Raw genomic sequence first — 135,739 nt, 5'->3', positions numbered from 1 at the left:
AATAGCAAAAAATATTGTTCAACGTGCGAGTTGACGAGGCGAAACCAGCGCAGTGTAAAACAGTTTGAATTACAAAGCTTAAGAAATAGAACTCGATGCGACTCACAACGAAGTAACGGGAAACGAGAGGAGTGCGCGCGAAGTACCAGTGACAATAGAAGTCACGATGTAAGAGGGTGTGTATAGGGGAGGAAGTACGCGTAGAGAACTCTTCATGTATAAGTGTGTACCGGTTTTACCCACCCACCTATCCACCCACTCACACACTCACACACCTTCAAACCCGAGCTCTTACATATATACCCGGGGTTCTATGGTACCTCTGAAGCTTTACAGCACTATAGTTACATACTACACAGTCTCATGGTCGTCGTCGTCGTCAACGTCGACGTTGTAATAGCATACAGTATGGAGCAGTGGTAGTGAAGTAGAGAAAGCTTGAGACCCTTCGGTCTCGGTGGAAATTTACCGGAGCGCGAGTTACGAGCAAGTTGCCCGTGGCTCGTTGAGCGCCCCCGTTACGTCGCGAGTTCGCATCGCGGCTTAGAGCTAAAGGGGCGCCAAGGGTTCGAGTACTATAGCTCACACACACACACACACATACATGCACACTTAGAATCTGTGTACTTATACCTTCACCAATATCCACAGCAGAGAGCAAAGTAGAATAGTGATGTAGGTATATAGATATAGGTAGATAGATGTAGGGTGGTTAGGAAGAAGGTAGGTTGGATGGTATGGAGCGAGTTGAGTTGCTGGAACGTGAGAGAGTGAACAAGTGAGATAGTTGTGTGTGTCCAGGGCCAGGGCAAGTCGTGGCGACGCTCGGGGAGGATGAAAGAGAGTATAGTAGCGTGAGACGGGGGTGCAGAAGGGCCTCGTTCGAGTTGCGCGCGAAAGGTGCCTCAGGGAGGAAGCCAGGACAGAAGTAAGGGCGAGAGGCGAGGGCCGAGGGGGACGGAAGGGAGCAAAGGGAGACATACACAGAGAGAGCGTGTATATTCCGCAGTAAACGACCAGGCCTGCCGTAGTCGACGGACCCTCGCATGGCCTGCAGCTGTCTCCTAAAGCCCCCGTCTTTACCCCGCAGTCCACCGCGTTGCCCATCGGTTCGCTATACTACTCGCAGCAGTAACGCGATGAGGATGGCTGATGGTGAGCGCGCGGTAATAGTCGTGAGAGGGAGAAACGATCGCGCGAGCTTCTTCATCCCACCTTCATTCGCTGCTTCTACTGCTGCTGCTGCTGCTGCCGTTGCCTCTATACTATACTGCCTCTACTCAGCTACTACTACTATAAATGTATATAGATATATCCCAATGCTTCTGCTGGCTCTACACCGCTGTACTCTCTACTCAGCCTTTGCTTCTACTCTACTCTGCTCTCTCTTGTTCTGCTCCGCTATACACTATATATATATATATGTATACTATTATATATATGTATACTGGTATAGTGATGCCGAGTGTAGCATGTCCCTCACGTTTCGTCCCTCTGCCACTCTGTACCACCCTATACCACCGGCTTCTATGTAATGTACTAGGTACCGTCGAGCCAGAGAGAAACTCACCCCAGTGTAAATACATAGCTGCAGACGCGGCAACCAACCGACCACCAAGCGACAGCATAGCCACTGCTACTCGACGTTCTACTATTCTCTATACTATACAACTACTATATATATATATATCCTTTTCCGATGCCTCGACCACCGCGGCCCCGAGAGTCAACTCGCGAGATGTGCTGGGATCGAGTAGAGTATAGTAGAGCAGAGCATTATATGCATATATATCTATATCTATATATATTAGTAAGAGGGAGACGAAAATAGCTAGCTATGTTAGTCGTTATGTGTAGTCTATATCGTTGTCGGGGGACTAGGTTTCTGGTATGGCATGATGATCGTGTGGTAGCGTATGCATGCTCACGTACAGACGATTCCTTGACGAGAACAATTGTGAGTGAGGATAAAAAGGGAGTGAATTTTTTTTCTAATCCACCAGAGATGCGATGAGAGAGCGAAAAAAGACAGAGAAGATAAGAATTTGGAAGAATGACTGAGTAAAAGAGAAAGAGAGAGAGAGAGAGAGAGAGAATTAATATACAGCACACTATTTACTGCGTAAAAAGCTGCGTCACAGGGGGCGGCCACCCCCGCGGTGTGCTCGGCCGCGCTCCACCGCGTTCAGCTCGTCATCCAACGTAAAAAAAGAGAAAAAAAGCAAAAATAAAACGCAGATCCCCGGAGATCGATCGGCTCGAAAATAAAACAGAAGCTGGAGGACAATATATAGGGGAACCCTTTTAGACGCGCCGCGAACGCCCTCATCGCTCAACCAATGACGACGACATCGACATCAACGACGATACACTACGACGACGATGACCCTTGGATTATTTTTTTTTCCCCCTTTTGCTCACTCCCTTTATCTCTCATCATCCACCTACCGTGATGCCAAGCATCGGCACCGCCATACACATCCAACAAGAGAAAGAAAAAAAAAAGAGAAAAAAAAGATACTCGGTTCTGTGAATTATCTCCTGCTAGCGTGGTCTGGATCTAACACGCGATTGGAAAAACTAAACTCGCATTCTATTCCGTCAAGGCCTCACGGTTTTAGCTTCACAATCATGCCCTTTATACTGTATTTCTCAATTTCTCTCTCACTCTTACTTCTATTCGCTTATTTTCACGGTGTGTTATCCCTAGCTATACCATGGCAGGGTTCGCGGGATCGTTTTCCCGCTGCTACGAGGTCGTTTGGGCACAGCGGGCGACCGTTTCGTGCGTCTGCAACTCTTCGTGCCTTGCTCTCTTATATGCGACGACGAGTTAGGGATTAACGGGGGACTATTGCGCTTTACTTTGTTAGTATTAGTCGGCGCTACTCCTGCTGCCGTTGATGTTCCAGCGTACATACATATATGAGCATTAGAGACAGAGTGTAAACCTAACACGGGAGTAAAACGTACATGGATGATGGGGGGAACGAGGGTGCAGCACAAGGGGGCTGATAGTAGTTTTGCTTCCCCTCGGACCTACGCCAGCACGATGAGAGTAGAACGTGCGCCAAATGGCGACGTCTCTCGTGCAGCGACGTCGTTTTGTCATGTACCTTGTCCCATTCCTAATGTAATGTAAGTAAAGCTACCCTTCTATGTCTATATGCAGCGCACACTATTCCAGCGGTGGTTTTACACACATATACATGCAGACGTTAAAGCAGCAGAGGTAAAGATCCTCTCTTACATTCCTGTTTAGTTCATCTTTTCTCCCTCATCGTCAACTAAACGTTGCTCGGACTGATGACGCACGCGAGCTTTTTACTTTACCTGAGAATACAGCAGCTCAACTTTCCTACCCACTGTAAATGTATATATATATGTACATAAGACTATTGTACTCGAGTCATCCGGCGAGTACCACGAACTCTGCGGACACGAGTTGTTATTGTATTATTATAGCTGTGTAGGGTAGAGACCATAGAGTACGTGCGTTAAAATGTGCCCACGGTTGTATATCTTTCTCCCGGGGGGTCGGGTCGCGTAGCCGTTTCCGACTCGAAGTTGAGTAAAGGAAGCGTCAGCCGAAAGCTGCGTAGTAGGTTAAAAGAATCTAAGTATGCGGGCTATATAATGTTTAAGGTTTAACTTAAGGTTTTAGCTCTTCAGGCCATACGGTTTAGACACCGGGGATCGGCCTTGGACCCGCGGGAATGAACGCTGACTAATCTGCCACGGGCCCAAAAGACCTTACCCGTCAATATCCACGCCATATAACACAAATGCTTCTTTTAAAATCGCTTACTTGTTCCAACTGCCATCAACTTTACAACCGTGACGTATTTTATTTTCTTTCTTTAATATTTCTTTTTTTTTTCATCGTTTATTTTTAGTTTACTTGTTGTGCTGTATTTTATAAAACTTTTTTTTTTTATTCAACTGCCTTCTGCGTATCTGATGACTTATTATGTTTGTTTTTGACGGGCTGGCGAATGATGAAAACGCCAGCCGCGACAGTGTAATGCCGTTGGTAGGCTTCGTGGCGAGACGTTTCATTGCATCATCATTTATTTGCTTCGTGCCACGATGAACTTTCGCTTACTATCCTCGTATTTCAACCTACTTATCAACACGGTGACAACGGCCACGACGATTGATCCTTAAAATTAAAAAGTTATCTTGCGAAATTATCAGCAAGCTATTGCCAATTTTTATTTTTACACTTAATTAATTAATTACATTTATATTTACATACTCAATTTTTAAATATTCTTAAAGTAATAACTCGTGGCAAAAATATTATCATTTGAAAAATATTTAAGGTGTTGGAAACTTTTCCAATCGATAAGAATCTCTCTTTAAATTTAAAATCCCACTATTTATGAGCCTTGGTTTCAAGAAGCGTATTGACATATACTATTTAACAATCACCACTTATAAACTGTGCTAGACAAGGGTCTGTGAGGGATTTTAGTCATCAGGTATCGGGGAAAAAAAAAAAAAAAAAGAAAACCATCTTGCATCCAGATGCGCGGGTATTTTCCCTTCGTCGGCTCGTAGAATTGCTGGGTCAGGCGTAACAGAGTAAAGGCACAAGTTATAGTCAGTCATAGCTGTAGTTATAAAAACGAAAGAATGCGCGGAAAGTGGATGAGTAATACACAAGGCGGGGAAGTAATGTAGTGTGAGGCATGACAGTATGCCAGCAGAGTATGAATAAGAGAGTAAAGGACAAAGAGCGAGCAGACTCGATTATACCTGACATGAATTTCCCGAGAGCTCTGGACAGTTTTCGGGTCCAATGTGTCGCGTCGTCCTGCTAGTCGACGTTGCCGTCATTCGCCGGTTCTGATTTCCGAGTGAAACAGCGGGCGGTACGGTACCAATCCATAAGACTTGACTGGAATAGAAGGCCACAGAGAAACGAGAACACGTTAACTCAAGAGGGTTAGCCAGAGAGAGATAAAGATTAAAGGGGAGAGAGAGATAGGAGCATTGAAAAGTGATGTATATTGCGTACTAGGGTTTGCGACGTTGTTAAAGCGCGGGGAAAAGTAGGCGGTGGTCAAGTCGTTTCCTCGAACCGCTTGCCTCGGAATAGGTAAATGGAAACCGATGAATCCGTTCGCGATTTTCACTACTACTCTCTATAGACATGTAAATATATGTATACAAACTACTGCTGCTGGCATTTCTACAACTAAAATATCTATCCATTTCAATAGGTAATTTAAGTTGGGACGTTTTGTTTCCATCCAAGACCCTCTATTGTCCTTCGGGGACACTCCGTTCCATTATGTATGTATATTGAAAAACCTGAGCCGCACACAAGTAGTCGTAGCAGTTGAGAACTTGGGTTGTAATTTATCACAGGTATAAAGTCGTAGGTATTATTAGGTCTATGAAATATAATACCCTGATTCATTTTATTTTATTTTTTATTTTTACATCAAAATCACCCGCTTCAAATTAATATGCAGATTAATCATTTAATTCCTTGTGCAAACTAACTTATTGTCTATTAATTTGGGTAATTAAATAAGGATTAGAGCTGGGCACGGGGTGTTTTATTCAAATTAAAATCTAATGTACTTTCAATGATCTCTTTCATAAAAATACTTGGCGGTGAATTTAAACATGAGTTTTTAAAAATTATAATAGACTGCGGTAAGAGTCAAATTTAAAATATCAATTTATCGAAAATATGTTTATTCAATTATTGTATAATGAATAATATTATAATATTTTACGAGTTTATATTCAATTTAAAAGTTTGCAAGTCGTTACTTTTTTTTCTAAACTATTAAAAGCCTGCCGCGATCACGGGTCATTAGTGACAACAGAATTTGAGTAATTGAGGATAATTAATTATAAATAGAGTCAAATAATTTAACTACATACTCAAAAGTATTTTTTTTAATAATAATAATAATAATAATAATAATAAATAAAAATTTATATTTATTTGACTTAAAGAGTTAAGAAGATAATTTCATAGAAATAACTTTTAACAAGCTGTCGTTAAATTACTTAGCTCGTCGTAGAGCACAAGTACAAGATTGTAAAAATAAAAGCGAATATAATACAATAATTCCAGTAATATAGCTGAGCAAAGTACTTAACGGCTTAAAATGTTTGAGAAAGAGCAAGAGGTAGGACAAAATGAGCGGTAGGGAAAAGGAGAAATGTAGAATGCGGTGCATGTAAAAACTTTAGCTAAAATTGCCAGGTACACGAAGCCCATCGTGTAATACAAACTCATTTTGGGATAACTACCAAGTTCTTCAATACTCCCCTATTGTACTTTACTTTGCTGGGATCTTTTGTCAGTTGCAATTACACATTTTACGACTAAAAATGTGTATATAGATATCTAAAATATTTCAAAACTAATGGTAATTACTTGGGTGTACCTCGTAAATTAACTGTTTAGAAAATGATGTACGTCAGAGGTGCTTTGAAATTGCTTTTATCTTGCCGGGTTTTACCAATGCCGGGTTTTACCAATCCGGTCGCTTCCGAGCTGTACACAATGCTTACAAGTGATTTTCTTTGTCACGAAAACTTCAGCTGAGCTTAAGTTTATACTCATCGCAGGCTTTAATAAATAATATATAGAATAATAAATTTCAAACACGCGACATCGAATGCTATAAATTTTAATCCGATGAATTGATAATATAACGTCGAATGAACAACTTTAACTGGAAAGTTATTATAAGCTTTTAGCTTAAAAGACTTAATTAATCTCCATTTCCGAAAATTAATATAAATAAAATATCAAAAATGGTAATTATTATTAGTTATGTAAATAAATACACATACGAGTAATAACACCTGTAGAGTTTATCGAAAATTGTTGAGAGTAGCGGTCATTAAAAACTACACACAGTAGTCGCAGTTAAAATATTTTTTCGACATTTACAATCACAAAAGGCGTAAACTGAAATACGCATGGTCATAAGTCATAAGAATGGGCTGAGAATATCGAGAATAAGAATAAGAGTAAAAATAATAAATAAAATAATGAAAGACCAAGACGAAGACGAAGAGGAAGAATAAGAACTTAAACTCTCGTCGAACGGTTTAAAAACGAAACCTGCAAAATTACCGGCTCCTGTCGAGGTTCCTTCTCTCTCTCTCTCTCTCTCTCTTTCTTTCTCTCTCTCAGCCTTTTACGTTGTTATATACCTGGGGCATTAATTCCCCGACCGATATTTCCCGTGAGACGGGCGGCGTCGCGGTCGCCGAGAATATTCACGGAACAGTGAGTGAGTATGTGGATGTGGATGTGGATGTGAATGTTAATGTAAATGTATAAGAAGGAAGAGCTGAATATAAGGTAAAGTGAAGGAGGATGAGGTTCGAGTACTACGCCGGTGATGAGGTACCTAAGGGGTAAAGGGAGATGAGAAAAAGACCGTGAGAGGATAAGGTAGATGGGGAGCGGGGAAGAGGCGGGGAAAAGCAAACCCTCTGGTATATACATCAGCCGTCTTCTCATCGAGCGATACGAGCAGAGAGCGGGGTATAGACTGAAAACACATCGACGATCTGCTGAGAAATAAGAGTGCTGTGTAAGAGTCATCAGTGCAGGAGCAACTGAGTAAGATTAAGTAATGACGGAAGAGTGTGAGCGAGAGGCAATTGGGCTCTTTCTTTGTTCGCTGGCTCAACTCGAAAAACCCGGGGATACGATGCCCGCGAGCTCTCGTTTCCTGCCGCCCCGACACGACCGCCGCGGTCCCTCCTAATTGACGGCTCTCTCGCGATCTTTTACCTTTACTTACCTACTCGGCAAACTAAACCGACAACCGTACTCTGCCCGTTCTGGATACACCACTCAACCCCGTTGTAGCCCGTAGCCTCTAGCCCGTAGCCCAAGTTTACATGCACACCGCAAGTCAGACTTAAAGACTCTCGAAGGCCATGGAGTTGATGCACGAATCATCTCCTATAATACCTACTACTCTGTAGCTACTCTCCTCTCCTCATTTTTCTCATGCTTGCATACAAGCTGCCTTGTCTGCGAGACGTATATCGCGCGCGAGACTCGCCGAAAAAAAAAAAAAAAAAACAACAGAGAGAGCGCGGTGTAAAAAAACATTTTTCGTGGAAAAAAAAATTTTAAAATAAGTAAATAAAATGCCGGGGAAAAAAATAAATTAGTATAAGATGTGCTCGAGCCACAGGAGAAACCGGTTGATGCAAATGACGTGTTGTTTTAGCTTGTAAATAATATTATTTGTCTCTGTTTTATTGCCGAGTAAAAGTAACAGTTACATGTATATATAAGATATAGGAAAAATTGAAACTTATTGTTATCTTGGGAATTTTATTAGCTTGTAATTATCGCGGATACTTTTAGAATTTTGGATATTATTTTTGCACGGTAATAATAGGCTATCAAGTGGGTGAGAAATTCACTTGTGAGATTAAAATATTATAGAATTAGAAGCTATTAGATACCGGAGAGAAGGGTATATAATTATGGAATTATGCGGTTAAAGTATACTTTATTAGTAAACAATTTGCATGTTACAAAATACTTATTAGGATTTAGTGGGTTAATAATTCGATTACACCGGTGATTTAATAGATAATAATTTATTCATATTATAAATTGAATATCTTTATCATTCTCAATAAATTATCTTCTCCGTTAACTAAATTACTGTAAAACCATCATCACAAATTATCTTATAAAAAAAAAATACCTCCGATCTAAAAATAACTCAGTCCATTAAAAAATATTACACGCGAGTTTTATCATATATATTTAATTCATTTACACCTTCTCTCTTTCTCTTGTCCTACGTCTGGTTACCCATCACAATAATAACAATAATTATATTTATAAAATCCGTAAAAAAAAACTAAATAAAATAAAATAAAAATACACACATGCTCCATAAGGTCCGTAGAGGATTAAAGTGCATAGAGTGAAAATAAAAGCAAACAGCAGAGAAACCTAAAGGACGATAGATACAAAAAAGCAAAAGACCAGGACGAATAAGAAGCAGACGTAGAGTAGAGATGAAATAGCGTAAATTTATTTTTAGGGATAGTATTTGGTGCAGCTGAAAGTCAGAGTAGGAAATACGTATTGTTGAGCTCGGAATATCGATCGTATGGCCGCGGTTAGTCCAGTGCACGGCGACGCGAGATGAAGCCTTCGAGGCGTGGAAATCGACGTGGACGAATCGCGCTCGTTGTCCCTTTCTCTCCCAACGGCAGCCGCTACGGCGGTGGCGGTGGCAGCGGCGGCGTTAAACCCAACGATCGAGGGTTAGGTATGCCATACCGTATATACTCTCTCTCTCTATCTCTCTCTTTATATATATGTATATATGTATACATACACATAATATATAAAATGCGGTATCCAGCGCACGCACTCTCGCGAAGGGATGATCGTCACGCACGTACGCACGAGCTCAGCTTATTCCGCCCCTTCTTTTTCCGTCGGCCTCTTTTCACCGCTTCTGTTCCCTCCATAACACATACATACAAGTCGACTACTTGCAGACCCACATTCAAACACACTTACAATCACACACACACATACAAGCATACTCCGTTAAGCCTCACAACCCGTATGGTGTTGGAGATTCGTGGAAGTGACGTCTCCGGGAAACAAAACACACGATCGGTTATCGCTTTGGGATTTCGCCTTAACTTTCACGACAACCTCGACGTACATTTCATTTTCCTTAACATTTACGCTTACAAAACACATTACAATGTCCTCGTCCTTGTCCTCCCACTGATTCAAAACTCCCGTCTTACTCTTCGACTTTAGTCCTTTGAATAATCACGGTGTGTATCTGCTTTGGCGTACCCTATGCACATACCCTTGCACACACACACCAACCTGTACACGTACATGAACCTTTGGAATACCTGAGCAAACCTCAACCTCAAACCCCTACCTGGACTTTTGAGCCCGACCACCTTTGCCTCCCAGTCGCTGGCCCTCGGTCCTCAGTCTTCATTGTCTATGTCTATATATATCTACATTCTATTTTCGTTATTCTATAGATATATCTATACACAAGACGATCCGCAGTAGTAATCTGTGTCTTCGTCTACGTATATATTTTCCTGCTATTCCCTATCCATTCTACCTCGAACTTCATGGTTAGCTTCTATTCCAACAACGGAAACTTGGTTCTATTCGTATCGCGACAATCGATTACCAAAGCGTTTCTCTTCTAAGCTAACCCTCTGCTGGCTCACTGCAGAGTTGAGAGTAGTACAGGACAAGTAGAGCCAACTAACTCAAGTTAAAGGGGAATATTTATATATATATATATTATATTATATTCCAACTATATAGTATTCCTACTATAACTCCAGGGGGTGGTTATTTTGGAGATCTCGTTAAAGAGGAATGGAATATTTTTGCGGTACATTTAATGATATTGACAATTGCTGAGCCCTGTAACATTGTCACCCATTTGTATTGTATACTATATTTGTATGGATATATATTAATCAGAGAATTAACCGCGGGAATAATGTTCGTGAAATGTCTCACGTGGCCTACTGCTATCTTCTCGCCGTGGGGTGAGAATTAAATTGAAGGGGAGCTGAAGAAATCGATGATGATGCTGATGAGAAATGTAAGAGAAAAGCTGGTACGTGTATTATAGGAGACAGATATAGAGTATGTGGAGAGCGAAAGACCGGGAGGAAGGAAACAAGTAAGGAAGGGCTCTTGCTCCTCGTTAAACCCAACGTATATCGCGAGCAGTTCTACACTATCGAGAAAATGCGCAGATGCGCACCGGAAATGCGCACTCGTTCTTTTACTCAAAAAAAAAAAAAAAAAAACTTTACTGGGTATCGTGTACGCACTTTTTCCGGCTATTTTTATATTTATTTATTTATTGAATATATATGTCATGTTTACCAACATGAATAATAATTCTTGGCTGACTAAAACGAGTTTAAGTAAAAGGTCAAAGGCCAAAGTTAAAGCGGAAATTAGTAAGAATGTTGCGACTTTGGATACTATGAATACTTGTAGAAGCAGGTATATGCACTTAGTACTTTTCCACTGCCGGGAAATTCCCAAGTTAACAACCCATCTGGCCAGTAATCCCTATGACTAAGTGTTTACGCTACAGATCAAACAATTGGCTTATTTTTAAAGGATATTTTATTTTATTTTAATAATTACATATTTTGTTTATTTTTTGCGCGATTTTATTTCAAACTTTTTTTAGTCATTTTCTTTATTTTGTTTTTGCTCGGTGCAACGTAATTCTCTTACAAAGCCAGGCTAGAGATAGAGATGAACAGAGAGATAGAAGTATAGAAACGTGAACATGGGAAGAACAGTAGAAAGCAAGGATCAGAGACAGTATAGAGGAATAGTATACCGTTACGTGGGCAAACGAGCGACGAAGCTACAATGAACGAGCCAACTCTCTCTCTACTTGTCTCTATGTACTGTATTATCTGTATCTATATCTATAGTCTCTAGCAACGGTAGAAGCAGCAGCAGCATCACAGAGAAACTAGTATCTGCACATTGGTACACCGACAAATATACAGTACAAGGGATGGAATGGGTTAGTGGCGGTTGTTGAAGAAGAGTTGAGAGTAGTGGCGAATAAGCGTGGGCAAAGCAAAAGAGAAAAGCCAGATGCGAATAAGAGTAGAGACCAAATGAGAATAGAAGAAAATGAAAGAGCACGAGCGAATGTGCACAGAGTACTAAAATAAAACTTTATTCTTTATTCATTCATTAACTTGCTTTTTGTTGTTGCTGTTGCTCTTTTTTCGTTATAATTTTAAATTTGTGTCTCGTGTTGGATTGTCCTTGAACGCAGCTCGGCAATTAATCTCGTAATTTTTCGCGATACAGATTGTCGTGTGTCGAAAATGTTTTACTGAGAGACAAGTAAAGCAACGTTGCGTCTTTCGCGTGTCTTCAAGGACATAGTCAGCCAATGAAGAGAGAGACAGAGTATCCAGTGGAGTATAGTAGTGTAAGGAGAGGAGTTGTAAGAGTAGGAGTATGGCTGAAAGCGCGGAATGAGTAGAACTAACTTGGAGTAGAGAGTGAGTGAGTGAGTAGGTGAGCGAGAGAGTGTGAGTGAGCGGGGGAGGGTCGGGAGCGGGAGTTTGCTGGAGATATGGCCGGAGGGAGCCGTTGGACGTGGCAGCAGAGCGCGAGGGTGTGCGGGCGGATGAGCGGGGGTGAGTTAGGTCGCGAAGGGACGGCCAGCTAAATAACGGCTTGCCCTATCTTCGTCCTCGGCCTCTATATATATCTATACTATATACATACAATCCAACCCAACCCAACCCAACCCAGGCCAGGCCAAGTACTTCCATTCGTTTCCCTCATCTCTCTTTACCCTCACATTCTCTTACTCATCGTCGTCTTTGGATGTCGTCGTCGCCGCCACCGTGTTAGTCGTCGTGACTCCTATTTCCACTCTTCCGCTCCTGCTACTGCTGCTACTGCTACTTCTACTACTTCTACTTCTACTTCTATTCCAACTCGAACTTCTACTACTATACTTCTGTTCCCTCTAATGCCCTTGGTTCAACCCCGCGGCAAAAGAGCACCCTCGTACTGGTTGGTCGTTAGGTTTTATATATATCTATATATATATTTGGGTCTCTACGTGTGCGTTACGCGAGCAAACTAAACTGCGTCTTACGTTATTTTCTCGTATCGTGTATCCATCCGGCCAACTGATGTTCTTTCGTTGTCGTTTTAGCTGCTACGGTATACTTTCAGCGGCGATGTACTTGTACATGTGCGTATATGTGTGTGTGTGTGTGTGAGGTAAAAGATATGTGAGAACGGGTATTGCAGGTGTTCGTCGCGTTGATGTGTCCCTTTCATTTTACGTCTCAACGTCCAACAACGTCTCTTCGAGCGTGCTCGTTTACTTTACTCATGTCCACATCCATGTTCATGTTCATATCATATATATATATATATAGATGATATACACTGCACAAGGACGACGGTGACGATGTTGTGAGAGCTAATCGCGAGACGCACGCACTCACGAGAATTTAGTTCTCTCTCGATCGCTCGATACTCTGCCCAACCGCAGGCGAATGGCTTCCGTGTATACTCTCTCTGTACATGAAACATACATATATATATAGATGGGTATAAGGTGGCCAATCGATTAAATTGTAAGGCACTACTAGCCAGACGAGTAAAGTTCATTAAATTAAATCAAATTGATAGATATGTATATGTTATTACAGCTCTCGGTGATAAAGATTTTGAAATAATTTAAGAAATTCATTAATCGTATTTAAAGTTGAGCGTCAATACAAGTTAAACTGTAGATAGTAAATGAACTTAAGTAAAAAAATAATTTAAGTATAAACAAATAAAGTATAGACGAATTCCGTTATAAATAATTAAAAGTAATTGTGCTGTTAAGAGCGATGCGAACGGGTAAAATTGCGTGGTAGTAAAAAAAAGTATTGGTAGTTGAGAGTAACGGACGAAGCCGTAAATCGTTGGAAAAAGACCGAGCGTGGAACAGCTGGAAGAGGAGGGACTGAGCTTAAGCTAGGATGAAGTAGGCGCAAAGTAATCGCGAAACAATTTCACCAGTGAGTCACACGCTCACTATCCAGTACTATACACACACATACATAAATATATGTGTACAGATATTTTATCTAGTAGTACATGCACATACTTAACAGTTAACAGTGTCTCTGTTTTACCAACCGCTGACCCATAAATGCGGTTGGACGACTTTGCAGCAGTCGGCGGCGCACCGCTCGCTCGTATTACGGAAGTGAACTTTTCAAGTTCCCGCGACACTGACCCACTTTACTCTCCCTGATACTTGCACTGCCGAGCGGTATATACTATATAGTAGTTATATCTTCTCCCCACACCCCCAAGGCTGTACGTATGAATGCGGTATCAAGCGCTCTCACTTTCCTCGTGGTAGCAGCTCTCTCCCCCTCAAAACTTTTTCTACTTAATCATGAGTTCGCTATACTACTGCTGTTTTGTATATATATATACATCGGACTACAGTCTATACCATACTCTGCATTCAACTCGACTCTTATCTGTATTGAACATAATATATAATACCATACTTACACTCGTTCACGCAGTTTGCGGATGCCTAGCGTTAAATTAAACTGCGTATTATTACACATTATAGCCGTGATGTATATATGTTTGGATGTTGTATGTATACAGCCGCAATACAGGCATGTAAGTACACAATGTGCGTTTATAAAGGTTGATATTATAGGTATATATATATACGAGCGCATTACACGCAAGACCCCGATACAAACACGATACGAGGGGGCGTTCGAGCCACTACTTGGTTGAGACGCGGCAATTTCTAACACCGGAAGAGGCTTTTAAGCCTCCGCAAGTCCCCAGGATCACGCGACATCATGAGTTACCCACTTTGTACCCGTGGAAACGTTGCCAAATCTCTTTTAGCGTTTGATGCGCGTTGTTTGCCGCGATACCGCTATCTCGCTCGATAGCTTCATCAGATCCCACTTCCTCCTCTTTCTTTTACACTTAACTTAACTTAGCAGTAAAAGAGAGTAAAAGAGCTGGGAGTGAGACCGATTGGAAAGCCTCGAGTCCGTCTTTGGCAAATAAAAGCTGAGGAGGAAAACAAAGATTGAGTGAGCGAGTGCTGCGAATAAGAGTAGAGTTTGTTCGTGAAATGCTGAACCGACACCACACAGACTTAGACTATTGTGTGGTGTGTGGTGTCGGTTAATGCAAGATAAAGAGAGCGAGTGAGAAGTAATGACTGGGAGTAGTAAGAGCACAGTAAGAGACTTTGCATCTGTATTGAAGTATGTACGAGAGAGCTGAGACAGTGAGGAACGGCATCAGCAATTCCAGGCACCAGCAGGCAAGCAGCGTTTGGGTTTGCGCTCTGCTCTGTACATATACACATACTGTGAGTTGGGTATTTATGGGCCGACGAGGGGGGTGCGGCGAAGTCTGGGGTCGTCGGCAGGCCCAACTACAACCAGCCAGGCGGCCATCAGCCGTCATAGAGAGACAGGATGCGAGGGTCCGCGAATGAACACGGAATGAGAGACCGCTTTTCGCTGGAATTACGCGTTTGAAGGTGTGCGTGAGCGCCTCTCGCGGTTACTCGCGATAAAATTTCAGCTCTTTTATATGTATATATATATATATATATATATACATTTATACATATTGTATACAGTGGAACGAGAGAGAGTATTTTTATTTTCTCACTCGACTGTTATGTGTGTTGCGCAGCAGACCACCGCACGTATTGGTGCGTATTATTGGTGAACGAACGGACGTCAGCCGTCGGCTATGGTGTTGTTTTGTAGTGGGTATAATAAACCACGGGCGAGAGAAAGAGAGTGAGTAAGTAAGGAGAGAAAAAAATAAGGAAAAAAAAGAAAAAGGGAAAGAAAGACAGTTGAGGGATCGAAGACTTAACTCAGGTATACGAACTTAACTCCCGAACCCGCCGATAGCCGACTGCGACGCGTTTCGCTCGCGGCGCCGCGTGCAAGGCCCAACCAACTACATAACAACAGCGTACACAGCAGTGCGTGCGTCCGCTTTTGTATAAGTAGAAAAAAAAAACATATATATATATATATATATAAAATAACAAAATAAAGAAACGAAAGAAAGGAAAAGAGAGAGAAATGCTGGGAGAGAAGGAAAGTGAGAGGTTCCGAGGAAAAAGAACAACACGCGGCAGCTGGTCGTCGTCGTCGTCGTAGTCGTCGTCGCCGTCGTCTCTCCATACCATACCGTAGCATAGCATGCTCTTATGCTTACTTACTTACTCTCCAGCACGGCGTGTCGTCTCGCCGTCGAGTGCGACACTTTGCAAGGGCCCGCATAGCATGCCTCCGGTGATCGTCGCCTGGATACGACAACCGCGAGTCTCAACGTTCAATAACTCTCGTGAAAAAAAGGCGTTATAAAAAAATTCACACACTCATGTACACGCACGGTCGCACACACACACATGGACATGCACATCCACACATATGTACTCATCATCGCCCGTATGTATCTAGACACACATTTACAAGCGCTAATAGCTGCGAAACTCTCTCAATCCCTATCTCTCTTTGACTCATGCTCTGACTGACTCACTCACCCACAGCTCAGTTCCACTGGTTTTGTCTCCCGCGTTAATACGCAGCAATATTAACCCGTGAATTCCTCGTGGAATTTCTCAACGGGAGATTAACTGATAATTATATGCAGCTATTTAAATCGCACGTGTGTCGCTGACGTTGAAATTTAGTCTCCACTCCTACTTGCCCATATATTTTTATTTCTCATATTTATTTTTTTATTATTATCATTATTGTCATTATTATTCCATTCTATATGATATCCAAGAGACGAAGAGAGATCTTCTTTCAAACTCTGAACCCACGCATCTTTTGTATATTTTTTCTTTCCCTGCAACTCATCATCAAATCAATTCCCCTTTCCTACTCATCCACTTAAACTCAATACTTGCACGTGCGGTGTATGCCTATATACACTTTGTACAAAATATATATCAAGTTTAAGTTTGGTGTCTCTCCAATTACGCGCTCGGAAGCCCAACGCGACGACGTTGCCGATTACTCGCTGCGCGCTATATGTAATGCACACATACATACATATGTATACATACACGTATACCATCAGCCAAGGCGACCTATGCCGAATTTTCTGCTCAACAACTGGAAAGTCTCCAGACGCGATAAAGAGGCGGGGTTTAATTTACCAGAAATATGCGAGAGAGTTGACCGCCACCGTCGCCGTCATCGTCTTGGTCTTGGTCTTAGTCTTGGTGAGTCGTTACACGTCTTTTGTCCACGTACCGAAAGGATACATATCTTTATAGACGTTGTTGTCGCTGCTATATATACATACATACATAATACCTCTCTCTACCTACAGCCATAGGTATATATATGTATATATATATACCTATACGTAATGGTGTACAGTATATTGTATATAGCGGAGGTGGTGGACGAGGAGAAAGAGCGGAGCCATCCTCTTTAGAAGACCCTTAACCCTGCGGGTGACGCTCGGTCGGACGAGCCATCAGACAAAAGGGTTCGCCGGAGTTGAGAGAGAGTCGGGTGTCGAGGGAAACGAGGGGCCACGAAGGGGAACCAACGAACGAACGATACGATACGAGCACCAGCGGAGAGAAGAGACGAGGGGACGGGCAGGAAGTTCGCGATGCGTGACTCACCGAACCGACCGAATGCATGGAACCCGCGGTTCGCGTTCGCGCTTCTCCCTCGTTATTTCTCTCCCTTTCCATTTGCACCCGTCTCCCTCACTCTTTCTCTGCAGAATAAGCATTACCTTGTATATATAGAGCTCTCTACATATATATGTATATATATGCGGGTATGTATATATATATATATATATAGCTCCCGTCCCCCGGACGTCGCTGGCTCGATAGCTCTCACGTACGCTCCCTCGTCGCGGACGCCTTTGTTGTTGTGTCCTCTGTACTGCTGCTGCTGCTGCCTATCGCGTTATTTCACACTCCCTCGCGCGGCGGTCCGCGTGCGTGCACGCGTCGACTCTGCTGCCGCTGTGCTGCTGCTTTCATTATTTTTCATTTTTTTTTCTTATTCACTTTTTTCTCTCTTTTATATTTATTTTTTTCCTTACACACGCTCGGAGTTGATGTAGAACACCGAGCGCAGTGTGTATGGCTGCTCTTGCGATCGAGTACGAGAGCGAGTTGCACGAGAACCTGAGTCGCACATGAGGGGGACTCTGAGGGTGCGGTCGATGGGAATACATGGAGCGAAGAACCGTTATGGTCCTACTGGCGATTGTGTTGATGACAAAAGTCCTCGAGTTACACTACTCAACTCTTTCGCTTATTGTACAATTGTTTTCCTAGCTCGTATCGTCTTGTATTGTGATTCTAAATCGGAATTATTTTTATGGTAATTATCGAAACCAGTTACGTATTTATTCCGCCAATTAACTCCGCCGTTGACTCATAAATTTTCATAATATTTCTTTTAGTACTTAATTGAAACTAGAAGTTGATCAAAATTTTATTATTTTCTAATTTTCGCCTGTAAATTTTCGTCAAAAATAACGCGACATTTATAATTATAAGACAAAGCATTTAAAATTGAATAGTATTATTATAATTACATCATTATCGGAAGCTCGTGATGTTATTTTAACTATAGTGGAGCCTGATAATGCGTGATATTAAATGAAATGTCGATTATTCATGAAATAACGTCGATCAAATAAAATGATCGTTAATAAAGTCCACGTGTCAAAGTCTACCGTATAATCAAGAACAAACAAGCTCATTTAATAATTACACCGTGCTTTGTCGCAATTATAATTTTTAAGGATCATTAAATCCAACAGTTCCATCCATATTATTATTTCTCCGAGCATACAATACGTATTATACGTAACTACAACTGCCTACATCTCAACCCTTCAAGCATAATCCTCATCCTCGTGCATCCTATTCAATCACCCCAACAACCGCTTTAGAAAAAAACTTAAATAAAAATGCTGATCTCAGAAAATAAAAAAAATAAAATTCAACAACCATCAGGGAAAAAAAATAAAATAAAATAAAGAAGGAAAGAAATAAAATGAAATGAAATAAAACCCATTCGCGATCTTGGGAAATAAAAGGACCGAAAGTTGGTGGGTTCTCCTCCTCTTATAACGAGTGAATTTAGGGTGGTGCACGTCGTGGTAATAACAAAAGAGGAGGGCGCGGATGGTCGAGCGCGTTATAGAGGCAAGTCTGCTTGAGTTGGACTGCTGGCTGTGTGTCGGGGGGTTGTGTTCAGAGGGGAAGACACGACGACGACGACGACGACTACGACTACGACTACGACTACGACTACGAGTAGTACGAGTACGAGGAGAGAAGCACAGAAGGGTATGAAGGGTAAGAGACGAACCCGAGGGGGTTAGAGACGAAGTGGTGCTAGGGGAGAAGACTAGGAGGGCAATGGAGAGAAGCAGCGGCCGAGGGAAGGCGGTGACCCGCGGTGCCTGTCTACTACTGCTGCTGCTGCTGCTGCTGCTGGCCGCGTTTCCAGACCCGCAGCTCTAGTGGCGTTATATAGCGTGTAGGGTGGTGTAGCGCGACGTCGACATAGCACACTCTCTGTGCTACACTACACTACTTCACTTCACTGTGTACTGGGTAATGTAAGGCGTGAGCGGGTGCCGTGGGAGCGAAAGAGACGGAGAGCCACCAGAACGCGGCTGGAGATGGTGCAAGGGGGGAGTACTGGGAGACGGAGGTAATTTGAGCGTCACACGCTGAGCGAGCGGCAACGACGAACGAACGAACCAGCAACCAAGCAACCAACGACGAACGAACCTACAGCCATACCAGCCAACATCTATGTGCTACATAAAGAGCCCCAACTCCACCCTTCCGCCCCCTTATGTATCCGAGCGACCCATCGCGGAACCTACGACGCGACCCATGTACAACGCGTCCCAAAAGTCCTTTACCGCGGCCAAGCCAGTTCCTGCCGCTCTTTTCCCCTCAACCCTCGGCGGCTCGCCCCTTCAATCTCATTTCATCTCTCTCATCTTCTTCTCTTTTCCCTCTACTCTATATCTACTCGCCTTTCTCTTTGTCGACTCTTCGCTCTGCGGTGGATCCGCTTCTAACCGCTTCCACTTCCTCCGTACGAACCATTTTTACTTTTTTATTTCTTCATTTTTATTTTTTCTCCAGTTAAATTTGAATTTCCCGCTGGACCTGTTCACCAGCTTAAGGATTGACATTTACTGTGTTTTTAAGTCTCTCTACTGTCTATGGTTCTAGACATATGTAAATATATAGATATGTATGTGTGTGTGTTTGTTATCTCTCTGCAGTCTAGATAATGTGATACCGAATCAATAGATCGAAAGTTAGAGTTCATGATTAGAAAAGAAAACAGAAATACATTAAAAAAAAAGTTTGAGAAACTAATTTGTCGTTTGGTTTTTACTTTACGGCTCGTTAAGTTTTCTCTTCTGATGATATGCCGTTTTTTATTATTATTTTTAATTTTTGTGTTTTTATTTTTGATGTTCACGCACACGTAGAGAAGACAGATACATGTGTTTTAAAAGGACAGAACCAAGCCCTTGGTAGAAGATTTTTGTCGATTCTGCTAAAAGGTCCTTTTATTATTATTTTTTTTTCCTTTTATTCCTTTATTCTTCTCCTCATGAATGGGTATATATCTATACACATAAGCGAGGAGCTTGACTTTTTTTCTCTTGAATGTATCAATACAACACGGATTCCTCCACTGCCAAACATATTGATGATTTACGAGCGCACACTTTAAATCTCCGTATAAAAGCGGAGTAACTCAACCGCCTAATTTTCATAATTAATTCTTATGAATTTTTTTTTTATTAACTCGCTCACAAGTTATTTTTATTCCTCTAAAAAATGCTTTACATAAAAAATTACGAGCGTGTAATTGTCGGCAAACAAGTGCCGATAAAAGTGTGATATAAAATGGCATTAAAAACTTTATTTACTTAACTTTTTATTTCCTGTTCCTATTTTTTCGTTCCTTTTTTTAAAACAAACATTAATTTCGATTTCTCTTATAAATATCGCATGAGATTTAAAGGTCAAAGCCGCGTCATTTCAGCAGCCACTGGTAGTATACCTAGAGCGCGGAGTCGATAACATTGTGAGTAAAGCCGAATAATCCTGGAGATAGATGAGCGAAGATACAGGATCGAAAGTACCGCACACTCTCATAGATGCCAAGCACGTCTGTCTTTTGGGGCTGCCTGTGTATATATTACCCACCGTGCAAACATACACACACGTTCGTATATATATACACCTATGTACTCTCTATACATACATATATCAGTACCATACACCCCATAATATCGCCAGGTCTAAAATACACGTAAAGCAAGGGTGAGACAAGTAACCGGAGGATGAACGTGAGCAATAGAGGTAGCGGAATAGACCAGAGAGCTTGGTTTATACCTCAGTACATACCCAGAGCATGTAGACCCGTGGTGCTGCTCATACATATAACCCTACCATCCTTTATATATATATGTATATATCTTTATGTATGTATGTATAGATAGAGGTAGAGGTTAGGTTGAAACGCGCTTCTGGCCGCGAGACTTGGGTCACTTATGTATGCGGCGGAACAGACCTCGCGGACTCGCTGCGCACCAGATCCATAGTTAATTGCCAGGCTAATCTCTATTCGCGATTGCCCGAAACCGCTCGTAAATCCCTATCGGCCCGTTGGCTGCACGCACGCGGCAGTGCAGAAGGGGCCGTTGTTAGTATGCTCGTTGGTTCTGTATATATATGGATTGGTTGAATGTCCATGTGCTAGCTAAGGGCCAAAGGGGATATACTCTGTACAAGCGGGAGTAAGATAGAGCGAGTGATAAAGACAAAGAGGATAGAAGGGAAGTGCACACTAGAGTAAAGCGCAACATTACAACCCAGGACTAGGGCGTTGTATATATATATATAGATAGATATATGTAAGCATTGTATATATATAGCAGAAACAGCAGCAGCAGCAGTATAAGGTAGTAGTCGTGGGTATAGGGGTGTGCCCTCTTGCCACGTCGTTCTCAATCTCCGAGTCCATCTCTTGGATCCCTCGCGCAACACTACGGGCGATCGATATCGTCCGGCGATCGATTTACCGTTAACGACGCCGTACCGGGACACATACAGACACACGGATACTCACATAGAGGCAAGGGCAAGTAAACCGAGGGGACCTAAGGGGGCTCGGGGGCCAGAGACAGGAGAGAGTTAACTGTGTATTGATGTAAGTTTGTGTATGTGCGAGGGTTATTCACGAGAGAGTGCGCGAAATCGCCGAGTTCCGGCCCCTCTGCTTCCGGTCACGAAAAAGCAACTTCGAAAAATGCGAGTGCGAGTACACAACGCCGATGAGGACGAGGACGACCGACCACGATCGCTGCGACGGTGAGGATGATGCTCCGTCGAATAAAATGAAAATAATAACAATGGCAATAAAAGTAAAAACAAAAAAACGAACGGTGAAGAGGCGAAAGAAGAAGAAAGAGAAGGAGGAGGAGTAGAACAATAAAAGAACGTGGATAGCCATAAGTGACAGGAGCGCTGTGGAATAATAATAAATTGATGGGTCTTCTTATCCCTCTTCGTCTTTAACTTGTTATTCTTCTTTATCGTTAGTCCTTTCTTTCTTCCTTTCCTCCGGTACTTTGCGAAGGATGGGTGTGCAGCGACCTCTGCGCTTTGAGCGGATTCGCGCGTTTGATATTCCGGGTTTACTGTTCCCACACCGTCCTATAGTCCACTCACTCAATATTTCTCTTCTCGTCGTGGCTCCCTTTTGTCGTCTATGTACATACATATATATATATATATATATATATATATATATATATATATATAAATACATATGTACATATATATGGAGGTATCGGCAAACTCCCGGCCATTCGTCGCGCGCGTTTGGACGCGTGGATGGATTATAAAAACCGTGCACACACACGCTGCTCCATCACGAAAAAAATTTCGTATGCCAAAGTAATACAAGAAAGACAGCAGCGGAAGACTGAAGAAAGCCTGAGTTGCTAAAGTAAAATAAAAAAAAAAAAAAAATAATAAAATAAAAATAAAGGTAGAGATAAAAAATAATATCTACACATTGCACAAGTGTATATATAACGAGGGTGCGATAAAAAGAGAGAAAAAAATAAACAAGTTAACTAGAGGCTTTGGAGGACGTTACGTCGAGTCTACTGGTCGTCGTCGGCTCAGCACCAATTAGAAACGAACTAACCGACTGGAACGCTAGCTGCTAGGTTGTTATTGCGTTTTCTCTCTTATATACATCGTGCCAGTGATTGTTATCGTACCAACGAGAATTGCGCGCTAACGGTAGCGGCGCGAACACTAAAAAAACAAAACTTTTAAACTCGGACGTATTTTCGTACGTAATATACTCGCGGACTTGGGGGGAAACAAAAAAAAATGATATTTATGTACTCATAAGGTTGTAAAGTCATCAGTTAATGGTTTCATTCAGCACGTGAACCTGTTATATTATTATACTGCGGTACTGACAGAAATATAAATACACACATGAATTAGTCAGTTGGTAAATTAAGCCCGGAAATCACCTCTTCGTTTAAGGGAACCCGATGACGCGGCAACGTGGCATCGTGGAATAAACTCTCCTCCTCTTTTTTCCCCTCATTTATCTATCCATCTATCCATATACATTGTACATAGATATATATATACATATATTTACGATATACTCTATCTACGTCGTACCTCTGGCCTAACACAGCGTGTTGCGACGTCACACTGCGTTTATGACCGTGACGTACCGCCGAGGGGCAAGGCGGAGCTCAAGGATCGGAGGAAGCGGCTCAAGAATAACGAGCTCTGCAAGAGAAAACACGTGTACATATATATATACATATATACATCCGTGAGGTTTCGCCACTGGCTACATCTGCACACTACTTGGCCAATACTCGTACTCTTACTCATACCAATACACAACAATATGTACAATAATGCAGCGTAGGCTAAGCTCCAAAAGCCAAGTTCATCGCGCAGTTAACTGCCGCTCCTCAACACAATCGCCAGAATTTATATACACAGTTACTTATTTTCACAATATATTCCCCAGAGTTTTCCTGCAGCGTAATCTACATCGAGCGTAAAGGAATCAATGAATCAATGACATTGACTTGACTGAAAAATAGAAAAATAGAGGGAAAAAAATAAGAAAATGTATCGCGTTATTATACTCACTACCATCATTGCTGACAATATAATGGCAGTTTTCCTCTTACTTTTAATCTCATAATTTTATTTCACAGTATCGCATTATTTTTTTTTTCTGCATCAACTGCAAAAATAACCGGCATCAGCAGCAGTGGAGGCAGCAATGTCTGAGTTAAGCGAACGTGACGATCGGATATGGCACGTAGCACGATTGATAGCACATGAGATGATGGCATGACGCAGAATGAACTAGTTACATTTCACGGGGATCGATAGAGCACGTGGCACACTCATCGATAAATCTAATCGATAACAGTACATACATATACTAGTTACACCATCACGGCACCACGCAACCAGCTCTTTCGATACTACACTCCCTCCTGCTGACGCTTCTGCTGCTGTACCATATCCACATCCAATACACCACACTCGTGCCGCAAGATTATTACACGTCGGGTTATTAAATTGTATTGGAGAATAATAATAATAATGATAATACCTATGGGTACATATCCATAAATAGATATAGATCATGTGTCAAGTGATAGCGCTAGTAATATACATAATAGTATTATTAGGAGTAGCATTTATGGTATAAAAGTTGTAACATATATTAGAAGTAGTATAGTGTGTTTTTAGTCAACACATAATAGAGTGTGCTGACAACTGTTGGGATAGTTCCGCTTTAAAAAGAATACTTTAAAAGCCCGAGGGTTTATAACGGACTGCGGGGTAACCGGGAGAGGAGGATGAGGCTGGAGCAGAGGAGGAGGAGGGGAGGTGGAGGTGGGGTGGACGGGAGGAATATATAGGACGGCGCATAGTACAGGGAAGGAAGAACTACATATAGAGGTGTAACGAGCAGAACTCGACTCACGAACTCACTCCCAGTTTTTAGTGGCAACTTGTTGCTCTATACCCATTCATACAGCTCTAACTCCCATTACGTCACGTCACATCAACTTATAATAATGGTAATGGTTACACCCCCGGCTTCATCGTGATACCTCTCTCTATTTCCAACAAACCAAACACACAATCTTGTATCTCATTCTTCCTATCTTCCGGTTATACTCATGCACATATCATTCACACACACGCACAGTATATACATTTATATTGATATCTACTCGGTCATATCATCGCACATTATCGCTCCATGTTCCATGTACATCAAAACTCGAATGATAAATCTATCCACTAACAATGCATATTAAATTCACTGCTCAGACAATTAATTATACACGCATTTGTGTCTATTAATTTAAACACCTTTTTCCTCAAAGTTTATTTACTTTTTTTTTTTTTTTTTATTTATAATGCTTTGTAATTTTGCTGACGGAAATTACTCGCGCTCGGGATGTTCGCACATCGGGGCTTAAAAAAAAATCTCTGCTTCAGAGAGAAATGGAAAATGGAGGTAAAAAAATCCAACGATGGCATTGTCGATGAGTGTGAGTCTGTGCATGTTTCTGGGGTATACATATATGTATTTGATGAGCGCGAGAAAGATGAAGAGATGTAGTTACGTTCCGCATTCTTCCTTTTATGCTCCCGTTCTGCGCAATTTTTCCATGCAACGCCGATCGACCGGTATCATGTATGTGTACATGTCTTTTAAATAAAACGGCATCAGATCCTCACGCAGTTTCAACTCGTGTCGTGAGAAATATAGGCGCCGTCGCGGCGCCAAACCAGCCGCTATCTGTATGTACATATATATATACATATATATTCGTCCTTGTTGCACTCGCCCGAATGGGTATCATCCCGCCAAGTCAACTCGTCTCCTCTTTATTTTTTCATCTATCCATTAACTTTTATTTTTATTTTATCAAACTTTGTTTTTTTTGTTCCCCCTGCTCCAATCGCGCCGCTGATCCCCTGGATTTCCACATACATCTTGATCATCCGTATTCAGATGAGCTACCTGCCATAACGTATATAAATTCCATCCCTAAATCGCTGTCTTAAAATATTCACTCATTTTTTTTCTTTTGTTTTATTCGACGCAACTTTTTAAAATTCAATTGATTATAAAATGAAAAAAAAATAAATATTAAATTGCTTATAATGTGTACACGCTTTATGAACAACATCACGTGTTGAACAATCATGTTTATGTATATCTATAGATATATATATATATACATAAACACTTGGACTTTAAATAGATTTGAAATTGCCACATCTCGGGTGCTATATAAATGCGCCGGTTTAATTTGAATAATAACTACTACTATTACGTTAACGCTCTCGATGGCATTGAATTCACACGTCTGACCTTTTTTATTTTTCACAATATAAATCCTTATCAATATCAACATTTTCGCTTTTTTTTTAAGTCCCAACACCCAACACATTCTATTCAACAATTCATTAAAACCTTTTATCTTTTTTTTTTTTTTTTATTTCAATCTCCAAATTAAAATTCCTCCCATTCCATCCAATTATTAATTAACAAAATCAATACATCTTTTTTTCCCTTTTTTACGTAAAAAAAAAAAAAAATTATTAAAAGATGGCTCGCAGTCTTAAAGTGACAGTTGCATAAAAAAATAGTCTAACGTTAAAGTCCGTCAATACATCTGAGTTACATAGATATGCACACATATATACAGTATGTGTACACAGATGTAGATGTAGGATAGTGATGTGTGTTTTCTCAGTCGTTTTACTTGGACCTGATTCCCCGGTCGTCTCGCGTCTCAAGTACGTGACCGGAACGTCCGCGTCGGCTTTTGCCTTTCGGTGCTGCCGTACGAAAAATAATCTGAGCCGCGGTTGCTTCGGTTTCCTGCGACTGAGACACTTGAAATATTCTCGCGCTCGTTATTCACACGCACACATATACGTGTACATACACACATATATGTGCACAGCATATATAGACAAATATATAAGGCCACTTTTATTCTGTATGCCAGTATGCCGGTTAGTTATATTACTACTTGTGAGTCGTGGTCGCGTCTGTCATGTGTCCCCCTCCCCCCTGGCATTTGGTGTGCGATCATGATTACTACGCTCTACTCATATAAATACGACTGGTATATGTGAGTAATAATAATACATATATATGTATATAAGACGAAACTGGCGCATAGGGAGAGAAAATACAAGGAGGGATTTGGGTGTCTCTGTTAATCTGGTCATGTCTTCTCTCCTCACACTTTCTTTCTCATCATCTCCCGAGTATATTCAGATCTCACATCTCCCATCTGTATACTCCATCATTCTCATCCTTATCTCTTTTACAGTTTACAGGCTACTATATCCATCCACCAACACAGACTGAGATTCTCTGAGTTGAGTTGAGTAGTCTTTAGTCCTTACAACAACTTCCAATAGACCGGAGAGGATCCTTCTGAGAATCGGCTCGCGTGGTTTTTCGGCGACGACCACGACTAAATAACAACCATCCGTCCCATCGTCCGAGCCGATAGAATAAATGAAAGAAAGAGGAAACGCGTCCGGAAATTTCTAAGAACGTATCCTAAATTTTTTTCACCCTGGCGATAAATTTATTCCATTCAATCTTTCCCGGTTCTTTATTATTATTCATCACGTTAACTAATTAAATTAATTAATCATCACGGCTGTTCTTTTTCACTGATCGTCGGCAATTAGGGTTAAATTTAATTAATTAGAAGGTGAATAGTCGTCCGGGCTTTGAATTTTGATTTTGAGTTTGGATTTGGCTTTTAAAAAAATTAATTCTCTGGAATTAATTGTTGGACGTTTGGCGGTAAATTTTGAATTTCGTGCAACGTCAACAACAGAAAGTTTAATCCCTGGAGTGAATCTTGAGAAGCGAAACACAGAAAGTTACGTTACAAGGAGGACGTCGACCCGGGATCACAAGCAAACTCGTACGTTACTGGGATGAGACGCGCGCGAAATGGGTCCCCGCGAGGCGTAACGTTAAACATTTTCAGGGCCCCGGGCACGTCAGAGATAGAGGATTGCTTAGAGGATAGAAGATAGGAGCTACAGAGTTAGTTAGCAGAGCCAGCAGCAGCCTCGTAACACTTGGCTTTGACTCTGTGTGTGTGTGTGTGTGTGTGTGTGAGTATACGGACTACGTGTACCACCTCATACTGCCTACCCTATTTCGCGTCAAGCTGCGCTCACAATGGTTTTGTTCGCGGAAAAACTCTCTATACAATAATAGACAATAGATGAATAGATCTGTGTCCTCGCTCTTTTAAACCCACGAACCCAACAAATCCCATTAATTTTGTCAACCGTTTCGGCTGTCAAATATACAATCTCAATTACATATTTTCCAACATGCTGCACATGACTCCAAAAATTGATTCTCGGAAGGCAGGCGATGTGATAAAAAACGTTTTTTAAATTCCACGAATCTGAAAGTTTACAAACGCGTTATGTAAATGAATTATTTAAAAAAGCTTATTGATGTGGAAAGTGAAATTTTCTTTTGGAGCCGCATCAGCGAAAGACGAATTTCATAGTGCAGTAATTGATCTGACAATAGATTTATACAACTAATTAATGGGATAAACGCATTAATGACGATGACGTAAGTGAAATACGATGTGAACACACCCAAAGGCCCGAGTAGTCGCCCACCCGCGTCACGCAGACACGAAAGCGCCGGGTCTCTCGGTGTGTTCGCGAGGCCACGTTGCACACGTCCGTGACGAGCTCTCTCTTCTCTTTGCTCTGGCTCAACTCTGGCTTCCTCTGGGATCCTCCTCGCTCCCTTGGCCTCCGCTTTGCCACCATCGTCGTAGTAGTCGTCACCCCGCCGTCACCGCCACCGCGTCTCCCCATCGCAGAAACTCTCTCCCTAGCCTCTTGGTTTCGGACCTGAAGACCGAAGGCAGATCGATCGCACGATTTTCCTTCTCTGGATTTTCCGCCGCGGTCACCCCGTACAGCCAAAAGGAACACGTCAGGCTGCTGCAGTACTGCCAGTAAACCAGCCGTTCCAGTAAAACCAGCACCAGTATCTCGCGATTCTTCAACACCGCGGATTCTCTCTCACGACACCCTCAGGGTACTTTTTCCCCAGCTGCTGGCCCACCCTTTTTTCCACCCCGCAGCGGCATCGACTATCCTACACTCTCTCTTTTATTTTTTTTTATTCCTTTCCCGCCCTTATATATCCCCTCGACTCTGTCTATCGCCTTTACTTTTTTTTGCCTCTCCTCGGCTCGTTTCGGACTTGAACGCCGAAAGACCAGATCGATCGACCAATTTTTTTTATCTCGCGTTTCTCCTTTTTATTTTTGAGTTTCGTTGCTAACCGCGACTCGATTGCATTCCTATTTTGTTTGGATATATATCTACAAGAAATATATACATTTTTTTTTATTATTTTTATCTCGCCTTTTTTCTTCAAGAGTTTGCGTATTTTGAATAATGATTTATGACCAGACTATGGAGGGTTTCTTAAAGATTGATGTCACTCATTTGTTAGCTCTTATAGCCGCGTCCTTACATTAGTTCCACTCCTGATATGCGTATCTATATATATATATACATATACAGACACTACAATATCAGACTATGTATGATCGTATGTATATAAAATGTATACAAAAATATATATCGCAGTAGAGCAGCGGCCGAGTTTTCATTTGACCTATTATTTAAACTCATACTTAAAGCCGATAGCTCCTTTCCTCAAATTAAAATCATATTAAATATTATTTCATTTTATTGAAATAAAATTAAATACTTTTCTCTCACCTTCTTTTTATACATACATTTATATGTCCATACTCGATCGATATGTTAATTTAATCACTTTATTTATGGCTCTGGGTAAAAAAAAAAAAAGAAAAGAAAAAAAATTACCAACTAAAGTTGGCGTCGTTTCAATGACAAACTTTCCTGAAAAATAAACGTCAAAGTTTGGTCAGCGTAAAACAGAAGAAAACAAAGCAAAACAAAATTTTGTTTACATTTTTAAATCCAAAAATTTTAAACTCTGGAATATTCCCATCTCTTATATTGTCTTTCATAGGTATATACATATATGTACATCCAATAGCATGTTAATCTATATATTGTAGAGCTGGCTCGATCCACTCGACAGCATCGGCAAAGGTTCATCCGCGATTCTAGCTAGGCCACTTTAGTCCGCGTACCTTCTATCTATATAATACATAGTATGCACATATATATCGTGAGCCAATAGCATATATATATATATATATAGAGGTTGCTACGTGTACATATGTACTGGCCTCAGTGGCAGAGCAGAGAGGACCAGAATGTCGTTGTCGTCGTCGTAGTCGTAGTTGTCGCAGGCAACGAGATAGAGAGAACTGTGCAACAAAGACGGACTGAGGACTTTAGGACAAGGACACGGGGAGTTGGGACGAGGGCGCGGGAACGCCGATGCCTTTGGAAACGCGTCGGTTCCCTGGCACTACTAAGTATAGACGTCCTCGCGACGCCAGCCGTCAATATACCACCCCTAACTAACCTCCATCCCTCTGGCATGGTTCTGCTGCTGCCGTTGCTGCTGATGCTCTATACATATACAAGGCATCTCTTTCTCTCACTCTGTATATATATAGATATATAGATATATAGATATATAGATATATAGATGCTCGTAGCGGGTGGCATGGGGTAGTTGTGCCAGTGAGATAGCCAGTGTCTCGGGAGTCAAAGGGAGACGGAGAAGACAGGCATCAAGAGAAACCCGACAGAGAGGGAAAATCCGTCGAGGCAAACGAGGACGCAAGCACGAAACGCCGGATGGACATGGCGCGAGGGAGAGAAGGTCAGAGTGCATGAGAGTGTGCGAGGGAGTTAGCATCAGCATCAGTAAGAGTAGTAGAACTGATGGCTGGATGGCTGTGTGTAGAATAGAGCTCACTCTCTGAGCTGGAGAGCTGAGCTGTGTAGAGAGAAACTACTGTACACCTTCTCACTCAGTCTCTCACACTCAGCCGTATCTTTATCTCTATCTACACTCTCTGGCATCCTATATCCTATCCGATGGTATCCTGGCTGTTCTACCCTAGTCTCCATCGCGTACTCCTCACCGTCCTCACCCAACTCATCCTTCTTACCCCCCAATCCACTCCATCTCCATCGTCTCTGTATCTCGAAACCTTGCTCCTCGTTGCTGTCGTCGTCGACACTGACATCGTCTTGTCCTATAGTACAAACTATAAATACAGATATACTGAGCAATACAGTGAGTGCACAGTAGGGCTAGTCGTCGCGACATAACGCCTGTAAGCTCAGAGGCATCCCAAGGCCCGCAGGCATGCACAAAGGGGACAAGGGGAAAAGGGACGCAGGTTTAGGACACTGCGGATCTATACACACACATATATACACCTATATAATATATGTATATGGATCTTGATCCTTTCACGGTAGTCAGAACGTGTAGCTGTGTGGAAGTAAACCGAGGGACAGAGACGCACACATCAGGAAGAGAGCGACCTCGGCTTTCACGTCCTATCCCAGCATCCTCACTCTATTCGACTATCCCGCGACGTAATCAGCGAGAGAGAACCTCTTACCGACCCGCGCCTCATCCCCGATACCTAACCGTAACCGTCCTCCTCTTCCTCCCGCCGCGTCCCTTCGCCCTCACTACAGTCGTAGCCGTCGCCCCGCAAACATCGGCCCCTTTAAGCCCACCGCCCACTGCCGACCGATCCTCACCCACCGCCCGTCACCCAACACCTACTCTCACCCTCATTCCACTTACCTAACCCGTCTTTCGCGCTATAGTTGCATCACCCTTATATATAGATATACATATCTACATATGTACATTTGGTATATATATAGCGCTCTTGCGTCCGGCACGATGCACTCGGCGCTCGTCCGAAAAGCACCCTCATAAACTCAAGCTCGTCGAGCGGCATCACGACCCACACCAGCTGCCACTATCCCTTTTTTTGCGCCTTTCTTTGCTCCCACTGTGTCACAGTCAAACTCTATATCTATACACATGTGTATACATATTATATTATATCGATGTAGATGTATGTGTGTGTGTGTGTATGTGTTGTAGATAATATAATAGAAGCGGACACTGGGATGCTGCACACACCTAATCCGTACAGTGTCTGGGTGTGCTTGCCGATGGTGTTCGGAGTAGAGAGCAGATCTTTCGTCTATGCGCTGTAGCCTCCTCCAAATATAGCAACACGGGAATTCTTTTTCTCGAGCCGGGTATTACGAGATTTCCGGCACTCTCACTCACTTCCGAGTTATTTGCAATTTTCTTTGTTGCTTTCTTTCGTCAAGCTCTTCCTATACACCCATTCCCCATTCGTAGTCACGTTGTGCCTGCGCATTGTCGCTCGATGCCATCAGACTTGTTTATTTGTAGGGATAAACAAGTTTAATGGGTTAACAGGTTGATTATCATTATCATTATTATCATCATTGTTATTATTGCGATAAAAGTTTTAACCCAGTTGCCGTAATACACACTGTTTATTTTTCTTGGTACTTTTTTACTTTTACTTTACTCCCTCTTCTATATTTCATTCTCGATCTCCGTCTCCATCTCTATCTCTATCTCTGCCTTCTTTTTTTAGTCCGACTTTTTGTTTGTGTGCACTATTATTCTGCTTTTTCAGCTGGATTCATATCAACTCATTTTTCTCGTCCACTCCCTTTCGTTTATTCTTCCGTCACTACTTCATCCACTCCATACTCTCTTCTTGATGTCTGTGTACAGTAGATGAGTGTACTGTCTACATATATACAGTACATAGACTCTATCTATATCGTCATAATTTTATGCCAGTATATATATATATATATACATATAGATAGTATAAGAAGAGTAGTTTGGACTCTCATTGAAAACCGGCTTGGCTCTGACGCTTCCGTGAGCGTGCTCGCAGTGTGTATTATCGTCTCCTCGTCGTCTTAACTTATTTTTCCTCCACCTCATCGTCTTCAGCACTGTCTCGGTTGTTCGTCGTCTTGGCTGCAAAGTACATACACAAGTAAAGAGACATCAGCATTATATAGAACCAACAAGAAAGCAAAGTGAACCAAGCAGCGAACTCCTTCGCGGTACCGAGTACACAAGCACTTACGTCACTCGGACTTGAGTTCACGCCAGTTCCACTACCATATCAACGACTCAACTTCTTGTGCTTTCTCTTGCCCACGTTCGTTCTCAACTTTTATTTTTTTAACTTTTTATTATCATTTAGTTTGTTTTTTTTATTTTTACAACGACCGCCGCTTCTACAATATTATTGATGATACACCAAACTCCGGAAATACTTAATTAGCCCAAGAATTCTTTCAAGAATTTTATTTATTTATTTTTATTTTTATTTACTTCTTAATCTTCACTTTGCTATGATATCATTTATCAATTTATGAATCAATTATTTATTTAAACTATCAATTTTACTAACGCTTCCATGTAATTAACTAATTAATTAATTAATTAAATAAATATAACATTAAAATAATATAAATAAATTACCGAGGTAATAATTTACCAATACTCTGAAAATATATATATATATATATATATATATAAAGTCTTTAGCTCTCTCATAAGAAAAAGACAGCAGAGTTCGCGAGCTTGAAACTCTTATAAGAACTGACGGTCAGGCAATCAAGATTAAAGTGGCAAATCGTCCGTTAAATGAAGACCGAGGGTTTAACGCTCGTTTTCCAAATGCCAGCATACAAACTATATAGTACGTCGCGTATAGAGTACCCATTAACTATTAGCGCGTATACGATGTCTATACTACTACACCGACTACTCCTACAAAGAAGAGTAAATCAGCCTACACATACACGAGCATAGTGTGTAGGAAGACGGAAAGGATCGCGAGAGGATAGAGAGAGAATCGGATGATTAGATGAGTGGCGTCGCGACGCCGAGGGACGTTGGCTCAACTCTCTACTCTCTACACCGGATTGCGACGGGTTTAATCGCGTTCCCTTGATGTACACACGAATACACATGACGCAAGTGTATGGGTCGCGAACCGAGAGAACATCTCTGGTTTCTACATCACCTTGCTCCTTCTCCCTCGCTCCCAATCTATATTATTCAGGGCATTTCTCTTCTCTCTGTCCCTCTCTTCTCTGTCTCACCCTCTCTCTCTCTCTTTATCTTGCCTGGCTGATGTTCATGTGTATACAGTGTTGGTGATCGCGAACACGGGCGCGACTGCCGCTTATGTGGGTCCGAGCGGCTTATGTACGCCCGCGAGAAACACCTATGTGCCGTATCCCCTGTGTACATAGCCAAGCCATGCCAGGGACTACGGGCTAGGTACACTGTACACCCATCCTAGTATCCCCGGTAATACTGGGTACTAGGTAACCGTCGTGGACGTCGAATAGCGGTTCGCATATTCCGAGATGTTTCGTGCATGCTATGCTACACTGCATGTACTAGTCGACGAGGGTTTAGTTAGTTAGGTGCTGTGTTATATTCATGATGAGAATAATGCTAATAAAAAAAAATAATAATAATAGTTGATATTTTGTAGATGATAATAATATGTAATAATAGAAATTTTTTGAATAAGTATTTATTTAAATTAATTTGTAATTAGCCGATTAAATTTGGTGTTATTTTTTTTTTTTTTTTTGCAAAAGCTGTAAATAACAGAATATTGATGAGAAGCTGCTGTATATATATTTATATATATGGTATGAGAACAAAGTGGGAGAGGAACCACGACGATCGCCCTTGACTCCAAACCAGATACTTTTATCCGTGGCGAAATGCGCGAGTAGAGTCAACTCTCGAGGCGATGATTCGCGTGTTTTTGCTGGCCGCGCACGAGCGAACGTTATCTCGTCGAGGCAAACGCACGCTTCGTCGGATGAGATTCACGGCGAACGTGTGGTGAAGCGAAAGCAAAGAACCATGGACACATTCGCTGCTGATATTCTCACACACTCTTCTGGTGTTATATACTATATATATATATATATATATATTTATAGGTATATTATATATGTACAAATACTAGCGAGTGGTATTGGAGGACTGAAAAAGATAAAGACAGAACCGAGCGCCGAAGACTACGCATTTTTGCGCCGCGTGATATCGATAAAGATTAAGTCTTGCTGTGTCCAATCGCTCGTCTTTCACATGCAACTTTATATACATGTTTAAAAATTTTTTAAAAATACATGTAGAGATATATGTATATATTTTTGAGATAGGAAATGATGAGTAAAGTGCGAGCTTGTTATTGTTGTTGCTGCAGACACGTTTTTGTATGATTACTCAATGCGATAAACGGGTGTACAGAGTTGAGACTAATGTAATGAAAAAAAATATAAAATCAGGGAATAATAATTTTGAGTAAAAGATAGATATTATATAAAGTGTTTTGCGCAAATGTTGAGAACCACTGAGCGCAGCTGCCGCGGTGGCAGTATCTCCGCGTTGTCTGCTCCCTCATACCACCCTCGCCGCCTTGTGTCCCACGTGGGCGACGGCCGAAGGGGTCGCACACGGAATGAGGGTGACGCGGGGATATAGGATAGAGGATGGAATATATAGATATATATATATGTATACATACATGTATGTATGTATATATAGAAAGGTCGTATCTAAGTATATATATATGTATGTATGTATATGTGTAGTGGAGTAACGTTACGCGAGAGAAACGAACACGAGCTCAGAGACAAGAGAGCGCGGTGTGGGAAACAGATATATAGAACAAGAGAGCAGGCCAAGCAGTGAGAATAGGGCCCGAGGGGGTGCCCAACACCACCGAACACACTACCACCCACTGGACATCTTCTAGTTCCTCCCTCTGCACTTTACTCCAACACACTAGTCTGTCCTTTATCCTGAAAACTGCTGCTACGTGTTTTCTCACGAGGAATGGACGGAGATGAAAGCCAAGAAAATAGAGCCCGAGGATAGAGAAAGAAAGCCGAGGAAAAAGAGCAGAATAAAATAAAAAAAGACGTGCTCGTTCCAAGATTCCGGAGAGGGTGGAACCTCGACGCCACTTCGACGTCATCTTCTCTCTGCCTGGCCGCGTTACGGAAAATTGCGACGCGTCCTCTACTTGGTCCCTCCTTGAAACGGAAAAAAATAAGAAAACCGAGAGCCAGAAAAAAAAAAATAACGTATAACGATGAAAAAAAATCTAAAATAGAGGAAAAAACAATAGTTTAAATTTGTAAATGAGACGTCCGAGTGACGATATTCTCACGTACTTGTCGTAAATTTATTTCGCCCACAGAATATTCAGCAATTAGTGGAATACGGCGTGCGATAATAATAAAAATAATAATATTAAAAAAATATATGAGAGTATACACGAGAATAAAAGTCATCAGTTAAGTAGACTTGGTGTTTTATGATGAAAAAGAAGAGCGTAGGTCAAGATTGTGCTTACTACTTGATTCTTTCTCTCTTTCTCTTCCGAGTTCACGTGAGCACGTGGCCGTATTTGCGAATATAACTTTCTGCCACGAGTATTTACAGATTATTATTGTTATTATTATTTTCCATCTCAGTTAGACACACATATTTATCCATTTATGAAGTGAGCTGGTTATTAAACTGCTTTATCGGCTGCAAGAAAATTCCTCCCTGCCTTTGCCTATTTTATTATTTTTTTATCTTTATCAGTTTCCGCCGGTAAAACAAATTTCTCTGTACTGACTGTCGACTGCTATCGCGCAGCAGATAAATCAAGTAACCTGGGATTTTTTAAATTTTATTCTAGCCAGAAGTCATTAGATCGCCGACATGGGTGTTAAACAATCAGCGGGGAAACAGTTTTGAGTATGCGAATTTTTTGGCGAGCCTACTGCTGGGACAGGGCTACAATGCATACGTAGTAAGCGGATATGCATTACGAGAGCAAACGACGTACGACACGTCGATGAATCCCTGCCCTTACATGCCAGCAACTGCGAAAACATCTCCAGCATCCGAGATACCTCGTGGGTCAAAATATCAACTGAAACCGCCACCGCAATTCCAAAGTAAATTGCTGATAGAAATTGAGCAAGAGCGGTTGGAAAAAATACAAAAAGAGGAAGCAGATAAACAAGATGAGCAGCGGAAGTTAATTAATGTACCGTTAAATTTTTTTTGTTAAAAATTCATTCATTAAGAAATTGAATAATGAATAATTTAATGAATGATGATGATTAAAATATTCATTATTCTGTTAATAATTGTTTATTAATAGGACCGTTATTTGAGTATTTAATTGTACGGTTTGTTTGTTAGGAGCGGGAACGCCTTCCAGCAGACGAGTTCTGGGGGCACCGAGTGCATGCGTGGGTTGTCGTGTTACCCGAAGCAGGTGGTCCTCGTCGTCAGGAAGTACTTGAGCCCTTTTTTATAGAACCCTCGTCTGGGCAAAATTACGCACTCGACAATCACCAGACAGATCTTTTGTACCATGGGGTCGAGAGCATTTGGAACGATCGCAACTACTGGGTCAATATGCAAACTTCCACCGCGGCTTGCTCTCAGATTGACTGGACTCTTCGCGATAACTCACTCTGGGAGAGTTTGCTTCCCGGTGAAAGTACCGAGGATCAAGAAATTAAACCCGATAATGACGACTTACATGGACATGTGGCCAAACATTTGGATATGCCTACTTCTTATGTTGACCAAATAGACATTCAATCGCTGGGTCTGCTATTGTATATTTTATTAGTCATTTTTTTTTTTTTTATTTTATATAAAAGAAATAATAAACTAAAGAAGAAGGTTTATTTTATATAGATTACGAAAGGCGTTTTCCGAATGGGAGGAAGACAATGATGTTCAAAAAAACAAAAGTCGAACTTTTTGCTCCTTATGTCCAAATGGACGGTCTCATTGAAAAGATAACGGTATACGAGGATTATGAATGCAAAACAGTTACCCACGTGTACGAAAAATATTCAAATCGAGGCGATAAACTTGTACAGTCGACTTGTTATGTTGATACAGCTATCAGGGTTGATTTATATAACCGCGGACGACCTGATGCTGTGAAAGGTAATTAATAAATTAATTTAACATTCGAATAATATTTATCACTTAATTATTTAAATAATATTTAAATTGTTATTTATTTTATTTCCTTGTTAGTCATCTCAAGTAATTAATTCGGTAGACAAATAAATTATAGCCACTTAAGACCGATATTTTACCCATTTTTCAATACTGTTTACAAGATACTTATCTTAAATTCAAATTTTTTTTTTTTTTTTTTTTTTTTTTTTTATAAAAGTCACTTTCTAGCTGATTTTTAAAAGTGAAAAAATTATCCGATAGTCAAAATCAAAAGTTGATTGCCTGAAAATTTAATTTTAAATCTTTAAAAAATTATCTAACTCTATTGTTACGTTTGTTGTAAAAATTTATGTTCAAATTATTCAATACGTTATTTTGACGTTTGAAATACAGGATATCAATGAGATATCTTCTATTGTCTTAAGATACGTTATTGAACTTTAGATAATACGCTTGTAGATAAGGGTGGCGATTGAAATTCTTTTACTCCACGAAAAATTTCCCGACTATTTTTTAAGTCTTGTAATTATGATTAAAATTAAAAATATTCTTATAAGTAGTTTTGAATAAAAATAATTAATAATTATTTTTGATAAAAAGAAACGGCGTTGTAAATTATTGTAGCACAGTGATGCTACAGTATCAGTGCTGGGTTTAATAAATTAAATTTTACTTTCAGAGCATCACTATACGATTGATGGTGATTTAGTAACCGATGAAAGAACTCTAGAATTTTATCACGTAGTACGTAGCGATGGTCTATCAAAAATCCAAGTACACCCACTTTATCTCACCCAACATTACGTCGGTCGCAAGGACTTCCTTCATTATCGGTAGATTTAATTAAACTCCTCAAGATAAATAAAAAATAAACTTTCAAATTTTTTTTCTAGGAATGTTGAATTTTTACCAAAAGCATCAACTAAAAATCACAATACTTATCACCGTGAGATTTCGGTAACTAAAAAATGAATATGAGATAAAATATTTATAAGAATAAAAAAAAATTTTTGTTTGTATAGAAAATAACTGAAAAATTAAACAGAAATAATAAACAACCGGCAACGAAAGACATAGCGATACGTGAATACTGTATATCAGAAAATAAAATAGAGCTAAAGTATCATTACAAGGATGATGATGTCACCAGAGCCACTCGCACGTTTATTAAACCACCAGACCGTGGGGATCGGCTGGTGTTTAATCCAGAGATGACTTATGGATACAACGTATTTATTTACATTTCATTTTATTTATTTATTTAAAAATATTATACATATTACTGATGATTAAAAATATCAATATATTACAGCCAGATCCACTAGCTCCGTTGGAGAAGTCGTTGGATTTATTTAATTTACTTGAGACTCAATTGAAAGAAGAAGAACAGTCGGTTGTTTATGTTCGTGACGCCGAGAGATTGATTTATAATTTTTTAAAATTACGTAAAAGTGAACACGGTATTCCAAAATTAACGGTCTCGGAGTTTGATCGTAATAGAAATGATGAAGCTAAAGCTGCGATGTTTGCTCACGTAATTTTTTAAAATACATAGGGTAGAAGTACCATTTCTGGTCACTGCTCCATTTTTCGACATTTGATACTTTATTTTAATTAATGAAAAAGTCCAAAATAAAATTTCCATTTTGTTAGTGGGGTAAACGTAACTTTGAACACATTTTTAAAATTAGTTTCTTTATTTTAATTTTTCAAGTGTCCAAAACTGGCACTAAAGTGGCCAAATACGGTACCTGTACTCTAATTATTAAAATTTTTAAATTAATTAATTAAATACTTGAACAACTTGTAGGAAGAAATGGTGCGCAAGGAATCTGAACGTCAAGTTGAAGAGGAGATAGATTATTTGCAACCGTATTTAGCACGTCTTGGTAATCCTGACAAGTTAACTAAGAATCAAACGGTTCAAGTACAACAAGAGTGCCTCAATGATTTTAAAGAAACTCTAGTGAACCGTGCTAATAGCATTTGCCGTAAATTCCAAGTAATCCGACAAAACTTTGAAGAATTACAAAGTCAATTAGCTCAAGTAATCCATTTAATCTCACTCTTTTACTCTATCGTTTTTTTTTTATTTCAAATTAAAATATTAAACTTTTAAATAAACAATGATTTTTTTCTCTTCCTCTTTCGCACTTAGCTAATTAACAAATAAATTAATTTTTTTTAAAAATTCAACAGGCAGATGATTTATCGAACGAGGAAGAAGAGAGTCTTATTGCGGACGCAACTTTAGCTAATTTTGAAATGCATACACTTGACGTGAGATTAAAACGACACGTTAATTTGTCATCAGCGCGATATCAATCAATGGTCAACAAACTTAAAACACATCCACGACTTACTTCTCTTTCAGAACAATAATAATGGTAAGTAGTAATATAATTGATGATAATTCATTTTGTCTTTTTTTTTCTTTTATCCAAAATATTATTGAATTAACAATTTGTCTCGGTATTTTTTTTTATTTCGATGAAAATACATCCTCGCGGAAAGTCTTTTTTATCAATATCACGATTATTCTATACTTAATTTTGGTCATGAACACGTGTGCACGAGAAATAAGGGTGTAATATCATTGAAAAGACCACGAACCCATTTGTCCAATGCAACGACCTACAATTATATTCCATTAGTTATTATCATAATAATAAAAATAATAATAATAATTTGTTATTAAAGGAATTACGGCTTTGCTGATCTACTTAATTGACAGAAAATTTTTTAAATTCTACACTTTGTAAGAGTGATTACGCGCAGATGTCAATTTGATATACGCACTACAATACCATAAATTAATAGAATAGAATATAATTCTTGAGATTCGTTTTCATTTGCTTCTCTATTCGCGCAGTGAATGAACGGTACTATCTTTGTTACACTTGTACAGTAAATGCAATCTTTGTTCAAATTTTTCTCGAAAACAAATGGAAGTTATCAAAAAATTGAGCACATCACTAGTTCATAGAGTAAAGCATCAGGTCTGTGTCTTTATTTTGCGTTTAGGACTTTTATCTCAGAGAAAAGCTTGGACAAACATCTGATAACCATTCTTAAGGATAATATGATTATAGATACGGTTTCGTCCCGAATATGTTTGCTGGCCTCATCAGTAAAGTTGATGCATGTATGTTCTACTTTAGACAGTTTGAATGATGTCAAAGATAGTGACAGCGAATTCTTCTTATAATTGTCAATTAAGTATATGAGGAAAGCCGTAATTCCGTCGATAACAAATATAAAAATAAGTGATCGTTAATTAAATTCATCATCAATAGTAAAAATAGAAATAATGGGTTTTATTTGATATTTGAATGCAACGAAAATATAAAATAAATTATTGTTACCTTGATCGTCAAATGTTGCAAGTGTAAATTTACTGAGTTTATTAGTAAAACTACCGGTGTTTGTTATCACAGAGCCTTCTGTACGATTTTGATTGGCAGAGTCGACACTGTCGTCTGTTAAACGACTGTCTTCGGCGAATACTGAGATCAGAGTATCCATCATTATTGCCTGTGATAAAATATTTAAAAGTTTATCAATAAATTAATCAACGCTATGATAAAATATAATAATTATATTATATTTTTTAATTCTTACTTGTCGGGAAAATACTTGTAATATTTTATAAACCCGTGCACCGTTTTCCCTTACAGGAAATTGAAGAAATAAACAAGGCAGACAATCTGGATTATTTTCATCCGAGGGTTTAGCCATTTCCCAACTTAATTCTGAGTATTTTAAACCCAGTAATAAACTCTGTAGGAAAAAGTATGTCACGTAATAATTTTAATTAATTAATAACGACATATAAATTTATATAGTAAGGATGTGCAAATTGTCTTCGAAGTAAACTCAATTTCAATATTTGGTTTAAATTTAAAATATTAAATTTTAACGCGCATATATTTAATTATTTGCACACTTCTATTACATATAAATTTATTTAACAAATACTTACACACTGAGAGTCATCAACAATATAAACTCCCGTAGTATTGATAGCAATAAGAACAGGTTGATCTCGGTTAGTGATCCAGGATGCGAGACCACGGACCGGGCGTTCAATTTGACCGTGAAAAAAGGCAGCTCCGTAACTAGGTAAACCCCAACAAAACTCCAAGTACTTTCTCACAAGTTTACGCGAATTTGGGTTAGTACCCGAGTGGTTGGGTATCCGCTTATACTGTTCGAGTAGCCGCGCCTCGGGCGCACCTTTCCCACCCACCAGACCCAGACCGAACCCCAGTCCGAACAATACACTAGGTGACGTATAATGATGTGGTAAAAACTTGGCCCGGTGCTTCCTGAAGTACGCTAATGTATGCGTTTGAGCATTGTAAGGTCCGAGCTCTATCCTCGCCTGAAGAGCACCCAGACTTGCGTACCTCGCCTGTCCTTCACATGGATACCTTCCTAAAAATAACAAGACTCGTTAATCTACTGATCAATAAGACCGTTGATTTATTCATTGACTAATCAATTAATAATAAATTAGACTCGAACCTTCCAGAACATTATGCCTCGCTTCTGCATACAGCAGCTCCACAACCTTGGGTTCCTTTATTTGCTCTTCGTCCTTCTTGGACAGAAAAACGTTTCTCCTGACGTAGAGAAGCGGCTCCTCCTCGGAGCGGCCTCTCCTCGAACCATATTTACCTACTAATTTATTCCACCTAGCAGCGAGCTCGATAGGTCGGTGATTCGGTCTTAGCTGAAGCTCCAATTCCGAGGAACACATCCACATCGCGAACACCGGCTGGCTATTTGTCGCCGAGGGCACTCGTGATAACCCCAGTTCAGCTTCGGTTTGAACTATTGATAAAATATGTTGAGCTGATAAATTTCTCTCGACTTCCATCGTCAGCAATACACCTGACATTAAATAGACAGCAATACGAATTTTTTTTTGCGCTATATGTTGATGATTTACTGGTTCCAATTTAGAAGGTTGCAATTCTGTAAATAAATAACGAGTTAATTTAATTTCAAAAACTCTCACCATCAGCACCATTAATAAATATATGCCACAAATTTTTTATCCCAACAAAACAATTATCTAATGGAATAAAACATGAGCGAGTCATACATCAACTATGATAATTAAAACTAAAACTAAAAAAACAATTACTTACGAGGCAACACATAACAATCTTTTTTATACCCATTTTGAAAACGACGAACAGGCTGTTGCCTTCTCATCGCACAGTCTTCTTGTTGATCCATATTTATAAATATTTAATAATAAAATCACCAATACAACAAATTTATTGACAAAATAATTTATTTTACACTTTTAAATTTTAATTTATTAGCTATCAATTACCTAAATTATTTACTTTACAAAATTTAAATTACCCCAGGCAATATTTTTGTGTGATATCGAGTTACTCCAATAATTTATATGTCTCCTCATTATTTTAACAACAACAGTGTAACAATAAATTAATTTCATCTTTTGTTTACACCGGATGCTTTCGACGTCACGATCAGTATTTTTGCCGTTAAAAACATTTGACTTTTATTATTAACTGGTGTTATTTTAAATGTTAAATTTAACATTTATATTTAAAACACATTGAGCTTTGTTGTTGTTATTGAATGCTGTTAATACTTATTATTATTATTAATATAATATAATATATATATATACAATTGAAGTATATTTACAGACACTTGTATACAAAGTTTTATAAAACAATTAATGAAGAATCCAAAGTCGATAGTTGACGTTCTGCGGTGCAGTAAATATAACAATTTGCTCTATTATATGTACACTCGTGAGCAATACATAGAGTACATAGACACAGAATAGCATTGGAGTTGGGGTTGTTATTGATTTCTTAAAACTCTCTCTCTTTTACTGCACACGCGGGGCTCTGATACTGACCGAGCAGATTAATTTTCCTGTACCAAAACGCTTGCGCGTCATCTCCGATGTTTACTCTCGTGTCAAACCATTCGCATAAACACCTTACCCACACCCAGTCTCGTTTATTTTATTTATTTATTTATTTTTAAATTTATCGCTGATAACGACTAAAAGAACAACGTCTGTCTACTGACACAGTTATTTTTTTTACTTGGTATTTTATTATTTATTAGTCTTAGAGCTTACAATACTTAGTCTATATTATAAACATTTTATTTAAAATGATAATTTACGGAATAGATTTGAATACATTAGATTTTAAATTAAACATTTGATTATCCGTGCACCGTAAATACAGCTTGGGTTGTTAATTTATTTTAAACTTACAAAAAATAATAATAATAATTTATTTATTACTATTTATTATAGTAACAGTGGATTGTTTAAATCAAGTCGGCAACGTTCATGGGCATTTCGTCGATTTGCGTTGAGTAATATTGCTCAATATCACGGAGAATACGAATGTCGTCAGTCTTAACGAAGTTTATGGAAACACCCTTACGTCCGAATCGTCCTGATCTACCTATTCGGTGGATGTACAATTCACGGTTGTTTGGTAAATCGTAATTTATAACTAGCGATACTTGTTGGACATCAATACCACGTGCCCAGACGTCTGTAGTAATTAAAACACGGCTGAAAAAATTAATAATTATTATATTTTATTTTTATGCTACTTAAATATATTTTTATTTATTACAGTAGTAAAGTAAGAGACCCAGTACCTGATCAGGGAAGGTCAGGTACTAGATCTTTTTACTGTACGTATAAAAAAATATCATCTAAAAATTTTCTAGTCTTCTTAAAAAATTAATGACTAGAAATTAAAGTCGACTTAGTAATTTTTCAGTTTTATAACTTTGATGACGTTAAAAAAAATTTTTTTTAAATCTGGTCACCCCATTAGCTAGTGGGACACTTGACTCCAAAATTTACCAAACTTTATTTTAAATATAAATTAGTATTATTTTGAATTCAATAAGGACATAATTACTAAAAATAATAAATTTTAAATAAAAAGTCTGTATTGAGTTAGGGTTAGATCAGTTATGAAACAAAATACTAAATCTACTTCAATTTTAAAAATTTAATTGTCTAGTAGATTATACCTTTGTCCAGATCTGAACTCCTTCATAATATTATCACGTTCTTTCTGTGGCATGTCTCCGTGCATTGAACAGACTGTAAAATTAGCCTCACGCATTTTCTCCGTCAGCCAGTCGACCTTACGTTTAGTATTACAGAAAATAACAGCCTGGGTGATGGTCAGAGTGTCGTATAAATCGCAAAGAGTATCGAACTTCCATTCTTCACGTTCTACTGCTACGAAAAATTGTTTTATACCTTCGAGTGTCAACTCATCACTGAAAAATTAATTTATTCATTAGTTGGTACATTAAATAGAACTAATAATTTTTTTTTTTTTTTAGGAAGTAAATAAATTGTCTGAGTTAATTTACCGTTTGACAAGAATCCGAATAGGATCGGTCATGAACTTGGAAGTCATTTCAAGAATTTCGTGGGGTAATGTAGCAGATACTAGTACGACTTGTGTTGCGGGTGGTAGATAACGATAGACATCATAAATTTGTTCTTTGAATCCTTTGTTCAACATTTCGTCGGATTCATCGAGTACCAGCATCTTAATGGCTCTAGTTCTCAGCACTCGTCTCTTGATCATGTCTAAATAAAAATAAAAAATATATTTAATAATAATTTAAATTTTTAAAAGATAAATAAATTTAAAATATTTACCAAAGACACGTCCAGGAGTACCAGACACAACGTGCTGTCCATAATCTAGCTTCCTGATGTCCTCACCAAGATTGGTGCCACCGATGCAAGCATGGCACTGGACATTCATGAAGTCTCCCAGCGCCAAAATAACTTTTTGAATTTGAACAGCCAACTCGCGAGTTGGTGACAGAACTAGCACTTGAGTTTCGCGTATTTGAGTATCCAGAGACTGGAGAATGGAAATGGAGAAAGTTGCTGTTTTACCAGTACCGGACTGTGCTTGTGCTATCACATCCCGGCCTTTCATTATGGGCTTTATGGAACGCTGCTGAATAGCAGATGGTTTTTCAAAACCTAAAGCACATAGAAATAATAAGTCAAGTTTTAAATTATTATAAAAATATGAATGTTTTTTTTTTAGGTTAGATTTTTTTTAGAAAGTTTGATAGCGGATTGAATGCTTACCGTAGGCGTAAATTCCACGTAATAATTCATCACGCAGACCCATGTTGTCAAATGTGTTGATAACTTCGACATCTTCGCTGGTTTCAAATTCAACATTTGATAAATCTTCTGTTTGGGCAACACGACGTGATTTTCCCTCAGCCATTTTGATCACTTATGATTTATTTTTGCTTTTGCCTGTTTCCTGATGCTACGATCACTCAAGTCACTTCGGGACAAATCGTGGAGTGAGCAAACGTCGGCTGTTTTCGATCACGCGCAAGCGCAATCGCTATTTTGAAAAAGGCGGCAATTTATGAGTGGGAATGTAGCAGACAGACAAATTTAAAATTATAAATAAATAGAGTAAATAATTTGGAAAATAATATTTATGAAAAATGCACTTATTAATTTTAAAATTTTATTTGATTAATTATGTACTCTATTAATTAATGAGTTTAAATTTGTCTGATGTCTGCTACTTTCATACTCATAAAAATTAGGCGCGCATTTATCTCAAGTCAAAGAACGGTCCAGTAGCCTAGATGATGACTTGAAAAAATTTAAAAAAGAGTATAAGAGGTAGAATGTAGTGAAAATAAATTACAAGATGAATTTAATAAACTTAAACGTGAAAAAGACGCAGTTTTCATTATTGCAGCGGAATCTTTTCTCCATGAGTCCGGAATTGGTTGAAGAAATATCGGATCGGGGTATTGAATACGCGAGACAGATCTGGGATTAAAAATTTAAAAGAAAGTGATGAGTCATGATTGATAATAAATTAAAATCTTTAATAAATTTGTTAATAAGTATTATTATTTTTATTATTTGTGTTTGAGCAAACAAAAATGTCCATTTCTTAGACTTCCGAGTCTTTCTTCTCGCTTAAGTATCAGAGAAAAATTGAAAATCGTAAATTAAAATAAAATGGCGGTAGATTGTGATAAAAATATTATGGAGGGTAGAGGTACCTCTACCCTTCATAAGAAATATTTAAACTGTAAATCATATGTTTTTTCATATACTTTCGTCACACCAGTCGCGCCTGCGCGAAGAAATACAGCTGACTATTTTTCGGAGCGAAATTTGAATTTCTAGTATAATAGAAAGGAAAAAAAAAATTGTCCTTGAAATTTTTACCGTACATTTTTTTTTTTTGCAAATGAGCATTAAGAGTCGTGCACTTTTGGATTTACCAAATTTTTTTTTAAATTTATTTTTTTGTTACGATAGAAAGTCATTGCTTTTATATTTATAAGTATATATTTCTGTCATAACGGGTACGTCTATTATTTGTGACCTGATATTGATAGAGATCTAATCCTTTTTTTTTTATTCTTATTATTGAGCACAAATTTCTGTAATTAAACCCTGGTAATTACCCCGTTCCTGTTCCTTAAAGCGGCTCAGGTATACTGATATTTAGTAAAGGCTAATGGTAATGACGTAATCAGCCCCAATTAATAAATTAAAACGTTAATTTTATTAAATCAATTTTTATTTGCTGTTATATTATAATTTAGTCGCTTATTAAATTTAAAGATTAAGTTACAAATTTATTATTTCAACGTTTTCAGTGATTTAGTTGAAATATGAATAATTACCTAAACAATTATCCACACTCGTGCTTATTAAATAAGTCAAGCTGATATTTATAATTGAACCGATAAACTATCGGTTAAAATAATTGATTCAGTAACATGTACTTTAGATATTGCATGCCAATTTTATTTCCTTAACATATACAAATAAATTTAATTTAAAAACAAATAATTTCCAGTCCATTTTTGTTACCTGGACAATCAAAATTCGGGACAAAGACGGTTTTTCAGATTAAAGTGCTTCTAAGCACTACTAGACAGTTCGTGTAAAGAATTGATAATTCTTTATAGGTAGTAAAAAATATCAATAATCATAAATTATTTTTTATCTTTATCGGTATCAGTCGATTCTTTTTTAACTGCTGATTCTTTTTTACTATCGTGTTTCTTATTGCTGCTGTCTTTATCTTTATCTTTGCTGTCTTTATCTCCCTCAAGTTCTTTTTTAATCGAACTTTTGCTGTCACTCCACCTCGAGTCACTCTTAGATTTACTGTCCGAGCCGTTTACTTCCGAGGTTTTTTCATCCTGGATTTCTACTATTTCAACTTTTTTAGAGTTTGAATCGCCCTGTACTATTTTAGCTGTTGTATGATACACACTTTTCAAAGCGTTTAAGTATGTATGACATTCGGACTGCAAATAAAAATAAAAATAAGAAAAAAAGTAAATAACTTATTAAATGAAATCTTGAAGACAATTTAAATAAACAAATTACCGTTGTTTTTTTAAGTTTTTCATCGGTGCTTCGAAGTCTGTCCTTGTAGTTTTTCAAATCGTCAGTGACGTCTTTCATGGTGCTAGATTGTTTATGTAATCTATCATTTACAGAATTCAAGTCGTGCTGAATCTCCATCATGCGAGCTTCAGTCTCAAGTCGCGCCTTCTCGGATCTCTTCAATTGACTAACTAATTTTTCTAGATCGAGTAATGATCCTTTGAACATAACAAATCCTTCTGGTACTGACTCAGTGTTCTGTTCATCGGAACTATTTTCGCGACGTGCACGTTTTGATGCCGGTCCACTACCAACAAATACTGGTAGTAATTTTTTATTACCTGTTCAACAATAATTTAAATATTATTAATTAATATATTCAGCATGACCGACTCCTCAGGGCTCAGTCTCCTGAAAAACTATCCTAATTGATAAATAAATTTACCTAGTGCTAATGATTTGAGTGCCTCTTCATCCTCATCGCCCTTCATAGACCCGTCAGATTTTTCCGAGCCGTCGTCCTCCTTCTTGCTCTCTTTGCTAGAATCCTCCTGAGCTTTATCTGTCAGCTTACGATAGTGAAGGGAATCACGTGTCACGACTTTCTGCACGAGTTTCCGTACTTGAGCGCGAGATAAATTTAATCCGAGTGTGTAAATAAGTTCTTCGATATCTTTATCAAAAATATAACCGCAGTGCGTCTGATCAAAGTATACAAATGATAATAATAAATAAGGATCGTGAGTATAGAGTTTGACTTTCTTTTTTTTCGAGTCTTTCTCTTTATCGCGCTTGCCGTCTTTTACTGAATTATCATCATCCTGAAAATCAAGAAATTTTTTAATAAAAAAATTTTAAAAAATTAACAAAAAAATAAAATATTCAAATACCTCAGTTTCTTCATCTTCGAATTCTTCGTCGTCATCTTTGTCGCGTTCCTTATCATCCGTTTTACCTTTGCCATCTTTATCATCCTTCTTATCTTTGCTACTCTCCCGCTTCTTGTCGTCTTTCTTACCACTACTTTTTTTATCATCGTCTTTCTTCTTTTCTTTGTCATCCTTCTTATCATCTCGCTTGTCATCTTTCTTATCCTTTTTCTTGTCCTCTTCTTTTTCCTTAGTCTTTTCCGGAAGGCTACACAGGCTCCGGTAAATACGAAAGCCATAATCTCGCATCAGCATTTCGTTGAATAATTCCGCAAAAAGTGAAACTTCGAATGAATGTTCCTAAAAATTATTAATCAATTTTTTAATCATCTTTCTTTTAATTAAATAAAAATTATCTTTTTTAATAATTACTTTAGTATCTTCTGGACGGTAATCCAATAAAACACTCAGTGACATAACAGTACAGTCAAATTTACCGCTCTTAGCTGTTTTTGATGGATGAACAATAATGTGCGATGTTTCTGGTAGCGTGTAACGTTTTTCCAACAGCGCACGCTCGCGTTCTGTATTTTTTTTCTTGTCTTCATCATGCTAAAAATAATATTCGTATATTAATAGATAATTTATCAAAACATTACAATTGAATCAATAGAAAAATTTTAACTAAAAAATTCAGTAAAATTTTTTTTTAATTTTTAATTTTGCCACTTTTTAATCAAATTGTATTTTAAGTAAAATAAATATAAAATATATAATAATAACTTACCTCTTTAGTTTTCTTTTCTTCCTTAACTTCTTTTATTTCTTTAACATCTTTAACTTCTTTTACTTCTTTAATTTCTTCTTTAGTAGCAACAATTTCTTCATCATCTTCAACGTCATCTTGCCGACCTTCTTCTCTAGCCTGCTCAGATTTAATAACTTTCAAAAGCCGCGCGCATAATTGTGACTTCAATCCTTTAGAGCTCAAATTTCGCGCCACCAGTTCCTGGCGCAATTCATTTACCTGCAGAATAATTGTTTTTTATCACCAAACCCGATATTAATTTCTTATCAAAATCAACAACCAAAGAACTTACATTCATGGTCTTAGGATCCAGATCAGAGTAATGCGTCGGATCTTTTTTCTCAGCAATGTCATCCTGAAAACAGAAAGGACAGTCAGTTAAAATGAATTAACTAAGCGATAAAAAAAATAAAACTACAAACATAAGCAACCGTTACAACCCTCAATCTCATTCTTACTCCACTCATACATTTAAAACACTTCTAAGACACATAGAGATCAGCATTTAAAACGTTGACCCTTAAATGACTTAAATAATATTTTGCTCTCTCTCTCTCACTCCATGACTCTCAAATTGTCCTGGCTCTGGTGTCGGTGTCGGTATGGATTTTTAAATATTTATATAATAATATCAGTAAACTTATAGAGTACAGAAAAATTATAAATGAAACGGGATTGCAATAGAATTTAATAAAATAAATTTATTTTTCAACATGTAGATGGGAGTGAAAATTTAGTCGTGTTCCGAATTTTACTTATCGGCCACAAGCTACTGGTTTATATTTTTTTGCATATTGTTCGTCAATCATTTAAATAAATAAATAAATAAATAAAGAATTTAAAAACCAGGATCAGTACTCAATAAATAAAATAAATATAAAAGATCGAGGAACAAATGCTAGTCTACTAAAAAAATAAAAGTGATGGAAGAAACAGGTGGATAAATATGATAACAGTCTAAGGGCTGATAATGTAAATGTAAATATAGTTGTAAGAATAAGAAGAAAGTATGTAGAGAAATATGGTAGTAATAAATATGGGATGGTTGTGGGCAGTGCCTTTTGATCAGCGACGGCAGCCTCATCAGCAGCGTCATTGTTGGGATCCAGCATGACGACGGCATCGTCGGGACTAGATGCAGCACGCAGCAGCTTTCGCTCCAGTTGTTTCTTATAGCTGAGATGCAGACTGTCCCACTCCAGCTTGGTAGGCACACAGCTCCAAACATCTGGGAGAAATAGTATCACCGTTTCAACACGACTAGGCACCACTCTGCCAGACTTGTGGGTCGTCTCAGCACGCCTGTAGTAGAGCTCCAGGAACCGGTACCTGTGCCGCAAGGAAAAAAAAACAATATCGAAACGTCAGCTCTGGTTATTGCCGGGTAATTTTGTTTTTTATTAGCCTCGCCTTAATGCTAAATTTAAATTTCATTTTATTTTCTTTAAGTGTTTGCTTGCTAAGCCCACCCACTGCAGACAAAGCCACGTACAGCCATAAGTCAACGTCTTCAACGATCAAGCGACATTTCAGACGGTCAGTGACGTTAAAATAATATAAATATACATATATGTATATACAAATATATAATCTGAGTAATAGTAATAAGTAGACAAGTTATAGTTTAAATGTAGTTTTAAATATCGGAGAGATAGTGCTGGTGATACCATGAAATCTGTCGTCTAGTTGACTCTAGTAGATGCTCGTCCAACTCTAGTAGCATTCGCCGTCTGGATTTACTTTATTACTTCCATTAAATACCTACCTTTCATTTAATTAATTAGCTATTGCTATTGTCTATTTTTATTTTTATTTTAAGACTCCAGCTACTGTTTGCAATCCGTTAATTTAATTTGTTTTTTTTTTTTTTTTTTTTTTTATCTCTACAAGTTACTCTGGTAATAAAATGTGTAGTGATAAGAATTGATAATAGTTTTTAACTGATATTAATAATAAACAAAAGCAAAGTTAAGTTAATCTATAATATGTCAGTCTGGCAGCTAATAAAGAGCACAAAAACTAGTGCATTGTCTTGGTATGCAAGTAAACGAAAAATATTTACGACTCTATTTATATTTAAATTTATTTTAAATACTTTGTACTTGGACTTTGATTTAAGTATTCAAATTATATAATGTAGTAAATAAATAAATAAATAAAATTGATGATTAAGGAGAAGTGTGAAGGAGCTTACCATTGGGTGCAGTGAGACAAATCAATGCCCGTGAGCGCCTTGCAGGTTCTGACGGCAGTCTTTATTAAGACGGAGGGATCTTTCTCGGGGTTCAAGCCGTCAAGAGAAGGACTCCAGGGTCCACCGATCGCCATCGTCTCGTTTTTCCCTCTCAGGCCTACGAGAAAATTTATCAGACGCGTCGGGTGCACGTAGTCGCGGTCCGGATCGCGGTCTTCGGTTACGCCGCAGCATCTTTTGTAAATTTCTTCCATCGCGGGCATCGAGATCAACATCACCTGCAATTACGTTATTTTTAATGTCCAGTTTAATGTCTTCTTTATGATGAAAAAAAATATTATGAAATTTTACTTTGGCTGAGAATAAATAATCAGCGTCCGCTGGCTCTAGCACTGCAGTATTTTCAACGCAAGGTTCGACATCTTTGTGCATAACATGAAACGAACAGGGTTTGTTTAAAGTGAACGGCATGTGGGGTGGAAATGCGTCAACCCAACGGAAATTTGTTGAAAAGAAATCACTCGGAATGTACATATTTTGATAACGTCTACGGACTTCCAATACATCCGCTTCCGGTCTATATTAATACAAATTCATTTTAATAATTAATTAATACTGCTCTCAATTATTATAAAAAAGGCAACTGTTTAGAATCGCGGCTCCATCTGTTTTTGACAAACCAAAATCATACTTTTGACAAATTGCTAAGAACTCAATTTTGACATCAAGTATTTGTTGGCAGATTGATGATATATTTGCTCAATTAGGTGTTATGATTAGGTGTTTGAGATGATTTCCTTATTTTTCTATGTATTGAAAAAGTTTATTTATGGATATTTAAAGTGTGAGCACTTGGAAGTTTGAAAAATGTGTGGAGTCGCGGTTCCGAATAATTACCAAAATAAAAATAAATAAACTTACAAATCAAGTGCTATCTTTGGTATCTGTACCATGTAACGCGGTACAACTCTTGTACGACGACGTGGTCTGGGTGATTTACTGCGGCGTGTCCTGGACGGGCTGCGTTCTTCCTTTTTCTCACGTTCCCTGATTCTTTCTTCACGGCGGCGCTTGCGTTCGATTTCTTCCTCGTCATTACGACGGTCTCGCGGTGATCTTTCTCTTACTCTAGCAACTTTGCTGCGATTACTCGTCACATTGTTCGTAGGGTTATTGCTTACGAACCTCCCGCTGCAAGAGTAACATAAGATAAAATAACTTATATTCATAATAATAACAATAACAAACAATTACCTGTTATTACTATTGTCATTAGGAGGTGGTACAGCATTGTAGCCACCAGATTGTCGACTTGGTTGCTGCTGGCGATTCATTTGCTGTCCAGACTGTTGGTTACTAGCATTATTATTACTATTACCCATTGGCAGTACTTGGATACGAGTTGCATTCCATTTAAAGGGCATCGATGGATTGTACGAAGCTTCAACTAGTACACGATCACCAACCACTGGGTTTGAACCCTTCACACATGCGCTGTAATTTTTATTTTAAATTAATACCTATGTCCGATGCTATTTACCTCCTTAAGAAGTGAAAATATCTTATCCAATAAATTTAAATAAAAGATAATAACTTGGTCTGAAAGAAAACGTCCTCATCGACGAAGCCAAAATTATCATGAACTTTGGTAACTGTTCCCGTGAAAACCCGCTGTTTAGGAGACGGAGAAGAGACATTTTGCTGGACCTGCTGTGCTGATACTCCAGTTACTGATTGCTGAAACGCGTTGGTGTTCAATGATCTAGGTGTTGGATAAGAAACCGTGGCTACTTGGGGGTACAATTGACTGGCAATACTAGAGGGCAAATTCGAACCCAGTTGGGCCATTGACGCCATCGTTATATTTGGCTACAAATAAATAAATCCATTAAAATCCCATGTAATTAAAACATCTCATGATGAAAAATAAAAATAATTTATCAACCTGTTGTAGACCTAGACTTTGCTGGTAAACTTGTTGAGTTTGTTGCTGATATTGTACCATTTGTTGTCCTCCAATACCACCCATAGCTTGGCCCATTATTTGTTGCTGGATATTTGGTATTCCCTGTCCTGTAAAAAAATTAAACATCAACATTCAAAATAAATTACCGATTGATTGACTTGATAACAAAAATTACGTCATCCATAAATAATTTACAAACTGATTCATTAATTTATTGGTATTGGGACAATTAAAACAAATTAAAATTCATAATTGTAAGAAAAAAAGGAATTAATACAAGTCGTCACGCTATTTTATGGCCAGCAAATATAACAATACTGTTTTCCTTATCAGGTGATAACAATTAGCATGAAATAAGTCAGCAAATACAAAAGTTATTTTATAATTAAATATATACTTTATAAATATATTTAAAAATTTCGCAATACCAATGTCATTTGATACATATGAGTATATATATTTATACATATTATTAAATATAGTACTTATATATTAGAAAAAAAGAGTAATTTTTTTTTGTAATGATGTAAAGTTTAAGTACGACTAATAATTACCAGCATTTCTGACCCAAGGTGGATTCTTTCCACCACCAAACGGTGACATATTACTCATCTTTAATCAATGAGGTAGTTTGAAAGTTTAATTATTTCACTTTATTTAATAGTATAATAACCAAATTATTTTTAATACAGATTTACTAACAGCGTCCTTCACTTGGTCGCCATATTTTTTTATCAATTACTACTCGGGTCAAATCACAACTCACTACACTCACACGTAATTTAAACACAACATCAATTAATTGTCATTAGTTAGTTTACTAATTGTACAATTTAAATCTCTATTAATCAAAAAAAATCATCCGCAGATTATTTAAAAAAAAAATTTTAACCGCGGGCGTAAAATAAAAATTTGAATTTCCCGCGAGTGCGCGGGAGAATTTAAAAAAGTCAGACTGAGCGCGCGGCCAATCCTGGGGGTCTATTAACGTTATATCACTTCCTCTAGAGACCAGAAGTGGTGAGTCACGTCGTTCTCGATGGGGATTGGTGGAAATATAAAGTAAATTCGTACATTGAACTCCGAAAATAATTATTTTTTGAACAGCGTTGTAAATATTACGCAACTATTAAATTTTAAATTAGCACGTGGCTCGAGTTTTTTTTCTACTGACTAATAATAAATAATAATAATAATTGTTATAATAAATAATAATAATTATTGTTGTTATAAATAAATAAAAGTAAATTTACAAGATATAAAATTTATTTCCGTTGAATTCCACTGAGCAAGTGTAAAATGGCGTTGGCATCGATCTACCGGTTGTCAATTGATTCGACCTTCAGCAGTTTCAGCCATTTGGGAGCCACCGCCCGCCGGAGTAACCCGTCTTACTTATTCTTTGCTAGAAATTTCGCAAAACTTGCTGAAAAAATGGGTTTACCGCGTGTTTTCTTCGACATGGCCGTCGATAACCAGCAAGTCGGCCGAATTGTCATGGAGGTAAGTTATTATTATTTTATAAACCATTTATTTATAATTATTACCAAGTAATAACCGACGCGCAACCGGCTTGAGTCACCGGCGCCATTAGCCATTTTGATATAAAATCATTTATGGTTCATATAAAATTACATCTTATCACTTTTATTTTCCTTATTATTTAATTACTACTTCGTATAATTAATTATCACTAAAATTAATATTCAAATATTTTAAAAAATTAAAATTTTAAAAAAGTAAACTATAAATAACTATGAGGAAGTGATGCGCGCGTGGAAAATTTTCCATTCGTCATGAAAAAAAAAACGTGGTGGCGTGATTGCATATCAAATGATCGGGCGCAATAAAATATCTGGTTATTTTTAGTCAGCTAATAAAATAAATTATTTAATATGATAATTTTTTAAATCCTGTAGTTGAGAAGCGATGTCGTCCCCAAGACCGCCGAAAACTTCCGTGCTCTCTGCACAGGAGAGAAGGGATTCGGTTACAAAGGCAGCAGCTTCCACAGAGTGATCCCGAACTTCATGTGCCAAGGAGGCGACTTCACAAACCACAATGGAACTGGAGGAAAATCAATCTACGGCAACAAATTCGAGGACGAGAACTTCGAGTTGAAGCACACCGAGCCCGGTGTCCTCTCGATGGCCAACGCTGGTCCTGGAACCAACGGCAGCCAGTTCTTCGTCACCTGCGTCAAGACCAGCTGGCTTGATGGCAAGCATGTGGTCTTTGGTAAAGTCATCGAAGGAATGGACGTTGTCAAGAGGGTGAGTCTACTAAATTAATTAGTTTTGATGATTAGGCTGTAAGATTTCAGTCATTAACTTGAAACTAATTGTATAATTATTGTGTTGCAGTTGGAAGCTTTGGGATCACAGAGCGGGAAGACATCTAAAAAAATAACCATCGCTGATTGTGGACAATTGTAGATCTGTAAATCGTATGTAATACGACGAGATACAGTAATGACTGCACTATTATGTAGACTTTGAGTACCTTTTTTTCTTCTACTTCCTGTCATACGTAAAACTGAAATAACAAATACGAACATAGCTTCCAATAATTGGTTCAAGGCAACTATAATCGCGCCTTATTTAAGTTAATAAATTAAGTAACGAGTTCATTATATATTAAATAAAATGCTGATGGTGCTTCAACTCGAAGATCTCGTCGCAAAATATTTAAAACAAACCACGTAAACAATAATCTGGCTTTCACAATTAATTATGGTCTCATTTGTGTTAGATTCTCTGTCCACAATGCAGTTATACAGTTATACTCGGTTTCCATTTATCTTCAAATAATCTATACATTTTAAACAACAAAACAAATCACACTAATAATTACTTATCAATTGGTACCTTTTGTGAACGTTCGGTTGATAAACAGACGTCGCTCTTCTCTATAAACTTTATTATATTTCTTCATTTTATTATTGTATTTATCTATTATCAGTACGCATTTATTATCCGTTATTCTTCCTTTGTACTCTTGCACAATCAGTTATTAAAAACAATAAACAATTCATTTAAAAATAATAATTATTATTATTACTAATTATGTATTATAAAAGTGTTAAATCATTCCGTTTTATTGATCGAAGAGTGTACTTTCAATCGACGTCCTATTTCTACTTAATAAAAATTGTTTTCAGTAAAATAAATCCGTCTTTTAATTCTGCCACGAATTATGACTGCGCATGTAGCAGATAGACATTTAAAATTATAAATAATTAAAAAAAAAATAATTATAAAAAATGCACTTATTAATTTTTTAATTTTTTAAATGTGTATTTTTTGAAAATTTTATTTTATTAATTTTTTTTTTTTTTTTTTTTTTAACTCTATTGTGAATTTTAAATTTCTGATGCCTGCTACATTCACACTCATGAATTCCTATTAATTTAATTGGCTCTTTATATATTTTTCAGCTATTAAATTTAAAAAAAAAATGCACATGTAGAAAATTTAAAAAATTATAAGTGCATTTTTTCAAAACTTTTTTTTTAGTTTATCATTTTTAAAAACTCATATTTTATCTTAAAAATTACCTCGAACAAAAACGTCATATTTTTACATTGAGGTAATGACAAATATTTCACCTGATATATTTTGACACGTAAAGAGAGGTCACTAATTAGTAATTACTATAAAATGAAATAGAAATATGTAATGTAACATTTAATATTTATTTTACATAACGTACAACAATTACAGATTGATTTAATCATAATTATACATACAATTTAAAAGTATTAAATAAATCCGACATTTAAATTAGCGATCAAGGTGTGACTGGGATGGTATGATGGTAATTGATCATTTGTCTTGTCATCATAGTCATTAGTCGAGTTGGTTTTATTAAACCACTGAATTTCCATTACTCGTTATCCCATCAAAGTATTAAGTCAGTGCATCCAGGTCATTATTTGTCGGACTGCGATTGCACGTGACATAAAAAGGTATATTATTATTATTAGGTAATGGCCTTTTTTAAATTATTATCATTATTATTATTATACTATTCGTACTTAACTTAACGTTGTAGGACATATATTATCAACTGTTACATAGTGTCAGATCTATTTACATAAGAATAACATTGACAGATTAATATACATCACCAATGCTGGGGTTCGTCATGCACAATTACGAGTATTATTTTTATTTCATTTATTTTTTATCTTTATTATTAATCATGACACTAAGACTTTGTTTGTTTTTGTTGTTATAATGTATAACTTATAATTATTATGTAACGCAATAATAAAATTAAAACAATAAGAGTGTTTACAGGTTCAGTAGTGATCACGGTGTGATGATTTTATTGTTAAGATATCCGGTATCTTGTTATCGATTGTCTATACAATTAAATAATATGGTCCTTGAATTTTTCGTAATCTTTATTTATCACTGGCTCTACTGATTATATAATTACCCACTGATTATGTAATCGGGTCATTAACTTTCATTGTATGTACATATATATGAATATACATTAGGGTGCTTGGTTTCAGATGGACATTTTTTTTCGCTGACGTAATTAAATTTTTTGTCAAAATTATTCTAAAATTTCAAATGTTGGGCTTAGTTTCGAGTACTTCTGATCTATTGAAGTTTTTTTTAAATTTAGAGAAAAATTAAATTTATTTTTTTCAATCATTTGAATTTCGGTCGCTCGTAAACTATGGAGTTTAGCGTCGACTTAAAAGACTTTTTTTCGAGAGAATTAAATTTTTTACAAAATTGTCTTGAACACCTTTACTATATCTTCAGTAGTTTACATTCCAAAAGCAAAAAAAGATCAATTTTGAAAAAAATTTTTCGCGGTTCTCAAATAAGCAGTTCGAGTTACCGCAATTACTACTTGTTTGAAGAATAATTTCATAAAAAGTCGTACTTTTTGAATGGAAAAACTTTGATTTTCCAATGGGAATATTCAGAATTAAATTAAAAGCCGAAATTTTTTTGAAATTTTAGTGAAAAAAAATAAACGTAAGTTTGAGACAAAGCACTTTAATGTATAGATTCATTTGTGTATGTGTGTGTTGATGGTTACTAATTTTATTTCAATGGTTTCAATAGACTTTAAATGAATTTAATAAATACACGTATGAATATTTAAAATTCTCCAGGCCTTTGACCAGCAAAGACGTAAAATATCATTATAATAAAATTAATTTTAAAAAAATACTCCACGGATTTATTTGACAAAGAGATCTTTTAAGGATGAACATAGAGACGAGTCGCAGGCTTCTGTTTCCGGTTCCTTGCTACCGGCGAACCAACTGGTAACTTTACCAGTTTTCAGTTTTCCCGGGGAAACTAAGGGTTTTGCTGAAGAGGTCAACGGAGAGTCGGGCTCGGAGGTGCGCTGGGACGTCAGAAATTCTTCGATGGCGGACCCGAGGACTTGGGCGTCAACGCTGGTGCCGCTGTCGTCATCCCAAACTACCTTGTGCCTGGACTCTTTTGGCGGCGAAGAGGACTTGGCGAGTGATTCTTTTACGGCTTTCATAACTTTAAATTTTTCAAGTTTTATCGAGGACGAAGGAAGATCTGTGCTTTTCTGTTTCTTCCACATGGGCTGGTGCCGGTTCGCGAACCAGCTCGAAGGCGCCGGGCTGTCTGCCGAGTTCTTTTCAATGCTGGTTCGTCTATTTCCCGTGCCATGAAGTATCGATACGTCGAAACTGTTTGACCGGTGGTCCTTCAACCGACGCCTCTTTTGCTCGAGATTTTTCGTAGCTTTTTCATCGCGCGAGGGCTCTTCGCCGCAGCGGTTTATTTCCGTTGCCGAGGAAGTCAATGAGCTGAGAATAGATATCAAGTCAGTATTGGAACAAACAATACCCGGTGAGGATGCATTCATAAGTGTCCGAGGAAATTCAGAAGCGCGTCTGCGAGACGTCGAGGCCTGATTCGTACCCGACAATGAACATGATGACGACGATGAGGGAATGGCGGCGAAATCTGAGTAACGTCTTTGCTGTTGCTGAGTGTATCTCTGTGATGAGGAATTACCTTCAAGGGGCTGGACTTCACACACTCGTTCTCTTGATGAAGTTTTCCACATCTTCAAGCGTACCTGTATCAATAATCATCATTATCATTATCATTACCATCATCATCATTACTAATTATCATCATGAGTATCAAAAAAATAATTTAATTGTCTTACCGATACTTTACCTTTCGCGCCTTGATCTCCGCGATGTCGTCCATAATATCCAACTGTAGATTATGAGTACTTCCAGAATTGCTCGGCGGTCCGGTGATTCCAGAGGAAGTCGAGTCGCGTCTGATCGGTAGTATCCGTGCTGCTCCAGGAAGTGCTGCGATGGACTCACGACGATTGCGACCAAACAGTGTGGGAGGTACTTTAGAGATAGTGACGACGGAGTGTCTCCGTCCACCAGGTTGCGGTGCTGGGGCTTGTGACAACGTCGCCAGAAAAGCAGCTTCTCTTGGTGATGGACCGCTGCCTTCACCTCCTCGTTCACTCAGACGTCTTACCTGGGTTGAAAAGGACAATGAATGGAGTGATTTTCGTAAAAATGCGGCATTAATTTCAATCTAAGTGGGTCTCGCATAACACGAGAGCTTTATTAAATGGAGCTTAAGTTACCTGAGAAGCAGTGATCCCTGTAGTGCATTGGGGGGTGGGGAGAGAGTGCTTGCGGGTTTCTCGCCATGGAGAAAGTAAATATGGGTTGAGTGAAGGTGAGTCTGGGTCTAAGCAACGTGGAGGAGATTCATTTCTACGTCGCTCGGCTTCTTCTTCACCTAGAGTGCTCTCTTCAACTATTATTTGCGGCTCAGCTCCGCTGCTCTGGGAGTACAGCTGCTTTCTCATCATTATTATTCTCCTGTAACATATCCGCACACAGAACACAATAAATAAAAATGTTAAGAAATTTTTTTACCTCCAGAAATATTACTCTTCACTACTTTTATATTCAGCCAAAATATCAGATGACACAACAAGATCATCAAGTCAACGACTAAGGCAAAATAAATTGTTCCTTCCGAAGGTCTTTTGTTTCAAAGCCCAGGATAAAATGAATGTTCTGCTAAGACTTGGGACGGAGTTTTGGATTACCAGCTGATCCAATAGTTTATATAGAACTTAACGTGTTTGTTTATTGTTCATTATTTATATAATGTCAGTGCTCGATTTAAAATAAAAAAAATCACCCTTAAGTGATTATTTTCAAGTCTTAAAATAGGTGACTGGAAAATAAGAGGAAAGTATCTTTAGTGTTTTATTAAAGCTGACCATCCTGTACCAGCTTTCTCTAAGCTACTCAGTTGTTTGTGTGATATTTATTTTTTATCAGCACGTCCAAGAATAGGTAACTCTATAGGATAGGAGAGTACGTGCTAACGAGAGACAAAGATAAATTTATGCTGAACATGTTTCTCTTGTATCCGTGACAATATAATGCGTGTACAAGGTACGAGATGAAATAAAAAATAATAATAGTATTATTATTATTATTATTATTCTTATTATTATTATTTTTTTTATTGAAGGAATTATGGCTGATCTACTTAATTGATAGAATATTTTTTTGATTCTACATTTTGCACGAGTAATAACATATGGATGTCAATTCAGCATACGCACTAAGAATATAATTTAATTCTTAAGGATGTTGTTTCAATAAAAACAGTTTCGCCCCGAATATATTTGCTGGGGTCATCAGTAAAGTTGATACAAATATATTCTACTTTAGACCGTTCCAATTATGGTGAAGATAGTAAAGGCAAGCACTTCTTATGATGATTTAAAGGAAATATTTCAAGCTTGCTATAATATTTTTTAAGAATTACATTAAATTTATATAGCCTTGTATTATTTTATTGATGGTGAAAAACACAAATAATAATCAATAATCAATTATTATTATTGTTATTGTTATTATGGTTGCATATTAATACAATTGAATTAATTATAGTTCAAGTGAATCGTGAAATGAAGCTTTAATATAATTAATACGGAGTTTAATCAAATTATTACTTGAATAATGTGACAGTACGTCGAGTGTGTCCACACTCAAGTAACGATTTCCTCGACGAACTATCCTGTGTCCTTGGAATGCACTCGATGCAACGGATCTTCAATCTCCGGGTGTGATTGTAGATTCAACGGACACAAACTGAACCGCATCAGGACACGCGGTTTAGATTTCCTTCCTCATTGTCCCTCGCTACAATATTATACATACATATTTATATATATTTTTTCCTCAACTCGATCCTTTAATACCGGAAGTCCCTCCACACATGCTGATATAAATGTATTTTAAAATTATTTAGCTGAATTTTCCCTCATTTCTGGAATATAAAACCCGGAGTTTCGCTGACTCGCATCACTGCATGCTGATCAGTTGAACGAAAGTTTTTACAAACTCTATTCCATAGTTGTATATTATAAACATGAAGTTGTTGATAGAATTCATTTTAATTTCGTGTCTCGTCGCCGGGATTTATGGAGCCGCGGTACCCGATGGACTTTACCAAGACGAGCTCGTTGACGACAGCCGTAAGTTTATTTTAATTGAATAAGTATTCAAAGCATTATATGCATACTAAACATACTCTATTTATCTTTGCATATTAATTTTCCAGAGCCAGCTGGCAGCGAGGTCGATTATGAAGTTCCGGATCTTGTGAGACAGCGTCGTTTTTCCTGTGACTTATTTTCCTTCTCATCGCAATGGGCTACTCCGAACCACAGTGTCTGTGCCGCGAGATGCATCGCCACCGGAAAAAAAGGGGGTACGTGCCAAAATGGAAAGTGTCATTGTCGAGGAAAATGGTTCGGCAAATAAATTTCATGAGGTGACAGACACTCTTTTCCACTCGATATTCGTTATGATTCTCAACTACTATTCACTATTCAAAGTACTTATCAGTTATTTTATTGTCTTTTGTAGGCAAAAAAAATCTGTGCCATATTGATGTTTATATCTTTGACTATTGAATAAAGTGCTGCATTTAATATAAAATATCTCTGCATTTATTTAAATAAACCGGATTATCTTTGCAGATATTTAGGTTCATAATCGCATTAGTCGGTTATTGTATTTTGTATTACGTATTTCGAGGTAACAAACATTCACTGTATGCGTAAAGCTTTAAGCCATTTCGATAGGAAACGTATTTGCACAGAGTAAGAGCTATATATATTATATATTATATATATAATCGATAATTCGCCGTATAATAATTTTATAAAATATTAATTTGGGAAACTTCAGCAGAACATTAATATGAGGATCAAACGGATTGACATTTTTTATTCTGTTTGATATTGACCAGGACATGAGCAATGTTAATTTTAATATATTACGTTTTAAAATTATAAAAGTATTTTTAATAAACGTTATTGAAAACATTATTTTTTAAAATTAAAAATACGAACTATATTTGTGTCATATTGTGCGGATAAACTTTTATAGAAGATTAAAGTTCTAACAATTAATTTTTTTAGTTTCCAATATGTCGTATTTTTTCACAATCGATTTCTATAAGTCTTGAGTGGTAAGCAATCAAGCTCAAAGTTTATTTATAATTGTAGGTGATTAGTGCGGGTGCGGCTAAAAGGTTTCGCCGAAAAAAGCAAACAAACGTACAAAAGGTATACATTTTTTTTTGTTAAATGTCAAGTATTTCTTGAGGAGCTATAAAAATAAATTATTTTTAAATGCTTTGTATGATTCACGGTAAAAAGTAAAATAATACTTTTTTTTTTTTATGTTTTACGAGGGTTTGGAAAATGAAAAATAGCCGCAACCTCGTCCTGAATCCCTGAACGTTTTTTAGTTTCAAAACTCACATTACTCACTAATCTATTCAGAGTCTGTAGCATAAAAATATATATATTTATTTTTCAATCCGCTGTCAAATGTTGGTAAAAAAAAAAAAAAAAAAAAAAAAAATGAGCTGCTGACGCTACAAAATTTTTTACATCCAATTGTTTGAGCAGAGTTCTGCTTTAGTGTTTGATATATATATATATATTTTTTTTTTTTATAAAAAATGTTAATTATTTAGTTGGACATAAAATATTTAAAATATAAAGTATGTACAGAACGGAAGAACGTCGAGTACTATCTCTAGTTTTAAAAAATGAATTCGCCTTTGAGTACATATGATACAAAAGCAGTTACATCCAGCGAAGTATGACATCACCGGGATCTTCTGAGCTTACGTATGACTTTATCATTATTATTATTATTACATATATAAAGTATGATAATCAATAACGGCGGGAATTTATGCAGTACATCGAAAGATGTGTAACAGGTAATGAAATTACAAATTCACCGGTCATTGAAATTGCTGTCCAATGGGCACTTGTTTTTCCAATTGACGAGCAATCAATTTGATCGAGCATTTAATATACAACAGATATTTACAACATTGTCTATATATAAAGTTGGTACAGGGGTTGGGAAAAATCTTTCTCTATCTGTCCCTTGAAGTATCCAGTCCCAGTGCGTTCAATGAAATAACGCCGATCGATAGAGAGAGTAACCGTCGGCGCCTACTGTCGTCATCCGTATCTGAGGCTGGTTTATGGACTGGGTTTAAAGAGAACTGAATGACGATCAGCATCCGATGTAACGAGGTCTTGAGCTTTATATATAAATATGTCAGGTACATGCAGTAAGTGGGTAGTAAACAAGTTAAGGGTGAAACTGCACCTTAACTTCATACCAAGAAGAGTTATTTTAGTCCGAGTCATCAGTTTAGCAACCGGTGTCACCGGAAAATGGTTAAAATATGTGTGAGGAGCGTCGTCTCCACCCTCATTTATTTCCGGAATTAATTTCTCGTCTGGAACTCACAATTATTTTCTCTTAGACTATTCTTTTTATTTATTTCTGAGGTAGTAATCAAGGTCTTTTTTATTTATTACTATTAATTCGGTAAATTATTGTGACGCAAGTTGTTGAAAATAATTAATTTCCGAATAAAGTCTATGGAATTTTCTTTGTCAATAGGACAATAAAAGACTGAGTATTGATGCTGTTTGCTTTTTTTTTTAGAGTCTTTCGGTGTAAGAAATGGTGGAATTAAACAAAGAAAATGATGTATTGAATTTTCAACGGAATTGTTTTATTTCTTGTATTGTTATTATTATTATCATTATTATTATTACTATAATTATTATGATTTTTATTTTCATTATTGTTATCATTATTTTTATCTCTATTTACAAAGGTATGATCATTAGTGCGATTGGTTGAGATCCTTCTAACTGTAAAAGCTTCCAGCAGAATACAGGGATGATTGGAAACTTTTTCAAGCGTTCTGAGTTATACTACTGTATAATAAGACTGTTAATAGAGAAACTCTTTAATGAGAAGAGCTGAGAGCCTCGAGGCAGAAATAAACAATTTTTGATCGATGCCAAAGTATATAACTACGGAAAGAAAAAGAGATAAAAAGTCCATTTAACCCCGGAAAACACTGAATTTTTACGACCACCAATTTGTATTTTCTCCATCCCTTTTATCTTTATCACTAAATTAATTTGCCCTTTGACTTTAATTTAAAAAATACTCGTTTTATTTTTTCCCGAGATCGAAAATTCGCCGCGAGTTTTATAAAAAAAATAAAAAAAAACAGGTTCTTTATACAGCCGCCATTCAAATTGAATTTTGTGTCCCGCGGCTTATGATTCAATGAAGAATATTAAGGGACTTTTATATTTTTTTTACGACGAAAAAATTGATTTGACGTTACTCTGTTCGAGTTTGTCTCCTTTGCAGTCGCTGATGCTCTTGAAATATAAAATAAAAAATCATATAGATTTATAGGCTACAATTTTTAATCAATCTGCTAAAAAAAAAAGGTATTATTGGATTTATTTTCAGCGCCGGTCACAGTGAAATGAATTTCAATTTAAATCTAAATTAAACAACATTGTGCAGATAATAAATATCTATTTTCTATGCGAGTTATTCAATCATATTATTTACACATCTATTTTATTTATGAAAGATTACATAACTCATCATGTAAACGGTTTCGTTAAAATATTCGGTCATTAGATAACAATAATCCAGGCGTTATTCAATGAATTTATATAACACGAGAATAACAACGATCATTTTTATTATTTTAATTAATCCATTTAATAATTGGGAGTCTATTAATTATAATAATTAGTGATGTAATTTAAATGTCTAATTCCTTTTTCGGTAAAAATAAAAGATGATGGTATTGATCGTAAGAAAACGGCTCGAGATAACATCTAGAAATTTTCCAGCAACAGTTGAAGTAATTAACGAGATTTTAATCATCATTTATAAAGGAAACAGTTTGAAAGTACCTTGAGATTTGAAAATATTTTTTTTAACTCTAAAGTCTATTTGAACAAAGAAAAAATGAATTAAAATAATTAAATCGATGGTTATATTATTCTTTTTACTTGTACTTGCTAAATAAATATCGAGTGAAAATTTATTTTGCTTAAAGTAAAGTAATTTAAAATAAAGTTTAAGTCGAGCATTCTTGAACTGATTGACTGAAGAATATCCAATGGTTTTTTTTTTATCGCGTATTATACAAATTTATACGACGGGTTTTATTGTTATTCGGGTCTGGTCTGGTTGCTTAAGGGGTCGAAAAAGAATTTTTCAACTTAAATGTGACAGCTGTAAAGATGAAACGTCAGTTTGTATCAGATACTCCGTATTTTAACAAATATATTTGTCCCCGCATATAATCAATATGATTTTCAACGAGATGTAGAAAAGACTTTACTAAAGTTTCGGGTTGGGAGATAGGACAGTTCGAAAACTGGATTTAAGTTAAAAAGATCACGTCTCACTGATTTGATTTTGTAACTCTGACATAAATTTCTATGCCAAAAAAAATATATTGAATTTTAAAAAAATTTTAAAACCTTGTGGGATCGAGTTTTTTTTTATTCACTTGGCTCACATGGACGTGACAGTTACTTATTTTTTTGAGGAAGTTAATAAGCTGACAAAAGTAATATGTAATTATTTGGCGAGCGGATATAAATATCAAAGAGATTGTTTAAATATTAAAGATGTTGCGGTTCGTTGATATTAACAATTGCTACTGTCAAAACATGTTTACTCTTCTCGAGCTTCTGTCAAGTTGGGAATATTCTTTTTTCTTGAATATTATAATAATCTCTAAAGATCTTAAGAACTGCAGTACATAATAATATTTAAAGTATATTATTACGATGGTTGTTTGTATAAAATATATTTAAAACGAGCGTACCTTGTTGTTGTGGTTTTCTGAGTGACGTTTTGCATTAAAAATTTAAATGACCAAGAGGAAATTTAATAAAAATAATAATATTTTAAATCGTATTTCCGGAATTTATATTTACTACAATGTTATAAAATTATTTATAAGTATCAAAAATATATCAGAAAGTTTTATATTATTTTTAAAAATTATAAAACATCAAAAAATTTTAAACGCTTGTAGTTTGAAATTTTTTTTTTTAATTTTCTGGAATATAGGGGAGCCTGGGGCACGAAGGCCCCCCTGGGGCATAAAGGCCCTCTTCAAAAATTAGGTAAAATTTTTTTTTTTTATTTTCCGTCAAAGTATGACCTTCATAATGTTTTTAGTATATTTTAAGTCAATACGTGATATGAGGGGCAAAACGGACAACTCGAAAAAAAAATTATAAAGAAAAAATTATTTTTTTTTTATTTTCCGTCAAGTTAATTTTTTTGTGACAATTTTTTTTTTTTAATGGTCCATTTTACCTCATACATCACATACTGGCCTAAAACGTCATAAAAACATTATAAAGGTCATAACTTAACGGGAAATAAAAAAAAAATTTTTGTTGATAATTTTTTGGAGAGGAGGCCTTCGTGCCCCAGAAAAAAAACAAATTTTTTTTTCGATTTTTTGCAAAATTTCTACTTATTCTTTCGATATCGACGGAAAATAAATGAATTTTATGGTTAAAAGCCACAAAAAGAAAAAACCGGCTTAAGGGGGCCTTCGTGCCCCAGGCTCCCCTATCGGAAAAATCTAAAGCTGTTTGGAAAATGTTATGATCCTGGAAATGGCAGACATTTATAAATTTTTGGATTTTTTTTTCAATAAATTGACTACGAGAAAAAGAAAAACTAAAAATATGCGCATGTAGAAAATTTAAAAAACTATAAGTGCAATTTTTTGAAAAAATTTTTTTTTATAATTTATCGTTTCTAAAATAATTCAAAAAGAATTAGACGTCAGCTAACTTCAGTATCACAAAATGTCAAAAATTCTATGAAAAAATTATTTAATTGTCTGAAATATTTTAGCTGACAATTACGAAAAAAATTAAACCAAAAATATGCACATGTAGAAAATCAAAAAGGCTACAGGTGCAATTTTCGGCAACAAAATCCAAAAATTATTAAACGTTAACTAAATTCAGTATTACAAAAAATTAAAAAATTTTAAAAACTCATTTTCATAATAAATAATAACTGTACGGTGGATCGAAAGACTAATAATAATAATAATTTTTAATATACAAATTTTATCATCTATTTGATGTTATAGTGGTAAAAGTTATTTACGGAATTTACGAAAATTAGATTCCCGTACATTACGTCGCGTTCGTCTCTCACATTGGAATCTAATAAGCTCGTATACACGCTCGTTTACGTTTATAAAATTATTGTAGTTCACCACCACTAAATTTATTACAAAAATATTGAAATTCAAATATGTTTTACCCCGTTTTATTTAATTAAATTTTTTCTCTTAAAAAAAAAAATTAACTAATTTAAATCGGCATAAATATACATATATTTATATAAAAATGAATTATTATTTTTTACGGTAATGCCAGTAGATTTATTAAAATATTAATAATTCGTAAAAAGTGCACGAGTTTTAACGTTACTTGAAATAAAAATTTAATAGCAACGTCTTTAACGTCGAGCTAAAGTTTACGACGATGTTGACGACGACAGTCAACGTGTTTTAAAGTGTCATGTAAATTGTTTTATATATATATATATATATATATATATATATATATATATATATATATATATATATATATATATATATATATATAATAATCATAATAACAAATTACGGATGTAATAAAATATAAATGCACATTAGGCGTTTCGGGATGTAATTAATGCGTCAGAATAAAAACAGAAATAAGCCCAATGTTTAAAATCTCTCGTGAAAAATATTTAAGTTGCATAAAATAGAATTACCTTGAGACTGAAATGTTCTCTGAAATTAGCAACGGTGTTGAGACCTTTTGCATTATGCCGGTCGATATTTTCTTCGCTTCCTGCCCTCAGTATCATTTTCCCTTTATTATTTTTTTCTTTTTTTTTTTTATATAAAACACACGTGCCTATTTTATTTCGACCGTACATATGTTACGTGAGCATTTATAAATCTGCTAGTATTACGTATCCTTTTTTTTTTTCCTCACTATTTTCCTTTATTACTCCACTATATTTTCTTTCCTTTGTTTTATTCTGTTGAATTCGACTAAAAGTACCCCGGTATCGTGATATTATTGCAGTCTCTTATTCACTGAATACGGAAATTCAACATAACACTGAAATTCCATTAGTTCTGACTCCGACAGTCTTTGTATCTTTGTATAGATAGATCTCAAGAGAAATACGACATAACAATATTATAATAGTTAATTTACATTTTTATTATTCAAACTTGTTTATTTAAATTTATTTATTTATTTTCTTATCCGATAATTTCATTTTTATTTATGACACCGATTATGTACTGCCGTCAATAATTTAATATTTAGATGAAAAAATAATATTGTCATCTCATAGATTTTGTAATTGACTAGATTTAATATCCTCGGAGATTTTTTCAACCCTCGTTAAAATTCACACGAGATCGTTACCAAACGCAGTTTTGTAGTTGAAGAAATAAAGTGAAGGGTAGGGTCGAAAATAAAAGTTTACTTTAAATTTTTTGTGCTTCTTTTTTACACAATCATTATTATTATTATTATTATTATTATTATTATTATTATTATTATTATTATTATTATTATTATTATTATTATTATTATTATTATTATTATTATTATTATTATTATTATTATTATTATTATTATTATTATTATTATTATTATTATTATTATTATTATTATTATTATTACTATATTATGTAGGCTGTGAACTTTTGATGAATCGAGTTTTCAAAGTAATTTAAAAAAAAAAAAAAAGAAAAAAAAATGACAAATGATATGCGAAATTGTACAAAGGAAATTAAATGTCATAGATATTTTATGACCTGGAAATTAAAAGAAAAGTATTTATGATTATCTCGTTTTTAATTTTGTATATACATTAATATTTAAATATTTTTTTTGCTGGAAAGTGAAATAGTCATTTAAATGTAATTCTGTTTTTTGAAGCTGGAGATGGAACTGAAGCAGCTGGACTAGATTGAAGTCCGCGGTGTATTTAGTTAACGGATTACGGTAGCAAACGAGAGAAAATCTATTGAAGTTGTTTTAAATGTGAATTAAAGAGCGTAAGTGAGCAATCTGGTGCTTTAAGAATGACAACTGAGGATTGAGAGACAAAATGTCATCTCCTCTCTATGATTGTTCAATAAACGGTTTTGAGGGGACTGAAATTGCCAGGAGAGTGCTAATAAAATAAAGTGAGACGAGAATGTCAAAGAGATTCTGATGAGCTGCTGAGCTAGAAAGAGAGAGAAAGAGAGAAAGAGGGAGAGAGAGGAGGTCAAGGCCGGAAGAAGCAAATTCAAGTTGGATTTGTTCGTTCGATTGCACTTGTGCTCTACTCATTTCAAATAGCATTTGCTTGCTGCACTTTTGATACCGAGATTCAAAAGCAATCAACAAACAGCCATCCTACTCGTCAAATATCTTCTTCGTCACTTTGATACATTTTCCTCGTCATTATCACACTCCAATTTGAAATCAGCGATTCAACGCAACTCATGCGTTTTTATTTAAATTCAAATAAATCCTGGGTACTTACCTTTGATAAATACTCGCTCGGTTTTATATTCAACTTTATTATTATTTTCAAATGGACTTGCTACGTTTCTTTCACATCACACCGTTCGCTGGCTGGTTCATTTAAAATTCTATTTAATAGAAAATATTTATGTTAATAAATTATAATCAAAATTAAATGGAATTAATATTCATAATAATAATGATAATAATAATAATGATAATTTTAAGAGAATGAAAAGAGATTTTGAGTAATCTGTTCAATTAGCAGGCAATTGAATCGCAAGTACCTCTGACCTTTGGGAAAATTAATGAAATCAAGTTCTTAATCATTTTTTTTTTCTAAGCTTTTCATATTATGTTAAAATTTACTCGGTTTTTTACTCTAGTCATGTATAAATGTATGTACAACCGAGTGTTTGTTTTACTGAGTAGCATAAAAGGTTTGAGTTTCAATATAGAGCCGACGTATCCAGTAAGCTGTGTCGTAATTCAAATTGAAACGTGCTCAATTACATTGTTCATGTCCTACTATTTTATATATGCTTCTAGATTTGCTCTACCTATAATGGTTACACATTTGTTCATATAAATGTCTATACCCATATCTATATATTAGTTTTCACGTGTGTCCAATTGTTCAATCAAATTACTCAGCTCTGCGACTTAATTAAATAGCATCTGTTTTTGGTTCAACTGTCTCTCAATTGTCCTACGCTTAATGCAATCATCTCATTCTACTTTTCTATCGACAGAGCTTTTACTATTTTTAATAAAATAATAAACTCGGATTTTTAAAAAATATCATTAACTCCAATATTTGAAAAATTCAAAATTTCAAATTTTGATAAATTTACTAATTACTTAAATTCTTATCCCCGATGATCTTGAGACTCATAAAAGACCAAAAAAAAATAACGGATATATGCCACCTGTTGATTTTTTGATTATTTTATTTTTTATTTTTTTCAAACGTAAGTCAATTCATATGAAAGCTTTGAATGCTGGTATAATTGAAACTCAAGTCTTTCAATATCTGTTGCACAGAAAAAAAAAGACTTTAAAGTTCTGGCAGAGTTCCGACTAGATTTATATTTTTATTTTTATTTTAACTTTTACGACCACTATTGTTTTTATGAACCAAAACTCGCTATTGCCGCTGCTAATTGATCGTTAATGATAATTAAATTTTTGCGTAATGAAAAAATTTAAAAAATGACAAAAGTCGGAAGTGAAAGTCGAAGATAAAAAAATATTTAAGGGAAAAATGAATAACAATGCGCACAATTTATAAACTTTGTTAGTACCTCTTGACGTATCAACAGCCCGCGAAGACGTCGCGACGCTCTAACGAGGTCGGTTGTCGGCTCAACACTGCGAGGCAGGCGCTCGTCCCGGCGTCCGCTCGACGCCATCACCGAATCCTGTTGGCCAATACGCCCGCGCTATTTCCTCTTATTTCTGTCATCATTTTCCGTTAGATCGTCCGGGAAAATACGAACAGAGTATCGAATTCGCGGATAGATAAATACATACATATATATACATATATATTTATATATATATATATACCATAAATCCACTGTGCAAGTAAAAGAGAGAGAGAGAGAGAGAGAGAAATTGCACTGTGTACATTTAAACGCTCACGTGTTGCTTCTATGGTCCGCGATTTTCAGGTCCGAGGGTTCACATTATGATGCTGCAATACGATTCAATTATTCACTACATGTTTATAAAAGCATTTGTTAAATATTCATCGTGACCCATCGGTCTATCAGCAACCTCGCTGAGGTTTATTCGGGATTCCTGCATAAATAAATTATGCCTCCTCTGCTAAATGATTGTAACTAATAATTATGAATAACTAATCACGATTATGATAATTACATTCGATTGATTCGATATTTGAGTCAAATATTAAAGGGCTACTTGAACTGAAATTTGTTTGCACAGAGAAATAGTTATTTTTTTGTGCATGCGAATGAACTAGGATAATCAATTGAGTTGACGGTAGTCTGCCCAGGTCAATGTGCTTTTCTACAGTTTGAGCTTTTTGTAAGATCGATATCTAGTGCACGCTACCAAAAGGATGTCTAGCGATATAATATATATCATGAGTGAAACCACCATATGTCTATATATCAATATAATATAACATAATACAAATAGAGCCATCTGATACCTTTGCGATCAGCGTTACTGGTTATCGAAGATCAAAGTGCCATTTCGGCAGCAATAATTTTTTTTAAAAATGGCAATAAATCCTCGGGAAAACTCGTAAATTTATAAATTTAAATTTGCTTAATTTATTTATAAACTTGCCAATAAATTGCTGTTATCTGGTTATTAAATTTTAAAAAATGTTGTTTATTAAAATATTTGAAAAGTTTGGATTTATGATTGAAAATAAATTACCGCTAAAAAAAAGCCAGCGTTTTATCGGTGATCTAGTTACTCTCTGGCTTAGCAAGCTCTAGAATTTATGTGGATAGACTTAGTGAGTTTGCGAAGCTAGGAAATGTAGTCGAGCTTACACGGATGACTCGGCATCGATTTTACAATGGTTACTATCTTTATAAAGTTCAAGCATTGTTCTCGAGAAACAAATACACGCGTACAATGCCCAGGCCTTGTTTAAAAATTTTACAATGAAAAGAAAAGAAAAAAAAAAATAAACAAAGTGTAAAGAAAAAAAAATTCTAATAAAATTATCTCGTCTATTTAACGAGGCTGCTATTTGGCAATGGCAATATCGCCCAAACATTGCGCTATTACATTTTCCCACTGGACAATATGTTTTAATTAAAAGTTTACTCGGCACTTAGATCTCTGATCCACCTGGGACCATTCGCTCCATTCGCAAACTACTACACCCACCGTAACCGTCTAGTACTCATACGAGCAATTTAATAATTTCTCATCCGGGATGACGTTTACTATCCCGCTTAAATTATGAGAAATATCCTCAACTATATTATAAAGCCATTAATTTATTTACTGTATTCTATTTTCGTTTCTGATGTCCGAAGTTTGTTAACCCGTAAAAAAGTCTGTTACTTTCTTTAAAATAATCGAGGGTAAAAAATAGCCGACGGTTTCAGAAAATACTCGTCGGACATTACGTCAGAGGGAAAAGGAAACTCGAAGGTATGATACGAAGTTTCGTCGATCAAACTCTTCAGAGATAAAATTTTGTCTTGGCAAAGTTTCGTGTGCGACAGGTCATGGTACTTTGACAGATTTAATACCTGCCAGCGTCTGATATTAATTATTGGACTTTGAAACTTACAAAATGATTTTCGCCCTAAATTATATCAGCAAGTTGTTAATGAAAAGTATTAATATCAAATTAGCAATCATTTATGATGAATATTTTTCAAGGTTGTCTGACTAATAAGGCAATTTTCCGTGTTCTAATACCTTGTTAAGGTTATTATGGTGTCGTAAAGCGGATCGATCAAGTTACGCATGTCATTGAATCAGGGAAAATTAATGGAAAACCCGGAATATCCTTGCAATATATAGACGTAGCCCAGCTGTAGAAGCTCGTTACAACGAGGTTACAGAAGGGAGGGTAGCCAAGGGATGGATTATGCCCTAAAATTCCATGTGGTATCGATTGTTTGGTTCTCTGGAGGCCGAGCTTACTTGAACTGCCCATGCGCCATCATGGCGGCGCTAAGCTCAGCTATTCTGGCACAATTCTGGGATTTAACTTTTTTAGAGTTAGTGACCAAGTGAACGAAACCCGAGATGTACAAAACTCCTTTATGAAGTCTTCAGTGATTTACGGAGAGAGTAATTATGCCGCGGAGAAATTTTTTCATCTGCATTGCACTACTGCCTACTCTCATTCAGCTATCAAGAGGTAATCTTATAAATATATATATGTTGAAATGCAACGTGTGTTTAGCTTTTTTTAATGCATGTGCTTTCATGTTTGACAGTTGATGCAGGACAATTGTTATCTACTGAACATCGCACACACGCGGCAACAGAACGCGCCAATGATTTGAGATGTTTTGAATGTGACACAATTGAAGATGGAGAATATTGCGTCAATCCGAATCGAAACTACACCTGGCTGATGAAAAAATGTAAAGATGATCGTCGTCAGTGTATGGTAAATATTGACAATTATTTTTTAATTACTATTTTAATTGATAGTTCAATTTAAAAAGTTCCCGCGGCCTTCTTAATTGATGTTGCAATTAAAATACAAACTAAAAACCCGGAAAAAAAATATTTTAATTTACAGAGAACTCAATATGTATTTTATTTAGACCTGTCTAGATCTATTTTTGTTATTGTTTAAATTTATATAGATTCGGGTGAGCAAAAATTTAAATATAGCAAATTATTGCTGTGAAAATTAAAATTTTTTTTTCAAAGCTTTATGCAGAAAAATTATTTTTAAAAATTTTTAGTTGTCAAATGATCTACGTGAATATAAATAGATCTATTGATATCAATCTACAGATCTAAAATTTGAGAAAATAAGATCTCATTCGATCTAAATAATTTTTTTCTAAAAATAATCTAAAAAATTAAAGATTTGCATCAGAGTAGATCTCAACAGGTCTATAAAGATCAGTGGAACTAAAATAAAAAAAAATAAATAAATTGCTGTTGATCAAATAACTTTTTCCCGAGCAAGCAATTGAGAATATTTTTATATAAAATATAGTATTTATAAAGAAATTTATTTATACTCCAATGAATCGGGTATCGAGTGAAACGAATATTTTTTTCAATGATGGACGTCTTTTGTAGGTAAAGAGATATTCATTTACAACAAGTACCGAGAACTCGACATCGGAGCCGATGATGTGGGCGTTGGAGCGAAATTGTACAAATAAATGTGAGCCTGGGTGCATTGTAATCGGGGAGCGTACAAAGCTCTATGCATGCACAGCCTGCTGCGAAAAGTCTTTTTGCAACACTGGCAAAGGAACTGCTGCGGATCTTACGACTCGGGAGATTGGTTTCCTATTAACTCTTGTATTGCAAGCGGTACTGACTGTTACTCTTTATCCTGCGTGACACTAATAAAATTATCTAAAACATACTTTTATTTCTTTTCTTTATTCAATGTTGTGTATGTGCACGGAAAAAAGAATAGTAAAAAATTACAGTTTCATATATCAGCAAAGTCCCTCTTTGACGTAGAAATTATTTAGTAAAAAAGAACTGTCACTGCAACAGGACATGGCCCTAAGCTATACAGGACTTTGCTCGTTTCCTGTTGCAGCTACAAGACTTGCCGTGTAGCTGCAACGGGAAAGTCCCGGAGTATTCACAAGATTAGTACTGTTGCAGACGCAGGAATAGACCCGTTGCTGCAACAGGACTGATCTTGTAACTGTAATAAGAGGGGCCTTGTAGCTGCTACAGGATCTATTCCTGTTGCAGCAACGTACTGTAAAAAAATGGGACTAAATTCGAAATGAATATAGATTGTATTTAAATCCGATTTCTCTCAGCAATAATCTCAATTATTACAGCGCAAATTATAATACTTTGTTTTTCCCACGAGGGCTCTATTTTTGCGCTAAAAACTGTAATTTTTCCACTGCTCTTTTTTCCGTATGTGTGTTTTTTTTAATTTACCTACACAATTAGATATGTAGTTATGGTTACAGTTAGGTATAGTTATAATTTAGTAATTAGTATGTTGTGTGATTTATTAACGCTTTAATGGCCACAAAATCAATCGGAATGATTGATCGATACCGCGGGAAAAGGTATACAAAGTTTGTTTAATAACTATTGCATTACCTCCACTTAGCTAATGCGTTTAATATCGAACCTTTTAGTATTTTATAATGTTTGTTAATTTTATTTTTTTATTTACCTTCGGGCTTATTTTGAATCCTAAAATATTTTGTGATAATGCCGAGAAACTCTTTGATAATAAAGACGGGGGTGAAGTAGTTTATCCAGAAGTTATTTCCGATACGGAAGTTAAGCGCAGATTTAAAAGATCTAATACTGAGTTTAAAAAAAGTGATATCGATACTTTTTATGTTGGTTTGAAAAATTGGACGCTCAAGACGAAATTTAATCACAATTTGGTAGTTGCTGATAATTATGTTGCCCATTGGGCGAGTTCCGAGGGTCGAAAAGCTCCTGCGAGTGACCAAAGTCACTCGAGGTTGGATCGTTGTCTTCCGCTTGAGGGCGAAATCGCTGGTATTCCAAATTCTACTGTCGTTTTGACAATTTGCAGCAACCAGTTCTATGGTCTCGTCGCTTTTGGGAATCAATCGTTTTTTCTGCAGCCCACTAAAGTAAACGGAAGTCACGTTTTTTATGAAACCAAACTGCCGGCATTGGAAGAAATGGCGAATAAATATGACAAAAATTTTGAAGCTGGGTTTAAAAAATTTGACGAAGAAAATGAAATTGGTCAGTATTTTTTGGATAAATTAATTAGACTGGTGTTTATTTTTTTTGTCTTTGATTTAAGATGACGAAAAAAAATCGTCATGTGTTGCTTGGGAAATGAATAACCGGGGAAGTAGGTTTGTTACATTAAATTCAACAGCTTGTCCGGGTAATTGGGACACTAAAGTACAAAAACGCTGGAGAAGAAGTCCTAGACAGACAAATTACTGGTACACGACCCAGCAGCCCTATCGGGTAGTAAAAGGCTGCGGAATGAATAGAAGGAAAAGAGTTTTGACAGTTTGCGATACAGATGAAAGCTATAACATGACTGGAGACATAGCCTCGGCAGACTATTTCGACAGACGCGATTTTGAAGCGCGAATGGGAAACGACCCTTCTGAGGAAGCTGCGCAGTCTCGTATGCAAACTGATTCACACCCTGCTGGTAAGTTTTTAAAAAAAATGAATGTTAAATATTTATCATTAGTCATTACTGATATGTGTAATTACTTTTTAAGGATCGTGGTTTGATGCAGAAGAAGCGAGGCCATATTTAAAGGGCCGAATAATGAGACACGGAAAAGCTTCCACTATAAAATGGATCAAAATAATAGTCGGTGTTGATTATGACGTCATACAATTCCATCGCGATCTTACTCAACAATACATCTTTACTATTTTTAATATCGTAATTATAATAATTGTTCTCAATTTACGAAATGGCAATCAGTTACTTACTAATAAATTTGAAAAGTAGGTCAGCACGCTGTTCAAAAAAATTTCCATCGTCAACTACGTTAAAATCGTCATCAAAAGAATGATTCTCTATCCGAATCCTACTGATAGTGCAGTGAGTATCTAGTCACAATATTTAGAAAATTAGGTTGTAAAAAATTTTTTCTACTTTAAGGTCCGTACAGGGAATATGCAGTACCCGCTTTACAATGTGAATATATGGAACAGAAAAATTTACGACCTAGCGAAAGAAAAACATGATATGGCGTTATGGTACACTCATTACCAGCTGGCTTCCGACGTCAATACTGCTCCTGGGCCTTATATGTGTAACAAATTGCGGTCTTGTATTCTTGTTCAAGATGTCGGGTGGGCTTCCTCTATAAAAATAGCCCATGGTATCGGTCATCTGTAAGCTTAAATTCTAATTTATATTTGTATTATACGTTTTTCATTGCGCATGGTCATATTGTTTGTCTTTTCATCGGAGTAATTTACGAGTGATTTGGATTTTATTTAAATCCATTCACTTCGGGTTGAGTCCATGTTCACTCCTCAAATTTTTTTACAGTGTGTTATTATATTTTTTGGCATAGGCATGTAACAGTTAAACTTTATGCTTATGTTTTAAATTCAGTGTGGGACTGAATCATGACGGAGAGATTCAAACGAATAATTACTGCGCATCGGAGGCATTACTGCACGCGACAGTGATGTCAAAAATATTACCAGCTGTTAATCCTGTTCCCACGTGGTCTTCATGTTCGATTCAAGAATTTAATGAACTCGTAGGGTATGCAAATTATTTATTTATTAATTTAACAATTCGGAGTGATAGCAAAATAATTGAAAATACTTATAATTTAATTTAAAGCGAATTTAATTGCTTGGATCGACCGCCGCTAAGTGATGAGCAAACATCATATTTACCGGGAATATTTTCACTTGACGACCAGTGCCGCATCGAGTTTGGAGAGGGGTAATTAATAATTATTCATAGCCATTAAATTTATGTAAATATAAGTATGAGAGCTGGAGATGAAGTAGAGGTTGTGGTTGGTAATGAAACTTTAAATGAATTTAGTTGGGTATTCTGTATCAAAGTTACGGTTAAAGATCCGTGTATGGAGTTGTGGTGCAATAGAGCTGCCAGCAGGAGACGGAGTTGCATGACTCGCATGACGCAAACACTCGAGGGAACTCCTTGTGGACGAGGAATGGTATTAATCATGAATTCTGTCTGTTAATAAGCTAATGGTATTAACTTAAACAATTGTAAATTAATATCCCAGAGATGTATCAACGGTACATGTGTCGAGCCATTGTGGAATATACCGGACAAGCCAACTACTAGCCAGCCTGAATCTTCTACGTATACTTTTACGTCGGACCCGATACCTCCATCCACTACCCCAGAGAGGTCAGCTACTATATTGTTAAAATTAGTTGTTTAAAAATAAATGTTGGAACTATTTTTTAGTTTTATTTGTTCCTTATAGTGAGCAATAAGCACTTGATGCATCCAGTGTCTTGTAGCATTGAATTTTTCCAACTAAAGAAATTTTTTTTTTTTAGTCATTACCCTGGACAAACTACTACGACTACAACAGAGTTATCTTTTGTTAGTGATGTTCCAACACCACCAAGTTATGGTCAACCACCAAGTTTTGGAACACCATCACCGCCAGGTTATTCAACTCCATCTCCACCAAATTATCCAGGACCGTCTCCACCAAATTATCCAGGACCATCTCCACCAAGTTATCCAGGACCATCTCCACCAAGCTATCCAGGACCATCTCCACCAAGCTATCCAGGACCATCTCCACCAAGCTATCCAGGACCATCTCCACCAAGTTATCCGGGACCATCTCCACCAGGTTATCCGGGACCATCTCCACCAAGTTATCCAGGACCATCGCCACCAAGTTATCCAGGACCATCGCCACCAGGTGGTTATCCAACACCAGGTTATCCAACACCCCCAGGTCATCCAACACCTCCAGGTCATCCATCACCACCAGGTTATCCATCTCCACCAGGTTATCTGGGACCATCTCCACCGAGTTATCCATCACCATCACCACCAGGTTATCCATCACCATCACCGCCAGGTTACGGTCAGCAACCCAGTCCCCCAACCCAGTGGAGCCAACAAGACGACACTTACTCTAGCAATGCAGGATTCTTCAAGCGACACGGATTCTTTTAGTATCAAAAAAATTTGCTGCCCATTTATAAAACTGACTAAAATAAATATCTATTTATATTTAATTGAACAAATCATTTATCAATACTAATCGTACGTTTAAAAAAAGTCTGCTCGATATCACGATATCTTCATGCTCGTGACATAGTTTAGATAATTTTTTCTTCGCTTATTTTTATTTAGTTTCCATGGTTGCATTCATATGTACATACAGATATAGATACAGAGACTGCATTATTAGAGAACCACTTGATACATGAATGTTCTCTTTCTTTTTATCTCTCCTTTCTCTCATTCCACGATCTACCAGCTTTAAATTTTTATTTCCATTATTATTATTATCATTATAAGCGTCACCAAAGTGCACGTCTGCATTCCCATTTATTGCGAGAATCGAGCATGTGGCTGCCAGTTGCAGTTAGCACAACCGTCGGCACTACGAAAACGTCGACAAAACCAATTAACCAATGCTTCGTTATTCTTTGTTCGCTCGGATAATTTTCAATGACGTGAACGTTTGTGACTTTTTGTTATTTCATTTACATCTCCATCTATGTACACATCTCTTTTTAAATACATTTCGCAATCATAAAAATTTTTTTTTGCTATCAAACAAAACCCCTTTTTTTTCTTTCCTTTTTTCTAATACCTTTAAAATATTACACAAACCAACAAACGCAATTTATAGTGCAGTGTTAAATTATATTCAGCTATGACGACATTATGAATAAAATAATTTCATTAATAATTATTTTTACATCCATTAATTACATCGCTGCCACCGAAAATAATAAATTTCACGTGATAAATCATGGCTGCATCATTCCTAAAATTTTATCGCCGGATTTACGCTCGCGCAGATCCGCCGATTCAAAATCAAGTGACGTTTACGTGTCAGTAGGCAATTGGATTTTGAAAAATCGTATCGCGATTCAATTGGTGCCTCCCACACTAAGCTGGGTCACTTCTGACCCGATTCTTAAAGATCTCAACCCGAAGTCCGCGGAAAATTGCAAGTTTTTTAAAGGCCACGTCCAGCGGACTAGTTCCCAAACTATAATGACTATTTGCGACGAGCATTTTTACATCATCCTATTGTTCAACGAGAGCACGTTCACTCTCCAGCCGACGGCGAACGGCAGCCACCTTCTCCAAGAAATAAAGCCCCCAAAAGTTAAAAGACAGGATTCAAATTTCCACAACAGTTTTATTGATCTGACCGATGACACTTTCGATCTCTACCAAGACATCGGTCCAACTAATGTTCAAAAAGAGCCTGGTCCAAGAGATTTTATTACAGATGGAGATGAGCAATCAAACTTGACCAACCCGCTGCTAATGAAGTACAAATATCTGAGTAAGAAATATTCGCTAAAGTTTTTTCGTTTAAACAAAATATTAATTAGAACGGACGAAGTACTTTGTACCAAGTACTAGTCGAGTGTCAGAGTACTTTAATATTTTTTTTGTTTCGCAGATAAAAGTTTTAATTTAAAACTCCGGTTTTTTATTTTTCTGTACAGAGAGACCTGTTGTAGGTGACACAAAGACATCACCAGCACAATGGCTCGAGCTTGGAGTCGCTGTTGATTACTCGGTGATAGACTTTCACGGCGAGCGGGTACAGCAATATATTTTTGCTCTACTAAACATCGTAAGTACTAAGACTTGTCTTTGCAATTTCAATGATAATGATAATAAATTTTCATAATTTCATTTAATAATGTAGCATTTATTCAAATGAATGTCATTACTTATTACCGTAATGTAATTTATTTTTTATTTAGGTCAGTGCGATCTACAGCCACCCGTCCCTTGAAGCAAATCTTACTCTCGTAATTCTGAGGATTATTTTTTACGTTGATAAAAAAGATTCAATGGTAAGTTGGTGATTAATTTATCAAAAGAGGGGTCGCTGAGTTAAAAAACAAATTATAGTTTAGTCCTCAAAAGCCTCAATTCCTTTGATATTTTATTACCGGAAAGTAACTTTAGTACTCAAAATCTTCAATGAGAACGATGAGGTCTAATGCGAATAATTTATTGATATTAAATTATAATTAAGACCTCAAAATTCTCAATTAATGAAAAGTTATACTTTGAACTTTGAACAATTTTAGATAGAAAAGGAAGGGAAGAGAATACGTCGGAGACTTTTGAAGTTCTAATGTGAACAAAATTATTCCTGTATCTTTTGAGTACTCTGATAGCAAAATGACATCTTGATGAGTTCTGAATGAATTTCTATTTATGATTTGGACGTCTCATCAACGTCTTAAAGAAATTTTTGAGAAGGTCTTAAGATGTCGAATGAGCCACCTAGCGAACTCACTAAGACGTCTTTAAAAAGAGTTCTCACAGAGTTCTTTTTTCTGACTTCGTAAATAAGACTTCATTATGAATTTACCAAGACGTCTTAAGGAGCTCCTAATTTTAACTTCATAAAGAATTTAAAAAAAGAATACATTTAGACATAATAAAACTGACGTCTTATTAGAGTTATTAAAAATGACATCTTTAAGGAGTCATCATTTAGTCCTCAAAGTAGTAAAATTAGTCGCGACTACTACTTTGAAGACTAAACTAGACTAACTTTCTATACTGTTGTCAATTTTAAAATTCTAAACTAAATTGATCCTCAAAAACCTTATTGATAACTTTGAAACAAATCCAAATTTGTTTTTTGACTCTGGTCTGCACTTTTTTTTATCACACTCAAGTCGACGAACGGTACTATCTTTGAAACGCATTTCGCTAGATTAGATAGTAGTGCATCAATCTGCAGTGTAGTTTTTACTTAGAGATTTTGTTTCCGAGAAACTTTCAGCTGAAAATATTTGATAAAATAAATAAATAAATTTCATAAGTGTATCAATGGTTAATTTCTTCAGATTCGTCAGGGTAATGCCCGAAAGTCATTGGAGAATGTCAACAGGTGGAACCGGCGGATCCTTTTATCAACAAATAAAGCTCACGACGTGGCAATTTGGTTGACGAGATTAGACATCGGTGGCCCGTCTGGGTACGCTCCAGTCTCGGGCGTCTGTGATCCAGCGAGATCATGTGCGCTGAACCGTGACGAAGGTTTGACAAGTGCTTTTATCATCGCTCACGAGCTGGCTCATATGTTAGTAAACTCAATACAATCTCAATACTCTACCTCATTTATTTAATGGATTATTTATTATCTTAAACTTGTGGTTCATCACTCACTCGATTAATCAGCTTAGGGCTTACCCATGATGGAGGCCAAGCCGTCGATAATTCTTGTGCCCACGAAACCACTGGCAGTGTCATGGCACCTGTTGTCGCTGCTACTTTTCATCAGTTCCATTGGTCTTTTTGCTCAAGAAAAGAATTTCATTATCATTCCAGGTTTATTATTATTAATTAATAATTAATAAAATTTATTTAAGAGTATTCAGTCATTCAATTTGTTAATTAAGCCAGTAAATTTAATTAATAGACAATGGACATGTTTAAATAATTACCCAGACGTAAATAATGCGACGTATTTAAAATCATTTCCTGATAAATTTACAATGGACGAGCAGTGTCGCATGGAATTTGGCGAAGGCTACGAGCTTTGTAAGCGCCTTGATTTAACGGGTCTCTGTGCTCACCTGTGGTGTGCTCACAAGGATGTTAATAAAGTATGCAAAACAAAGAAAGGACCTCCTCTAGACGGAACACCATGTGGTAAAAACAAAGTAAGTCACCAAACAAAAGCCTTTTTTTAAATTTATTATTTATTTATCCAAAAATTTTACGATTGATTTATATTTTTAGTGGTGTGTTAAAGGATACTGCCAATCAATAAGAGAGAATAATTTCCAATTAGCTTTACTACAAAAAAATATTTCAATAAACGGGGGCTGGAGTCCTTGGTCCCAAGGAAAATGCTCAGCAACCTGTGGCCTAGGAGTAATTGTTCGCTATCGCTATTGCAATAATCCCATGTAAGTCCCACTAAAATTAGTCAACTAATTAGCATCTATTTGAATTAAAATTTCAAATTTTTCAGACCGTTCGGTGGAAAAGATTGCGAAGGCCCCAACAAAGAGTTCATTATCTGCGACCAACAAGACTGCCCGCAAAAAAGCGACCTGCGACAAGAACAATGTGCGCGGCAAAATATGGGTCTAGGAAAATTACGCATGACTTGGCTGCCCCATTACATAGAAGACGATAAACTAAAGTGCCGGCTGATATGCAGAAATGCCGGTACCGGGAGCATTTACATTAGCAGCGAGTTTGTGTCCGACGGCGCGCCCTGTTCCTACAACTCGACAGACATTTGCATTAAAGGAAAATGCTATTCAATGGGCTGCGATCGGGTCTTGTCCTCGGAAAAACGGCTCGACGCCTGTGGAAACTGCGACGGAGATAATTCAACTTGCGCCTCTATCAGTAACAACTTTCAGCGTAAAATTCGCCAAAGTATATACTACTTATGTAAACATGTATATGTGTATGTAGGCTAATCAATAGCGCAATAATTGTATTTTCAAGCGTGATGTGCAAGTACTCGTGTAATATCTTACTAAGTTTAAACCAAAGTTTGTCTTTAGACAAACATTAGCGTTGAGGTTCCCGCACTGGGAACTTTGAGGGAACTTTTCGATAGCTTCAAGCTACTGAGATTATTGAACGTGATTGTCATGTCCCTGGGGAGTTTAATTTATACAATATCTATACGACAGCTAACTGTTTGTACGGTTATATATCTCTACCCCGTTATACTAGTCATATTTATTGTTTAATCCGTTATCATCGTTATTATTATTATGACAATTGTTAGTATTAAAGTTATAATTTATATTCTATTATATTCCAGCTTCCACACGTGTGGCAGTTGTACCTGAAGGCTCCTATGACATATCTGTTGATTTGAAAATTATTTCAATTGGGAATCAAACTGTAAAACTTATATTTCGTGATGGTAAACGGAAACGACATGATGTTCACTTCTTTTTCTATGACGGAGTCAGTGAATCAATTATTATTGTTGAGGGAACGGGATTTACAATTAAGAAAACTGGTAATTTGGTTAAAATTAGTGGACGTGGTCCGACTTTGGCTCCAGTGACGATATCGGTAACTTTTTTTTAAATTTTTTCTTGATTTTTTAAATAAAAATTAATCTGAGTGGTATTTAATTTAAGGTGAAGGTCCCGGGGGACTATAAAAGTAGGGGAGGGGTGGTTTTGATAAGCTTCCGTTATACGATTGATCGTAAAAAAGAAGAAACGAGTGACAAGTACTCGTGGTTTTTAGGAGGATGGAGTCCCTGCTCGGTATCTTGCGGCGGGGGGGTCCGTTACCGGACTGTCGCCTGCAAAAATGAACAAACTGGTCGTATTGTTAACAAAAAAAAGTGCTCGTTGATAATGAAACCCGTGCAGCAGATGGACAAGTGTAATAGCATTAGGTAAATGCCTTTATTTTTTTATTTTCGATTTAAAAAGAGACTGATTGATTGATAAATTGGACGCAGTTGCCAGTTTAAGTGGATCACTGGTCCGTGGGAGAGCTGTTCAAAGAGCTGCGGATCGACAGGTGTCCAGCTGAGGCAAGTTTATTGTGTTCATTCATCATTTCCCGATAATGAGGTTACCAATGAAAATAAACAGCTGGTGTATCGGGCAATGATGTCCCATGGTAGTTGCGCAGAGTATCAAGCGCCGGTAAATAAACAAAACTGCAATAGGTTTTCTTGCCAAGGCTATTTCATCGACGCTAACTGGTCCGCGGTAAATATTTATTTTTCATAAATATAAACTCGATTTTCAAATTAATTTACTCCTTAAAAGAGGTCAGGACTTTTTACTCTCACACTCAAGTCGACTACTGATACTATTCTTGTTGCACTTAAACAGTAAATGGAAACTGTCCACGTTTTTCTTTTAGGCAAATGAATATTTGTGAAAAATGAAAACGCAGATTACTTTACCCGTAATGACAACTTAATCACGATTAAAAATACGAAGACGTCGTGCTGATAAAACTATCGTTTATCGACGATATACGTGGTACAATGATCTGCCTAATAATATTAGAATGGAAACAAAGCTGACTAATTTCAAATGTTTACTGAAATATTGCATAAAAAATAACACTGCAATTTCATATATATTTAGCCCTAATCCCTTGAATATGGGTCGTTTGCGTCTATGAATTTTCAAATATTCTACTGTAAGCAGCCTACATGCCTCCGAATTTTCATGAAAATGTTTATTGAAAAGGGGATTTCCGGGACTGGCTTCAACTCTATTGCATAGTTAGGAGTCCAAACAAGATCTACGAATTTTTTTGAGATTTTTCCTTGTATAATAACATAATTAAATGAGCGCTGGATGCTAATAACCCATGTTCAAAATTTGCGGGTGCTGGGATTAGGGTTAATATACTTTTTGAACCTAATTTTAGTCATAATTGTATAAGATAGTAAATTATTGTATTATTATTGTATTTCAACGTTATCTTATTTTTATTTTGATGAAATATATATGTATATAAAGTAGCTAACGCTGATAAAGAAACACATTACATTACATTATAAAATAAAGCATTAAATCTCGTTTTTAATTTTGGATTTAGAGGATTTTATTTAGAGAAAAACAGAGAAAAATTACTATAGAACCTCCTTAATATCAACCTGTACTTATTTTTTTTTTTTTATTAAATTTTCTTTCAGTGTTTACAAGCTTGTGGTCATGGTCCGCAGTCACGAGCTCGTTGTGTACGAGAAAAAGATTTGTTTGATTGCCGTCATAATAGTCTTCCGAATGAATTACAGGCTTGTCAAGATAAACTCCATGATAGCAATAACAGCAGTAAAAATAAAAATAATAATAACTGTAAAAAATTATGTAGTAAAGATAAAAGTCGCTACTGTATTAGATCCAGAAAAAAAACTTGTGCTCCCAGAAACTGTTGTCGAGTGTGTTCACATTAATTTATATATATTTTTATTATAAAAAAAATTTTATCCATTATTGGTAAATTCCAGTGTCTGCTTGCAGGGTCGGAGATTCGAACCCAGGCCGCGGTTTTAAAATTAAAATTTCATAATATAAAATAATGTTCTAGTTTTGTTTTTTATTTATTTCTCATTAAAAGTCTTACAATGTTTAATGACAACAACGGCTATTTGCGACATGCGTTACAAATAAATAAAATAAAAATAAAATTTAAAGTCAACAATACAATAACGTTTTTTTTTCCTTATCAATTCATGCATTTGTTAATGAGTTAGATGATATATAAAACGATTTATAATTTATATTTATATATATACTTTATCAATAATAAAAATGAATATAAATCCTGTCGCTGAATTATCATCGATATGTTTGATAATTTATTTATTATAAAAATTACAATAGTTATTTATTAAATATTGCATAAAAATCGCGGTCTCTCCGCAACAGGCCTTTAGTTGGCCACAAATATATTTATTTATTTATTTAGATATTTTTACATTTACAATTAACGAGTTAATTAATTAATTAATAACTCCGTATTGTCAATTCATAAACTATCATATGTAGGCGTCGACAATTATCATAAATAAATAAAAATTACATACAATTATAATGTGATATTTAAATATTTATGTAAAGACACCTCACCTCAATATTTATATTTTTAAAAAGCTGCTCGAGGCCCAGCCAACTCGAAACTTTAATTGCTACTGAGTAATTACCATCTAAGAACTAATATAAGCTTAGGTATATATATAATAGTGTTCACAAAAATATCAATTTGGATGCGACCTGCAACTGCCAGGCAGATATATTTCTTTTAAATTATCTTAGCAAAAGTTTATAACAATTAATAAATAATATATTATTTTTATTAATGAGTGCTATTGATTCTTTTTTTATCCGAGGAAGCTTAAGATGGGTTGGTTTTAATGTTTTACATCATAGTTCCTTAGTTTTTAATTCTCAATCAACAGAACTATCAACGACAATATATATTTATATATTTGTATAGATTTATTTATATATTTTGGTATGTGGTAACGAGAAATTCGTGATTATTTGATACACATGTTGCACAACAGACTCAACATTAATATCATTATTATTAATTAGTATTATTATTAATTATTTATTTAGCATTTAATTGCTAATTCCAACAAACCGCGTCATCATCATTGTAATTTAAATTCTGAGACATCTCAATGGAAGTAAACAATAAATATCTTACACTACTTACACATTAGACGTTAGTCCGTAAATTAATTAATTAAAACTTAAATGTTAATCATTAACTTTTATTATTTGGTGTAATGCTACGCTATCAAATAATATTCCGACGTAAAAAATAAGTCGTGGAAGACCTTTGAAGCTTTAAATATCTAATTAAATAATATAATAATAAACAATCAAAATAAATTTATTAATGACTTGTGTTATTAATTATTAATTATTAACTAATTATTGTTAGGGTTGGATTAACTAACAGCGATACTCGATTTTTCTCGATGACTCCTTTGGTAATTCAACGGGAACACTCTTGGGGAATCGGTACCTCCCCGCGGGCACGGGCCAGCGAGGACTCGCCTCGTCTCACAATCGCTCGACGTAATTTCCCGGGAAGGTGCCGAAGTAACCAGTTCTTTGGCTTGAACCAACGAACCATCCGTCGTCGCATTTTTCCATCACGAAGACTGTGTCGCCTTCTTTCAATTCCAGCTCGTCCTCGTTCTGCGGCCGATAATTGTACAGCGCTCGGTATCTAAATTCATTATTTTGTTACTTTCAATTTAAATAAAATAATAAAAAACTAAAAACGTTTTTTAAATAACTCATTTAAATAACTCACGGTAACGTATCCGAGTGTGTGTCGATGTGCAATGTTTCGTTGACAGGTGCAACGTGCAATTTGTTGCGTTCAGTGACACCAATACGTGGCTGCAAACCCAAACAGTTCATTAAAACCACTAGCCCCGTACAGATTTTTAGAAATAAATATCACAGGAACAAGGGGCAAAATGGGCCCAGAGAATTTTTTCGATTTACATATGACCCAGTTATGAAAAAATTCAAACTAGAGGTAAAATGAACATCAAAACATTTTCGAAATAAAAAAAATTTTTTACCTCCCTTATGTTAAAAATATTATTGAATTAATTTTGAGAAAAAAATTTAGATTCAAAATTATAGGTCGCCCAAATTGCCCCATGCCTTTACTCTGGTAGTAAAGTAAAAATATCAGAGTAGTTATTTTATTGCTAATTAATAAATAGAAGTTTGAATATTTAATTTTATTTGAAGAAGAGTTAGGGTTGAAAAGATAAAAAAAAATTTACCAGTGATATATATTGAGGCTCAGTAGAAGTAGTTTTAACAGGTATCGAGGGTGTGTAGTGATGAGGCCCCATGCTCAATTTACCGCTGGCAGTACCATTGGACAGCATGCTGTGAGCCGCTGGGGACGCAACTGGTTTACTGGAGACGGGTGTTTCTGACGTAAATTTAAAATAATTGAAATTTTAAATTAAAAAATATTATATTTATTTGTTATTACTTTTATAAAGTAAACAAGACAGTTTTTATTTAATTACCGGGTCGGTGTTGTCCCGGTTCCATGATAACTTCAACATAAGTAACAGGAAATATGCCTTTGCGACTGCCAATCCGTCCTTCGAACCAATTGTCATCAACTCTTCTTGTCAACACAACGAGCTCTCCCTTCACAAGAGACAACTCGAGGTTCGTCTGAGCGATGAAATTAAATTTAGCACGTGCTTGACCCTCGTAGGGTTTTTTCGGGGTCGATCTCATTCCTTCAAACGGCAAGACCTAAAATAATAAGCGACAATTTAATAAACGTTTCAATAAAAAAAAAAAATAAAATTGCAGTAAATTTATTTACCTCGACATAATTTAGAGGAAAGAGACCGATCATAGCATTATGTTCACCTTCGTACCAATTTTTATCAATTTGCCGGCGAATGAGAATTATGTCACCTCGCCGGAATGACAATTCACGCGATGTCTGTCCCACAAAATTGTACATCGCTCGTGCGACAAGTCGCGGCTCGGGAGTTTGCTCTTGAGATCTACTTCTATAACTCATGTCATCCACAAAATCGTCGTACCGATTCAATGGTATCGGAGACTTTTGCGATGGTCTATTTTTAATAATAACGAAAACCCAAAAATTATAACTCTTAAATTGTCAGTAAAATCATAAAAATATATATTTAATTTAATTATTCTTTTAAAATGTCATTTAAAGTAATTTTACATTTGCATTTTTATGTTAATGCTGCGCTAAATTTACGCCAAACTCTGACAGCTTAAATAAGTTAGCAGCAGAGTAAATTAAATATTCAATAAGAATACAAGAGGCATTCAAACATTTATAACCCCGCTCATAAAAGGGAATTATATATGGATTATATATATTATATATATTAGCCAAATACATCGGGACAGATTAAATGACATTGTCAGATTTGACAGTTAGTAGTTAATTTAATTAACGTATTAAATATTCAGTATAAACTTACATAAAGTTATCAGTATGTCGACGGGAATCTATGTCGTGCAACTCTTGGAGATATTTTCTCCGTCTCTCCTCCTGATAAACTCGGCGCATATTCTCGGCACTCCTCCGTGCAAGTTCTTCTTCGCTAAGAATTTCCTTAGCTTCCGCACGGACTGGAGAACGATAATGAATCGTCACCTCACCCTCGACATATCGTCTCGGTGATTCTGCACAAGACAAATTATTTTATTTCCTCTCTTGTTCCATTACTTCTTACATTTTAATTTTCCTAGTACAGTGCATACAGTACACATAACATAACACTATTTCTTTCTATTTAAATCAAGGATTTATACTGACTAAATAAAAAATTAAAAAAAAATTAAATGTTATTAATCACTGGGTAAAAAATTTTAATTACAATTTCTGCTGATCGCGTTTGAATAACCCAGTTTACTGGTTGGCTTACAATTAGCTAACGCATTTAGTCACCAAAGTATTAGTTCCCATGGCTTCTTTACGGCTTTGAGCGCAAAGTATAATTACATTTGCATAAAAATATATTTTTTATTTTTTTCTATAGCTTTTATTTTATTATATTTGTGGTATAAAAGACATAAAAAATATGCAAACCCAAACTATTGGTAACGTGATTGGCTAAAGGCTCAAAACCGCATAAAAATATATGAAATTTGCACAACAATATAAAAATTAAAATGAATATATATGAAAAGCGACCCGTGCGCTTGCGCGCGACATATGAACTCTAGTTTTCTAGAATTTTATATTGGAAGAGACTGGAAAATTACACGGGATGATAATCAGTAGGTGGAATAAAAAAAAGCCGATTGATAGACAAAGATGGCCAGCGACTTTACATCGTGATGCCCAGGACATGTATCTGCGAAGGATCAAGGACTAAAAAAATTTTTTTTCTCCAGTATTTCAGTGAAGAAAAAAAAATGACCCGACTGATACACAGAGATGTCTAGACAGGTGTTTTTGTGAATGTTCTAGACCCGGAAAATTTTTCCCTCGCGCGGGATTAATTTAAATTTAAAACTAGAAAAAAATATTTTTAATTTCCCTCATGATATTGCTGGAGGCATACACCGAGTAGCAGTCAAGTCTGCTTAATTGTTCATGTACATGGTACACATACTTCAAGTGTACTGAGACTTAACAGCTTTAAGATTGCACCATTATATCACGTCTGATGAGAGGATGTAACATAAAAAGCAAACTTTTCCGCATCTCGCTCTGAGTGCATCAGATGTATTTATTTATTTATATATATATGTATGAATGTATAGTGGCATTATTCACTATATTACATAGTGAAAACAGTGTGTCGGTATATGGGCTCGTGAATGAAACATCACACGGTTTTCACTTAACGATTATTACATCACTTATATTTATACTTTCCTTCCTTCAGCCTCTTATTTTTTATTACTCAATAAAAAGTAATCGTTATATTAAGAAAATAATTTATTTAAAAATTTAATGTTGAATTAGACTGGAGTAAGTGAGCAAGACTTGGACAATAATTTAAGTGGGTATATTTCACTATCATGTCGGGGGAGTAGAGGTAAAAATATATAAATTTAAAAAACTAGGCCAGAATATTTCATTTGTAAAATAAAAAATAGTTGAGAGTACTTGGGTGTTAACGTGACACAACTGAAACTGAATACTCTAGTATATGGAAAGAGTAGCGTACGCGTGCGCTCGGTTGTATGACGACAACTATCCGGCTCATGAAAGTCATTTTAATAAAAAAATATAAATATATATAAATATGAATGGGAAATAAAAATGTTGAATATTTTTAATGTTTGTTTTTATAGGTTTTGGAAGATCGCGTTCGTCCAACCGAGCAGTTGCGGTGGACATGCTAGAGTACCGAATGAATATGTTATTTTCTGGTGAATATTTAAGTAACTGAGTGCTACTGACTGTACGGAATGGGTCCGTAGACCAATGGAAGCGTGCTTCCGGTTCCGGGTTGTGTTGAGTCAATTGACTTTCCGCGATCCGTGATCCTTGAACCATCAACTGAGGCATCAGACGGCTCTGGTACCAACTGGTCAAGCATTGAGTTGCTGAAACTGTTGACAAGCTGGGGAGATCTTAGGTCATCGGTGTTCCTGATGGTTCTGCTGTCTCTGTCGTCGCTGGCAGTTCTAGAGCAGCTTTTCGCATCGCTGAGTGCTGACTCGTAACCCAGGTAGTTTAAATTTTTATTGTGCTTTCGCTCGTTCCACAGATTCGGTGGTAAAGACGAAGTCGTATCCAGCGCCATATAATTCTTCATCAAGCTCTGACGTTCATGGATCTCGTAATGTCTGGCGTTGAGATTCGTGAGATCGACAGGGGCTGGTTTACCGGATTTTCTACGTAGCGGTGCGAGAGGCGCTGGGGGTGGGGGTGGAGATACTCGTGTCTCAGGAGAGTCTCGAATCCTGACGTAAGTAGCAAAGAACTTTTCTCCGCCGCTGGAACAATCCACATAATCCGTAGTTTGAATCGTGGATAATCCAGAGCCTCTGTGCCGTCTGGTGCACTCCCGAGACCCGACAGATCGATTATCCTCTGGTATTTCCTCGTGTTTCGGAGCCAATCGCTGGTTCTGATAGCCTCCGTACTCGGAAACCGAGATGGGATATCTATCAAAGGGTGTATCCTTTTTAAAGTCCGGAATAAAGTCTATTGAATTATCAAAGTCGGCTCGTGACTTACGTCCATTGCTGCTCACTGATTGATTACTCTGGCTTGTCAGAGTTTCGGTGCTACCGAACCCGCTGGTTACATGTTTAGACTGTTGCTGCATATCCAGTTCCAATCGGGTTTTCATAATATCCGTGCAGACTCGTATGTTGTCTGTATCAGTTACGTCAGCACAGCCTTGAATGCTTTCGCCTCGAGCGGCCTTCGCTTTAGCAATAGCTTTAGCATCCTCAGCCTCATCCTCATCCTCTGGCTCATCCACTAGATTAGTATTAGCATCATCGGCAAAGAACCGCCTTCTCAAAAGTCTGTTGTGTTCAAATATCTCATGTAGTCGCTCTCTACTACCACGAAATTCGTCTGATCCAGGATTAAATAAGATATCACGTTTATCGGGTTGCTCCGAGTACTCGGGGCTTGAGTAGTACGATCTATGGCTCTTATCATCATCAAAACTTTCTAAATCCTTACCAATACCACTATTACTATTACTATTATTATTATAATTATTATTGTTATTATTGTAAAAACCATTTATTGATGATCGGTTCCAGTCTTTTTGAAAAACATTTTTAACCGAGTTTATCAGCAGCCGATCTGGATCCAGGGGACTTTGGGAGGTGCGATAAGATCGGCTGTTCTCACTTTGCGCAGATACTTTATCAATGTCAGGGGCACTGTTGTCAGTGAAGTAACTTCGTTCGAACTCTGTACGTGGTTTCCAACTCCACTGCTGATACTGCTGATGATAATGACGAGGAGATTGAGCTGAACTGGGAGTGGGATCGGGGCTGGGGTTTGAGCTGTGAGGTTTTGAATCCCGACTTAACAAATCTGAACGTTCGTTGGCGGTCATTCGGACGCAGATAACCTGGGGCTCGTTGACCTCCGACTCCGGACGGCTGTTTGTCAGCTGTCGTAGCGATAAACCCAGGGATGCACTAGATGTTATTACTGGCGTAGCTGTTGCTGCGTCCTCAAGTTTCCCAGCCCAAGCGCCACCCACTGATTTCATTCTCTCGAGATTATTGATGTCGTACGTGAGGGCCATCCATTCCGGGCTACGCTCTAGATCCTCAACGCGAGGTAGAATCGGAGCCCGACATCTCGACTCACCACTTGATATCATTTTATTTTTAATTAATATATATGTGTTTTTTTTTTTTTTAAATTTAATTGTCAAGTTACATCACTATCAAGAGCTCACTTGACACTTGCACATTTTAATGACAGATTTTCCAGATCTTGGATGTACGGATATGTGGAGTGTAAAGTGTTGAGTGTGATGTGAGCTAGAGACTAGTGCGCGAACGATCCGCGGAGCAAAACTCGCGAGACTGGTCAATCTTTCAGAAGAGCACAAGGCCTTAAGCCTTACAAATGGAAGACAATGGCCTCAGCCAGTGTATAGAGTTTACCTACAACATTGTCCGTGCAGAATACCGAGTACAGAGAGTGTAGAGTCTAGAGTAGAGAGGTTGGAGGGGCTGTTACGAATCACTCGCGGGCCATTCACGATGCCAGCTAGAGCTTCTACGCTGCTAGAGGTTCTCAGCGGAGCGTCACGATCGCGAAAGACGCAGATTGCTTATCGAGTAACAACCAAGAGTAAGAGAATGCAGACTACCGAGAACAGCCTGCCGGAAGGATCGCCCTCCTTATTTTTAAATACGCTAAAAATTATAAAATTAAATTCAGCCTCAATCTTAAATTATTATTATGCATCTTTTGTTGTCTAATATAAAGTTTGTTTTATCTCGAGACATTTTCGTACTGGGTCTGGGTATTCATTGAATTAAATGGATAGAGGATACAATACCGCTGGAGCTCGGTAATTGTTAAAAAGTCTGAAGAAACTGTTGAAAAGATGACAACAATACCACCAAGTTCACGATTTAATAAAAAAAAAATTTTTTTCTTTACTTTATATATTTTTTTATTACATTTTATATATTTATTATTTTTAATATATATTGCGGGAAAAGATTATCGAAGAAATCGTCCATTAGCCGAGTGTGAGTGAGGTTTGAGGCTCTGGTAGTATCAGCGCTGAGGGTTATTAAATTGTAGCTAATGGTACAGTAGTTAGTTGACGGTGAGTGCTGGCTGTTGCTGTAAGGTTGTGTCGGGTGGGTTTATAATGGAGTCGGGTCGATTTTGTGAGCACGACAAGTTCACCAGCTAACACCCCTCGTATTTCAACCGCCCGAGGAAATATATACCGATGATATTGCTTTTACTCTGGTTGTTCTTAAACCGTTCGAGTTTGTATTCCAGTCGCTCCCAGGCGAAATAGAAACAGGAATAAAAGTTTTTAAAATAAAATAAGTAAACCATCGGAGCGTAAAGGTAAAATGTAGTGGAGAAAAGAGGAATAGCCTTGTCTATCGGTAAAATTAAAATTAATTGCCGCGTTGACACGCGAGGGAAATAGAAAGCAATAGGGCCACTGCTAATTATTTTCTGCAGCGACCTAATTGAACACTAATAGTCTACAGGAAAATGAAACTTTAACAAGCTGTAGTTTATTTATTTTTTTTTTTTTTTGTATTTAATCAATAAGCTCACCGACTAATTTTATAATTTAGCAATTAACTCTTAAACGCCCTAAGAACAAACAATAATTATTTAATAAATATTTACTTTAATTACAAGCGTGTACAGACGGCGGAAACAATTTTTTTGTCTGAAATACAAGAGCTAAAAGTTTTGTGCTCCATATAACAGGCTGAGAATGGTGCTACTTGCACTCTCACACCCGAGCTATCATTCTATTCCAATGAGCTGGCTACGTGGCTAGAATACAGAGCGATCTCTTTACTCGTCCTTTAGCATGTACAAATATCCCTCTTCCTCTTTACTTCCTTCTTTACATTTTACTCTTAAACTATTATCCACTCTCTTCTCTCCAGCTTTTACTCTCCACTCTCTACACTACTCTACTCTATACTTTTATCTCTACTTCAACTATCCTTTACTTTCATTTCATTTATCCTCATTCTATCTTCACATATGCACCAGTCTGCTCTCGGAGATCCATTTGCATCGCTACGATTTCACTTTACCAGCTCATTTACCGCACATTCCCATCGTTGCTAATTATTCAAACTCATTTTTTACCCTTTGTCAAGCCCGGCCTCACACCGATCACTAATTTTATTTTACTTTCTCATTATCTACTTATTCATTTATAAAATTACGCGGTATTCCGCGAATGCACTCAAAAACAAGAGAGTCAATGAAAATAATAAGGAAAAAAAAAATTTTTTAAAAAAATAAAAAACACTTGTAATAAATAATGATTAAACAAATTTATGTAAAGCCGGTATTCCGCTTGGCACGACGCTAATGCGGTAAATGCCGCTGATTAAGCCCACCACTTTGGTTATTATCGACAAGATTAGATAAGGATGCCAATGTGCATGTATACGCTCAAGTATTTCCGTTATTAACCCGATACGATATACATTAGACTAAAATACCTCCCGCACGTATACCGAAATTGGTATTTTGGTGTGAAACAAACACGCGATCCGTGATTCCCTTGATTTCAGTGCTCTCTTGTCTCAAGTAAACCCGACTGTGATATTACTTGTACTTTGTAGTGGGTGGGAGGGATTAAAACTTGCTCAAAGGTCACTTTTGACGGTTAATCTGCATGTATGATCGCATCAAAACTTTTATTCGCTGCTCTTTTGTAAGCTAAGTATTTATAGCGGGTCAAGGTTAATAAAAACGATGAGTTGACGAGTTTTTATTTATGTATTTTTATACACTTCTTACTTGCTGATAAGCCACTTGACGTTACGTAAAAAAAAAAGCGCTTGGATAACAGCAAACATTGGAAGTTTTCTACGTCAACACTACAGAAAGGAGTAAAGGCGGAAAAATATTGATACTATTTTTAGCGGTGGCCCTGATATGTCACACGTTATATTGTGCCCGAAAAAATATTTAAACAGCTTTACAACTATTATTATTTTTATTATTATTATTATTATTAAACGTACATGTAGTTAGTGATGATAAAAGGAGGCAATTTAAAAGTTGAATTGTATCGCTCGGCTGATCGCGACGATTTGTCACGGGTCAAGGCAATATTAACCTCGAGACGTTCGTTAGACTCGATTAATGTTTTCGCGAGATTGTTTTCCACATCTTATACACATGAGGTCATTGAATTTATTGTAAGTGGAAGACGAACAAAACGGGTTCCCTTAAAATAAATTATGATGACTGTTTTTTTACTTATATTTTTTTTTAAGCCGCCAAATATTTTATACACAGAAAGAAATAATTTCTTGACGCAAAAAATTTTTACTCCCATCAAGAAAATTTTTGCATTGTAAAGATAAAAATTTTTTTGGGACGAAAAATAATTTTTTGAGGTAAGAAAAAAATTTTCGATGCAAGAAATTTTTTTTATTCTAAATGCGGAATATTTATTACGACTTAGTCTTCCAAAAACTTAATTTGGGATAAAATGGGCCGTCTCAAAATGTTTTAGCTTCACTAAACATCCAGTAAATAAAAAATTTGAATAAATTAATTTTCTAATAAAAATTTTTAACTGAATTATTTAAAAGTCGATTTTAAATTTGGAAATTTATGTGACCCAATTTACCTCACACCTACTTAGCTCCCTTGCATAAAAGAAAAACTTTAAATACTCAATTTTTCTCTTTCAAAATTTAGTTAAAAATTTCTAAAGACTGCCTTTCCCCTGTTTCAATGATTCGCTCTAAAAGATCAATAATAATAATAATAATAATTACTATTATAATGATGAAAACATTAATGTGTGCAGATTTACACTCTGTATATATATATATCTACTCGAAAACATATAGTATCGATTGGCTAATAAAGCACAGAACAACCAAATGCGTTATTCAGCTCGCATTTATTAGCGCTGGCCACACTCGACACTACGGATTTGAAACCACTCGTGCGTACGACGCAATAATTCCTCCAGCAACGTAATTTCCGGTAGTGTTACGCCAACAACGTTTGTCGTTCATTTCGTTTCCTTTGTAAAGCCCACATGCACTTTTTACAGTGCGGGCGTTGAATAAACTCATCCTTTTTTTAAAAATATTTTTTCAGTCAGCAAAACAAATTTTTTAAATTATTCTCACATTAAATTATCATCATTTTGTTAGGAAGTTAATTAATGCGTCATAAGGGATATCGTTTAAATATAAGTGTCTATATATTTTTATTTCCGATCGCGATACTGATACGCACAAGAGCAATTACAATAAACAAATTTAATTACGTGCAACATGCAGTATTACATTCCGCGGGCGGAATTCACGGTATCATTACTCTGTTGGGTTTGGATCCATGCCCACGTGGGATATCTGTTAAATTTTACTGTTACATTTAAAACAAATTCTTCCAATTAAATAATTTTATGAATATATATTTATATTGTAAATTTTCATGAGTATTATTGTTTAACGTTTAGTAAATAGAAGATAATTCAGATTTAATTTTGGAATGTTCGTTAGTTACGAAATCGGTTTGGTTATATTAAATATTGGATTTTAATTCAACTTTCAAAATAAAAACTCTCATGTTAAATCGATCCAACAGTTGAAACTTAATATTCACTGAACTCACGCTCACGCAGCTGATAAGCGAACCATGAACTCGTCGTCATCGTGGCGGCTATTTAAATTATATATGTATGGAACATTATATTAATTCATTTTATGTAATCAAATTTTGTGTAATCATTATATTCTATATTGTATTTCACTCTTTGCGCAATATTAAATTTTAATTAAAATTATAAAAACTTTATTATAGTAATGAAAAGTAAGTAAAGACGAAGCATTTTTAAGTACAGATCAGTATATAGGCATCGGCTCATAACGATTTTTTATTTAAGTCATTACCTTGATACTCGGTCCTGCAGAGATGCGATTTCGGCGGCGGCGGAGGGGGTGCGTGTGAGTACTCTATGAATGATCGAAAAAAAAAATAAAACAAAAATGATTTATCAGCGAAAAAAATATTTAAAGGTGATTTAAATCCGTAACACAGTTTACAAAACCACAAATGTCATCCTGATCTATCGATAATGTGATGAGATTATGATAGTGAATTTAATAAATTTTATAATTTAATTTATAATAATAATAATAATAATAATAAGAACATTTGGTAATTAATTGTAACAGTTAATAGTTGACAACGAATAGTAGTTTAGTGACGAGCGTGCGGACCTTCAAAGGTAACAGTAGGCTTTGCGGTGTAGGTCGGAATAGCTGGCCACCAAGTTGCTCGAGTTTCTGGTCTGAGTGAGGCGGGATCGGGTGGCGGCGGCGTCGGTGGCGGTGGCTGATATCGAAACTTGGGTCGGTGTTTACTCGGATCAAAGGGCTGATTAGCGAATGGATCCGCTTGCCGCTGTTTCAGAATTGACGTTGGCGTTCGAGAGCGTACTGGAGACACCGAGACAGCACGTGGTCCTTTGACCTTGTCAGTGGCTCTTGGCAATGTCGTTCTGCCACTGGTGTTACTACCACTGGCACTTACATTGGAAGCAGAATTACCGGGACTTGAAGACTTGACGTTGCTGATCTTGGTTTTGTCGAGGGAGCGAGACTCGAGGTCCGGTGGGAGTGACAGAGACCGGGCGTTGTCACGACGACTGGGATACTTGTGGGCTACCCAACGACCCGCGAGATACGGCGCAATATCTCGAAGCTCATGAACGTCAGGCGTTGATGTGAACATTTCACCGAGAATAGATGTGGCCCTGCAAGTATTACTGCTGTCCGACAAGTTAAACTCCTTCTCAAACTTGTCGCGTATACGTCCGACTGGTCGCCGCGCTTCGAGTTCCTCGGTCTCGGCTTTAATGGCCAAGGAATTCGACGAACTGGAGCGGGACATTGCGCTGTCTTTAAGCTCTGCTGTTTTGCTGATAACATTTATGTGCGGCATCGCGAGGTCTTCAAATCTCAATGGTATACGTGGGATTGGTGGCGATCTAGTAAGTCTTCTTTTAGCTTTTCCCCTCGCTCCCGCCCCTGGCTCGTATTTACGTCTTAACCAAGCGACATCTGGCACTTCTTGAGTCTTCAATACTGTCGTCGATCCAGTTGATTTTTTAACCTCAGTTTTTTTTAATAAATTACGCGTAATTTCCGGATCACTTTGAAAACGCTTCGGACTCAGAGTGAATTTAACTCGCCCACCTGACAGCTCCTCAAGGCTTTCAAATTTGGCGCGCAATTTTTTAACAGCGCCGTGCTTAACTAGATTCAAATACGCGCGCCAGTAGTGTTCGGGATCAGGTGAATAGCTGCGATGCTGAAGTGACTCGAGACTGCAGGTGGACGTGGACACACGACACGGACTGACACTGCGCGGCCGAGTGTGCTCGACAAAGTATTCCCGAGAGTGGGAACCGCTGGAAAATCGTCCAGTTGGAACATCCGGCGAGGCGGAAGTACTTCTTCCTTTTCCTCTGGTACTGTGTTCGCTTCCTCCTGGCGACGAGATCGTGCTTTGACAAGCTGTCCTATTGGTATCTTGACCTCCAACACGCAAGTTGCAAGCCAAGGATCCGTAACGCGCTGACTCCATTTCGCCAAATAGTTCCTTCAGATCTGCAAAACTCTGTGACGAAGATAATTTATTTTTTTTCCTCTTTGAATCGGCTATCAAAGCAAGAGACTTTTCTTCCCATTTTTTTTCACGTTCGATGCTCTCAAAAAACTCAACTTTCTTGGGTACTACATCCGTTTTATTTTCCTCGCACTGCACCACCGTTTTCACTGAATTTTCCGAGCTTTCAGTAGTGCTGTCCATCTCACTACTGGATGCATTTTTGATCTGTTCGTTTGCTGACACAGCGACTGCCAAAAGCGGCGGCTTCTTAGACCATTCGTCCAAAACATTTTCTACTCTACGACGCGTCACCGGGCTATCGCCATTCGGCGTCAATACCAAAAGAAAATCACTCTTATCACGTGACTTTGATGTATCGTCGTCTACAGAGGTCTCGAGGGAGTAACAAGTTCTGGGTGATGTATTAATTGTAGGAGTTGATTGACTTATATTTTTAGCTGTTGATTTGGCGGAAGCTGCTGCAATGGCGCCGAGAGTCTCGCGAGGTGTTACAGGGGACTTTGAGTTTTTGCGTTGGGATACTTTATCGAGTATTTCTTTTCCTAGTGTGAGAGAGAGCCGTTTTTTCTCCCCTTCTGATAATGAGGTGGCTCTGCTGGAGTGTCGATGCTGTAGATTACGACCATTGCTGATCGAGTCACTTCTCTTTAGTGAAGACGATAATTTCCCCGAGGACTTGGTGGCCGGAACGAGCATCGAATGGCAACGGACACTCAGCCTCGCAACTTCTTCCAGTCCATCGCCGAATTCATGAGACGGAACTACAACTTCAAATTCCGCAGCACTGGTTTTAATTTCGGTGGGAATCGTTGCACAAGTGCTGGGCTTATTAGTCTGTTTAATATTCTCAGTAAAGGAAATTTTTTCTTCAACATCAAAAGACTTTGTGTACATTTTCGGTTTATCTTCGCTGCCGTAGATTTCATTAAGCTGGTTCTTTAAGGCGTTTACTTGCTCAACAGAAAGACTGCTCCAAAACTTTTTACTGCCACCGAGATTCTTCTGCAAGTAAGAAGGCTCTGCAGATCTAGATTTGTCCGGCTCATCTTGAGATATTGTTTGTTTGCCCTCACTGTTAGCCCGTCGTGTCATAGTAGTCGCCACATTCACCACCGAATTACCGCGCCACAAAGGTTTGTAAATGTCTTTTCGTGAAGATATCTCGCGACGTCTCGTTGATTCCAACTCACTCTCTTCTCTAGCCAGTCGTCGAAAACTTTCACGGATATTTTCCACAGATCTCTCTTTGCATCTCAGACTGCAATCGCCGCGCCATCTGTACTTATCAAGATCTTTAGTACTAAAGAGAAAATCTTTTTCACGTTGTACGGCTCTGAGTTTTCCGTAAATACTTTTAAGCTCTTGCTCGGCACGTTCCGTCGATCTAATTTCTTTCCACTCGTCGTAATCAATAATATCTTCATGCTTGAATCTGCGTCTCAAGTCACTCGCGGACGTTGTTTTTTCCAGTTCTCCCATTCGCTCGAGACTGGCATAAAAATCGTGTAAGTCTTTGTATCTCGATGATTTTTTTTTCGAGTGCAACATCTCGAAAACGTAACGCTGATATTCTTCTTTGTTCGCGGGATAAGACTCCAAGGAACTTGTACTTTTAGTAAGAGATAAGTTTGATCCAAAAGTTATTTTTCTGCGCTGTTCATCTTCTACTTCGCTGGCACTGCGAGCTCGCGCTTTAAGTTGAGGAAACGTGTCGTCTTGTCGAAAAGATCGGATTCTTCGGGAAGCAGCTGATCGTGTGGGCGACGGAGACGGAGAACGCGGAGGCAAATGTTTCACTCGCCGTGTTATTTTCTCATCCACCATCGACACTTTAAGCGGCGGCTCACTCAAACTTCTTTCCTTCACCACAATGCTCTTGCGTTCCAATTCCGGACTTCTGCTTCCGCGTAGCGAACTCGAAGAACCAAATTCCGCTGTTATACCCTGTAGGCTATCAAACTTTGTGATTTTTTGGAATACCGATCTCCCCGGCCAGCTAACACCGAATGGACTAGAACTTCTTGATGAAAAACTCTCACGTTCCCAGTTCTTGAACCGGGAATTAGAAACTGGCTGCTTAGTTGCCAAGTAGACGTTGAGTGATCTCAAGGATGGCTCAGACTTAAAACCGCCTGGATTGTTGAAACCACCAACTTCTTGAAACATTCTTGCTCGTTCAATCACCGACGAGCGTCTCGGAGTACTGCACTGCGATGATGTCGGTGAACTCGAAATATTTCGTAAAAATAGATGCTGAAAGAAGTTGTCAGTACGTGTCACCTCTTGATGCTTTTTAATCCGGTCCATTGTCAGTTGTTGTGCTGTAGTTGCGTTTACCTCTCGTACTTTCTTATCAACTTTTTTCAAACAATCCACTGCGAGTAATTTTTCACAAGTTTTTTGTATTTTTTTCTTCTCTGAATCACTTTTACCATTATTTTTTTTCTTAACATTGCTGCTGGTACTCGTCATGCCTTCACGTAGTAATTTATCTTTTTTCATTCCGCTCTTTTTTTTATCAAACTTTATTTCTTGATCTTCAATAACTTGAGACTTTTTCAATGGACTTTTTACACCAGACTGAAACTTTTCACGGTTTTTTTTAGATACACTCGTCTGCGGTGTCGCTATTGTCGTGACTCCACTACTACTCTTAGTTAATTTACTTGTCGAGGATTTTTGTTTACAAGTCTCAACAAAATTTCCTCGTCTCGACGTTACAGAGGCGACAGTGGAAACACCAGAAGCAGAAGCCGGAGATCTACTTCTTATAACAACGTTAGAACTCGATCTCGCCGTTTTTTCTAACTCACGAGACTTGAAGATTACTTTGGACGATGATAACCCAGTGTCCTGGCTCTTTGCTCGTCTCAGTGACAGGGACGAAGACGAGGCCGACGAGGGCGAGACCAGCCCAAGTGAACTCGACTTGACGACGGATCCTGTTAATGTGTTTTCCACGTCGACTTGTCGGCGACCGTTAAGCACCAGTCTTCCACCAACTTCAGCGTGAGAAGATGACGAGGACGATAAATACAAAGATGAAGAGCCACCAGCTGAAGTGCTAACACGCTTTGAACTTTCCTCTGTTTCTTTTTTCCCTCGGCGAATTTTCGTGTTATCTTTTTTTTGGGACGAACTTGTTGGATAACTTTTAGAACGATATCCCTGACGGGCCGCTATAGACGTGTCTTGAGATCCTGACGCGGATTTAGATTGTACTTTTGATAGCGATGACTTATCCTCAGCTTGTTTCGAGTTAACAACCCCGCGCTGAGAATTAATTGCTCTGGGTGAACAAGACGAAGCCGGACTAACAGACTTGACAGATTCGCAAGACCGTTTAGTTAAACAAGCTTCTGATTTTCTTTTAGCACAAGTTGTTGATTTTGTAGTACAAGTAGAAGTAGAAGTAGAAGTAGAGACACAAGTAGGAGTTGAAAGTTTGCTACGGGAGCCAGTTGGAGTGATCGAAACTGTACGAAAAGACGTAAAACTCTTGCGTGCGATATCTCGACCCTGCTCGTGCTTAAGCAACTTGTTGCTCAGCCTTTCCCGAAGGAATCTAATGTTTGAAACACTCTCTGCTGCAAAACACTGCTGATGGCGGTTCGGCGCCTGCGGGTACCCTGTCGTGGAAATATAAAGCTTGAGAGTCGCGCTGTGTTTTGATGATTGCCTCCTCGGAGGCGACGGAGCCCTCGCGCTAGACCTTGCCGTGCTCGTATTCACTCTTGTCACTGAAGATGTCGCTGCAGATTGACTCGGTCGTTTGTAACGCCCGCAGCTCATGGAAGCTGAAGACATGGAGCTCGTCGTTGATTGGTTATTTTTTCTGCGCACGCGAATTCTCGTTAGTGTTGATGAGATCGGAAAGTACTGGATCTCAGTGTCGTCTGTGGACAAATTTATTAACTTGGTAGTTTATAAATTAAGCTTTTTTAGTTTTGCTACTAGTTATCTTGATCCTCGGCCCAAAGTCACCATTATATGCAAGTTTCGTGGCTGCGGCGTGCCGTTGTTTCCTCTTCTTTGTGGTCATTGTGCGGGTGAAAGTTAGAGCGAAACGCACAGCAGTTTATAATTATTATAATAATATTAAAGATTATAATAATAGTAATAAAATAAATATAAAATGAAAAATACTATCATAGCCTGAATCCCGTTATCGATAGATCCTGATAGAGCAGTGCCGAGTGTCGAATGCGCGTAGTATTTTTATAACTACATTTTAAAGGTAAATAATAATAAAAAAAACAAAGAAAAAAAATGAATGTGCGGTCGTGAATAAAAATTACAAAGTTTAAATTATAAGATAAAAACGCAAAGCATTAAACTTAAATATTTTAAAATCTAAACGTGCGATCTTTCTGATGTCATGCATGTTTTATTCATTCTGATCATTCAGCTCTTTTTAAAATAATAAAAAATTAATAAAACGCTTGCATTAAAATTTTTTTTTATAATAAAAATTGTATGGAAAAAAAACGTAATAAGCTTGCGTGTCTAATTCGTTTAATAAAGCGGTACTAAAATAAAAGAAACGAGAAAGAAAATTAATAATAAAAAAAAAAAAAAACTTATTACTATTGACGTACCTTTGGGTCGCTCGGGTGCGAGTTTTCGTAGCCCGTGTAGAGGAACGTCGCCACCCTTCTGCACTGTTTTGTATGCAAGTCTCTGCTCGAGTGGGCTTAGAGGACTGACGTCATCTCGTCGACGGAAAATAAGAGTCGAGTCACTCTCGTATCCAGATTCTTTTAGTGCACTAGTTAGATAACATAAAATAAATTAGTACTAATATTTATTTATATATATATATATATATATATATATTTATTTTTTTTTTAGATTCAAGTGCCAGTTTTATTTAATGTAACACTTATTAATAACTTACTGACTCATGTAGGGTTTGGCCGTGTGAGGATTGTGCTGATCAAACGGCTGCAAAGAATAAACTTATTAGTCAAGGACTACCTTAAAATAAATATATAAATGAACAAATAATATATTTATAATAAATGATACTTATAATTAAATAATCATGCTTATATAAAAAATAATAGTACGCGTGCACGGATATATATACGAATTTGTAATTTAAATACTGACAGTGCCACGATAGAACAATAAAGAGTTTAAAATCGCTTTGATGTTTTTATTTATGGGTGGTATGAATATGATGGCGTGTCGTTTATATTTATTTTCTAAGTGTAACCCTACGAGACCTGAACATGCGTTGTCACAATACAAGCTAGTGTTTAAGGCCGATGACGTGTCTTTAATAATAATAATGGCAATGATGATGATGATGATGATGATGATATTGGGATAAGAGAGATATATACAATGATTGGGGATTGATCGCGTGGAGCTGCATAAATCGTTATAATGCTGATAGCCAGAGATGGATTGGACTATAAATTTGGATGATGGGTAGGCAATTTTAACCTGAGGTGCATCAAAGTGCGTTGACGTAAAGGGGATATTGATTGGAGTACAAAGCTTCCTAGTGATATCATCTACTGGGGACGTGATAAAGAAGACGCTCAATAGAGATAAGACTACGAGATAAGTAATGGTCGTGCAGTAATCTAATAAAATAATAATAATAAAAACACATAAATGTCCGGGTGAAGGGGCAAGGCTGTCTAACCCGTGAAGGTGATGTCAGGGCCGTCTCCGCGACAGTATTGTTGGTGATTGGTGGCGGTGGTGGTGGTAGCATGGTTATATGAATAGTGCTGGAAGAAGAAGAAGAAGTAGAAGAAGATATGGATGGGTCGTGAAGCTGTCGCTGATTGTTGTTGTTGTTGTTGATGTTGATGCCGTTGGTATGGTGATGATTGCGAAAGTTCCGAGGGCTCGTTGCTGGTACGAACAAGGACGACCGGTCTGTCAGCTTATTCGAGCAAGATGACGATGAAGATGATCGATTGGTTAGAAGTGGAGACCTTCTGGTCGGGCTGCTGTTTATCGCGAGACTTTTTAATTTTTCCTCGATGCTGCTGCTCGAGTGTCGCTGCTGTTCGTCATCGGGCTTAACTGTTTCGTCAATAAACCCAATCACTATCGCGTCGTCGTCATTTGCCTCGTGATTGGCTCCGTGTTTGCTGTCGCGTGCGTGCCGTCTATTTCTCGTTGACGAGTTTCGGTCACCGCTACCGCTTTTGGATGACTTTAGAAGCGTGTAAGGCATCCGGTCGTTCGTGATGATTGACTTTGATCGACCGAGAAGCAAACTCACGCTCGGCGGCTCTGCTCGGTACGCCACCGAAGGTTGACAGTCGTCACGCCCAATTGCTTCCGCTTGGGAACTCGATTCGTCGCTATCGCGAGCTGTGTGTTCGAGAATCGCTCTCGTTGTTCTTAACGAACTTTTCGGATGCAATGACTGGGTTGATGATGAAGATGACGTTATTGTCGTCGCAGTCCCCATGTGGTGGCCACTTTTCACCAGCAGCTGATGGGTCGGTATGAAGGTACGCAGCGCCATCGGATGCCGAAGCTGGGACTTCTTCTCCTCGGCCTTTGTTTTTCCAAGCATTAATATTTTTAAATTACCTCTGGGTTTATTTGCACGGGATGTGGTCATTCTTTTATCTAGTGGGTTAAGACAATTGCGCAAGTACATCATCATTCGTTTCATAGCTCATTCAAAATTCATTCAAATTCATTCATTGGTTACTTATTTTTGTGAAGAGGTTTATTGAACTAATTTATTATTCTGGAGGAAGTGGTTAATTTAACCCATTTAGAAATTTATTTTTAAGCTGAATTAATTAATTTCATTTGAATTACTCGTTAATCATATTACTCAGAAAAGCTATGAAGTATTTTTATTTAAAACAACGATCGAAGTCTAAAAGCATCTAGTAAAATGAAGTTTTTAATTCTATAAAAATTAATGAACTTTTTTGTATAATGTAATATTATATTGTTAAGAATATTCGAAAAATACTTCATTAGCCGAGGTGCAGATTGTGATTTTAGTTAATCAAATACCAAAATAGAAGTTCGGGCTACTGGTGGGAATGCAAAAATGGTAACTGATAAATTACAGCGAGTCTTATAGGTAAATTGATTACTTAATAATGGATTTAGTATAAAAAGTAGCGTACCCTATCAAATATGTCCATGACCTCGTCCCACCACTAAAAAAAATACAATTGCGTTAAACTATGCACTTAAAGTTGGTTCGGAAGTTAAAATATTAAGTTTCGGCAGTTTTAATTGCAACCAAATCAGCAGTTTTGCAATTACTCATCAAATAATCATCTATATAGATGTACATATATATATATAATTCACTATGCTTCTTATTATATTATATATATATATTTGATTATCATTAGTGTTGAGAGCAAAGCATTCTACAAAGCTTGAGAAAATCAATATTTGAATTAGAGATGTCACGGGATGTCTCTGACACTTAAATACCGTCAGATAAAAATAATTATCGAGTAAATAAATTTTTAATGCAACTCTTAACGCTCGACATTCCTTAAAATATCAGCAGCAATTGAAAGTTAATATCAATTTCTTCGTTTATTATTTCACTTGTCAGACTTCTGAAAAAAACTATTTTATTTGATACTCTAGTGTACAGGAAAAAACTAATCGAATGAAAGTAAATATTCTTGATTCAAGAACCCCGATAGCCACCATAACCCCAAGTTAACGAAGCTACGGCTGGAATCTGAAGTCAACTTAACAGCAAAAGTTGGAGAGCAAACAGTTGCGGTTAAGTTGACAGTAGATTGTCTGTAACTTGAATTTAATTTTACTTCAAATGTTACTGTCAGTTAATGACGTTAAGTTGGTTGAAAGTTTCACTTGAAATTGACAGCAAGTTTTTCTGTCAAATTACATCTAGATGACATAAGTGGATTTGCATCAACTTGCAGGCAAGTATTATCCAGCCGCTTACTAGAAACTTGTCGTTAGGTTAGCCGAAAATGTTTCACTGCAGAACTTGCTGAGCAAGGTGGCTATCGGGGAAATTTTTTTGAAAACTTCAATTTTCTTGGATAAAGTTATAATTTCCTCTGGTCAAGACAAATTCTTTTAACTCAAGAAAATCTTTACTTGGATCCCGAAAACATTTGTCTTCAAAATAGACGTGGGTAGTTCCGGGAACATTTTCGGCGCGAAGAGGAACTAGTTCCTGGAATCATATCCGTGGAACTGTTCAATGTTTTTAATTCTCATGAAGCTTCCGTATTTAGAACGTAGACATACAAAATATTCTAGTATACACAACATTATGCTATGCGACCTATGTGTTTAAGACGCATTCACGGCAAATTATATTATTTTATACTAAATAGAAAATGAATTATGATTGGTATTCAACTCAGAGTTTCATAAAAATTCACCAATCTAAGATTATTCTGCTGCTTTACTGCTTGTTAGAAATGACAGCAGTGGACAAAAAACAAACTAGTGAGTATACTAAAGTGAATTTTGAGGAACGATCGGATACGTATCCGACAAAAGACATAGTTAATGGAACTATACAGATCTGGAACTACCCACCTCTACTCCAAAAATATTTTCTTGACAAGATTTTCTTTTCTGGATTAAAAACTTCTCACATAATTTTTTACACGAAAATATTTTAGACTCCTTTATCTGACTACGGATTCTTAGATACTAAATTTTAAATTATTTGTGTCAGTGCAGAGCTTTGTCTCCGAAAGAGTTAAAATTATCGAAATTTCATCAATTATTATCTATAGATTGTCTTATGAAATTGAATAACGAATGGAAATTAATAGTGATGTCTTATTGATTTGAAGCCAACTTTCAAAATAATTTCCATTATGGAAGTCCTGCATATTTAATATTATTGAAAGGTTTGTAAGGCTCTATTTTTAAATAAAATGTTAAGGAACTTGAGAGGTATTTAATTCAAAAGTATTAAATGATATGAAAAATGATATAAAAGCTTTCTGCCATGAATGTTACTTAAAGTCGAGCGCTAAGAGGATGAAATATTTCTTGATTAGAATACACTTAAAATATTAAGAAAATTATATAAATAATTAATTACAGTATTAATTATTTGTTTGTGTAATAATAATAAAAGTAATTGGACTAAAAATGAAAATTACCTTTTTCTTTTTAGTCATAGTCAGCTGAAAGTAAATGTATTCAAAAAGTAGTCATGTGCGTTATTCAAATATTCGTCCGTCACCAATTTCATTTAATGACATGATATTTACAGTGATAAAAAAAAAAAAAATAAAGAAACGGAGAAAAACGATTATTTACCTCTTTAGTTTCTTTTTCACCGATAGTAGATTGACCTGGTTGATAATTCTCAATGCGTCCCGGTTGATTTCGATAAACTTCAGCCGTCGTTTTCACCAGCGCGCTTCTAAAAATAAATCCGCGATTAAATAATTTCAAGCTTTGCTTTATCGGACTTTAAAAAACTAAAATAACTTGGATTAATTTACAAAATGTTAGTTTAAAAATAAGTAATTAAATAATTTGTCAATTACTTTCTTGGCATCGTCGAGATTGTCGAGTCATTTTCTTTATTTCTTTGACGTCTCCGTATATCCAATGTCGCGGACTTGTCTGCATACGCACGTGGCTCAGGTTCGCTTAAATAACCGCTGGCACTTCCATGCCCGTATCTAAATCCTGAAAATATAAACAAAAATTATTAGAATATTTACTTTTATTAATCAATACACTGTAAAAAATTTTCGAGTGAACGCGAATTAAATCCATAGTAAATTACTGTTTATTTATTTAATTCCCTCGAGGTAAAATTTACTCCGTATGCAGCGGGATTTTTTTTGAAAAACTCTGAAACTCCGAGTATCGGAATGAATTTGAATTTAAATATAATCTGTCATCACTCCCGATTTTTTTACAGTGTAATATTATAAATTATTTATCAAAGTGCATCATTAATAATTAAATATATCTCTGTAAAGGCTTTAATTCATTATTATTTAATAGCTTTCGCGGTTGACAGTAATTTATAATACACCTCGCATTACTCAAACACCATTCGGGTAAATGTTTTATTTTCACTACCTTATTTACTGTCTCAAGCGTTTTGCACCAGTTGTTTTAATAATAAAAGCTCCAGTGCCACGAAAAAAAAAAATATATATGTATATAAATAAACACAAACAAACGTCAGTTGAAATATAATTACTTAATTATTAAAAGTTTAAATAAAATAAACTAAAAACACCGTGCTTTAAATTCAGCATTTAAATTTTTACGCGGCACTGAAGTACGTGTTAGCAAACACTTGAAACATTAGTAAAGTTTAAACGAAAAATAAAAAGCAGTCGGAGAAAAAAAACACTTTTATTTTATTATTTATTAATATAATTATAGTTATAAATGCTAGTACACACGTTTTATCAGTGTTATATATATGTAGTGTTATTAATGATAAATATGATACATATTATAAAGTATGTGTATTAAATAATAGATATATATAGACATATAATATATGCTCTTATACATGTAAAGTACCGAATATTTGATATGAACTATAAACTAATGAAAGCTAGATGCTAATTCAAGCTCAAGTTAAGCATCGTTAATATTAGTCGAGTAGCTATACACTATACACCAATATATATATACATATATATGGCGGTAATTATTAAAGCTCGCAGCTGAGAAGATATTCACCTCGCCGTGGCTTGTATCGGATAGTCACGTAGTCATCTGCAAATGCGAAACATTAATGTGTTGCTATTTTAAACCTATTAATATATCATGTATATGTGTATGTATATGTATTCTGCCCACATACGTCACTCAATTTACGTATAAATAGTTACAGTAATGCATAAATGATTTTAAATAGGTTATTATTGAGTTATAAGTTTGTTATTATGTCCAATGGAAACTGACCGTCTTTGCCGGCACGGTGGAGCGAGTCGTACATTTGTTTGTACCACTTTGCCTGGTTATCGTCTTTTACCTCCTAGAAAATACATACGTCAGAATTTTATGCTCAAAGCTTCGGTGCTATTCTATTATTATCAGTAATTTTCTCTTTATCGTAAATAAATAATAAAGTAAGCGAAAGTCTACGAGAATAGTCGATAGAATATAACTTACCGATCTAAGAGCAACGGGAATCCCGTCTTTAGTTGTCGGTCCGATGCCTTCTATTTTTCGCGGTGGATTTTCCATTTTTCTAAGGTCTTCTTCTTCTTCTTTGGGCTTTTTTTCGTATTCTTTCACCGTATAAATTAATTTTATTGATTACATAAAATTAAAAATACTTTTAGGTATTTTTAAACCCGTGGAATGAGTAAAGCGCTGGTCGATATTATTTTTAAAAATCTATACGAGATAATAAATTATAATAACTACTTACTTATGTCTTCAGTGGTGTCGTTATTTTTGAAGCTGGCGGTCTCAGTGAGGTAGGCAGCACCTTTGGGCAATTGACCCTCTGGGAAATAATGTTGTAACAATGGTTATAAATAAGAGAGAAGAAAGAATAAAAATATAACACATAAGTGGACCGTTGATCATGCAGTACAAGTTGGCACGTGACAATTAAGTAAGATAAAGCGGTAAGATTTAATACAACTCACCTCTGGCCTTTTGCAGGAGAGTAATTGTCGGATTTTGCGCACGCGGTAGTCTTGGTGTGGTTGCGAGGGTGTTCAACCCTTGGGACGGCACCGAGTGAGAGTTTACGATCCGCGGGCTTATATTATAAGAAGTTGAGTTGGTGGCAGTGCCGTTACTGGACGTACTGTTCTTATTTTCCGTTTCCTGCTGGTGATGTTCGTTTTTCCAGGGCGGCTGCGACAGTTGCTCCGCCTGGGAAACAATAAACCACCGACACAACACTCAATACTGGTTCGTATGATGGAAAAGAGTATTAAAGCGAGCGGTTGGATTCGAAATAGACTTTTCAATGCCAGTCACGTTTTACGTGCACCGTGACAGCTAATATGAATAATATCGAGAAAGAAATACCGATCTCACTTTTGAATGTTTCTGATGCTACGTTTCCGACGTATTTCTAACAGCGAATTTATATTTCAGTTATATTATAAATTTCACTCACCTGAGCTTTTTTTCTCCGACCTAGAATAGGACTTTCGAAGGTGACTGGACGAAACTCTTTGCGCTCGGCAACAGGACTCGCTCCTGCGCTGGAAGGAGTCCAAACTGGCGGTATACCAGCATCTCTTTCTGTATTCTTGCCTCGATCTGGACTGCTCGGTTGCTGCTTATGCGAAGGCGGCTCGCTGCTGCTGCCCGGTGACCAAACACCTGTCGACATAACAAATCGATCCAATAAATCAACTTTTTATTATAAAAAATACCCACTGGCGGATCCACGCTCTGTTTGAATTTAGTAGCGCAATATCCAGAAACAAATATCACACAGTTTCCCTTCCGGTTATACAAAATGCTCTTTTTTTCTTTAGCTATTATTTTTTTTGCCCATATTTATTAGACATTATATGGACTTTATATTGAGTAACATGCAGATTAAGAGGCGCAGACATTTAATGTCACACCACAACTTGACACAATTATTTTAAAACAATTCAGCATGCTGTACAAATAATTCAATCGATTTTATGCGGTCTCTTTAATTCCTTAAGTAGATTAACTTGTCTAGTAAAAATAACTCTGTGACAGCTGATTGAATTAACTTTTCAGCGAATCGATGGAATTAAAACTCGAGTATTTTAAATCAAGCTTAATTGCACTGTTTTTTAAAAATATTATTTTTTATATAATTAACGCTTTTAACTTTTTTCACCATAAATCGGCAGCTTACTACTATTTGTTACCCAGCTTAAAAATAAAAAAACATTTTTCATAAAATAAAATGCGGGTAGATTTGAGAAACGTCATACGGGTGACTGTCAAATAATAAATGCTGTTAGAATGGCTCATGGTCCGAGAAGTTTGATGCTTTGGACAACTCTTTATAGACTAGGGACCAGAGACTAGAGACTGGAGACTAGACTTAGCAAGCCAGCAAAGTTTTGGCTTTTAGATTCAAACTTTGGATCTACAAGGTATAAGTGTAGGTGTGGATGTGGCTGTGGGTAGACAGATACTAGATATAGTGCATTAAACATGCGCATATATATATTTATATAAGGAATAAGGAAGTGAGACGAAATGGAGCAAGATCAAAATGGTAAGACGACATTTGGGTGTTCGAGTTGTCGAGGACGAGTCAAAACGACTAGACGGTAATCTAGCGAGTGGAGGAGACGTATTACATAAAAGGCCCATCTTTTCTGGCTCTTCCTACTCTCTGCTCGTACGTTTACGTTTCTAAATGGTTTCTGGTGTACTGACAGTTGGACTAGTATTAGTACAAGTTGAGATAGAGGTAGCAGAGATAGAGGCTTGAGGCAGAGGTGGGTTACGTCGGCCAGCAGACCAAGTGAATAAATTTGTCAGTAGACCGTCTAGTCGGGTGATGCTATAACCGACCAATGTATTTTCAACTAACTACCACGAGGTTTTGTTATATACACTAGTGATTAAATTATTATTTTACTATTTTATAATTCAACAAGATCACAAATCAGAGATTATTTTAATAATTTTACCTCTATTTAAATAACCGTTTTATTAACCCGCCTTTATTAATTATTATTATAATTATAATTATCATTATAATTATGAAAATGTTTTATCGTGACAGCCGGGTTTAAATACTGATTGAAATTTCGTCATAACAAGCTCGTTATTTGCATTAATTTATTTCCCGAGATGAACTCATTAAAAAATTATAAAGTTTCAAAAACATTAATATCTCCACTACTGAATGCATACGTACACTCCAGGCTATTATGTTTATTTACCCAGCGTATTAAATGTAATGAAATAAATAAAAAATAGTATGAAGAAGTGTATCACTATATGTACATTGAAATGATGTAACACGATCAGTGGGTTAATACAAAAACTTAATTAGCGAAAGCAACTGCGATATGGTATTACACGAAATTTCTGGAGCATAAACTCTGTTTCCATCCACTGGTAGTGCTGTGGCAGCAGTTATGCCAATTCCATTTCGACTATTCACCCAGTCAGTTAATTTAATAAACAATAAGCTTATTGTCTTCTTGAGATCTACTTGGCTCAAGGGAGAAATTACTGTTGCATGCTGGCAAAAAATTTTTTGCATTAAATATTCAAGTACAAGCTGACAAGAAAAAAATTATAAATTATGCACTGTGAGTATGGAAGTATCCGTCATTCGGAGTTCTGGAGTTTTGGAAAAAGTCATTCCGTATATGGAGTATACTGTAAAAAATTGGAAGTCATTACGGATTTTATTTAAGTCCAAATTCACTCCGTAACTCGGAGTTCCAGAGTTTAAAAAAAAATTACTTTGCATAAGGAATAAATACACTGAAAAAAAAATAATCGGTAGCTACTACCGATTATTTTCGGTAGCTGCGTCGATTAATTTTCGGTAACTGGAACCGAAAAAAAATTTGTGGATGTTACCGAAAATTAGGTAACGTACTGAAATAATAGGTGGCGGCCACTAAAAAATAGTTGGTAGCGGCTACCAAAAAATAATCGGTAGCCGCTACCGATTGCCAATATGTAGCTGCTACCAATTATTTTTTTCAGTGTAGTGACTTTGTTTTTTCATCAGAGTGATCTGGATTTTAAATCCGAATTCCCTCCGATTCAGAGTTTTAATAAAAAAAAAAAAAAAAAAAAAAAAAAAACTCATCTTCGGAGTGAAGTGAATTCTCACTTTGGATTAAATCCGCAATTTATTTACAGTGTAATTATTGTTACTAAATATTAGTACCGGGTTTCATGAACTTAACAAGACAGTAATTATTAAGTAAATATGTATAGCTTAAGCAGGAGCATACAAAGAATGAAATAAAATAAAATTAAAGGATTATAATGAGAGTGCAATGCATTGTCGACACACGCGATTTACCTGATTTTACAAAGGAGGCCTTAAACTTGGGCTTAAGCATTCTCTCTGTAATTAAAGACGTTACTGACTTAATGATCTTGAGACACGTTGTATTAAGGACTGATGCTGTTTGTTTGTCAGTGTCATGAGTTTATAAATGACGACGATGGCTACGAGCAGCACACAGCAACAGTTATGACTATGACGAACGTACAAGTTTAATTGTTGTACAAGTAACACTAGAATTATTGCCAGTGTTGAGAAATGCCCGATGAAATATAAAGTGCGCATCTGTTCCATTTAATATACCGGCAACAGTACCAGACTAGACCATTCTACAGTACAGTTATTTCTAAGAGTCAGTACGTCGTTATATAGTTTGCATGAAAACTTTTCGAGAGACGCTCTGATGTTTGCCTATTGATAAACTTTTAGATTGCTTTCCAAGCGTTTACTGTATCCATAAACCTTACTGTTAACTTTCTTTCTCTTCCTCTATAAACTACCATACGGTACACACTATAGACCATAGCCTGCTATCACTACACGGCGCCCACCAATCGATTGTTTGTTTAATACCAAAAACAATCAAACCTTTTAATTCACGAAAAACTTTTTTACCTATGTACGTACCTTCACTATACATTTATACATTAAATAAACTTTTAGATAGTGTCTAGTGTCTAGACTCTAGACTCTACTGTATACTCTAGATTCCCGAGTCTGTATTCTAGATTCTACATTTCCATCAAGTATACCACTGCTTTTTTTTTTATTTTTTTTAACGTAAAGTTTGCGTCAGTGAGGCTCACAAAGCCATCGTTGGAAAGGTTCTGGTAGAAGTGGAAGTGGGAGGGGTATGATGCAGATGGGTCGACCACAACTCACTGGACTAAAGCCTAGGCCCGAAGGAACCGCCACGAGTCATGAATATATAAACGTGCTTGATGAGCTTTCACAACGACGTCGACGTCGCTCGGCCTTGGTGTTCGGTCCAAGAAGATTAGACGCGCTTAGTTTCTTGCTGTGACTACGGGTGTAGACCCGTGTTACTCGACTGTTCTATACTCTGTAGACCGTCAGAAGCTAATGCTTTTTTTAAGCTTTCCGTAAAAGGATACCCTGGTGGATCGTCTGGAAAGGACAAATGGAACGAATCTCCAAGTTCAATTACAGCTAACAACGAAATTCCACAACAATACCCATACTTTTTTTTTATCTCCAACTCCGCTCTCTTATTCCTTTATTTTAATATCCTATTAAAAAGTGAGGCGAATGGAATATTATAGACTGTAGTAAACTTTTCTTTGCTGAAGCAGGAGTATGGGAAGGAGCAGAAGGAGCAGAATCGCGTTATCGTCAATTCACTTAACTTAAACTTGCACGAACCATTAACGTTCTCATTTGTAAATATGCCCTACTACACATCTACGAGCTCTTTTATTTTTCATTTTTTATTTTTCTTCTCATTCGGCCTCCCTCCCCAAGGCCATTTCCCTACTCCGCCATATAAATTTAAATATTATTCTTGGACTACTTCGTAATGTACCAACATAACTAACGCCACTACCACTAATATAAATCAGAGTTTCTATTTTAATAACGTCAAGTAATTGCCTCGACTGCAGACCGTTTAAAATTATTATTTTTCGATACAAACCAATCTAGTTGGCAAATTAAAATATATTAATTTTTTAATTAAATCTATTAATACACCTAATTTAACACCCAGTCAAGACTCCTATCCTTTCCGGTACCCATTTACAATTATTTATTACATGAGCTTCTTTAATGCGTACGTTCCTCTATATATTCTCCGTAACGCGATATCTGCTTACGCAACGGCAAAATTAGGAAAGACCCACTGCAAGCGGATTGCACAATTCCCGAAACAACTTCCGGTTGCAAGTGCATCACTATTTAATTACCCGCCCAAATAATCCTCTGTCTAATTTATCAACTAATTAGACCAACTCAAACAACGATAACACCGGCCATAGTAATGCGATAACAATAGTAACAAAAATAAAGGTATTGTTATGTTCAACTCAGCAGATGAAAGTTTGAGCCCGAGCTTCGGATAAAAGTTTAAGCTTGTGGCCGGAGTATGATGATCTGTGTCGCAAGTTGCGGTCACTTCCACCAAGTTCCTTTACAGAGACAACCTGTTGGATTTCTCCTTATTCCTCTTCTACTCCGCAATCTCGGGTCTTATTTTTTTCCACCGAGAATCTCAACTGTAGACGACGGGCCGGTCATTTTTATGAGATTTGTCAAGTAAATGGCATAAACTACTGATGAAATGAGAGCGAACTAAAAGAATCAAGGAACCACTCACTTTTTTACAGCATCAAAAGAACAACAGTAAAGTCAACACACAATTAAATTCTCGCGGCCAGTGTTTAAATAACACAGAGCAGATAGAGAACGGGGATAAAGAAAGAGCGAACGTCACGTGCTGCAGCAACTAAATCTCGTTCCCTTTTTCCGTCAGCACTTATTTTATTTATCAAGACTAACTCACTCACTGGTAGGCTCGTCAACTGAGCGACAGCCAGAATTGCGTGCGCGACGATCGAAGTAACCCCGACACAACTAACGAGAGGTAGAGTAAGACTGAGGCGTCGCGACGCCCCAAGCTCTCTTGCAATCGCGCCAGCTACTCGCGACGATGACGATCACGACGACGCCGCTATATACATATATAGTTGTAGGTCTACGTCAACGTTAAACACCCGAGCAATAATGGCATGCATGGAGGCTCACGGTTCTCTGCGTCCCTGAATAAGATCAAACAAATTGAACCGTTTGCTTGGTATTTTTCCCGGCCGCTTTAATTTCCCGCGCAAATAACAAGTAAATGAATTCTGCGCTAAAAAAAATTTTTATTTATAAATGTATTTTTTTATTGTTTGTTTGTTTTAAAATTATTTTTATTTTATTTACTTACTTACTGTTGGTGTACTTTAGGAACCGGCATTTAAAATTCAAAGCACAAAAATATTTTTTTTTATTCACACTAAACACGTGTCTTATTGTGACCTCAATTGCGATTCTTCGCGTGCCGTCTAAGGTACATTGAGATAACAACGTTTACTTCCAGAACGAGAAAGTTCGATGGAACGACGTCAAATCGAATTTCTTGATGGAAGAGAGAAGTGTCTCAGGGATGAAATAAGCCGAGACAAAGATAGGGAAAGACAAAAAAAGGGAGAGGGAGAGTAAGAGGAAGAGAAAAACAGTGGACGGGATGGCAAAATATTTCTTCAAGTGTATAGCGAGTGGAGTTGGTGCAGCGAGCATTCTAGGGTTTACACACCAAAAGTTACAGTGGCATATAAGAGTATATATGGAGACAGAGATGGAACCGGAGACGTCGTAGAGGACGCCGCAGATTCGCCGAATTGAGTTTCTTATTGGATTTCCGTTTCAGAAGTCGAGTGTATTTTCCGGTGACGTTCTTCGCTCGGAAACCCGATGAAATTGCATCGTTCGCGATGCGGACGTCCTCGAGTATTGCGAATCTACCGACTGTAGAGTAAAGAGTAAAGTATTATAAGAGTTGTATTGTTTTTTATTGATAAATCGTCAAACTTTTTTTAAATCTCTAGCCAGCAGACCCGTTCCTACCCGAGTTAGTTTTTAAAACTGTACTGCTGGGTAAATTAAAAAACTAATTACGGTCCCTGCGAGGTACGTGATGATGGCCGGAAAGTCCGACGGAATATTTTCCCCGATGTTTAAATTATCGGTAACGAGGTGAGTAAGCGAGGATCAGAAACGCAGAAGTTAACGAGAAAACCGGAATGCGAAATGGTCACGTGTAAAATTTATTGCGGGGGTCTAGAATCTCCTGATTGATCGTCGCCAATAATCATTTCACAATCTAGTTTATTCTCTATGCGAATGTCCTCTATATATATATATATATTTATAGCTATATGTATGTATACATTTAAATGTGAATAATAATGCACTCGTTATAGCGAACAAGCGAGTAAATTTGTCAATTTAATCACTCCGACAAATGCTCATTTGTTTAGTAACTCATGTTTATATATAATAATATTCCGCAAAACGAAATTAGTATAGCTTTTAATTAAAGTAATAATGTTATTAAAAAAAAAAAACGCACCTTGCCGAAGGAGAAAACCTTTGGACTCGCCTAAAGCCGTGTCGATCTCCTGAAGCAAATCGGCGTCATTCGTTTTCTCTTCAGTCGCAATGCCATACCCTTCAACCAAAAAAGCATGCCCAAGTGCCAAAGACTAAAAGTAGCATTTCAAATGAAAAAAAAAAAAAAAATAAAAAAAATACTACATACAACTACTGGTACTACTAATACTTACATGCAACTGCTACAGCCATTTAAATCGCAGACGGATAAAAGCAAGTAAAGTTAAGTAGGTATTTAAAGTGTATAGAGCACTGAGTAAATATAAAGGCGGGGTTATTTTATTTTTAAAATAATAGGTTATAATAAAAAAAGTTTAGTGCAATGATTGTATGTATTTATGTATATAAAATATTTATATATATATATATATATATAAACTCAATGCTGCCGGTGTAGTGACTCATGAATAGCTAATGCAAAGTAACTACACCAAAGTTTATTTATATTTATTTATTTAGAAAAGGTGGCGGTGAAACAAAGTTTTAATGTATTCTGCACCCGATAACATGACGATAGGCTGAAGATTACTTATGTCTTGTGTGCGACAGTAAACACTCTAGTTTCTCTACTCGGCACCATTGAGTTTTCACCAATATATATATATATATATATATATATATATTTCTTGGTCTTGCTCTACTGTATCTGGCTGTTCTCTACTGTTTGCTTGTTGTAAGTTGTGTGTGCATAAGTTGTTAAGGCTCAGAAATAGACTAAAAGTTTTAAGGTGGTTCTATCGGTCGGCTTCGCTGGTTTTCTGTTAACTGGGATACCCATACTATACTACTGATGTACACACTGTGTCGTACATATTGAGTTGAGTAGTCCAGAGGCAGAGCCAATGGCCTATTTATTCTATCTTATGTGTGTTGCTAGATTGTGGAGATATATATACATATATATAGAAGCATCGCGCGTTTAAATATAGTACACCGAGTCGGTTGATGAGTAGCGGATGCTCTACTGCGGTTAGGTTGTAAAGAGAAATTCAGTACGAGTATGAATCAATGACACGAGATCAACCGCTTATATTTATTCATTTATCGCTACCGTGGTTCTGATAACAGATAGTTTGTGAAAAATTATTTATTATAATTATAAGCTTTCGTTTTAATTCTGAACGTAATGTCGTGTGTGGTTGACTTATTAACTTGCTTGCCTTGTTAATTAGCAATTATTAATTTAAATTTAATTATGATCATTTAAATTTTCTGTTTCGCTGGACTTGCTATCAAAATCTTTCAAAATTAAGACAGCTTAGAACTTGAAAATTTAAAAGTTAATGACATTGTCTAATTTAAGTATATTTTGTAATTATGGTCGGACCTCATTATAAGACTACAAGTTATAAAACTCTTCGCAATTTTTTAAAACTCGCTAGGAACACTTCCCCACCAAAAAATGAGTGAAAATTTTAAGCCGAAACCTCGCGATAAGATTTACGAACAGTATGACTAAAATCGAGATACAGTAGGACCTCGTTATAAGACTATTAGTTTCTCTCTCAAACTATCGCGATGTCTGGTTTATAAAAAAGATAGAATGATAGTCTTATAACGAGGTCCAACTGTAAAATGTCCATATAAATAGATTGTAGATTAAGTAATTTATTTTCATAAAGAATACTCAAAATTTCGTGCTTTCACATAATTAATTAAGGATAAGAATGGCAAAATTTTGTTTATTTATAATTATAGATTTAATAGATTCGATGTATAATAGAGCAGAATTTAACCAAATGCATAAATAAAACGCAAAACGGTGAAATAGTTTTATAACGAGGTCCGACTGTGATGGTAAATTTTTTAGATCACTTTCAGAAAGTGAACTATGAGATTTTTTATGGTTGACCAAAAGTTGAAGAATAATTAATTTAAAATTTAAAAAATGCAATTACTTAAGTCAGTAATGAAGTTATTGCAGCCTAAAATTTTGAAGTTTACTAATGTAAACAATTTTATTCTAAAGGTTGTCTATAAATAACCGCAATCGAGGCTAATTGTGTCAGTTATTTCAACACATTTGTTAATTGTAAAAAATAATCCGCGCTGTCAATTTGTTCATATTAAGAACGTGATTTATTTGAGCTTGATAATTAATTCATTTTTTTTTTTTAGCAATAATGAATTTGTTTATTAGTGAGTTAATTATATTTAACGAGAGATTTATTGGCAAAAATAAATTTTAATTATCGATTTTTAAAAATAGACCTTCACGTTTTTAATTAAAGGCATTATTTTTATGTAATGCATGTTCGGTCCCGTTAATGCCGGGTAATTTATTTCTACAAATTGTACTCTAGGACAGTTTTAATATTTACTCAACATAATTCTATTGTCCAAAATAAGCTGTCAGTTTGGCGATTAGTAATTAATTAAATTTTATCGTGAAAAAATTGTCTAAGCTCAATATTTTATGAAATTTATATTGATCTCATTTGGTCTGCTATATTATTGAATTAATGCTTCATAAAATTGATACAAATTCTATTTACAAAACTTTGACCGACGTTTCAAATGTTAATGTATAAAAAATCAACTTCGTCTGCATTATTATAAATAGTATCGTTAAAGTTTGCTAATAAATTATTCGGATGTCAGATATTTTTATGTATGTCCGAACTCAAAGATCGATATTATCTCAGATTACCTCATACTTTATAAATTAAGTGTCAAGCATAACCATGAGAATTCTAGTTCCATTTATACTTTAATTGAATTATTTAGTGTAATATATTTATGAGGAAAATCTTATTTCGACTGAATATTTAAAAATTTAGTGACCGTTTCAGCCCAATGTGATCGCGAATTTAAAATATTGATGAAACTTTATCAAGATTAAAACAGACAGAAAAAAAAACAATAATCGCAGGCTATAAAGTAATAAATGAGATGAGAAGCACAGCAACGATAAAACTCTGAGTTTAGTAATAAAAGCAATAATCCGTAAAAATAAAATAAAATAATAAACTCTCGAAGATGCTTGGGTTAGTGATTGTTAGGATAACTCTAGTACAAAATAATATATAAGTCGGCGTATAAAAACGAGATATAACACTCGAGCACTCTCGAAGTTTGCAGTGGCAATCTTACACTAGACGAGCACAAAAATCAATCCAACTTTCCAACTATTTTTCCACGTACGACTCACCGTCCTGATGATCATGATGCCGCTGATGATTATGCTTATGATGATGATGATGATCCTCAGTATCAGCGAGCACAAGAAATTCCTGTAGATGCTTGGGTAGTTTCCCAACGTCTTTGATTTCTTTTCCATCGATAAGACACTTGGCTTTCTCATCGCCACGACACTCACATTTATTTTTCTCCTTGACCTCACTCGTTATTATTTGGCTTTGGCTCCTCTCCGTCTTTCTAGTAGCAGTAGCAGAAGTATAAGTACAAGTGGAAGAAGTCTCAGTATCCTGCTCTTGAACAATTTCGGTCTCACTGTCGTCCAAATTGATACCAAACTTATTCATTCTATTTTTGGCCTTCTGGATAAACTCCTTCTGAATGCTACTCATGTTATTGGCAAGATTATTTTTATCATCCGGACTCTCCGGCTTTACAAAGTCGACGTGAGAGCTAATTTTTATAACTTTCTGATGTTTTCTTTCCTCGCGCTCGAGCACTTTATCTCTGTACTCATCGTACATTTTTCCGCGTAGGGTTTCGTCAGTAGTTGGGAAAATTGAAATGGACTTGGGTCTCGCTTGGCGTTTTATCATTTTATTATCGTCAAACATTTTCCCTTCATACGTATCTTTCTGGATCTCTCTACTCTGACTCAACACATCTTCTTTCTCTTGGAGTTTCTCTTGAGGTTCATCTTCTCTATCAAAGAACCTTATACACTTAGTTCTCCCAATCTTTTGTCGGGCAACATTTTCATTTTTCAAAGTTCTCCAGCACTCTTCCTTATTTTCAAACATCCGTATCGACTTTTCAATACGCTCGCCGTCCTTCCCGACTTCAACACTCGTCGACTGTTCGAGATGACCCTCATTCTTCATAAACTCGGTACGACCTTTGTCATCAACTTTCGACTCGTTCTTCCACGATTCTTTACGATTATCACCGATTTCTGAACACCCGCTCGCCTTTAGCGCTCTATCGTGCGAACTTTTATCCTCATCGAGTGCCATTTCCGTTTTCACCTCGTCAAATTCTTTAAAGACTCTATTCACCTCCTTCTCCTCCATCTTTGTCTCCGTTTTCTCCGTCAGTATAACCTTTTTAAGTTTATCCTCAAGCCGTTCAACGTACTCCAACTGTCTGTCAAAGAGCTCTGGTGGTAGTGAGTACCGTCTGCGGCCATCAGCCAGGTCCTTTATGTCTTTAGCCGTTCTAAATCGCTTTAGATTCTCCTCGACTGTCTGCTGGTGCTTATTCTCTTTGTCATCCTCTCGGATTTTCCTTCCTACAATGCTAGTAGTAGTGGCGCTGGTAGTAGTGCTAATAGCTTGACGAGGCTTAAGTGCTTCAGTTTCCGGATCATATCTGCGAGGCTCTAAATAGCTTCGCGGGGGCGTTTGATCAAAGATACTTGTTGTGTCAATGCAGGACCGGTCGACAACTGTACGTTGGATTCTACTTGGTCGTGGTGGTGTCTCCGGCTTGTTGTTATTAATCAACGCAGGGTTCACCTGTCCTGGATCAATACCACGACAAAACAACGGAGTGCGTTTGCAATGCTCGACGGCACTTGACTTGTCTATTATCGCACTCTTGTACGTAATTGGACTCTTGTTCAATGACGCAGTATTAATTATTTCATTAGGAACGTCCGCTGACCGGATTATCAATGCACTGTTGACCCGTGGATGACAACCATCGTTATCAACATCTTTATGATTATTATTATTATCATTATTATTTGAATTTTTATTGTTCTGGTCTCTACGGTTCACTGGACTAAATGCACTTACTTGCTGATTATCTTGACAACTAACTCGTTCACCAGTAAAATGACAAGAGGAAATTTTTTGGTACTTGGAATAGTCCGTGGGGTCATTTCTTGCGAGAGCTAACCAGTCTGAAAGCCGTGTAGTTTTTGTACGATCTTGTCTAACATTTTTATGAGGATTTGAGGCGACTGAGTCCTTGGTAGGAGGAAGAGAATAGTCGTGGTGGTCGTGCTCGTGTTTGTAGCCATTGTCGTGCTCGTTGTCGTTGTCGTTGTCGTCGAGGGTAGCTATAGGATTTTCTTTTATGATCTTGAGAAGTCGGTTAGATGACGAGGTAGTAACTCGATTAGATTGGTTCCACTCGTTGCACTTGCTTTTAAGCTTATTTTCTTTAAAACCCACGTCTTTTTCCGGCACTTCGGCTGCTGCACAAGTCTTTGAGATCAAGTCTTTACTCGAGTTAACTTGCACCCGATAATACTTGGGTATCGTAAACGATTCACAGCGACGATGATCCCCGGTAGTCTCGTGATAGCTGCGGCGATTTAAAAACTTTTTGTGTAGATCGAGAAGCTTGTCCGCGTCGCTTGTGCGTAGTTGTAGACTACTAGTATTGAGTTTCTGCTGGGATGGTGAGAGGCAAACCAGCAGCTGCGGATTTTCACTCGTCGGAACACCCATCCAACTTTTCGGACGTCTCTTTATCATTTCAAAAACTTTTCCTGCTGGATCCACTTCTTCCAGTTCACTACTTTTTATATCTCCGAAAGTTTTTTCGGAATCCGTGGAAATATTGAATTTTGGATGAGTTATCTCGTTGATTATTTGGATGCCGTAAGGCATAGACAGAATTTTTCTAATACAGAGATCCGTCAGCGAACTTGGACTATCGAGATATTTTTCTTGCTTACTCGAATAATCACACGTCTCATGAAGCGGAACATAGTAGAGATCTTTCACTGGCGAACGCGAATTGGTACATTCTAGAGAATTAAAATAACAAGAGGAGGGAGAATAAGAATAAGCACAAGTAGACGAAGCTTTTGAAATATTTTTATCGAGTAAAGTATCAACCGACGGATTATTCGCGATTTCAGAGTTCACTAAAACGAAATCTGTGTCACAGGTGTCCGGGGGAACGTACTTGACGGTGCTTGTAGAGACTGTGCTGGAAGACTCGTGTCCTCCACCGGCGTCGTCGTCGATCTTTAAAAATTCCACGGTAGCAGTTGTTGTGTGCGTATCATCAGCGATGCCACCAGCGGCCTCTCTTGACTCACCCGACGTACTCTGGTTATTCTCGACGTCCACTTGATATCTCAATAGCACCGCATTGCTCCGCTGATAGCCAGCTCCTCTTTCTCCATCATTCCCCCACTCGCTTACAGCTTTATCACTCTCACTCGCGGTATTCACTCTAAATTCCTCCGTCTCGTTCCTTCTTTTCCCCGCACTCTCTCCAAGATTTTCGGGTTCACAGTCGTGCTCGTTATGATCTTCAATCGCACTCTTGACCTTGAAACTGATGCTATCAACAGAACAGCGTTTTTTTTCGAATGGTTTTTCACCTTTAAGTTTTAGCGTCTCAAGTAGATTCTTTTCATCCAACACCGACTCCTCCTCTTTTTCTTTTACTTCCTCTTCCTCTTCCTTGTCTACCTCAACCTCGACAAGGTTTTTATTCTTTTCACAAGACACTTGGTTACCGAAGGGTCGCGAACTTTCGACCTCTTCGTGTCTCTCTGGCTTACGTCGATATTCAACAAAAGCTCTTGTTGTATTAGTCTCGGAAGCAGTAGTAGTAGTAGTATCAGTAGTAGTAGTAGTGGTTGTAACGACAGCACTAGTAAACCGTTGTTGTGGTGATAGCGATAGGACACGTTGTGATTCGCACGCACTTATTCCCAGCGACAACCGCCCGTCTGAAAGATCTGAGCTTGAGATTTTTCGATGCGACGCCGACATCGTGGCACTTAAGTCAGAGTTGCTGTGATCATAAGCTATTTCAGGGTACGACCAAGACGCCTCGATGTTGTTAGCGTCATTGCCAATTTCGACGCCGTCGTAAGCTTCATTACGCAATAATGCCGATGTGTTCTCTTTCGATGACACTCCCCCCTGTCCTCCTTTTTCTTTCCCTCCCCTATTACAGTTTCTTTCCCTTTTTTGCTGTTCTACAGTCTGTGAAATCTCATAAATTGAAAAAGGTGAATTCCAATCCGATAAATTACTTGGGATGAGCAGTGGGAGCGGTGGTCGCGCGGGTTTATCACAGGTGTCGTCTAAGCCAAGGGAAAATTGATTAACTCGGGCTGATGACTCGGAAATAGCGAGAGGATAGTCCATTTGAGGGGGGAACGGTGGCGTGGGTGGTCGTACGGGTTCAATGTCTCTGCTAATGAAACTCGAAGACCTTTTAGGTGGCTCAGGCGGCACTGGCTGTCTTGCCGTACTTGTTAAATCCTCTACTTTATTTCCTTTATTATTATTACTATTATTATTATTATTATTATTATCGTCAGAGTGGTGCAAGTTCTCGGGTGAATAAGATTTCTCATTGTTTGAAATTAATTTATTTATTTCATCCGGTGAACTACAGTCGGATTTAAAACTTATTATTTTTTCAGCTGGTTTCTCATTAAGCGTGATATTAGTTTGTATATCAGGTGACACTTTTAAATCTTGAATTTCAACAGACAAGTATTTATCGTCTTCGCATTCCCAGTTGTCGTCATCGTCTTGTTCGTTTTCTTTAGTTTTTTCTCCTCTTTCTTCTTCTTGTTCGCTGTCATGAGTGTATCGTCTTTCACGATGGAATTTTCCAATTTCTTCATTGATAAAATCACGAATGTGCTGCTCCTCATCTTCCGACAGCTTATCAGCTTCTTCTTGAATAATATCTAAGAAACGATCTGCATGACGTGCTTCAGCAAAATAAGACTCTAAAATTGAGCGTTTTTTCATTTTTTCACGTCTGCTGCTATTATTATTATCATTGCATATATTGTTAATAGTTTTAATCTGAATTGGAAAAGTAAACAGTTGACTGGATTTGCGATTGTCAAATAGACTTATTGAATTATCCAACAGGTTGCCGTCATCGTGAAAATACGGTAATTCAAGTCCTTCAATAAAGACACCAAGTTTATTCTGAAGCTCTTGTGTTAACGGTGTTAGCGTAGCCGTTCTCGGTTCAAGAATTTCACTCGATTCCCTCAGTTTTAAATCATTGTTAAAACCATCCGACTCTTGACACTCGGTTCCCATTGAACATTTCATTCTGTCAGCAGACTCTTTACACTCGATTGTTTCCTTTGACTCAAATCTGCCACCACCATCATCTCCATCCGTCTCATCTCTTATTTGTCGTTGACCCAGAATCTTTTCACAATTATCTGGCTCCACCTGATCCATCGATTCTTCTCTAACAATTATTTTTACTTCGTCAACATTCTCCTCTCTACAATCTACTTTTTCTACTTCTTCATCTTCATTCCCAATTTCAACTTTAGCTTCAACTCCTTTAAAGTAATTTTCACGAGTAATTTCTCTAGCCTCCGAGTCAGTCTCATCGAAAGAGGACTCTTCAACAATGACGTCCTTAATCCTCATTGCTGTAGGCTCTTTAGTCTCGACATCCGAGTCTGCTTCGACAATAACAACATTGCCGGGCCTGGATGAAAGTTCCTCCGTTATGTCGCTAGTGATGTCATCGCAGTCTAGTTCACAAATCTCCAGGCCATCCCTGTTAGCATTTCTAGGAAAGACTGGTATAAGTGTCTGGGCAAACTCACGCTCGCCAAGGGTCTCGAGCCTTTGAGTCATGTCGCTGGGCAACGGCTCGAGTGGCTCCAGAGGCTCACTAATTGTCACTATTGGATCTTGCTGTCTTACTGATGTCTTTTGATGACCACAACTACCACCGTCGTCATTATCTATAAATCCACTCGCGGATTCTACAATTCCAACGCCAGCTATATGACCAATAGACGCTGCGAGAGGTCCACTTATACTAGTGATTTCGAAAATTTTCATTGGGGTGTCGAGTGCTCGCCGTTCCAACCGGTGCCTGCGCCTGACTGGTACCCGCTGCTGTTGTTGTTGCAGTTGGCCTACTGGTGGTTTATTCGCTGATGCTATCGACCGGATTACGTTGGTGCTTGACGGCGACTCGACCTCACTCGTCACCTTGACCGCGTGCCCGTTAACCTTCGCCTCTTTCTCCTTTTCCACCTCATCCTCTAAACTGCTTTCAATATCCTCTCTGTGGATACTCGATTCCGTGCCCTCAACTATCGATTCCTCTTCCCTAGTCTTTGAAGTAACATCTTGTACTTGAGAACCACCGGAACTCGCTAGTCCGTCAGACTTATCGTCTTCATCTTCGTCCTTGTCTGCATTATCCACGTCATTATTTACGTCATCTCGACGGTGTAAAGTCCGCTCCGACCTGGTGGGATCCTGGGGGCCGTGTTTTACTCTCTTGTTACGGTTACGTCGGGTTTTTCGTGCTCGCGATCCATGTGGCATTCTTGCCAGCAGCTGGTTGCTGATGATGCTGTCACCGGGATTTACGCTAAGCTGTAAACACTCTGTCGAGGTGACGGGATTGACGCTGGTTTTTTTGTCAGCTTGATTGGATCGTTACTGCTGTTAAAAGCTTCTACGGTTTTAATTATTCAGTTTTTTTTTTAAATCACACTCGGTACCGTAGAATTATTTATTTCGTAAGCAAGGATTTTACATTTATAATTTAATCAAGCTACGATTGATCGTCTCATTTGTGCCGATAACATGACATTTGAATTTTAAAACAAAATGAATTAAGATTATCGACGTTACTCATCACGTCAATAATAAATTAGTTATAAAAATATCCAAACTCATGAAAATTTAAATAAATTAAAAAGTAAATAAATCAACTAATTACTAAGCTAATGTAACAAAGTTTTAAATTTAATTAAAGAAAAAATGCTTGTAAACTTATGACGAGTTTAAATCTGTTGAACTATGTAAGATAAGCTCTTGGAAATGACAGGCAGACACGAGCAGCTCATGTAGATAATTAAATTATGATACGATTAAAAAATGAAAGCGACTAAAAACTCGTATATTTTTAAATATTCAATAATTACTGAGTGAAATGAATACTGATAAGACAAGCTCAATTAATCTCGTCAACGCCCACTCACGAATACATAAATATGTAAATATAAATGGACATGTACATCTGCATCCATAAGGTTACGGCTGGACCGCAAATAAAAGCATGAAAAATAAATTAAAGGAGTAAGCGATCGCGCGTGATAATAAATCTACAGTATAAACGGACCGTCCTTCTGCAATTAATTTTCCGTCGAGTACGATCGAGCGCTAATTACCACAAGGTCCCGATACTTAATGAAAAATAAAATAGAATCTGTTGCGAGGGCATGCAACAAGCGTCTGCTTCTCCTACATTCTAATCACTCAGCATTTTTTCCCTCGATTTATATTTTTTTTAACCATAAAATATGAATATTATTTTATCTACCTCTCGTATATTAATATCTAAATTTTAATTTCTATCTGTTCTATAAATATGATATTAAAAGTGATATACTCACTCTTGGAGGTGTCTTTACTTTTTTCGCAGTTTGTCAAGTCGTTGGTTTTTAGTGCGCCGTTTTGATTGCAGAAATCTCGATCGTTTTTCGTGTCATCTGGAACAGTAAAGAATAAATTTGTCACGAGGTGGTTACCAGTTCTCAGTATATATATCTCTTATTCGCATATATATGTATATGCATATAAAGAGAGAAACGTTTGTCTGTAGCACACACTCGACGAGAAACAATTGCTTTCACTGAAGGCACACGGTATAGATCGTTCGTCGTATATAAATCATTTATCCATGGGCAACGTGGCGTGTAGTGAACGAGAGAGCTACACGTCGAGAAGTACAAAAGGGTATATGTATATAATATATATATATATATATATATGTATATGGTGTAGAGAAATGTGAAGGAATATATAGAGTGTACACAGGGAGAAACGGAGATTTGTCGAGAAGAGAAATGAAAGAACATTTGAAAATAATTCTGTCGAAATAATGCGCGTTCTTAGTCACGGATGGCTTTCTCCTTGACTCGATGACGGATTTATTGTCACGTTGTACCGTTTTAAACACCGAAGCTCTATATTTCCCGTGCTCAATAAAATAATCTTCATCCTCAGCAATTTAAAACCACTCGGTTAATATTATTTTAAATTAATACTCCAACTTACTCCGAATTATTTATATAAATTAAACTAAAATATTTAACAGTAATGAGTTACTTGAAAACAAGTGATGATAAAATACCAGAGTACCAGATAATTGCACGATAAATATGAACGGGTGATTGACAAATCCAGACGGAGCTTCTGTGTATCTCATCCAGTAACTAGTATCACGATTACACTGCGAGTGCGGTGATTTCCGCGCAGTATGTGTGTGATGGACATGCTCCCATATCTCCCTCCAGATTCTAAACACCCACTACGACTACAAGTTCAACAACAGCAGCAACAACAACAACAACAACAACAACAACAACAACAACGACAACGACAACGAGAACAGGAACGACAGAATACAAGTCAGTTTTAACAATAAAAGTGACTAGCGGGTGTATGATATACCTATATAACTGACAAGAGTGACGAACACTCCCGCGTGCCTGGAATTAACATGAGGGCGCAGTTGAGCACACATAAACATTGAACGCGCCTTTACAGACAACGTTTCCAGTGTCTGCTGATGATGATGGAAAATGGGGATAAAGGATAGACTTTGGTGTGTTATTCAGACATAGTACTGCTTCTGTGTGTGTTTTATGCTCCTCAATGCCGTGTCCCACTACTCCCGATGCTCATACACTGCTTGCGCCCGTACCAGTGAAATATATGTGCATGTATGTATAAATATAGGTATATATAATGCTTTGTATACGGCGTTATGTACGGCGCTGGCACTTCCGAGACCAACTTCCGTCCGCTCGCAGTAGTACACACAATGTTGAGCAGCTCCCACTTACACACCAACCACTTGATACATGTGTGAGTACACACTCTTTCGTCTCCCCTTTGATCCAGTGTTCGTGTTCTCCAGCTAGTCCTCCCGTACATGACCATTTCAGCCTCTCCCCGAAGCCCCAGTGTATCTACATGCCGGCAAATTTTTCCCCTGACGACTAAAGCGGGCCAGTTGCCTGTGAAAAATACGCCCATCGACATCCGAGCCCTTTCATTACATCACACACGCTGACACGCAAATCTACTACCGGGTAATCGACACCGATTATGGTATCCGCGGCTCTGCGATTTTTCACTCCTCTCTTGGGTAAAAAACTAAACTTTTTCTTAAAGATTTTTTTACTACGGTATTTTATTCCGTCAAACTGTCCATTAGACGACAAATACAACTACAACTACAATTACAACTGCAACAACTTTGAGTTTGAACATTTGACGGATTATGTTGACACAGTTTCTGGATTGAGTGGCTGGCCTCATCGCCGAGGGATGCCGAGAAGAGTTTAAACTTTTGATTGAATTACGAGTGGATGGTCTTCATTAGAAGCTGAGCGGAGCGGACGTCGCCGTCGGCATTACCGTGTCTTCATTCCTTTCCCCATCCCCATCAACCAGCCTTTTCTCTCATCGTCAAGCTCTTCCTTTCCCTCCCCCTCCCTTTCGCCGAAACCTTCCTCACACTTTATCTGGCAGTCGTACATAGTAATATATATATATATATATATATATATATATATATATATATATATATACAGTGCAGAGACTATTTAATTAGGTTTCGCCTCTCTCGAGACTGAGCTAAGGGCTGGATAATTTCCTCTGCGGCTGCATCTTCTTCACTTTGCTGAAGCTATTCCGTAAACTCTGAAGAATAAGCGAAAGACTCGAGTGCTCACCCACTCAGCAATCGATAGCTTGTTATTCAACTGTAATACTTTTGCGGCAGCCCGTGGCTTGGCTCTTCAACATACATATAGATATCCTTTAATTTAAAAGACAATTTGATGATTGAAAACGTCCAGAGTTTTCAGACAGAAAAGTATTTATTAGCATTCGTTGAATCTGCAATCGACAAGTTTATCGAGGAATCCAAATCACAACTATCGGATAAGTGAATGATAAAAAAAAAAAAGAAAAAAATACGAACCGATAGAATTTGATAAAAATAAACCGGAAGCGCGATTGTTTGTGCCTGTTGCGTAATTCGGTGGGAGCATGTGTAGATAAATGGATCGATCGTTTAAGGGCTGGGAGACGGTTGAATTCCGGAGGCCAGAGGGGACGAACATGCTGATGTACACACTGTATACAACAGCATTACATGGGCTAGGCTCCTTCGGGCCATGACGGAGACGCACCCATGTTTGGGCGGACACCACTGGCTACGAACTCCTCTATATTATATACACTACATATAATACAACTAACTACAGTTACAGATCATACCTACATTTGTGTAAGCCCTCATACATACATCTATATCCATATCTATCTAAACATATATATATATATATATATATATATATGGATATTGATTAGTTTTGCCCATTTACTGTGGCCCGAAATCGATTTATTTGAAGCATCAGCCGGCGGTAATTATGCATGACTTATTACAGAGATTCGATTGTACGCGTCATTGATGTTCGGATTGTGATTAACCGAGCATTACTGCACGTCATTTTATTTTTAATTGGATCTCTGCATTATAAAAGCGCTTAATTACATGTGCCTTGTTGATATATGTTAATTCATTGGTAATAATATTTTGACGTACCATTTGGTTCCATGACACTCGACGCAGCCGCTGTCGGTGTCGGTGTCGGTGTTGGAGTCGTTGTAGCTGTCGGATAAATTTCATCTGGTGGAAATACCCGGGTTTGGTTTGACGATTTATCTATCGCGCTAACTCGTTTAAGATTGCTATTCAAACTCTGACCGAACCCATTATCCCCCGGTATTGAGGTAAGATCACGTACATTATCTGTTTCCTCAATTGGCCTACTAATCCTCTTCGGGAAACTCGTAACTCGATTTCCATCGATTTTAAGAGCGTCAACTTTTAGATTGCCTGTGTCTTGAGTAGTTTCAGCACTCGCTGTTTCACCTTCTGATGTCGGATTTATAGTTTTCGCATTTGAAATGTTTGCTCCTGTCTCGACGTGAACGTTGGCACCCCCAGCAGCTGAAATAGTAGTGGAAATATAAGCATGAGAACTGAGTCTTTTCAATGGCCCTCCAGTAATGCTCGCTGGTGTAAAAAGTTTAAAATTTTCATGCTCCACTTTACATGAAATATTTTCATTTAAACTTCCGTCAAGCAAATATACATTTTTCGAACGACTGTTTTCAATATTTTCATTTTTATTATTATTTTTATTCACATCGTCGTCTATTAAAAACCTCACGCTTTTCGGTTCGCGTTTTCCCGAGTGAGAGAGATCTGTGCGACGATTCAGACAAGATTTCGTCGCATGAACATTAGAGTTTACTCTGCTGAGATTGCCACTCTGGGATTCACTCTGAAAAATACTCATCATCGTTTGCTCTGTTTTACGATTCTCTCTGGCGACACGATCAACAGTATCGAGAAAATATTTCTCGTGCATCTCACGCTCCGTTAGGTCAAAGTTCTTCTTGTGGAATTTGTCCATGTTCCAGGTCGATTCATTCGACGGTATGGCGACGGTGTTCATTCGCCGAAAGTCCAAGCTGTTGAGTTTGCTACTATTACCACTACTGGCACTTGTGTTGCTCGTGGTTGGGGTGCTGGAAGATGAGGATGAGGTGCTACTGCTATTGTAGAAATTCCACGAGTTGGTGTAAGACTGCGGTGAACTTAAAAGAAACTTCAACGCCTCGAGATGCTCGTAGTACTCACACTCTAGCCCGAAACAATTTTCAAATACATTGTCCCTTTTACATGTCAACATCTTTCCCATGTCAAAGTCTTGGCATATATTTTTTTTACATCGTAAACTCGCCTCAGCTGTCGTTTTTTTTCCTTTTAAAAATTCATCACTCCATGATCCCGCTGGTGTATTTGAAATTTTTAGCGTTCTCTTGTTAAAAAGCTTCCGCTTTTTCCGTTTTTTCCCGTACGAGCGAGTCTCCGGTCGGCTGGCTTGGGATTTCCCTTCTCCGTAACCACTACCGCCGCTATAACAATAATAACCAAACCTACCACCACCATCAGCATCAGTATCGGGAACAGTAACAGCAGCAGTAGCAGCAGGAGTCCTAGTAGTACGTCGGCGTATAGATGCTGCATTTAATGCCACTCTCAGCATCTTTGGCAGCCGAGTAACGCGAGTAGTACGT

General features: G+C 37.0%; 11 protein-coding genes across 12 annotated transcripts; 6 read left to right on the top strand and 5 right to left on the bottom strand.

Moving 5' to 3' along the window:
* The first annotated feature begins 14,148 nt into the window (after window positions 1–14,148).
* LOC103578881 (dynein regulatory complex subunit 7) lies at window positions 14,149–40,232 on the top strand. Its single transcript, XM_053741292.1, has 10 exons — window positions 14,149–14,230; window positions 36,524–36,877; window positions 37,036–37,450; window positions 37,543–37,800; window positions 38,498–38,651; window positions 38,712–38,775; window positions 38,841–39,047; window positions 39,131–39,352; window positions 39,629–39,865; window positions 40,018–40,232. Exons 1-10 carry the CDS (start codon window positions 14,183–14,185, stop codon window positions 40,198–40,200), a joined length of 2,142 nt encoding a protein of 713 aa, XP_053597267.1. The 5' UTR covers window positions 14,149–14,182; the 3' UTR covers window positions 40,201–40,232.
* A 130-nt stretch (window positions 40,233–40,362) lies between these two features.
* Window positions 40,363–43,819, bottom strand: LOC103578830 (FERM domain-containing protein 8). Its single transcript, XM_008560033.2, has 6 exons — window positions 42,975–43,819; window positions 42,346–42,798; window positions 41,801–42,255; window positions 41,440–41,598; window positions 41,184–41,352; window positions 40,363–40,452 (listed from the first exon to the last, which is right to left on the bottom strand). The coding sequence occupies exons 1-6, from the start codon at window positions 43,063–43,065 to the stop codon at window positions 40,412–40,414; spliced, it is 1,368 nt and encodes a 455-aa protein (XP_008558255.1). The 5' UTR covers window positions 43,066–43,819; the 3' UTR covers window positions 40,363–40,411.
* Window positions 43,820–43,909: 90 nt separating this feature from the next.
* LOC103578829 (eukaryotic initiation factor 4A-III) lies at window positions 43,910–46,186 on the bottom strand. Its single transcript, XM_008560031.3, has 5 exons — window positions 45,974–46,186; window positions 45,527–45,862; window positions 45,232–45,454; window positions 44,881–45,135; window positions 43,910–44,407 (listed from the first exon to the last, which is right to left on the bottom strand). The coding sequence occupies exons 1-5, from the start codon at window positions 46,116–46,118 to the stop codon at window positions 44,155–44,157; spliced, it is 1,212 nt and encodes a 403-aa protein (XP_008558253.1). The 5' UTR covers window positions 46,119–46,186; the 3' UTR covers window positions 43,910–44,154.
* Window positions 46,187–47,658: 1,472 nt separating this feature from the next.
* LOC103578831 (cell division cycle and apoptosis regulator protein 1) lies at window positions 47,659–54,870 on the bottom strand. Its single transcript, XM_008560034.3, has 15 exons — window positions 54,666–54,870; window positions 54,091–54,218; window positions 53,740–54,014; window positions 53,400–53,639; window positions 53,067–53,336; window positions 52,497–52,722; window positions 52,146–52,423; window positions 51,010–51,280; window positions 50,244–50,306; window positions 49,931–50,170; window positions 49,576–49,755; window positions 49,165–49,503; window positions 48,720–49,095; window positions 48,275–48,615; window positions 47,659–48,192 (listed from the first exon to the last, which is right to left on the bottom strand). The coding sequence occupies exons 1-15, from the start codon at window positions 54,721–54,723 to the stop codon at window positions 47,875–47,877; spliced, it is 3,603 nt and encodes a 1,200-aa protein (XP_008558256.1). The 5' UTR covers window positions 54,724–54,870; the 3' UTR covers window positions 47,659–47,874.
* A 388-nt stretch (window positions 54,871–55,258) lies between these two features.
* On the top strand, window positions 55,259–57,280 carry LOC103578832 (peptidyl-prolyl cis-trans isomerase-like). The gene is made up of 3 exons (XM_008560035.3): window positions 55,259–55,614; window positions 56,031–56,384; window positions 56,475–57,280. The coding sequence occupies exons 1-3, from the start codon at window positions 55,411–55,413 to the stop codon at window positions 56,544–56,546; spliced, it is 630 nt and encodes a 209-aa protein (XP_008558257.1). The 5' UTR covers window positions 55,259–55,410; the 3' UTR covers window positions 56,547–57,280.
* A 178-nt stretch (window positions 57,281–57,458) lies between these two features.
* LOC103578834 (uncharacterized) lies at window positions 57,459–72,490 on the bottom strand. 2 transcript variants are annotated; one of them, XM_008560038.2, is made up of 5 exons: window positions 72,432–72,490; window positions 71,147–71,255; window positions 60,745–60,985; window positions 60,309–60,632; window positions 57,459–60,204 (listed from the first exon to the last, which is right to left on the bottom strand). In XM_008560038.2, the coding sequence occupies exons 3-5, from the start codon at window positions 60,973–60,975 to the stop codon at window positions 59,320–59,322; spliced, it is 1,440 nt and encodes a 479-aa protein (XP_008558260.1). In that variant the 5' UTR covers window positions 60,976–60,985; window positions 71,147–71,255; window positions 72,432–72,490; the 3' UTR covers window positions 57,459–59,319. The 2 variants fall into 2 exon arrangements, with proteins under 2 accessions (XP_008558260.1, XP_008558259.1); XM_008560037.2 differs by lacking the exons at window positions 71,147–71,255; window positions 72,432–72,490 and adding an exon at window positions 69,362–69,512.
* On the top strand, window positions 62,484–63,124 carry LOC103578833 (defensin coprisin). The gene is made up of 2 exons (XM_008560036.3): window positions 62,484–62,664; window positions 62,751–63,124. The coding sequence occupies exons 1-2, from the start codon at window positions 62,559–62,561 to the stop codon at window positions 62,951–62,953; spliced, it is 309 nt and encodes a 102-aa protein (XP_008558258.1). The 5' UTR covers window positions 62,484–62,558; the 3' UTR covers window positions 62,954–63,124.
* A 2,318-nt stretch (window positions 72,491–74,808) lies between the features above and the next one.
* LOC103578835 (uncharacterized) lies at window positions 74,809–76,181 on the top strand. Its single transcript, XM_008560039.1, has 3 exons — window positions 74,809–74,992; window positions 75,072–75,247; window positions 75,898–76,181. The coding sequence occupies exons 1-3, from the start codon at window positions 74,929–74,931 to the stop codon at window positions 76,165–76,167; spliced, it is 510 nt and encodes a 169-aa protein (XP_008558261.1). The 5' UTR covers window positions 74,809–74,928; the 3' UTR covers window positions 76,168–76,181.
* A 3,746-nt stretch (window positions 76,182–79,927) lies between these two features.
* On the top strand, window positions 79,928–80,461 carry LOC103578882 (uncharacterized; the record flags this gene model as incomplete). The annotated part of the gene is made up of 1 exon (XM_008560124.3): window positions 79,928–80,461. A coding segment is annotated over one exon (534 nt), but the record flags the coding sequence as incomplete, so codon positions are not given.
* A 398-nt stretch (window positions 80,462–80,859) lies between these two features.
* LOC103578883 (A disintegrin and metalloproteinase with thrombospondin motifs 20) lies at window positions 80,860–87,416 on the top strand. Its single transcript, XM_014443156.2, has 12 exons — window positions 80,860–81,815; window positions 81,982–82,112; window positions 82,246–82,338; window positions 83,350–83,585; window positions 83,684–83,833; window positions 83,925–84,168; window positions 84,248–84,417; window positions 84,483–84,898; window positions 85,296–85,555; window positions 85,624–85,889; window positions 85,956–86,211; window positions 87,156–87,416. Exons 1-12 carry the CDS (start codon window positions 81,182–81,184, stop codon window positions 87,414–87,416), a joined length of 3,117 nt encoding a protein of 1,038 aa, XP_014298642.2. The 5' UTR covers window positions 80,860–81,181.
* Window positions 87,417–88,442: 1,026 nt separating this feature from the next.
* On the bottom strand, window positions 88,443–127,446 carry LOC103578838 (uncharacterized). The gene is made up of 19 exons (XM_008560043.3): window positions 123,601–127,446; window positions 113,418–113,626; window positions 112,936–113,167; window positions 112,713–112,790; window positions 112,451–112,569; window positions 112,241–112,313; window positions 112,016–112,051; window positions 110,851–110,995; window positions 110,618–110,723; window positions 108,463–108,495; window positions 106,239–106,285; window positions 105,940–106,109; window positions 99,598–99,660; window positions 90,987–91,191; window positions 90,347–90,605; window positions 90,036–90,273; window positions 89,781–89,935; window positions 89,294–89,382; window positions 88,443–89,206 (listed from the first exon to the last, which is right to left on the bottom strand). The coding sequence occupies exons 1-19, from the start codon at window positions 127,325–127,327 to the stop codon at window positions 89,038–89,040; spliced, it is 6,153 nt and encodes a 2,050-aa protein (XP_008558265.3). The 5' UTR covers window positions 127,328–127,446; the 3' UTR covers window positions 88,443–89,037.
* Window positions 127,447–135,739: the final 8,293 nt, after the last annotated feature.

The sequence above is a fragment of the Microplitis demolitor genome, chromosome 8 (genome assembly GCF_026212275.2).
Source record: "Microplitis demolitor isolate Queensland-Clemson2020A chromosome 8, iyMicDemo2.1a, whole genome shotgun sequence".
Lineage (NCBI taxonomy): Eukaryota > Metazoa > Arthropoda > Insecta > Hymenoptera > Braconidae > Microplitis > Microplitis demolitor.
The sequence above is the reverse complement of the archived record's forward strand: the minus strand, read 5'-3'. Positions and strand labels throughout refer to the sequence as shown.

What these genes read in the sequence shown, in the direction of transcription:
- LOC103578881 (XM_053741292.1), top strand. Translation starts at nt 14,183, where the DNA reads ATGTATATATGTTTGGATGTTGTATGTATACAGCCGCAATACAGGCAT. An exon ending in AAGGACTTCCTTCATTATCG is followed by an intron (nt 38,652 to 38,711) that starts GTAGATTTAATT and finishes TTTTTTTTCTAG; the next exon opens with GAATGTTGAATTTTTACCAA. An exon ending in TACAAAGTCAATTAGCTCAA is followed by an intron (nt 39,866 to 40,017) that starts GTAATCCATTTA and finishes AAAATTCAACAG; the next exon opens with GCAGATGATTTATCGAACGA.
- LOC103578830 (XM_008560033.2), bottom strand. Translation starts at nt 43,065, where the DNA reads ATGGATCAACAAGAAGACTGTGCGATGAGAAGGCAACAGCCTGTTCGT. An exon ending in TTGTTGATGACTCTCAGTGT is followed by an intron (nt 41,599 to 41,800) that starts GTAAGTATTTGT and finishes TTTTTCCTACAG; the next exon opens with AGTTTATTACTGGGTTTAAA. An exon ending in TGCAACATTTGACGATCAAG is followed by an intron (nt 40,453 to 41,183) that starts GTAACAATAATT and finishes ATATAATTGTAG; the next exon opens with GTCGTTGCATTGGACAAATG.
- LOC103578829 (XM_008560031.3), bottom strand. Translation starts at nt 46,118, where the DNA reads ATGGCTGAGGGAAAATCACGTCGTGTTGCCCAAACAGAAGATTTATCA. An exon ending in ACGTGGAATTTACGCCTACG is followed by an intron (nt 45,863 to 45,973) that starts GTAAGCATTCAA and finishes TATGTGCTTTAG; the next exon opens with GTTTTGAAAAACCATCTGCT. An exon ending in TACTCCTGGACGTGTCTTTG is followed by an intron (nt 45,455 to 45,526) that starts GTAAATATTTTA and finishes ATTTTTATTTAG; the next exon opens with ACATGATCAAGAGACGAGTG.
- LOC103578831 (XM_008560034.3), bottom strand. Translation starts at nt 54,723, where the DNA reads ATGAGTAATATGTCACCGTTTGGTGGTGGAAAGAATCCACCTTGGGTC. An exon ending in ATTATTTATTCTCAGCCAAA is followed by an intron (nt 52,424 to 52,496) that starts GTAAAATTTCAT and finishes ACGTAATTGCAG; the next exon opens with GTGATGTTGATCTCGATGCC. An exon ending in TGGATCCTAAGACCATGAAT is followed by an intron (nt 50,171 to 50,243) that starts GTAAGTTCTTTG and finishes ATTATTCTGCAG; the next exon opens with GTAAATGAATTGCGCCAGGA.
- LOC103578832 (XM_008560035.3), top strand. Translation starts at nt 55,411, where the DNA reads ATGGCGTTGGCATCGATCTACCGGTTGTCAATTGATTCGACCTTCAGC. An exon ending in TCGGCCGAATTGTCATGGAG is followed by an intron (nt 55,615 to 56,030) that starts GTAAGTTATTAT and finishes TAAATCCTGTAG; the next exon opens with TTGAGAAGCGATGTCGTCCC. An exon ending in GAATGGACGTTGTCAAGAGG is followed by an intron (nt 56,385 to 56,474) that starts GTGAGTCTACTA and finishes ATTGTGTTGCAG; the next exon opens with TTGGAAGCTTTGGGATCACA.
- LOC103578833 (XM_008560036.3), top strand. Translation starts at nt 62,559, where the DNA reads ATGAAGTTGTTGATAGAATTCATTTTAATTTCGTGTCTCGTCGCCGGG. An exon ending in CGAGCTCGTTGACGACAGCC is followed by an intron (nt 62,665 to 62,750) that starts GTAAGTTTATTT and finishes TTAATTTTCCAG; the next exon opens with AGCCAGCTGGCAGCGAGGTC.
- LOC103578834 (XM_008560037.2), bottom strand. Translation starts at nt 69,414, where the DNA reads ATGCAAAAGGTCTCAACACCGTTGCTAATTTCAGAGAACATTTCAGTC. An exon ending in GAGAACATTTCAGTCTCAAG is followed by an intron (nt 60,986 to 69,361) that starts GTAATTCTATTT and finishes GATATGTTACAG; the next exon opens with GAGAATAATAATGATGAGAA. An exon ending in CAGGGATCACTGCTTCTCAG is followed by an intron (nt 60,633 to 60,744) that starts GTAACTTAAGCT and finishes TTTTCAACCCAG; the next exon opens with GTAAGACGTCTGAGTGAACG.
- LOC103578835 (XM_008560039.1), top strand. Translation starts at nt 74,929, where the DNA reads ATGCCGCGGAGAAATTTTTTCATCTGCATTGCACTACTGCCTACTCTC. An exon ending in TCTCATTCAGCTATCAAGAG is followed by an intron (nt 74,993 to 75,071) that starts GTAATCTTATAA and finishes CATGTTTGACAG; the next exon opens with TTGATGCAGGACAATTGTTA. An exon ending in ATGATCGTCGTCAGTGTATG is followed by an intron (nt 75,248 to 75,897) that starts GTAAATATTGAC and finishes CGTCTTTTGTAG; the next exon opens with GTAAAGAGATATTCATTTAC.
- LOC103578883 (XM_014443156.2), top strand. Translation starts at nt 81,182, where the DNA reads ATGAATAAAATAATTTCATTAATAATTATTTTTACATCCATTAATTAC. An exon ending in TGGCTCCAGTGACGATATCG is followed by an intron (nt 85,556 to 85,623) that starts GTAACTTTTTTT and finishes ATTTAATTTAAG; the next exon opens with GTGAAGGTCCCGGGGGACTA. An exon ending in TCGACGCTAACTGGTCCGCG is followed by an intron (nt 86,212 to 87,155) that starts GTAAATATTTAT and finishes ATTTTCTTTCAG; the next exon opens with TGTTTACAAGCTTGTGGTCA.
- LOC103578838 (XM_008560043.3), bottom strand. Translation starts at nt 127,327, where the DNA reads ATGTCGGCGTCGCATCGAAAAATCTCAAGCTCAGATCTTTCAGACGGG. An exon ending in CGACACCACTGAAGACATAA is followed by an intron (nt 112,570 to 112,712) that starts GTAAGTAGTTAT and finishes ATACGGTGAAAG; the next exon opens with AATACGAAAAAAAGCCCAAA. An exon ending in CGCACCCGAGCGACCCAAAG is followed by an intron (nt 99,661 to 105,939) that starts GTACGTCAATAG and finishes GATCATTCATAG; the next exon opens with AGTACTCACACGCACCCCCT.